This window comes from Phoxinus phoxinus, assembly GCF_949152265.1.
Source record: "Phoxinus phoxinus genome assembly, chromosome: 8".
Lineage (NCBI taxonomy): Eukaryota > Metazoa > Chordata > Actinopteri > Cypriniformes > Leuciscidae > Phoxinus > Phoxinus phoxinus.
Genome location: NC_136883.1, coordinates 18,841,837 through 18,986,015, shown reverse-complemented (window position 1 = coordinate 18,986,015; position 144,179 = coordinate 18,841,837). Strand labels below are relative to the sequence as shown.

At 42.0% G+C, this 144,179-nt stretch overlaps 7 protein-coding genes across 7 annotated transcripts; 1 reads left to right on the top strand and 6 right to left on the bottom strand.

Annotated features, from left to right (window-relative positions):
- Positions 1-16,255: 16,255 nt before the first annotated feature.
- Positions 16,256-22,134, bottom strand: LOC307002780 (extracellular calcium-sensing receptor-like; the record flags this gene model as incomplete). The annotated part of the gene is made up of 6 exons (XM_079620693.1): positions 22,053-22,134; positions 21,587-21,881; positions 20,591-21,376; positions 20,203-20,424; positions 19,819-19,942; positions 16,256-17,169 (listed from the first exon to the last, which is right to left on the bottom strand). Exons 2-6 carry the CDS (start codon positions 21,878-21,880, stop codon positions 16,256-16,258), a joined length of 2,340 nt encoding a protein of 779 aa, XP_079476819.1. The 5' UTR covers position 21,881; positions 22,053-22,134.
- A 1,813-nt stretch (positions 22,135-23,947) lies between these two features.
- Positions 23,948-31,343, bottom strand: LOC307002761 (extracellular calcium-sensing receptor-like; the record flags this gene model as incomplete). The annotated part of the gene is made up of 6 exons (XM_079620673.1): positions 23,948-24,861; positions 28,642-28,765; positions 29,079-29,300; positions 29,463-30,248; positions 30,635-30,929; positions 31,123-31,343. The coding sequence occupies 6 exons, from the start codon at positions 31,341-31,343 to the stop codon at positions 23,948-23,950; spliced, it is 2,562 nt and encodes an 853-aa protein (XP_079476799.1).
- A 37,355-nt stretch (positions 31,344-68,698) lies between these two features.
- On the bottom strand, positions 68,699-72,600 carry LOC307002393 (extracellular calcium-sensing receptor-like; the record flags this gene model as incomplete). The annotated part of the gene is made up of 6 exons (XM_079619975.1): positions 68,699-69,977; positions 70,171-70,294; positions 70,371-70,592; positions 70,757-71,542; positions 71,834-72,128; positions 72,377-72,600. The coding sequence occupies 6 exons, from the start codon at positions 72,598-72,600 to the stop codon at positions 69,064-69,066; spliced, it is 2,565 nt and encodes an 854-aa protein (XP_079476101.1). The 3' UTR covers positions 68,699-69,063.
- A 3,481-nt stretch (positions 72,601-76,081) lies between these two features.
- On the bottom strand, positions 76,082-79,556 carry olfcv3 (olfactory receptor C family, v3; the record flags this gene model as incomplete). The annotated part of the gene is made up of 6 exons (XM_079620667.1): positions 76,082-76,980; positions 77,061-77,184; positions 77,512-77,736; positions 77,842-78,657; positions 78,882-79,170; positions 79,330-79,556. 6 exons carry the CDS (start codon positions 79,554-79,556, stop codon positions 76,082-76,084), a joined length of 2,580 nt encoding a protein of 859 aa, XP_079476793.1.
- Positions 79,557-79,876: 320 nt separating this feature from the next.
- Positions 79,877-92,568, bottom strand: LOC307002776 (extracellular calcium-sensing receptor-like). The gene is made up of 7 exons (XM_079620689.1): positions 92,563-92,568; positions 92,308-92,469; positions 91,854-92,142; positions 81,750-82,559; positions 81,382-81,606; positions 81,095-81,218; positions 79,877-80,903 (listed from the first exon to the last, which is right to left on the bottom strand). Exons 2-7 carry the CDS (start codon positions 92,412-92,414, stop codon positions 80,002-80,004), a joined length of 2,457 nt encoding a protein of 818 aa, XP_079476815.1. The 5' UTR covers positions 92,415-92,469; positions 92,563-92,568; the 3' UTR covers positions 79,877-80,001.
- Positions 92,569-93,449: 881 nt separating this feature from the next.
- LOC307002392 (extracellular calcium-sensing receptor-like) lies at positions 93,450-112,059 on the top strand (the record flags this gene model as incomplete). Its single annotated transcript, XM_079619974.1, has 8 exons — positions 93,450-93,818; positions 101,826-102,063; positions 107,977-108,202; positions 108,335-108,632; positions 108,811-109,644; positions 109,822-110,043; positions 110,897-111,020; positions 111,164-112,059. 8 exons carry the CDS (start codon positions 93,450-93,452, stop codon positions 112,057-112,059), a joined length of 3,207 nt encoding a protein of 1,068 aa, XP_079476100.1.
- A 23,389-nt stretch (positions 112,060-135,448) lies between these two features.
- On the bottom strand, positions 135,449-141,535 carry LOC307002759 (extracellular calcium-sensing receptor-like; the record flags this gene model as incomplete). The annotated part of the gene is made up of 6 exons (XM_079620671.1): positions 135,449-136,344; positions 136,440-136,563; positions 139,362-139,583; positions 139,780-140,613; positions 140,853-141,150; positions 141,309-141,535. 6 exons carry the CDS (start codon positions 141,533-141,535, stop codon positions 135,449-135,451), a joined length of 2,601 nt encoding a protein of 866 aa, XP_079476797.1.
- Positions 141,536-144,179: the final 2,644 nt, after the last annotated feature.

Here is a 144,179-nt window from a genome sequence, read left to right as displayed (position 1 = left end):
AATAACAATAATAATAGTAATAATAAATGCAAGTTCAAGTCATTAAAAACTCACACATCATAAAAGATCACTCTCCTTGAACCTGTGAAGAAAAGGTTTAGAATGAAGAAGCATAAGGCTGTTTTTGTTGGGGAAAGCCCCATTAATTATTTAGCAAGCAAGTAAACATGTTTACTAATGCCGGGCTCAACCGCAGTCACACTAGTAAGGAAAAAAATAGTTATAAACAGTAGGAAAAACAAACAATACAATAAAATGCAAATGGTAAAAGCATTAAAAATTAAAAAAAAAAAAAAAAAACTCTCCTTTACATATCAATCGTTCTCGAAAAGAAAACATCAACACATTTAACTGTAATCTCTACTTGAATCATCTGCATAATTTTGTTCATCATCATCATCATCATCATTCAGATAGACTGTCATTTTCAATTGAACAGACATTCCAGTTTTCTCATATTCACCCATGAATAACAAAATTATCAGAATAACACATACAATCATAACTCATACACTACACATTCAACATTTTCCCCATATCCATTCCCCTAACCATATTTTGTTCTTTTACCTTTAATTCAATCAGGCAGTGGTTCTACTTAATAAGCTTCAACAATAATCCCTATAATTAAATTAATTAATGGATCTTCTCTTCCTCAAAACATTTGCCTTAAATATTTTCTAATTAATCAGTAACCAATCAAATCATTTTTCATATACCAATATCAATACTAAGCTCTATTTCAATATAATCAGACAAAATCCTCAAAATCATCACAAAAACACATTCTTAAATCATTAGTTGGTCCACATCCTCCAGGCATGTTGATCATCTCGTTCGCCCCATGGACTCCTGAGATCACCACCACACCCCCAATGGAATGAACCATTTCCTGCTTACTGTCACCTGTGAATGGAGACTTTAAGTATTTTGTTAGTGACCGCTTGTCTTTTCCTCTCATCCCTTTTGGTGTGACCTGTGGAATTTTCACCATCTGTTTACAAACTGAAACATATTATCATTAGACATTTCTTGCTTAATAAAGTCGAAGTCCTTTTCCCCTGAAAAACACTTCGCTTACGTTAACAAGTCAGTATTCATACATTTGGAAAACAGATTCAGTTCAGCTTGATGCAATCCTCCTGACATTCTGCAAAAGGAAAATTTTAGGTTAAGGTGTAGCACCTTTCTGCCACAATAATAACCCAAACCAGGACAGTTAGCAAAATTCATCCATAGCCATTATTTCATTTGGGCACATTTTGCCCCGTCTCCCAATCCTGCTCTGTAAAGAAAAAAACAAATTTCGAGGTTATTGTCAGATAGTAAAGTACGTGCTGCCACGGCCTTCGATGTCCTGGCGTAACCTGTTGAAAACAATCCAGACAGCAATTTTGTTAGGCAGAAGACTGGCTTCTTTCAGGGCTTTTACCCAATTACCCTATAGTGTTCTCCCAACATTTATTCCATAAAGAATATAAACCCTAAAGCATCCCCCTTTTGATGGTCGACACAACTCGATCATCAATTTAACATAACATTTAACATAGTGTCTTCAGACAAATTTCCTCCAGACATCTTTCTCTGTCTCTGAAACTTAAAGCCACAATCTCATTTTCTTATCGAAGTAGGCTATTTGAAGGGCAACAGCCCATCTCACAGCGTATCCTGCTTTTTTCAGGCCTGTTGTTTTGTCTCGCAACTCAGTCCTCTTCAACCATTTTAAAGTCATCAATAGTTTATCAGGTCAGGTCGTGCTGTACAGACTTGGTCAATGTCAGTCAAAAAACAAAAACATTCTCCTCTTGTTTACGATAATAATAAATTGCTCTTTGGATAATTTCATATTGACTTAGCCAATGTGTCACATCTTTGTTGTTGCTGTCAAATCTATAACATCTTCTTTTATTTCAACCCATGATCTACTCCACAATTCCAATTTATATAAATACCTAAACTTATCCAAAAGTAATTCAAATCCACATCATGAATGACAAAAGTAATTACTACCAGACGGAGCGTGATCTTAAAGCTCGTCCCATGTTCTCTATCATCTTCTCATCAGATTCACTCAGCATTTGCCTTCTTTACAATTTGTCACTTGCCTTAACACATCTGTAATGAAAAAACACTCTCCAGAGGTTAAAGACACAATATACTCACTATTCAGGCGGAATAGCTGCCCTAAACTAACACAAGACAAAGTGCTGTCCCCATCTCACACACTCATGCTAGACACACATATGTTAACTGCTCATTTCCAATGTTCTTTTTTTATATTAACTCTAAAAGTATAATATTTAAATTCAAATAAGATTTAAACTTCACATTCTCCTGTAGCTCTTATATAATTTTACATCTTTGAAATTTGGCCTCTAAAACCGTTTCAAATGTTCTATCTGTTCATTATTCATTTTTCTTTAGAAAAGTCAGCTGGGTTGTTTTGGTTCATTATCATTATTTTGTTTAAGCTTGCCTTACCAGGCCTGATAACAGAAAGACAGACAGAGTACCAAATCCCTTCCTCCACTCAGCAGCCTCTCCCTCTATACACAAATAATCTTTTTTAACAGCCTCCTAAGACTGAAACTTAATTAATCATAGTCTAGAACCCTTAATAGTTCACAAATGTTAATATACAAATGTTTAACTCAAATTAGAACCATTACATTAATCATAAAATACATTATGCTATGAGCATTCCTAAGATTATCTTTAGTTTGAATACTTGTATAAATTCTCAATTCACTTTTGTTATCCAAACTCTACTAAAAACTGTCTTAATCTTTAGCCACCCACCATGTCTCATGATCTTCAGGAGTTAAAACCATCTTATAGTCATATTAGTTCAAAATCAACACCTGATATAAATTAATAAGTTATGTTTCTGTCTCCCCAACAAATAAAGACAATCAACTCATGGTCTCAGCTGGCTCTCGAAAGCACATTTCACATTAGCTCTTTATCTATAATTTCCATCAGACTTGTCACAATTGAAAACAAGCCATACAGTGAATTGCGGGGTTTTCTCTGGTGAGTGGTATAGAGGAACTCACATTTTCTCGGTCAAACAATGCTCTGCTGACCCCACAATGCTCTGCTGACCCCAGTTGGCCTCTAGTAGTCAACGCTCAACTCTCATACCTTTCTCACATATTAACACCTCCATCCGGAGATGCAGTGTCCGGGACCCCCTGCGTTAGGCTGTTTCCTGGCCAGGAAAATCATCCCGTCTTTGAGTAGTCACGTACCCACTGGTGACCCGCTCGCATCACACAATCAGTTTCTTCAACAGAACTCAGCTGTTTTCTGGAGCTTAGGAAAGGCACATTCAAGAGTCACCTCCATCTGGACTGCCTCTAGTGTTAAGGGAGACAGGTTAATAACAACAGTATTTAATCACTCAAATCTGTTAGACCTGTCCGAATCAACAAAATCTCAGTGAACTTTATTCACATCCGTCTATTCAGTGTACATCTATAGCATGGTCATAGGTCCTGTGTCATGGTGAAGGCTAAGATCAGACAAATACGTTACTGGTCCTAAAATAACAAAGTACAAAAATGTCACTTCTGTCATTCAGGTCTACATTATTATTTTAAAGACTCCTTTAGAGTCATTCAGTTTCACAATCTAAAATATTTAAGTACTAATTGCCCTCTGAATGGCAATGATTTCCTTTAACATGATTTCTTTTAACATCTCATTATGCTATAATTTTCAACTGTAAATAGCTTATCGTCATGACAGGCTAAGGTAACAGCCTTCTGACATTGAATGAGAGAGAGACTCAGGCCTTCAGGACTTGGTACACTTTTTGTCATACTAAACATTCTCTACTTTATCTACTTTATCTTTTAATTCTAGCCCAGTTTAAATGCACCTTTGCTAGAAATTACATACGTTTTCAATATAAAAATAATTTTATAGTTGTCTTTTACTCTTATATCAGGAAATTTCGACATTACAAATTTCCACTCATATTGAGACTGTCATACTGGCAGTTTCAGCCAAGTCCCAATCTTATCTTTTGAAACCAAACATCAGCTTCTAGCTTCATGGTCAATTTCCAAGCTGTTTATTTAATCAGATCCATTTCTACAAAATAGTTTTTACATTTAGCAACCCAGTGCTACTTAAATACAAATAGATATTCTAGTTCTCAATAACGTTTCATTATAACATCTCAATTTTAGTTGTCAGGTTTTCAATTAAAATATTTCCTTATCTTTAATTTCACATTTACTAGTACTTTAGTTATTTTCCTTTTTAAAAGGATTTCTTTACGACTTAAATCTATCAACTTTCTTTTCTCTTTCAATCTACTTACGACTTCCATCTATCGACTTTCTTTTCTCTTTCATTCACTTACGACTTCCATCTATCAACTTTCTTTTTTTTCTTTCATTTACTTAGCCCTGCATTCACATTCTTAGTTCTTTCTCAGACGAAAACTTTAATATCGCCTTCAAATCCTGTTCTACTTTCAAACCCACATTAATACACGTCACTTTCACATTCCATCAACTTTCTTTTCCACCTTTCTGAGTGGGCATTTACAGTTACTGCTAAATGCAGCTGACCACAATTAAAACATTCTCTGTCCCCTTGCCTACTGCACACTTGATCTCTCTGTGAGCTTTCAAAACAGCTCCAACTTACTGCACACCCTTGAAGTGTCCCATTCAGGAATGTAAACACAGCTGATAAGCAGTTCTCTCTATTCTTTGACAGTCCACCAGTGGCGGATCACACTAGCCAAATCATAATCTTCATCATTATTATTGGCAGAACATTCATTTTCATAAACTGCACGGAAATGCATAAATTGTTTCTAAGTTGTTTTCACAAAGTTTCTGTTTAACTTTAACACTTTATCCCCGACCCATAATTTCCTTTATAAACCAGACAATGTCTTTTTTCCTCAATGACTTAATATCAACAAAATATCCGACATTTTACATTATTGAATTTCAAAATCTGTCTTTACATCTCTCTAATTCGGTATTATTATCAACAACACTGATTACAATAGCAAGTACACATTTAACATCCGGAAGCCGGGCTGAATAAGGACGCGCTGTTGCTTTACTCCCAGCATAGCTGGAGTCTTTAGGTTCAAAAGACATGTTAATCCCTGTTAATCATACTCAATACCTTATTATTATTAATCTGAACCCCACTTTTCATACCATTTCTTAATCTGACTTAACAGCCGTTCATAAATAGTTCCATAAATTTGATCAGAAATGTTATTTTCATAACATACATTTTCTACAGTTGTTTTCTTCTCAAAATGGTTAGTCTGCCGATTCAACAACTATTATCATTACTGTCTCTGTACCACTTATCTCTACTGTTTTTACAGAAACCAAAATATCATATTACTCAAATCTCAATCCTTCACAAAGACAGCCTTATTGCTGCTTGCTACTTCAACTTTTGTTACAAACAAAATCTTCTGACATCTAATGTCTTAAAAAATAAAAACCTTTTATCAGTTATATTCAATCTTACTATATGGAAATACATTCTACATCGACTCTTTTATCTTTTATCTGCTTCAAGCCAACAACTCATTGTCTTTTCACACTTTTACACACGTTGAACGCAGACACAACAACCTTTGTTTCTCACTGCCCTGTTCAACTGATTCCCGCACCGTCTTTAATCTTGTGGTGCTCAATATCATACATTTCTGCCCTTAATTTTATCTCATTTGACAAAACACCGGTGTACCAAATTTCGCAAGCTTGCTTTTAAAACATCCCCATACTTTGGCTGTTTCACTGTCTTCTGTGGATTTTCCTTTGCGCGCGTTCTCTTTATTTGTCAGACGTCTCTGAAACAAACCCGATCTTTTCTTTTAACCCAAGTCGGTTGGGTTCGCACTATTAGTGCTTCTCCTAATTATGGTTTACCAAAAATCTGTTACGATTTTCTTGGCTCCCCTAATTAGTCTCAGCACCCAAAAATAACTTGCTCCGTGGTGGAACAATTAATTTTCAGGTACCTATCTGTATGAAATGTTTTGGTCTGTCACAGTTCTCAATTAATTCCAGATTATTTATCTGCTTGAAATATCTTGTTCTGTCACAGACCTCAATTAATTTCAGATCCTTACCACAGAAAACAGTCCCCAGCCAATATGGTTCAATTTCACTCTTCCCCCAATTAAACTGAATTTAATTACCTTACTCAGAGATGTTGTTCTGTGCCACCTTGAGTTCTTTTGATTTCCAGTGGTCGATCCTCCCGGGGCTCTGACATCGGCCGGCCTCTCTCTCTCAAGTTTACGAGGTAGAGCTGGAACTTACTCAGTCCAGGTGGCCAAACACCGTCCGATCTCAGGTCCAGGAGGCATCGTCCAAGGAATCTCACTTCTGACACCAAATTGTTGTGGCAAAAATTCATCAAACAAACATCACTGCGTAAGGGAGACTCAGAGTCAAATTATAAAATTAAAGTATTTATTCTTGCAAGAAGGAGCAGTCTAATACACAGCTGTTACCCTGTGCAGAAGAGTGACACACCCCCAGACAGACTGAACCAACTTTTTATCCTAAGATTCAAGGTCTTCTTCTTCAGAGCCCTCCTCCCACAGTAGTTTTCCATCCAGTGGTTTTCCATAGACAAGGAAGCCATAACACTAGTTTAGATTCGTCACTAAGCCCCCCCTGCATTTTACTAAAGATCAATGAATATCATAAAAACGCCACTACAAACCCTAGACAGATATAACTTTCATTTCAATTAAACTCCAATACAATAGGTGGCGACATGCATTTAGTGTGCTGCCCGCCAGGAAACCCACAGGTGATGAAAAGAGGAAGTACATATCCGCACACACAGCACGGCAGGCGGACGTGTCGCTGGAAGACTGCGGGTAAGATTTGTTCCTCCTAATTTAAACGTTAAAATGTGTTTAATCGTGACTACAGTAACTTTGCTTTTCTATTATACAATAATATTTTGACAGATTGACGTTGATTTGATCGTCATGTGCAAAGGATGCATCTTGCGCACATCGCTCGCGCTAGAAATGTAAGTTAGTAACAGTTAGCTATCTCGCGCACTGTTCACGCAGCGTAACGTTATATTATAACCGTTATAACTTATGTATGAAAGGTTCATATATTAATAGATGTACTTACCACAAATATAACAATGTCCAGTTGTCGCGAAGAAAGTGGTGTAATGGACCTGCGACGTAACGTTATACACGCTAAAATACACTAATACGATAACTAACGCTATCCTTATAAGTTATAACCTAACGTTACGATATGAACGCGAACATTTATAAAAATCAAACAAATAAGTATAGATACAAAACTCGTATAACGTTAAACTAACTAATCCTATACACTAACACGTATGAACAGTATATTTACACACAACGTTAATTACGTAACTGTTAAGCTACGAAATCTACAAACCTATCTAACTTATCAAACTGTACACTATAACTAATATAAATACGATATATGGTAACTATAACTTAACCTACGACGAAAACTAAACGAATCAACTAACTTATCTAACAATTAAGTACAAAATACACGAAATATATATGAATAAATACGAAAATCAATAGGAGCTTGTCTATTTCCACCACGTCTTCAACCAACAGACGTTAATTCCGTTATGTCAGTTATATCTCTCGTTTGAATTCCACAAATTCAAATATATTTTATTCCCTCTCTAAGTCAGGACCTAATGCTAATACACATAACAACAATATATGATTTCATCTTTCCTGTTACAACACAATTAGTTTCCTTTCTACATATTAGACAGGCAGAATTAGATCAAATGTGTTCATATTAATTGTCATAATTGACAGCAGCATAGCTTTTGATTTGGCTTAATTTTAATTGTGATAATTCAGCAAAGTGTAACCAGTGTGGGTTTTTTTCTTTTAAAGGGAAGCTTGTTGCTGTCTGTTTATTCCAGACTCAACCTTTTTGTGAACACATGCTGAATACCGTCATAATAATGGAGGATTGTTTGTTTAGAGAGAGCATTACACTTAACCTAACAATTGATGCTTATTAATCTCATTTGTTTCTGTGTTACAGTGCCTGGTGTCATAGTTTACTTCCTGAAGGACGATGCTTTAGGTAAGCAAATTCAAATGACACACCACTACCTAAAAACTTTCCTTTCTTAATATTTTAATAGCACATTAGGTCTGCAGTAGTACATGTATCTGTAGGCGCGTTTCATTACAGATTTGCGTAAAACTACAAATTGCTGCACATTAATTTAATTCTGAATTTTGTACACATAAGTTGAAAGGCATTTGTTTGTAAACATTTCTGCAGCATTTATAAGTTCACAGATAATTGTGCATGCATTTATTAAATAAATAACTCTGTCTCATGTTCTGTCCAAACATACTGCACTATCTACATCAGGTGACCTGTAAAATGCGCAAAAACTGTTTCCATTGCAGTTTTGCGAAATATTTCTATTTCGAATTGCCTGAAAAACCTCCTCATGCGAGCGTAAACTTTTTTGCAATAAAGGGGAGTTTTTGCGAAATTGACGTGTTTCCATTGAGCATATTTTCAATTCGCAATTTCAATTTGCGCAATTTGAACGGTAATGGAAACGTGGCTTGTGTGAACCAAATGGATAAATGTGTGTCCAATACAAAACATAAATTTATTACAAATCGCAGCATTTGTTTAACATATGTTAGTGCTGAACAATGAATTGCATTGCGATATGAAATAACTTATCGACACAGAAGTCATGTTAAACTTCCATATCTTCTAGTGGTCGACCAATATGGGATTTTTAATGGCCGATGTCGATATTGCGAAAGCAATCTGGCCGATATGAATATTACCTGCATCTAGGCATGTGCCGGTATCAAATTTTCATGCTGTGATTAATTGATTGAGCTTTTATCACGGTATACGGTATTATAACAGTATTTTAATTGCAAAAGAGAAACAGGTTAAAAAGAGAAACAAACTTCAGTGTTGTCCACTTAGTAACTTTAATAACTATTTAAATGACAAAAAGTACCTCAAACATTTAAATATAAATAAAATACACAATATAAAAGTAAACTGAGCAATTATATTAAAGAGAATAATGTTCAAACAGCAAAAGAATAACTTTTATAAACAGCAAGTTTACTCGCACTGTGTGGAAATGTATACCGGCACATGTCTACCTGCATCTGATATAGCATTCGTTCTTTAGGTCAATGTCCATAATATTATATCCATTATTTAAAAAATCAGTTTGAATGTCTGCTGATGAAAGCAATATCTTTGTCATTATAAAATAATGAAAGCGCTAACAACTTCCTTGTTTACAACCAGTCACTCATAAAGACAGTCTTTTGGCGCCATCTAATGGTATAATAAGGTAACTGTTACTGAAGTTGACTAACATTAAAGGACAACTCCGGTGAAAAATGAACCTAGGGGTAATTAACACATGGTTACCGAGTAGATCGTTCTCTGGGATGCGTTTTCATGATAATCGAATATAAAGTGTTGTATCTCTAAAAACAGATTAGCTGTTTGTACACTTACTAAGTTCTCAATGCTTCGGTTTGCATGTAAGGACCCTCATTATGCTACCGTTTTAGTGTGAGGCTATTTTGAGCCTTGTTAGTGGTATTAACTAGCGATTTACTTTTACTTACACTCTGCCCCATATACTACCGTTATAAGCTAATCTGTTTTTAGAGATACAACTCTTTATATTCGATTATCATGAAAACACATCCCAGAGAACGATCGACTCGGTAACCATGTGTTAATTACCCCTAGGTTCATTTTTCACCGGAGTTGTCCTTTAAGTTATTGCAATCACTAATGGCTTGTTTCCACTGAGCAGTTCGGGTCGGTAAACCATGATCAGGCTAACGTTTCCACCACCAACAGTACCCTTACTTGATAGGCGTGGTGTTTGTCGGAAAGAAGTGATCAATGTCCTTTTCGTGCGAAGAAGAAAGTAAACTTTTTTTTTTCTTTTTTTTCTCAGATTATTCTGAAAATATTTTTATGAGAATCACATATTTCCACCCATTATTGTGCATGAAACTGTTATTCATATTGTGATTATTATTTTTGGACAAAAAATACCTTATGTTGCAGCCTGACCAACAGTTTGTCAGTTTAAATGATGTATGTAGAATGTGAAATTGCCAAAGTTTACATGAGGATGCATGTCTTACCTGTATCTCTTTTTTTTTTTTTTTTCAGCAATTTCAGCATTGGACTTGTTCCCATCCTTTTTGGCCGCCTCTCCTGTTTGGAAGTCATTGCTTGCATCTGATTCAGCAACTGTCATTCTCTGTTTTCATTTGCTTTGCTTACATTTTGAACCCTTGGCAATAATAAACGTTTTCTATTTGGGCTATAGTTGTACATTCAAGTTTGTTTTTCCTTGATTTAATGTGTTTGTTTGGATTATGCAACAATTATTTATTTCACAGTACTTCATAATTGGAAGTATGCAAAGACTCTGAATGAAAAAAATCACATAAACATTGCCATATTTTTTTTTTTAGCAGTTAATCTATAACCGCACAATGGTGAAAACTTCCACTATTGCCTGAATATGTGCACTGTGATTTTGATTATGCAACACATTAAATTGACAGTATTTAAAAGTCATATAGTAATGGTTGGGGAAATTATTTCATGAAAACAATTACAATGTATCATATATTTTTATTCATTTTAAATACAGTAGAATCATTACAAATCTGGTTCAGTTGGTTCCTTGTAATACAACCAGTAAAGGATCAATATTAAAGCCATGTTTGACAAAATATTGAGTTTCCATTCTTAAGAAACATGATTTGTTCTACAGAACTTATTTTTTCATTAGTAAAACCACAATAACCATGTTTTCTTTATATTTTTACTATGGTTTATTTGCAGCAAAACCATCAATGTCAAAATGCAAAAATACAAAACACGATTTTTCCGTAGCCTAAGTGGACGTCCTTGGAATGTCCCAGCGAACGTTATAAACAGGACCAAATGCGGACGTCATCGGAACGTCCTCAAGCGAACGTTATAAACAGGACCAAATGCGGACGTCATCGGAACGTCCTCAAGCGAACGTTATAAACAGGACCAAATGCGGACGTCATCGGAACGTCCTCAAGCGAACGTTATAAACAGGACCAAATGCGGACGTCATCGGAACGTCCTCAAGCGAACGTTATAAACAGGACCAAATGCGGACGTCATCGGAACGTCCTCAAGCGAACGTTATAAACAGGACCAAATGCGGACGTCATCGGAACGTCCTCAAGCGAACGTTATAAACAGGACCAAATGCGGACCAAAGTAGACGTTCGCAACGTCCGGGGGACGTCCCCTGTTTGCTGGGTAGTAGGTCAATAACGTGACTCAAAAGATACATTTGTACATCTTACAACTTACCCAGTTGTACAATCTCCTCACTAATTCCACTAACGATAATCCAAGCGAGGTTAATCCTTTTTGTTTCTGTCTCGATGCGAGAATGAGGCGTATTCGCGTCTACCGCGCCGCGCTCTAACGTTGTATGCCTATTCGCGCCGGCGGCGCCGCAGGTTTTTTTTAAGCGCGTAACGCGTCTTCTATTCGCGTCTGGTGTTAACGCACCATTACTGTTAAATCTATAAAAATCCATCAAATAAGCTGACGTTATCTTACCACTGCATCCAACATCCAATTTTAAGCTAAACATAACACAAGTTACCAAACAATGTACAAAATGTTCATGTAATGACAAAAGTACATTACCCACCCAAAGCCAGTAAAGTTACACACTTCCGAACATGTGCACCTGTGACCTGATTTAGTTGGTTAAGCTAACGTTAGTTAAAGTTAGCAAGCTGAAACCCTCACATAAAATGTGCTGCAACATTACATTCGTCCAGCCGTAGAATTGATTAAGGTGCAAATACAAACATACACCAAGTACGTTAAACATGTTCATTTATATTTGAAATAGGCCTAACGTTACAACACGAAGTTACAAACATTAATGTCACCATAACATATCTTACCCTGAAAAGAAAATGCGAACGTTACTTCGGTCTAATTTGACTTTCTGTAACGTTAATGGACCACTTTAACGTGGTTGTTCTGATTTCCCAATAAGAAAATTATCACTGTAAGTTATTTGTTCCATACATTGAGCGTTACGTAAAATTTTACACGTAACGTTATCCTTTTGAGCATGGTAATAACTGTTGCATAGTGAACTGGTTAGCTAGCACTGCACTATTAAACCAACTATAATATTAAGCATTAGCTAACTTAATGTTACCTGTCGAAAAATATAGACCCACCACTACAAATGCAATTAAATAGACCTAAGTTACTGGTTTAAATTTACTTACATGTGAATGCTCCCGCTCACACTTTGAGCGTGTCCAGTCGAATGATCCAGTCAGATCCAGTCGAGCCAAGCGGGAAAAAAAGCTGTCTGGTAAATTCCCGCCTCACTACAGGCAAGTAACGGAAATGACTTCAGGAGGTAACACTAGCTTTTGAGTTGAAATCAACACTGTAGAGTTAAACAATCAATATGACATTTAACTCCCAGTGACAACGCCAACTCTTTTTGAGGAACAACTCTCTTGTAGTTAAATTAGATTTAAAAAGAGTTGAAATGACTCTACATTTTTACTCTTAACTCTAACACTGAAAATTTAACACTTTTGATTTTGCTGTGTATCTTTCCGAACTTCTTCATCCCTACATCCCTCCAGAAGCCTAAGATCCTGCGACTGGGCTCTGCTGGAAGTCCCTCACTTTAGACTCAAGCTTAGAGGGGAGCGTGCATTTGCGATGGCAGGGTTTCTTCTCTGTCTGCTTTCAAGTCTCTTTTAAAAACCTACCTGTTTTCTTTAGTCTATTGATTCGGTTGGTTTTACTAATTCATATTTGAGTCTAAAACTGTTTTGCTACTCCTGTTTTATGGTTACTCTTAGATATGTTGCTCTTATTTTTTTGTTTTATTTGTTGTTATGCATGTTATATCTTATTTATTTTAATCTTGTTGTTCTGTAAAGCACTTTGGCCAGCCTAGTGGCTGTTGTAAATGTGCTATATACACACGTGTTTTGTTTTCCGTAAACAAAGCAATGCGTGCTTACCGTTTTGAATATCAATCCTGCTACACACTTTCTTTATTCCACTCCGCTCATGTTGATATTGAAATATTCACCAAGGAACACTCAGGTAAGATTACGTAACATTAGAACAGCCTTCTATCTGTACCGTTTTGACTTCTTTGCTCGCTGTTTTGCTAATATTCTCGTGCACTGACTCGTTCAGTAAGCTGAACAGCCAATAAGAGTTCCTTCTTTCACCGACGGCCCGACGCCGATTCAACATGACGAATCGGCCGAAACAAAGCCGACGAGGACCAATTTCAGCCGACGGTGCGGAACACACTGAGAAAACTTAGTCGGTCGATGCACAAAAACTGCCCGACGGCCTACCGTCGGCTTGGTGTGTTCCAGGCTTAAGAAGTAAGAATGGGTAGCCGTGAAATATTAAGCAATGTTAAATGAGAGAGAGAAAAAAAGGTTTTATGTTTACATCTGAACTACAGAAACATGCTAAAATATAGCAGCATTAATGAACTACACAAGTTGTGAATGTACTGCACACCATCTGTTTGGCCAACATGTGTAAGTATAAAACTATACCAAAGCATATTGTCAGGATTGTTGGTTTCTGTTTCCTGTTTTATTTTGGTAGTCTGGTGTTCTGTCTTGTTTTACTTCCTGTCTTTGAGTTTTCCCGCCCTTGTGATTGTCTAATGCGTTTCACCTGTTCCCCAGCCCTAGTGTCACCTGCTCCTTGTTTTCTCATTACCCTATGTATTTAGTGTCTGTGTTTCCCTTGTCTGTTGTCAGGTCATTATATTTTCTGTCGGAGTGCTGTGTATTAGTCTACCTGTTTTTGTCGCCGTGTTGCTTATTCCCGTGGTTCTTTTGTTTTTTGGATAACCTTGCCTGCTGTTTTTGGACACCTTTTGTTGTATGGATTTTTGTTTAATAAATATTCAAGCTCATCACATTGCCTTCCATCTCTGCATTTGGGTCCACATTCTCTGAATTCGTGACAGAATGACCTGACCATCATGGACCCAGCAGAGAGGCGTCTTTTTTCCGAGAGGGTTGCACAGTTTGATCAGACTGTGGCATGTTTGGCTACCTCTACACCTGATCAGCATGCTCCAATCCTGGAGAGCATTTCAACACAGCAGCGCTGGTTCAAAGAGAGACCTTGGGTGAGCCATTTTGTACCCCACCTTGATGTTATCAAGGATAGGTTAGAGGTTTTCTTAATGGCTCACCCGCCAGCCTGTCTGTTGTCCGGCCTGCCCCTTTGCCTGCTTCTCCCAGTCCTGATGTTTCTCTAACTGAAGGAGAGTCAGGGACTTATGTGACCTTGTTTGAGTATTTTGCCATGTGTGCTCGAAGGACTGAGAAGACCATAGCAGCCAGCTGTCAAGCTGGAAGGGAAAGATCCAGTACTGTTTCTAGAAGCCCCCCTGACCTCCCGTTCGTCAACACAACGGATCCCTGTTTGGCAGATACCCCCGTCTACAAGCAATCCTTTGAGGGAACCCACCTAGCCATATTCTCTGGGACCCGTGGAGGCTGCAAGAGAGGACGTGGTCGATATGGGCCCCGACACCATTCCCCGCTTCAACCTCTCTTCTGCCCCCAGCTGACGTGCAGCGCTCCCGAGCCCCAGCTGACGTGCAGCGCTCCCGAGCCCCAGCTGACGTGCAGCGCTCCCGAGCCCCAGCTGACGTGCAGCGCTCCCGAGCCCCAGCTGACGTGCAGCGCTCCCGAGCCCCAGCTGACGTGCAGCGCTCCAGAGCCCCAGCTGACGTGCAGCGCTCCAGAGCCCCAGCTGACGTGCAGCGCTCCAGAGCCCCAGCTGACGTGCAGCGCTCCAGAGCCCCAGCTGACGTGCAGCGCTCCAGAGCCCCAGCTGACGTGCAGCGCTCCAGAGCCCTTTCCCGCCAAGAGCAACCTCCCAGAGTCTACGTCGACTGACCTTCCAGAGTGTTCACTTATGGGCGCCCTAGAGACTGTGCCGGTGCCTGGCTTTCCAGAGACTCCCGTCCCCGGAGTTTTGGCGATGGTCCGGCGGACTCTTGCTCCCCGTGTCCTGTCGACGGCCCAGTTGATTTCTGTTCCTGTTGCCTTGTTGACGGACCCTTGGCCTGTCTTCAGCCCAGCTGACCCGTCGCCTGGCTCCAGCCCAGCTGACCCGTCGCCTGCCCGACTTTCAGAGGGGTCTCCCCTTCGCCGCCGGTCATCAGAGGGGTTTCACCTTCGCAGACGGCCTTGTAAGAGTCCTCGACGTCCTGCTTGGCCACCTGAGGGACTCTACCTTCGCTGGCCTGCCCGGCCTCCAGAGGGGCTCTGCTTTCGCCGACCGGCTCTGCCTCCAGAGGGGTGTCGCCGTCGCCCTCCTGCTCGGCCTCCAGAGGGAATCTACTTTCGCCGCCGGCCTCCAGAGTGTCTTCGACGTCCTGCTCGCCCGCCAGAGGGGTTCCACCTATGCTGCTGTCCGCAGCCCTGGACCCATTGCTTAGCTGGCCGCAGCACTTCGGTCCCCAAGTTTCCACTCTCCTCAGTTTCCTAGCCCTGTTGACTCTTGTTCCTCCCTGGATTGACTTTTTCTCTGTTTTCTTTTGGACATCTGGGATCTGTCCCTTAGGGGGAGGTACTGTCAGGATTGTTGGTTTCTGTTTCCTGTTTTATTTTGGTAGTCTGGTGTTCTGTCTTGTTTTACTTCGTGTCTTTGAGTTTTCCCGCCCTTGTGATTGTCTAATGCGTTTCACCTGTTCCCCAGCCCTAGTGTCACCTGCTCCTTGTTTTCTCATTACCCTGTGTATTTAGTGTCTGTGTTTCCCTTGTCTGTTGTCAGGTCATTATATTTTCTGTCGGAGTGCTGTGTATTAGTCTACCTGTTTTTGTCGCCGTGTTGCTTATTCCCGTGGTTCTTTTGTTTTTTGGATAACCTTGCCTGCTGTTTTTGGACACCTTTTGTTGTATGGATTTTTGTTTAATAAATATTCAAGCTCATCACATTGCCTTCCATCTCTGCATTTGGGTCCACATTCTCTGAATTCGTGACACATATTTATTGTGATTTTAAAATAATTATATATATATATATAGCAACCATCATACAATATACATTACATATTTGCACATATAGCACAAACATGTAAAAGTAGCTGTGTCTCACAGGGAGTTTGGTGGTACTTTGCCCATTAAATGCTTTTTGGTATTCTGCTCTGGCCTAAAGACAATAATGAAACACTTAGGAGCAAAAATACAGAGAATCAGACCAAAGCTTGAAGCTAAAATAGCAAATATCTCCACAGCTACAGTAAATTTCCCTGGAGAGCTGACATAAGCTGGAATAAAGGTGATCCATACAGCACAGAATATGAGCATACTGAATGTGATGAATTTAGCCTCATTGAAGTTATCAGGCAGCTTTCGAGCCAGAAAAGCTAAAATAAAGCAAAGGAAAGCTAGGAGGCCAATATAACCCAGTACAGCCCAGAAACCAACAGCTGATCCTAAACTGCATTCTAGAATTATCTTTTCTTTGTAGTGTTGCAAATTATTGTAGGGAAAAGGTGGGGATATTTTTAACCAAACCACACATATAAGGATCTGTACAAGAGTGAAACCAAAAACACTGAGTCTCTGTTGTGCAGGACCAAACCATTTCATGACATTACTTCCAGGAAGTGTAGCCTTGAAGGCCATTAACACCACTATTGTTTTTCCGAGAACACATGAGATACAGAGGACAAATATGATCCCAAATGCTGTGTGGCGCAACATACAGGACCACTCAGTGGGCCGACCAATGAAAGTAAGTGAACAGAGGAAACACAGAGTCAGTGAGAAGAGCAGCAGGAAGCTCAGCTCTGAGTTGTTGGCTCTTACTATCGGAGAGGCCCTGTTTTTGTAGAAGACTAGAGTAATGCTCAAAGCCACTAAAGAGCCCACAACAGAGAAAACAGCTAGGACAATCCCAAGGATCTCATTCCAGGAGAGAAACTCCACTGGTTTAAGAAGGCACTTGTCCTTCTCATTATTAGGCCAGTTCTCGGGCAGGCATTTGTGACATTCTAAAGAATCTGGAAGATGAAGAAATCAGTGCTTAACAGCCATTTATGAATCACAGAAACAAAATTTAGACATATATGATGTCAGGTTACTGTTTTAGATTGACCAAATGAGGGGATCAATAACATGATGCTAATGTATTTATGATATAGCTATGTTATTTAAAATACATACAAATTCTATTTATACATACAATTATATTAATTTCAAAAAGCATCATTAAAATAAATAAATTATTGGAAATAGTTTATTATAATATTGTTATTAAATTATTTTTAACAAAACTGCTTCACTGCTTAGTGGTATTTGAAAAATACTGTCTACTAAATTTAAGTAGTTAATGTAAAGTAGTAAACATGCAGAAACACAAAAAAAAAACACAATTTAGGAAATTCCATCATAAAAAAAGGCCTCTCATAGCTGTGTGTAAAGGTCAATATGTCCTTTAAAATATCAGATAATTGTACCTTTTTGTGAAAGGCAAGATAAAAAAAATGTAATTCAGCTGCTCAAAAATGTGAAGATATAAATGATTTGAAAAAAGTAATTTCTACCTTGAAAAATATATACACAAGACTTGACATTAACCTTTTTGCTCACCACTGTGGCTAGTTTTCTTTCTCAACTGTTTACGTTCACTTAAAACTGGAACTGGCTGTGTTTGCGCCATTTTAAAGTTATTTAGTGTGTATGTGACTGTTTAGGCGCAATAAGCAGCGAAAAATAACTCAATTTAGTACTGAGAAGCAGCTTTAAAGGAGAACTCCGGTCAATTTTAACATTGAGCTCAATTTTTTGTAAATTTGGAGTGCTGTCAATACAGAGAACAACGACAAAAATCGGTGTTGCCTACACTGTGTTATCCTATTTTTAAAAGTTACACCCTATTGACTTGAATGGGGCAAGTTTTAAACTTAACCAGTTCTTAGTCTTATCATCCTTGATGTGTCATTACAAGTGCCCAGCCATGTTGAGTGATTCCTTCAGAGTGAACACGAGTGAATCTGACTGCAGTAGATGTGAAAGATATGAATAAAAATGATGTTATATCAGCCAGCGCACAGACCTGTATTTAGTTCCTGTTTTCGGTCAAAGTCCAAAGTAGTCGATTGTCGAGTTCACGCGCATAGGTTTAGTTACTATGATCACGCGCGTGAACTCGACAATCGACTACTTTGGACTTCCACCGAAAACAGGAACTAAATACAGGTATGTGCACTGGCTGATATAACATCATTTTTATTCATATCTTTCACATCTACTGCAGTCAGATTCACTCGTGTTCACTCTGAAGGAATCACTCACATGGCTGGGCACTTGTAATGACACATCAAAGATGTTAAGAGGATAAAAGCAGGTTTAAAACTTGCCCCATTCAAGTCAATAGGGTGCAAATTTTAAAAATAGGATAACACGGTGTAGGCAACACCGATTTTTGTCGTTGTTCTCTGTATTGATAGCACTCCAAATTTACTAAAAATTTAGCTCAATGTTAAAATTGACCGGAGTTCTCCTTTAAGCACACAATCTGCGGAAATTAGTAAAAATATGTGCAATATGCATAATTCCAGACTGAAAGTCAAGCCCTGTAACACCAACAATGTTCATTTGAAGAAGATAGAATGAAGAATGAGAATGAGGCATTTATATAGTGCTTTCATATGTACTACAGTACACTCAAAGTGCTTTACAATCATATCAGGGGGTCTCTCCTCAACCACCACCAGATGAGGCAGATTTGAAGTCTCTTCTGCTCACCAAGGCTTCATTTATTTGATCCAAAAACAGTAATATTGTGTAATATTTGTACAATTTAAAATAACTGTTATTTATATTTTTAAATATTTATTTCTGTGATAAAAGCTGAATTTTCAGCATCATTACTCCAGTCTTCAGTGTCATATTATCCTTCAGAAATCATTCCAATATGCCAATTTGCTGCTCAAGAAACATTTATTATTATCAATGTTTAAAGCAGTTGTGTACAATTTCTTTTCAGGATTCTTTGATGAACAATGTTCAAAAGAACAGCATTCATCAGAAATATATATTTTTTGCAACATAATAAATGTCTACTGTCACTTTTGATCAATTTAATGCATCCTAGCTGAATAAAATTATAAATTTATTTAATTTCTTTATAAAAAAATAAATTAAAAAAACTCTTACTGACCCCAAACATTTGAACAGAAGTGATAATGTTACAAAAGCTTTCTATTTTGGATAAATGCTGTTCTTTTGAACTTTCTATTCATCAAATAATCCTGAAACAAAATTGTACACATCTGTTTTCAACATTGATAATACTAATAAATGTTTCTTGAGCATCAAATCAACATAGAACGATTTCTGAAGGATCATGTGACACTGAAGACTGGAGGAATGATGCTGAAAATTCAGCTTTACCAACACAGAAATAAATTGCATTTAAAATTTTAAAATGTATTACTGTTTTGGCTGTATTTTGGATCAAATAAATGAAGCCTTGATGAGCAGAAGAGACTTCTTTTAAAACAATCTTACCGTTCTAATAATGTTGGCCCCCACTGTATGTATGTAGAAATATATATATATATATGAATCATTTATGTAATCTCCCTTAAAATGGTCTAATATTACAATTATACTGTATATAGTATAAGAATATCCTGACAAAGCACCTGTCTCATTGCTGATCTCTCCTTCAGCACAGTTAATGCAGTCATAACAGCAGACAGGTCTTCCTTTTTGCACAGCCTTCCTAGAGCCTGGAGGACAGCTCTCACTGCACACAGACACAGGCACCTGCAGGAGACACATTAGCAGAGTCAGAAATTAAAGGCTTTGGGCAAAAATGCTCTGTGAGTGAGTAAATAAAGAGTGTTATTGAATGCTAAGCAAATATGAAGAGATTAGTTTTGTTCAATTTATTTAATTGAAGTGTATGACATAAATAAAGAATGTGTGCTTGGTTATAAGTTAAAAAAAAAACTAATTCCAGGGATAATGTAGGCTATAACATGCATAATTAAAACTACAGAGAATAGAACAACACATTTGCATACCTTTTCACTGTCATCAAACCAAATTATGACTCTGCTCAGACTGAATTCTTGGCCTTTAGGCTGGGATGCATCATATTGACCCACTGTAACAAAATCAATTGAACCGTCTCCCTGAAGCTGCCAATTCACAAGTTCATAGGTGGCCACAGGATCTCCATTGGTATCGAATGAAACAGAATAATTATTTTTAGTAAAATTCACATGCTTGAGTTGATCAAAAACCTGCATGATGAAAAAATAAAATCAAAAAGTGTTTTTTACAATTATTTGCTGAATAATCAGTGTGGTTGAATATAATCTGTATTTAGCCGTCTACAAAAAAGTAAAGGAATACTGTAGAATGTTATGCGCATTATAAAAATAAATATTCCAAGACGATAAAACTTACTTGTCGGGGCTCAAATTTTATGTTTTTGTCACATTGGTTTTCGTTACAGACAATGCCATGGAGGGCATGAGCTATAGCATATGCGGCTTTGTACACCATGTTAGTGACGCGTAACTGGGACGTGTCTGTGTACGGGTTCTGCAATGCGCGCAGGTCCTCTGTGCCATCACATGCTGGCATACCAGTAGAAGAACCTGTCTGCCGTTTTAGACTACAGCTAAATGAGCTTTCCCAGAATTCTGTCAGCAGGGGAAATTTCAGCGCCTGCTCTGGAGACAGGTCAAGTAAAAAGTTACGAAATCCCGGGATAACAGACCGCGGGATTGCAACGCCCACAGCACCGATACATAAATTAAACCGCAGCATTTGTGGATCTGTAACCCACGCCTCGCTGCCAACCCATTGCATCGGAGGAGGAGGCTGCTGACTCAGCTCTTCTAAAAGAAATCTCATGTCACCTGCGGCCACAAAGGCAACTATTACACGAGCCGTTGATCTGCGAATGACATCAGCGACTTTTTTCAGTTTACTGCGTGGCTGGGTCCTGTAATAGGCCTCAGAATACTCCACACAGATTCCCTCCTCCTCCGCAGCCTTCAGGAATGACGCCATGCCATTGTTCCCGTAGTCTGAATCACTGCACACAGTCCCAATCCACATCCACCCGAAGTGCTTGACCATCCGTGCCAGTGCGGCCGCTTGATGGTGATCGCTGGGGATGGTCCTGAAGAAAGTAGGATGTTGCCTCTTGTCACTGAGACACGCGCATGTTGCGTAATGACTTACCTAAAGTGCAGAGTGAAGACAAATAATATATTCTGAACATGAAAGGACGTTAAGTAGCCTAGAACATGTTGATTACTTGAATCACATACTTAACATTTACTAACTGTTGTGACAAATGTCACCAGTGTTATGGTCAAAATTGCAATATTTTTTACACTGTGACACTTTTTTAAATAAGAAGACAAGGAAATTATTATATTGTCCAAGCACCTGTGGAATTCCAAAAGGACCGAGTAGTCTTGAAATGCTTATAGCCGGCGTGGAAGCAGAATCTCCGACTAGTGCAGGAATTGCAGCAGATTTTACACAGGAATCAGTGTCGTTAAATACCAGATCTTGTCCGTTGGCAAGCTGTAACGCTACTTTAATTGCCATTGGCACAGAGGCACAAGAGTCATATATATGATACCCTAATGTGATGCCCGGTAAGAGATCAGAGCTGTTGTTTATCTCTTGGATAGTGAACTGCAAGGCACGAGCAAAGCGCAGCTCTCTGAAGTCCATGCTGTTGAAGTACACACATAGCCTCCTATTAAAAAAAGAGCTCTCACCTAACCCTGTTTGCTTCTTATTAACTTATTTTACTTAGACAGTTATGAACATAATTTTAGAACAATCATCAGCTATTTACCCTACGTTGTTAAGGACTGCATTTAATTTAGAATGAAGTTCTAACCTGCCACTGCACTCGAGTGGTTGTGGCCGTCTAGTAAAGGTGTTTTTCTCTGTCCTCACATAGTAATGAATGGTGAAAGCCCCTCCAATGATGAAGTCTCCATCCTTGAAGAGAGCAGGGGGCTGGGGGTCACCTTTGAGGATGCATGTGCCTAAATTAACCCCACACACAGCAGGGCAAAGCCTAATAATATACAGTGTCACTGTCATTAAAATATGAAAATCCATTTCTCCTTCTAGGCAAGTGACCATTCCAATTGTGATGCGAGCATTAATCCTTGTTTTATACTCACCGTCCACTACTGGTTTATGTTGTAACTGTAAAACCTAAGAGGGTGTGGCTAATATTTCAAATCAGTCAATAACAGAATATGTCTCCAGTGTATCATAAAATGTATCAAAACACCATAATCATTACTTGCCCTCTTTAAGGTCCTCTGGTAACCCCTAGAGAAATGAGTCAGTGAAAGCATATTTATTTGGGGTTTTATTTGCCCTTGAAGAGATTCAGACCTCGTTGATATGACTGAAAAACATTCTTTAAATTCTCAATAAATCATAGTGAAGAAAAGTATGTGATAATGTGATAACCCTATGGCCACAAGATATTGTTTTTAAATAAAGTACTTATTTTTTTGTTAGTTATTAATTTTTACTTGAAAATATTATATTCTTATGATGTATGAGGCATAACTGTGTCACATAACTGGACAAAAAAGTATAATTCATTGCAGAATTAATTTTCTGATATTTCCTATCAGTACTTGTGTTTTTGGTTACATGAATTAATATAACATTACAAGTGTTAGAATATTATAAAAGAATGTTGAATGTTTTATGTATTGAACTCAGAAATATGCTGAATGAACTGCACATAAGTTCAACTGAACATAAATGAACTGCACATCTGTTAGGCTAATATGTGTAATTATAATGTCAAAGCTTAGGCTAGTATATATAAAACAGAAAACAAATATCAAAATGTAACATGAAATTCAAGATGTTTTTTGCAATAATTGCACAATATACCAAACTTATTTGTCCATACAGCACTGTCACGCTTAAGCGTAGTTAAACAGGAACAAGATGAAGACAAAATATAATAAACAGGCTTTATTAACAAAGGCAAAAATGAACAAACTCAGTGTGTGTGTGTGTGTGTGTGTGTGTGTGTGTGTGTGTGTGTGTGTGTGTGTGTGTGTGTGTGTGTGTGTGTGTTGACGAGAACCGACCAAGAGACCTGAAACGCAGCAACTTAGGCCTTGTCCACACGAACACGGGTATTTTTATGACCGTGACTTTTTTTACGCGGTTCGCCCGTTCGTCCACACGGAAACACAGTATCAGGTCACTGAAACCGAACATTTTTGAAAACCCCTGCCAGGGTGCGGATTTTCAGAAACGCCGGTTGCAGTGTTGTCGTGTAGACAGTGAAACCGGAGTTTTTGTCTTGCGACGTCAAAGTGTGCGCCGTTATCCGCTGTGTTTGACGTCAGATTGTGCGCCGCTGACGGCTTCTGATTGGCCAACGTGGCTTTACGGTTAGGGTTATATCGCCACCTGCTGGTGTGGAATGCTCTTGACGGCGCTTGAAAGTGTGTTTTTGCGTTTTCATGTAGACAGAGATTTTTTCAAAAACGCAAGAGGAAAAACTCCGGTTATAAAAATACCCGTGTCCGTGTGGACATGGCCTTATACAGAGGAAAAAAAGGGTAATTAAGGAGGAACACCTGTGGTGATTAATGAATCTCCATAGCAACTCATACTTAGCGGAAAATCAAACAAAAGGGAATCAGGAACTAATGAATACAATCGAAAAGTCCATGAAAACAAATCTAATAGAACATAACTGTTACAAGCACAAACGTGATATCTAATGAATGATATAAGTGTGTCTTATTGGACTTTTGTTGATACTTTACCCATTAAATGTTTTTTGGTATTCTGCTCTGGCCTAAATAAAATAATGAAACACTTAGGAGCAAAAATACAAAGAATCAGACCAAAGCTTGAAGCTAAAATGGCAAATATCTCCACAGCTACAGTAAATTTCCCTGGAGAGCTGACATAAGCTGGAACAAATGTGATCCATACAGCACAGAATATGAGCATACTGAATGTGATGAATTTAGCCTCATTGAAGTTATCAGGCAGCTTTCGGGCCAGAAAAGCTAAAATAAAGCAAAGGAAAGCTAGGAGGCCAATATAACCCAGTACAGCCCAGAAACCAACAGCTGATCCTAAACTGCATTCTAGAATTATCTTTTCTTTGTAGTGTTGCAAATTATTGTAGGGAAAAGGTGGGGATATTTTTAACCAAACCACACATATAAGGATCTGTATAAGAGTGAAACCAAAAACACTGAGTCTCTGTTGATGAGGCCCAAACCATTTCATAACATTACTTCCTGGAAGTGATGCCTTGAAGGCCATTAACACCACTATTGTTTTCCCCAGAACACAAGAGATACAGAGAACAAAAGTTATACCAAATGCTGTGTGACGCAACATACAGGACCACTCAGTGGGCCGACCAATGAAAGTAAGTGAGCAGAGGAAACACAGAGTCAGTGAGAAGAGCAGCAGGAAGCTCAGTTCTGAGTTGTTGGCTCTTACTATGGGAGATGCTATGTTTTTATAGAACACTAAAGCCATGCTCAAAGCCACTAAAGAGCCCGCAATAGAGAAAGCAGCCAGGATAATCCCAAGGATCTCATCCCAGGAGAGAAACTCCACTGGTTTAGAAAGACACTTGTCCTTCTCAATATTAGGCCAGTACTCAGGTAGGCATTTGTGACAATCTAAAGAATCTGTAAAAAGAAAAAAAATGAAAAGTGCTCAACAGTCATTTATGAACCACAGGAATAAGAGAGAATCTCAAACAGTGTAATGGCTACACTGACTACACTGTTTATTAATGAACTCAGAAGGTCAATTACATGATAATTTTCAAAAAAGTTAATTTATTTCAAAATCTAATTCAAACATATAATGACTTGAACAACCCTCTTCTATGATGAGTATGTTCTTAAAATTATAACAAATAATTAAAGGAGTCATGAATTGGAAATTTTAATTTATAGATCTTTTGACATACAAGAGGAAATTGTACTATAAGATCATAAAAACATCAGAACTTCAGAACCTCATTGTAAGTCAAAAAACAACTTTGAGTTGAATCAAGCTGACAAAACAACCAATTTTAACATTACCTTTCAAAGAATTTTAATTTTAATGTAAGGAAAGGGGCGTTTTATTTTCAACTATGTGATGGTGGCAGTATAGGATTATTTGTTTTATATATTGCACTATGGATTCTTTGGTGTGATTTGCTACAATGCTCATCGCTGCAACCTTTTAAGCAGTGAGAGTTGAGGTCCCGCAAGAGTTCGGGTCCCGCGTCCGTTGAGGCGGCGCGGCGACTCAGATCGCGGGGTTTGCAATAGGATCTTGCATATGAGAATGAGACTGCTGCGGCACTTTCTCATTCCCTATTTGAAGGTTCTGTGGCTCCCGTTCATGGTGCAGAAGCCCGCGCTGCGGCTTCTTCTGCCCGTGATGAGAACCTGATATTTGAACTATCTGCTTCTGAGGGAGTGGGTGTGTTCAGCATCGAGGTGGATGAACGTGAATTAGACTCACCAGCTCACGTTCTCCGTTGTTCAGGTCCGCGACTCAGATCGTGGGGTTCGTAAATAAAATAAATAATAAAATATGAATTTTGCTGATGAGAGTGAGACTGCTGCGGCACTTTCTCATTCTTTATTTGAATGGTTCTAAGCCAGCGATGTGGCTTCTTCTGCCCGTGACAAGCACCCGATGTTTAAAATAAAAAATCTGCATCATCGAGGCTTAATAGCGTGTTGTGATCCGTGCTGTGGCCAGATGAAAAATCAACTGGCCACATGTTAGACAGGAAGCGCTTAATAAATAACTAAGAAAGGAAATGAGCACTTCCTGCAGCAACAATCACAACATCAGCGCCAGAGCTTACCATTTTTATTTATTTATTTTTCCTGACTTGCATAATGAGTTATCTAAGTCATGGAATAAACCCCACGCCTTCCTCTAGAGCCCCTCCCTCGGGAGTTTGGCAACAGATACATTTATCTCGCTCTTTTGATCAGAAGGATGGCCTGAGGGCCGTCCTTCAGGCAAGAGGGCTTCGGGAAAGAGGTTCTACCCGAAATAAAAATTAGACCCTTTCCCACCCCCCTGTTGTAGAGCAACTGAGGTTGTTCTCACAGCGGAGCCCTCAGGAAAACTATGTGGTTGCCCGCCGTCCAAGACGCTTCGGGCCACATCAGTTTCCAGCGAACGCATACCGTTGTGTTCGCTCCAAAAAGCTTAAAAAAGGGCATTGACTATGGTTACAAAATCGGTCTCGACTAATCCCTGCTGGTCATCTGCTTCAGGGGGTCGAGAACAATAATCAAAGAATACCCGAAACCAGCCTCGAGGGGCTGGTTCCCGTAATAGATTTTGTAGAGGCTTCAGGGCATCCCTACACTTAATTTAATCGACGACTGGCCCATTCTGGCTCAGTCTCGAGCAATGGCAGTTCGGCATCGAGATGTCGTCCTTGGCCGTATTCAGAGCTTGGAGGTGAGACTCAACACGAAGAAAAGCGTGTTGGTACCAGCTCAGAAAACTACGTTTCTGGGCGTGGTATGGAACTCGGATACGATGTGGGCACATATGTCTCCCGCGTGTATCGAGTCCATCCGGGCCATGGTGTCCGGGATAAAGCTAGGCCAGGCCATCACTGTAAAGCAATTTCAAAGACTGCTGGGCCTCATGGCAGCTGTGTCCAACATAATACCTTTTGGACCTTCTACACATGAGGCCCCTTCAGTGGTGGCTGATAGCCAAGGGGATTTCCCTAAGGGGGAATCCGTTCCGAACAATCAGGGTTACGCGCCGATGCCTTCGTTTCCCTTAATATCGAAGAAACCTTGGTTCCTGTCCCAAAGGCCAGTGTTAGCAGCGTCATGTCGTCGGAAAACCGTTTCGACAGGCGCCTCAGGGGAAATTATTATCTATTAGAGCAATATATGTCCCGAGGGTTCAGAATCAGGGAGCAGACATCCTGTCGAGGCAGGGGCTGAGGCCCGGGGAATGGAGACTTCACCCAGAGGTGGTGAAGTTGATATGGCAGAGGTTTGGACCAATGGAAGTGGATCTGTTTGCGTCTCGAGAGACGTCCCACTGTCCACTTTGGTTCTTCCTCACTCATCCAGATGCCATGGTACAGGCCTGGCCGAGGCTTCGCCTGTACGCTTTTCCCCCGTCCTGGAGAGGGTCCGTCAGGAGGGCATCAGTCTTCTTCTGATAGCCCCGTTGTGGCCGGCCCGAGTATGATTTTCAGACATATTTTCACTTCTGATAGCTCCGCCGTGGCAGATTCCTCTGAGGAGGGATCTGTTGTCTCAGGCGGAGGGCACAATATTCCACCCTCGCCCGGAGGGAAATTGTGGGTCTGGCCCCTGAGGGGGTCCAGTACCTAGATGCCGGTGGTCAAAGCAATACTTAGATCTAGGGGTCCGTCTACTAGGAGATTATATGGCCTCAAGTGGTATGTTTTTCCACTTTGAGTAGAGAACATGAGTTAGATCCAGTTAACTGCCCAGTGGCTTCAGTTCTGGAGTTTCTTCAAGATCGTTTCTCTGCGGGTCTCTTCCCGTCCACACTTAAGGTGTACCACCGAGTGATGGGCCTTTGGGGAGGCACCAACTGGTCATACTATTTCTCCATGGTACATGGAGGATGAGACCGACAGTCAGGTCCAGGGTTCCTTCCTGGGACCTGGCGGTGGTTCTCGAAGGGCTATCCCTGGCTCCCTTCGAACCCCTCCAGCCGGCTTCGCCTAGGACCTCACGTTCAAGATAGCCTTTCTCTTAGCTATTTTTTAAAATATCAAGACCTGGCTTGAGTGTGAGTGAATTATGAGATAATGTTCATTTCTGGGTGAACTAACCCTTTAAACAGTGTTCAGAGCTTGTTTCAGCTTGTTTTGAAGCTTGTTTTAGCCATGAGGGGAAAAAAAAGTAATTGTGACATTTTATCCCACATTTCTGACTTTAGAGTTTATACCTCGCAATTCAGACTTATAAACGTGCAATTGTGCGCTATAAAGTCCGAATTGTAAGATAAAAACTCACAATTGTGAGTTTTAAAGGTAGAATTGTAAGATATAAAGTCACAATTCTGAGATTATGATCTTGCACATCTGACTTTTTTTCTCACAAAATAGGTATTTGAGAGTTTAAATCTCACGATCCTAACTTTATAACTTTATTTAGAATTGGAACTAGAAATTTCAATTCTGAGAAAAAAGTCAGAATTGCAAGATGTGAACTCAGTTGTGAGATAAAAAGTCTGCAATTATCTTTTAAAATGTTTTATTCTGTGACGGAAACAAGCTTCCATATGACACCTTAATAATAAATAAAGTGTAGCCAAATATTTCAAAGAACTTAACTAGATCTTTTAAAAAAAATTTTTTACTATAATTTTCTTTATCTTAAACTCTCATATAAGCATTGGCCCAGTAGTATGTATGATCAATTCATGAATATCCAGACAAATACCTGTCTCATTGCTGATCTCTCCATCAGCACAGTTAATGCAGTCATAACAGCAGACAGGTCTTCCCTTTTTCACAGCCTTCCTAGAGCCTGGAGGACAGCTCTCACTGCACACAGACACAGGCACCTGCAGGAGACAGAAACACAGAGCATCAAGGTCAAAAATAAACCAAGCTTCTATAGATTTATAATTATTTAAAATGTAATTCAGGGATGGGCCAATTCAGTCTTGGAGGGTCACTGTCCTGCAGAGTTTAGCTACAACTCTAATAAAAACTGTAACATAGTAATCCTAAAGACATTGATTAGCTTGGGCAGGTGTGTTTGATTAGGGTTTGAACTAAACTCTGCCGTACAGTGGCCCTCCAGGACGGAAGCTTGTCCCTGATGTATATAGACATCATTATAGATACGTTACAGACAACACATTGTAGCTATACCTTTCCACTGCCATCATACCAAATGATAGTTCTGCTTAGACTGAATTCTTGGCCTTTAGGCTGGGATGCATCATATTGACCCACTGTCACAAAATGAACTGAACCATCTCCCTGAAGCTGCCAATTCACAAGTTCATAGGTGGCCACAGGATCTCCATTGTTATCAAATGAAACAGAATAATTATTTTTGGTGAAGTTGACTCGCTTGAGCTGAGCAAAAATCTGCATGAAGGGCATGGAGAACTCAGATTGTTGTAATTTACTGAATAATCTGAAATATTGGGTGTGGTTAGGCCTATATATTTTATAGCAGTCCAACACAAAGTAAAGGAATATTGTATTAAGATTTTTTTAAATCGTAAGTATTGTACAAAGAAAACTTACCTTATGGGGCTCAATGTTGATGTTTTTGTCACAACGTTTTTCGTTACAGACAATGCCATGGAGGGCATGAGCTATAGCATATGTGGCTTTGTACACCATGTTAGTGATCCTCAGCTGGGATGTGTCTGTGTACGGGTTCTGTAATGCGTGCAGGTTCTCTGTGCCATCACATGCTGGCATACCAGTAGAAGAACCTGTCTGCCGTTTTAGACTACAGCTAAATGAGCTTTCCCAGAATTCTGTCAGCAGGGGAAATTTCAGCGCCTGCTCTGGAGACAGGTCAAGTAAAAATTTACGAAATCCCGGGATAACAGACCGCGGGATTCCAAAGCCTACAGCACCGATAGACAAATTAAACCGCAGCATTTGTGGGTCTGTAACCCAAGCCTCGCTGCCAACCCATTGCATCGGAGGAGGAGGCTGCTGACTCAGCTCTTCTAAAAGAAATCTCATGTCACCTGCGGCCACAAAGGCAACTATTACACGAGCCGTTGATCTGCGAATGACATCAGCGACTCTTTTCAGTTTACTGCGTGGCTGGGTCCTGTAGTAGGCCTCAGAATACTCCACACAGATTCCCTCCTCCATCGCAGCCTTCAGGAATGACGCCATGCCATTGTTCCCATAGTCTGAATCACTGCGCACAGTCCCGATCCACGTCCACCCGAAACGCTTGACCATCCGTGCCAGTGCGGCCGCTTGATGGTGATCGCTGGGGATGGTCCTGAAGAAAGTAGGATGTTGCCTCTTGTCACTGAGACACGCGCATGTTGCGTAATGACTTACCTAAAGTGCAGAGTGAAGAAGAAGAAAAAACAGGTTTCCAATAATATTACTTTTTAACAGCGCCTGTTTATTGAGTTTTCTTTTTTAAAGTCAAGAAACACAAAGATACCAAGCAAAAAACAACTATACAAATCTAGAACCCACCCCATCCCACCCCTGGTAGACTACAAGAGAGAGAGAATAATAATAATAATAATAGTAATAATAATAATAATAATAAAGAAAATAAATGACAAGTACAAATATAGAATGTCTTACATTGATGTTAAAAAAGTTGACACAATATCAAAAGCAGCATGCCATAAATTCACAGTCTTAGCATTGGATCCATGCATACGAGAAGTACATTTTTCCTACAAGTTTTAAAGAATACCAAGAAAAAGCACCTGTGGAATTCCAAAAGAACTGAAAAGTCTTGAAGTGGTTATAGCTGCAGTGGAACCAGATTCGCCAACTAGTGCAATAACTGCTGCTGATTTTGCACAGGAATCAGTGTCGTTAAATACCAGATCTTGTCCATTGGCAAGTTGAAATGCTACTTTCATTACCATTGGCACAGAGGCACAAGAGTCATATATATGATACCCTAATGTGATCCCCGGTAATAGATCAGAGCTGTTGTTTATCTCTTGGATGGCGAACTGTAAGACACGAGCAAAACGCATCTCTCTGAAGTCCATGCTGTTGAAGAGCACAGATGAAAAACTATATTATAATAACATGTTATTAAATGTAAGCACGTTTTACTTGTTATATTCTCATTAACTCGGTTTACATTAAAAAAAAGACAACTATGAACATCATTTCAGCACAATCAATTTAGTCCATTCAACCCTGTTTTGTTAAGGATTGTATATTTTTGTCAAACTCTAACCTGCCACTGCACTCCAGTGGTTGTGGCCGTCTAGTATAGGTGTGCTTCTCTGTCCTTAGATAGTAATGAATGGTGAAAGCCCCCCCAATGATGAAGTCCCCATCCTTGAAGAGAGCAGGGGGCTGAGGGTCACCTTCTAGGATGCATGTGCCTAAATTAACCCCACACACAGAAACAAGTCTGGTAACACACACCACTGTCAATAAAAGTTTAACATGCATTTCTCCTGCTAGCCAAGAAGCCACCCCAAATGTGAGGTCAACATTAATCCTTCTTTTATATATCCACCAACCACTGCTGTTGTATGTTGTTATTCAACACACGGGGGAGGGGGGTGCAATATTTTATATCAGTCAGTCATGGTGAGAGAATGTGTGCATAAAAAAAAAAAAAAAAAATCATGACAGGTCACCTGTCAACCCAAAGCAAAATGTAATGAGGAAAACATGTTTAATTTAAATTTGATCAGACGTATCCTTTATTTTTAAGATATGTTCGTCTTGTTTATTTCAGACATGTTTCAGTGACACAATAATAGGACTGTGAAGCATTCTGTAAATGCAGCCATAAATCATATTGAATACATGAAAAAAGTTGTTTAAACTTTAGCTTTTCTTCTATAAATATGTAAATAGTAATAATAATAGGCCATAATGTCACTGACATAGAAACTTACAGTGATTAAGAACATAGGTACATTTCATAGAATGATGTTTGAGAGAAATGGTGAGTGACACAATATATTCTTCCCATGTGAAAGATTTGTATTTAAAAAAAAAATATTTTAATAGTCATGTGGCTGGTTTAACAGACAAGTCTTAAAGGTACAATATGTAAGAATTTTGTTATAAAATATCCAAAAATCACTTGCACAGTGTGATATATTTCCTGCAGTTGTGTACTTACAATATCCCAAAAGTTCCCAAAGGTTTTTAATTTCAGAGAAATTCCCATTTTAAATAATCCAATTATAATTTTCCGTCCCAGAATCCATGTTCACTTGTCGTCTGTCAATGACGTAATATCCGCGTTATCCCTGGTTTCCGCTCATAGTATACTGCCATAGTAACCATGGCAACAGACGTGGACAACTGCTTAGTGCATAACGTCTAGCTGCACGCTGTCGTTGTTTCGTTCAAACATTATGGACCATGCCAAGTAGACTTTGGGAAAAATGAGAACTAAATCGAGGATCAATATCAGGGAAAATTCAGGAAATTATCCATTTTTGAAAATAAAGTTTATAAACACAATGCAATGCGTAGGCTACGTATCCCGCACCGTAACTGAGGGCCTGGTTGAATCTGCCGGCACCGACTGGGGGAGGAGCTACAATTCCGTGCGTACAGTTTACAAACCCGTGGGAACTGATTGTGAAAGCGTGGGCACGGTTTGTGAATTTGTGGGTACAGATTGCAAAAAACTGAACGCACGGTTTACAAATCTGAGAGCGCGGATTAGGAACTCGTGGGTACGATTTGTTAAACCGAGGGAACAGTTTGAGAATTCGTGAGTACGGTTTATAAACTGAGCGGACGGATTGCAAAACCGTCGCCACGGATTGTTTTTTTTTTCCCCACAGGTGACTTCCCGGGCTCCGTACGTTCGTATTGTGCGCCTACAGCGGGTCCACAACGCGCGTAGGCTACTCTCTGCTTATTACACACACAGGGACGCACAGCAACACACAAACTAGCCAAATATTAAAAATAAAAGGATTACAATGTAAAATATTAATATTGATAAAGATGAATTCCGGCTTGTCCGTAGATGGTCTGTTCGCGTGCTTCAACCTCCACGAGCATCTGTTTGCGCTCTGGAGACGCGTTCAGTCTTCCCGCTTGCAAATTCCATCATGTGTAGCAATCCGCCATGGCGCGAGCACAACTGGCTTTTAAATGGAATGGGAAATGAGACTCTGGTTGGTTTATTTCACGTTACGCCCAAAACACACCCATTACTCATTAAGAGTATAGGGACAACCCTTTTAAACCATGCACTGGGCACCCCTATAATTTTCTAGTGGTGGGCAGATCGAGGCTTCGTGAAGCAATGAAACAGTTAAAGCAAATGGGCCATATTGTTTCGAGGCTTTGAATCAATCCGACACCCGTCTCAACGGTGACACCTAGTGGTCACTTGCAGGTGTTGATCTGAAACAACCTTGACGAGCCATTAAAAAATGTGTTGTTTTTTTATTATTGTATTTTTCTAATATGTGAAGCTTGTAACCTATAGGCTCCTCACTGTGCATAATGTTATTTTGGTCATGCAAAATGAATATTAATAAAAGAAATCAAGCCACAATGTCTCGCTTTTTTAGAGATTTTTATTCAAAAATATGAATTTCTCTGCTGTGGAAGGACATTCTTTTTTTACAGATAATTTCTCTAGCCTTTGAAAAAATCCTCTCACAAGGGACACTTGTTGCTGGTGTAACCGAGGCCCCGTGTGGCCCAGGTAAATTTAGCAAATTGATTTGAGATGATCAAATTAAAGGGGGGGTAAAATACTTAGTTTCAGTCAATCTCATGTTAATCTTGAGTACCTATAGAGTAATAGTGCGTCCTTCATATCTCCAAAAAGTCTTTAGTTTCATCATATTTATAAAATAAAAATACAGCTTTCCGATTCTATCCGGAAAAAGCCGAGGTCCTTGATTCTGGGCGTGGGCGGAGCTATAGAGTCAAGCGGGAGCATCCACAACATACAAACTGCATCCACTGTTCCAGTAACACTGGGTTCTTTGGGAAGCTGAAAAAGGTAAACTTTCCCTCAAATCCCAAAACACACTTTTTTGGAGACATTCTTGACATCAACCATTCCTATTTAGCGCTGCTGATGATGATTTCCGGTAGTAGCGTGTCTTTCTCTCCTCTGGTCGACGTGTGCGTGAACGCGCTTTTCCGAGAGCAATGCTCATATAAGGAGTTCCACTCTGGTCTACGTCATTAGATCTACGATAGAAAAAAACCAGCCGAAACATGTTGCAACCCGGAAGTATGATTTTCAGCACAGAAATTCTCTGTTATTCGTTCAAAATAACTTTTCAAACTTTGGCCATTATTAGCATGAGAATCCATCTCTTTAACACTGTAAATAACTCTGAATACATGAAACACCATTGTACCCCCCCTTTAAGGAATAATGCCTGACTACGCCACCTTGGGAATTTCACCCAAAGAATCTAACTCAAAAGGCTGACACAGGTTCCCTACCCAGTGGCAAGCAACGTGGAGACACAGGCGTCAGTCAAATACAAAAGTTTTATTATAAAGGACATAAAAGCATAAATTAGACAATCTCACACATCAATTTTAATACGGGCTTACATAAGTCACTTCAAATGTCATGGAGCTGCAGCCAAACTACAGGGAAGAGGCTCCAATAATAAGGGATCTCACAATCTGCACAGCACACTCATAACATTAAGAACCCCAGTGCACGCTACAGACCACAGCACACAATGAAGAAACACCACCACCATCGAGAGAGAGAATGGTCGCCCTGGTCATGGCCTGCAGCTCCTAGACAAAAATAACTCAATACACACGCACGCACACACACGCACACACACGCACACACACGCACACACACGCACACACACACACACACAAACGTTAATACAATATATTGTACCAATTACACAACTGTAAAGAAAAGCTTAAACAATACTTTAACTCAAAATAACTACAACAAATAAACAAATGTTTCACAATGTTATCAACAAAAATAAATCAATTAACAAAAACAATTAATTCAATTTAAATTAAGAAAGGGAAAATCAAATCAGCTTAAATTCAAAATAACCCCATTTCCACATTAATATGAAAATGAAATTATAATACACGAAGAGTTATTAACCTACTAAAGGTTCGCAAAACCAAAGTCAAACAAAAAGCAAGATAACTAATATGCAAAATACCCGATTTGAATTAAATAGACAAAGAACACAACACGTTAACAAAACGGAGTACCACACAAAATTGGGACACAAAGCCTTTTGTTGGAACAACGCGTGTGCACACAGACACAGTTCGCTGGCACGGGTCAAACACCACCGCGACCACTGCGACCCAGAACACACATGGACTCAATGCAAGTCGACCATAGGATGAGACAGCGGTGCTGTCACTGTAAGGATGTTATTCACCCAAGTGACAGCTGCGGGAACCGGGATGTAGCTGTAGATTTAATTACACAGCCCATTTGCAACAGCCGTCGCCCGTACACAAAACATCAACTGGAGAAGGACAGATACAAACTCATAGCCATCAGCCGACTAGAGCAGCTGTGACAAAACGGCGAACGCGGAAGTGACCATAAACACCGCCGCTCTCCTTTACCGAGCCGAACCAAGCGCGAGTCACGTTCACTCGCAACAGCGGAAACCACACCACATCAGAGAAATGACGCTCTCCTAGGTGCATTCGACCATGGCTTTTATAGCCCGCACAATTGAGGACATTAACAATGCCCAGCCCAACCACTTGACTCAGGAAATCATGCCACAATCTACCCCTTGATCTTGCGTCGTCGCCCGACGATAGCTTCAATTCCACGGCCTAAAAAGCACAGAAACAGCGCTAGAACCTATAGGAGTATCAGATACAGATTGTCCCACTGCCCGAGGGAGGCGGTGAACATTAGGATGATAGCTGGCCGTTGCTCGCCTCGACCGTCGAGCCCCGTCCTCCTCTGCAATAACATGGTTATGCACCCCCGGACCTACAGATACCTCACCGACCTGCCGTGTCCCTAAATCAGGTCCTATAGGCACTACAGGCGTTCCTCCCGTAGGTGCCACCAAACCAGCAGAGGATGATTCCAGACCACCTGATACTTTAGGGCCCGGAGCTAAAGGAGCTTGATGCTCTAGGGCCAAAAGCCCATCAAAGGGTAATCCCACATCACCTGGCTCTTTGGGACCCAGTGCCATGGGAGCCTGATGCTCTCTGGGAACCACCAGCAACCAGTCTGCCTCATCCAGCTCATCCAGCTCTGCCTCATCCAGTAGTCTGCGCCGGAGGACTATCTTCCTGCCTTTGCTCAGGCAGCTCCTCCTGATTTCGGGCCTTCAATAAAGAACGATGAACATGCTTTACCTTGTCTGGCTCATGCACTGGTACCACTGAGTAAACAGCCCCACCATCCCTCGGTCCCTTCACTATGCGGTACACTACGGAACTCCATAAGTCTTGAATTTTATTACGACCCCTCTTACCAAGGTCCCTGAGATAAACCGTCTGACCTTCAACCAACGGGACATCCAGAATGTGCTGATCGTAATTAGCCTTTCGGCGGTCTGCTGCTGCCTTTATACGTTCACAAGCCCCCTCAAAAGCAACCTGAAGCCTGGCTTGATGTTCTACCAGCCAGTCATGTACTGTACCAGGTACCACATCCTGGACCCTTCCCAAAAGGAAATCCACTGGGAGTCTGGGTTCTTGCCCGAACATTAGAAGGTAGGGTGATTCACCAGTGGTCTGGTGGGGAGTAGTATTGTGGCAAAACAATACTTGCGGGAGGCAAGATACCCAATCCCTTTTCCTTGAAGCTGGGAGGGTACGCAAAAGATTGTGCAACGTACGGTTGAACCGCTCGCACTGGCCGTTACCGGCCGGATGGTACGGCGTAGTGCGAGACCGGTCAACCTTATACAAGCTGCACAACTGTCGCATTAGCTGTGACTCAAAGTTTCGACCTTGGTCTGAGTGAATTCGACCAGGTACCCCTAGCTTATAAAACCATTCCGTCACCAATACCCCCAACCACGGTCTCTGCCCTCTGGTCCCGAGTAGGGACAGCCATACTGTATTTAGTAAAGACATCAGTCATTACTAATACGTTCTCTATACCTGTCCGTGATTGCTCCAAGATAGTAAAATCTATCGCCAGGACCTCATTAGGCCTGGACGCTAACAAATGACCCATGAAACTTCGGGCAGGTGGCTGTGTATACTTGGCCACTTGACATCATTCACAATGCCGACACCACTGGGCTATCTCCAAAGCCATACCAGGCCAGTAACAGCGCTGCCTTACCAATTCTGTGGTCCGCTCAATTCCCTGGTGCCCATGCTCCTGGTGCAATAAGGTCAACACCTCACTACGCAGGGCATCAGGTAGCAGTACCTGTAGAAGCTCTTCTCCGCCGTCAGGACGAAAGACACGACGATAAACCACCCCGTCCCGCTCCACCAGCCTCTGCCACTGACGGAGCAGGACTGAGGCTGGTTTAGAGAGTAAACAGCGCTCTTCGCGACTGGGAAAAATCCTCCGCTCCCAGAATCCCAAGACCTCCCCAAAAACAGTGTCTGCTCTTTGTAATGATCTTATGTCATCAACTGAACGACTTGGAAAAGCCATGACAGTTTCTTGGGTAACTGCTTGGGTGCCCGAGGCACCCACTCGCTCATCATCACCTGTTGTAACTCCAGTGGTACAGTGGTACCAAAACTCTTGCGGCCCAACTCACAATGCCTTGCTGGATCAAGTCTCGAAAGAGCATCCGCATTGCGATTACTTCTCCCAGACCTATACCTAAGTTCAAAATCAAAGGAGGCCAGTTGTGCGGCCCAACGCTGTTCAGGTGCACCTAGTTTGGCAGTTGTCAGATGGCTAAGGGGATTGTTGTCTGTAAAGACAACACACTTCTGCCCTATCAGGTACTCCCTGAATTTGTCAGCCATGGCCCACTTGAGTGCCAGGAGCTCCAATTTCATGGAGCTGTAATTAGACATGTTCCTCTCAGTGGGCTGAAGACTGCGACTGGCGTATGCTATAGGCCGCACCCTACCTCCCTGCTCCTGGGAAAGGACTGCTCCCAGTCCAGCATGACTGGCGTCCACTTCTAGGATGAAAGGCAGAGAGAAGTCTGCATATGCCAGAACTGGTGATGACGTAAGCTTGCCTTTTAATCCTTCGAAACTCTGTTCACATTGTTCACTCCACACAGCCATAAAACTCGGAGACGCTCGCTTTCTGGATTTTGGACCCACAAACTCAGCCACTAACCTATGAAGGGGTGCCGCCAGTCTTGCAAAACCTTCTACAAAACGGTGGTAGTAGCTTGCGAAACCCAGAAATGAGCGGAGTTCACTAACCGTCTCTGGGCGACGCCACTGAGACACCACCTCAATCTTACTCGGGTCTGTTGACACTCCCTCCGATGAGATCACATGCCCCAGATACCTAACCTCTTTCTGGAAGAAGAAACACTTCTCTAACCTCGCCTTCAACCCCTCACGCTCCAGCCGACTCAATACCACCTCCAGCTACATCAAGTGCTGCTCGGCGGATGAAGAAAATACCACAATATCATCGAGGTAAAGCAGCAATGATTGACCCTGCTGGTCACCGAACAGACGTTGCATCAGTCGTTGAAAAGTGCAGGGGGCATTGCAGAGCCCAAATGGCATCCGATTATATTCGAGGAGCCCAAATGGGGTGCAGAAGGCGGTTTTCGGCCTATCTTCCTCCACCACTGGGACCTGATTATATCCGCTGGCTAAGTCCAAGATTGAGAACCAACGAGCCCCTGTCAACGCATCCAGTGATTCTCCGATGCATGGCAAGGGAAACGCATCTTTCCGTGTCTTGGAATTTAACTGAAGGTAGTCTACGCACATGCGCAGACTACCGTCCTTTTTCTTGACCAAGACGATCGGGGAGGCGTAAGGGCTAGAACTTTCCCTTATCACCTGCGCTTCCAACAGCTGGTTAATATGAGCTTTTACAACGTCATATTCTGATGGAGGTATTCGACGATAGCACTGCCTAACCGGAACATCATCAGAAAGCGGGATCTCATGTGCAATGAGGTTGGTGCACCCAAGGTCTCCTTCATAACCAGAGAACAATGACTGGTATCTCCGAAGTAATGCTCTAACCTGAGCTACTTCTTCACCTGCCAACATGGACAAATCCATGGCATCAATCTGATCCAGCACAGGGCTTACTGAAGGGGACTGAGAATTAACAGTGGCTGTAGCGGACTTAACCTCAACTACATCTGTGGGCAAGCTGACTACCAAAACAGTGTTCAAGATGCCCAAGGTGTTATGTGGATACAACATAACATCCAAGGTGCTTACATTCACTACTGGCACATACGCAGTACCATTGCTCACACAGACCAATGCAGGAGCTGCAAACAAACCAGCAGGCAGTCCACCCTCAAGCGGTTCAAAGAGCACCGTAGTAGCCGCAAAATGCCTTGAACATGTGGTGGCCACCAATTTCATTGTGCCACCGGGTATACAACATACCCGGCGACCGCGTACCCGAACTTTACCATCGCGGTCCTTCTCCGGTTGAGTACTAACCTGACAACAATGCTGAAGGGCCTGAACCATAATGCTCGGAGCTTCTGACACGGATGGTACACTAAATAAGGCACGGCCATGTTGGCCAAAGAGCTCCTGGTAACAGCGCCGGAGAACATTCATTCCCAAAACACCCGGAACTGAGATACTAAGTCCACCAGGAGGATCTTTGACCACCAGCACCCCACACTTTGGCACCAGCTTACCACAGAGCTCGACATCCAACTCTACATATCCAATATATGGTATCTCCAGCCCATTAGCGGCCCGAATGTTTTAACACTTTGTTCAAAATAGTTGCGGAAGCAACTTTCTCTAATTGTTGATACCATCGACCCGGTGTCAATCAAACAGGGTATCGAAACTCCATCGAACAAGGCGATAAGATTGGGGCATGACGCAATCAATGTATGAGCAGAATCGGGATGCACCACAGAGCCATTAGACTTCCCAACTGAACTGTGGCTCTGCAGTCCAGTGGGTGCTAGTTTTCCGAACGCAGCGCAAAATGGATCTGTCCTCCCCCACCTGCGGAGTCAGTCGTGAAAGGCCCGGGGCGAGAAGGAACACGGTCAATATCACGATCCCTGGCAAAATGACCAGGTCGTTGACAACGCCTACATATTACTGGAGAAGGAGCACGTTCACTATCACAATCCCTGGCAAAATGACCAGGTCATTGACAGCGTCTACATATTACTGGACCACGGCGAGGAGAAGGATTCCGCAAGCGAGAGCCCTCTAACTGGGAGAGCCCCAGCGCAAGTTGGCTTAACTGCTCTTGTTGCTGCTTTAACATATCCCTTAAGTCATCAAACTCAGATCTTGGGCTACTGACATCTGCTTGCGACTTCCCCTGTACCCCACACTGAAGCCCATACGTTACTGGAAGTGACTGACTTCGAAGCCTTGCACCCCCCGGCATTCCTTCCCGCTCCCACCGAATCGCTTCACTCCGGACGTCCAAAAAAGTACATGATGGTTGACGGCGCACCAATTGCTTAAGTTCACGACGCAACGCCGGATCCAAAACAAATTCAACAAATTGGTCACGCAGTAATAATTCAGCGTTCGGCATAGCGGTAGACGACTGTTGCTTAACCCTCTGGAGTCTAAGGTGTTTTTGGGGTCCTTGAGATGTTTTGACATGACCTGATATTTGTATTTTTTTCAGTTGCTTATAAACATATTAATGGCAAAGGTGTAATTACACTCTATTTAGCACGAACATGGCTATCATAATATGTGAGCAACATGTATGTACATGTTTGCATTTTTGAGAGAATATTATTTATGCGTGGTTATTCAAAAAACTCAAACTTAAATGTTCTGATATAAGACCACAAACGACCAACTTCACATATTCCCACAATACTTTTGACTAATGGATCTTGTCGGCTAGAGTATTTACTTCAAAATGATCTGAAAATCATCCGGGCTAATCGTTCACATTAAACAATAGATTGATTTAAATTTTGTAAGACACTTTTTGTTTGGAAAGGCAATATGCAGGTGGGCGTGAATGATCCAACAAGGTCATGAATAATGTCCTCATTCACACCTGAGGAGACAAAGAGCTGCTAATGCTGCATACTAATGAGCCTTAGGTGTCACTGTGGCTGCAAGAAAAAATGCAAAGACAACACACACACATATATACATACATACATACATACATATATATACCGGTATATATATATATATATAATATATTACTACAGAATTGGTTCAGAGTTGGAAACATCTTGAAAAAAGTGTATTTTCCCACAAACTGTATGCTTGCAAATTGTATAATATCCAAGGTAAACATTTCTAGTAATTGTGCAGTTAATTCTCATTCGTATTTTCAGAAAGTTTTGGATTATGTAGGCTATCCTCTCCCCAAATTTGTCACTAATAAAACACAAAAATAATTTATAGAGAAGGCTTATATTGACCTTTTAAGATTTTGTTTGCACCTTGTAAATTAGGTTTTGATGTGGCAGTAAAAGCTTTATAAATAATCTATCCAAAACAAAATGTTGTCTTTCATATTTCGTCTGTAACATATGGTCTTTTATAATATATATTAGGGCATAAATGTTAATTTGCAGTTTAATATGTTGCTTATACAAATACATTTTATTTCAACGTATTCAGTCGATTTTTACTCATCTCAGTGGGCAATATAGATAGTTTGCTAAAAGCGAAACTCGCGCGAGCTGTAGTAAACAACATGCATATGTGCCGTGCATTCATTCAAACACAGAAACGCGATTCAAATTTAAACAGTCTTTTGCGGTTTACAGACACCATTTCATAACGCGATTAGAACAAAGCACTTACTGATGATCTGCAGCTGGATCCGTTGTTCGGCTACTCCAGCACGTTTGAGGTCAAATTTCCAGGATAATCACGATATTATTATTCCTCACAGCGAGTGTGTTGTCCAGCTGTTGTGGGCGTTGACTGGTTTGCGTGTGTGTTGCTTCAGATTAGAATTTGAATAGCGCGCGCGCTGTCGATGGGCGTGTCACATTAGCAGATAATGAGCTGGCAGAAAGATAATGAGGACGGCTGATCTCTCGCTCTTTATATATAGATTACATAAACAGAGAATATTTATTTTAGTTTTGAATTAGATAATTTAAAACTACACACTTAAATGATTATAGAGATATATAGCTCATGTCTGAGTGAATAGTATTCGCTGAGTTTTGTATATGTTTACAGAAGTGCTTTAGAAAAAAAGTTCACGGAGATGGAGAGGCAGAAAGCACTCCCTGTTTACTTTCTTTATTTTACAAAAGCACAATGTTTTATTTCGATTGTAAGTGGACACATAAAAAAGTAGACATTTAACAGCTTATTTTTTCATATTTCTTAAGTATGTATGACCAAAACTGACTGAGTATTTTAGGTCTATTTTGCTGCTATGTAAAAAAAAACGAGCAAAACGCGCCCGCGCGTTTGCCGACCCCAGGGGGTTAACTTTCTCCTGAAGGCCCATCAAAGAAAGGGAAAACTCTAACAGGGTCTCCCCTTCCTGCTGCCTCCGGGAGAAAAAAGGCTTCTTGCAAAGCTACATATGACAAAGAACAACCATCCAATTCACGAAGGGCCACAATTATTCTAGCCGAATCCCCCCTATCCGTATCAGGGCGATGCCTAATTTCTTCATGAGCTTCCCCCTCTAAATGATCGAAGAGGAAGAAAGCTTGATCAGCCAATGACAAGCAACGGGCCCGCATACAAGCCTGCGCTTCATCAACCCATTCCTCAATACCTATAGACCCTTTTACAGCCCACGTGATCAAATAGTTGCGCGCGCATTTTGGCAACGGAAGTGGTGTTGTTCCCCACTGGCTCTAACGTGTTAGCAACTCCGAAAGTTTATCAAAACGGTTTCCCAGCATCAAAATGTCTGGTTGTTACGTTTACGGTTGCACTAATCGATATTCCACCAAGGGGCTTAAAGGTTGTGTAGGTAAGAATTGTCTAAATAACTTTTTTTCAAATTGGCTTAAACTGTCTTTATATACCAATACATAATTAAAATGTAAGTACTTTGAAAAAGAGAGTATAAAAATTGAGCGACTCTAGTGTATTTAATCTTCAAAAAACACAGCTCAATAATTCCTACCGGGACGAAAGTGATTGGCTTGCGCGACTGTTACTCTCCGTCGCCATGACTACCACCGCTATTACTGGCTCTGCCCACGTGCGCGCAGTCGCGCACCCGTTTTTAGGTGGGAGTGAATGGAATTAATGAGCTGTGTTTATTGAAGATTAAATAAAATAAGTCACTCAGTTTTTTATACTCTCTATTTCAGAGTACTTGCATTTGAATTATCTATTGGTATATAAAGACAGTTTAAACTAATTTGAATAAACGTTTTTTTAGACAATTCTGTCCCTACCTTTAAGTTTTATAGGATTCCGACAGGATCACGGCCGTTTCAGTAGAACCGGCAGCGCCTGTGGCTGCAGGCGATTAAACGTGTTGATTGGAGCGAAAGACATAATAAAAAATGCTCGCGTCTGCAGCACCCACTTGACACTCTGCTGATTCTCGCCATACTTCCGTTGCCAATATGCGCGCGCATACGTTGCTACGTCATCATTGTGTACAAACAGTAAAAGGGTCTATACCGGACGTTCCACTAAATTTTGGCCATTTCCGGTCCCTAGGCACAAAAACAAACCTATCCACTGAGGCAGCACCAGCACTGGCCAATGCAGGTCTAGCCATTGCTGCTGCCACATCACTATCGTTAGTGGTACTAGTACCTGGAGAACTTACCGATGGTTGTTCCTGTCGCAGCCTTTCGTCATCAGCTCTTAATTGAATCACCAAGTCCCGCAACTCCTGCAATTCACTTTCCATTTTTAACTCAAAAAGAACAAGTTATATCACCTGTAACAGAAAAATTTTAGTAGGAGTAGGCCTACAGTTAAACATACACCGCTGTCTCGTCCCTAAACAAACACACACAAAAAAGAAAATCTCAATACCAGAATCTCCAAGAAGCTGCCAAACAAAAAGCAGACCCTGCCGACTACGCCAGATTGTAGCCGAGGCCCCGTGTGGCCCAGGTAAATTTAGCAAATTGATTTGAGATGATCAAATTAAGGAATAATGCCTGACTACGCCACCTGGAATTTCACCCAAAGAATCTAACTCAAAAGGCTGACACAGGTTCCCTACCCAGTGGCAAGCAACGTGGAGACACAGGCGTCAGTCAAATACAAACGTTTTATTATAAAGGACATAAAAGCATAAATTAGACAATCTCACACATCAATTTTAATACGGGCTTACATAAAAGTCACTTCAAATGTCATGGAGCTGCAGCCAAACTACAGGGAAGAGGCTCCAATAATAAGGGATCTCACAATCTGCACAGCACACTCATAACATTAAGAACCCCAGTGCACGCCACAGACCACAGCACACAATGAAGAAACACCACCACCATCAAGAGAGAGAGAATGGTTGCCCTGGTCATGGCCTGCAGCTCCTAGACAAAAATAACTCAATACACACGCACGCACACACACACACAAACGTTAATACAATATATTGTACCAATTACACAACTGTAAAGAAAAGCTTAAACAAAACTTTAACTCAAAATAACTACAACAAATAAACAAATGTTTCACAATGTTATCAACAAAAATAAATCAATTAACAAAAACAATTCATTCAATTTAAATTAAGAAAGGGAAAATCAAATCAGCTTAAATTCAAAATAACCCCATTTCCACATTAATATGAAAACGAAATTACAATACACAAAGAGTTATTAACCTACTAAAGGTTTGCAAAACTAAAGTCAAACAAAAAGCAAGATAACTAATATGCAAAATACCTGATTTGAATTAAATAGACAAAGAACACAACACGTTAACAAAACGGAGTACCACACAAAATTGGGACACAAAGCCTTTTGTTGGAACAACGCGTGTGCACACAGACACAGTTCGCTGGCACGGGTCAAACACCACCGCGACCACTGCGACCCAGAACACACATGGACTCAATGCAAGTCGACCATAGGACGAGACAGCGGTGCTGCCACTGTAATGATGTTATTCACCCAAGTGACAGCTGCGGGAACCGGGATGTAGCTGTAGATTTAATTGCACAGATCATTTGCAACAGCCGTCGCCCGTACACAAAACATCAACTGGAGAAGGACAGATACAAACTCATAGCCATCAGCTGACTAGAGCAGCTGTGACAAAACGGCGAACGCGGAAGCGACCATAAACACCGCCGCTCTTCTTTACCGAGCCGAACCAAGCGCAAGTCACGTTCACTCACAACAGCAGAAACCACACCACATCAGGGAAATGGCGCTCTCCTAGGTGCATTCGACCATGGCTTATATAGCCCACACAATTGAGGACATTAACAATGCCCAGCCCAACCACTTGACTCAGGAAATCATGCCACACTGGCATGCAAATATATATATTTTTAGGACATACAAATGAGGAAAGATTACTGCTCTCTCTTTCCAGTAAGTTGGAAGTTGGTAAGTTCTGGGCAAATACGCATCGTTGACGTATTTTTTTACTTCCACTGTGGTGTAGCGTGGCCACATAAAGGGAAGATATAAATAAGGGTAGTGCCATATAACTAAATATGTTGTGGCACTTTAAGTATTACCTTGTTGCCTTTCCTCTGTATGCTGTATGCCTTTTCTTTTGTGTGTTGGGAACCGCATTATTGTTCACGCGAGATCTGTGCGTGACGCTTCGTCACGTCTCGGCCTGTCACGTAAACAGGAAATGACTAAGAGTTTGGCCATATAAGGAACCGGGATGCCGGTCATCGAGAGAAGCGTTTTCTCATTCACAAACCTGACGGTGTGTGTGTGGATTATCTGGTGGTTGACTGTCCTGGAAGCGCCGAGTCGCCGATCCTCCCGGGAGTATTTCAGTGGGCTCGCTGCCAGGATTACTTTGTTTGGAGGACTTAGGACAGTTTTCGACTTCATTGATCACGCTCGCGGACTTGACATTGATACCGGTGAGGCTGATCCTAACATTGTAAATACACGCTGGACTATATGACTTTCCGCACGCATCTACACACACACATTCTCAACTGGTTGTATGGTGGTGTATAAGTTATGATTGTATGGGGGGTTATTTATTCTGTGAAGTTGTAAATACACGGAGGAGGTTGGCAAAACATATCTCGTGGTGTTATTTGCGATCTCTTGCAAATTAGTTATCCATATAGGGAACAGGCGATCCTAATGTTTTGTAAACTCGGCTGGTTAGTTAAGTCAGAGTGTTACATAGTGGTGGCCCGTAAGGGGACCGTTCTGTTTCTATGTGATATATTGTTGTTCCTCGTGTGTCCATAATAATGGAGGGAGATACAAATGTGGATGATAAGGGAATGGTGCAGAATGTAAATGATGATGACACCCATCCTCTGTTTGTAAATACTGATAACCCTGATTATGATGTAACGGGAGTGAGAAGGGGTTCGGGTGAGACCCCAGTTGCAGATTTCACTGCAGGTCCATTCGTAACTAGACGTAATCCTACCGGGGAATTAACATCTATGCTTAGTTCAATGTATCTTTCCGATGATGAGGGAAAAGCTGACGATGATGATGATGATGATGATGATGATGAAAGCTGTGGGTTGAAGGGAAATGTTGTTCAAATAATGCAAACTGAGATTGACAAACTCAAAGTGGATTTATTGGCCCTTAGTGCTACGGTACAGACAAATGAACTTGATTTTAAACAGACAGTTGAAAGTACACTTAATCGTGAGACAAGTTTCCGGGAGGCAGTGGACGTTGGTTTGGCAGATTTAGAGGCTAAGTTCCACCGTTCCATAGAAGAGTTGGAGAGGGCGATTTTTGATTGTTTCCTGAGAAGAGATGCAAGATGGGAGACTCAAATGAAAAAACTGAGATTCACCAGTAGTCCTTCTCTTTCTAGATTACAGCCCTATACTCCCGCTACCTCCGTAACATCGGATCTTGATTATAGAACTTCCATGTCAGCCTCTAGAGTCAAATTTTCTCCTTCTAAGACTGGCAATGCTACGTATGATATAACTCCTGGAAGGTCTGGTTCAGCTATGGTGCCTACTCCTCCAGTGGTTCCCAATATCTCATCCTTTTGTGGTCGGCCACCGATTCGGTTGGAGTTTCCTTCTTTTGGTGAGGCCTGTGAGACTTCAGATGTGCTCAACTTTATTGAACAGTGCGAGAACTATCTCGACATCAGGCCCCTTCCCAGTGTGGAGCTGGTTGGCACCCTGAGCACGGTTCTGAAAGGACCCGCGCTGAGCTGGTGGAAAGCAGAGAGGAGTAAGGTGACAGATTGGCAAACCTTCAAAGAGGCACTTATGGATGCCTTTTTACCAGACGATTATCTTGCCGAAGTGGAAGATAAGTTAAGGTCTCTGGTTCAGCAGCCACGTCAGCGCCTAAGAGATTTTGCATATGATTACCGAGCCCTCTGTCTTAAGTGGAAGCCGGATATGTCTGAGGAAGAGATGGTGAGCCGCATTCTCAACAATACCAACCCCAGGGTTGCAGGCTGTTTAAGGGGAACAGTGAAAACTGTGGACCAACTGGTTAAAGTGGGCTCAATGGTGGAAAAAGACTGCATGGGAGCTAAGGATTACTGGCAGAAGGTAGACAGTCAGAATGGGAGAGAAAAGACCCATAAGAGACCAAACGAACGTAATACCTCAAAAAACCTGGCTGGCTTATCGATCGCACAACCGCATCCTATAAGTTCCCTTCTGGTAGTGCCGGTAACGATAAGGGGCCAAGACGTAAAGGCTGTACTGGATACAGGGAGCACGTACACCCTGATGCAAGAAAATCTGTGGAAGCAGTTAGGGGGTGAAGTGAATGCTGCTCATCCAGTCCCCCTTCAACGGTTCATTATGGCTGACGGGAAGGTCCATCAGGCTTTCAATAAGGAAACCGTCTGTTACAACTGGCATGAGAAAGTATGTAAGGTAGATACTTATATCATGAAGGATGCGCACCTGGCATTTCCCTTGATTGCTGGCTTGGATTTTCTCAGAGCCACTGAAGCTATCGTGGATGTAGGCCAAGGTAGATATGGGCTGAAAGTGGGCAAAGGTTATATGTATCACTCTTTTATAACGGCTACCATAAATCCTGGAGTGGCTACGATTCCGGTAGGGGAAAGAGGACACACTTCTGCTACAGTGAGTCTTTATTACGCCTTACCTTCAACATGGCAGCCATCTCTCGCTTCGCCAGTCGCTGAAGTTACTCCCAACTGGGACTCTGACAACAAGGAAGAGTTGCGGAAGCTGATCGAGACCTGGCCTCATGCCACTTCCAAGCTGCTCGGGAGAACATCTGTAGAACAACACAAGATCTTCTTATGTGATGAAATGCCTGTGAAATCTAGGGCTTACAGAGTTTCTCCATTCAAGAAAAAAATTATAGACGAGCAAGTCGAACATATGCTACGTGACAACATCATTGAACCCTCTTTCTCTCCATGGGCATCACCCGTAGTCCTGGTCCCCAAAGCGGATGGGACTTACAGGTTCTGTGTTGACTATAGGAAGCTGAATAGTAAAACCTTACCTGACGCATATCCAATGCCACTCATCCATGACATACTGGAATCCATGGAAGGCGCCTCCTGGTTCAGTACATTGGACTTGCGGTCAGGATATTGGCAAGTGGAAATGGAGGAGGCTAGTAAGAGTAAAACTGCCTTTATCACTACCCAGGGGCTCTACCAATTCCGCTCTATGCCGTATGGTCTCAGGAATGCCGCAGCCACGTTCCAGAGGCTGATGGAGAAGATCCTAGCGGAATTGAGGGGGAAGATTTGCTTTGTATACATTGACGACATTATAATTTATTCCCGGACATTAAAAGAACATGTACAACACCTGAACGCCATTATACATCGACTAAACCAGGCTTCACTTACTCTTAACATGAAGAAGTGTCACTTCTTTAAACGTCACCTAAAATTCCTGGGACACATGGTGTCGGCGAGAGGAGTAGAAGTGGATCCGGAAAAGACCCAGGCGGTGGCTGAATATCCTCCTCCTAAAGACCTTAAAGCACTCCAACGCTTCTTGGGATTGGCGGGTTGGTACCACAAGTTTATTCCTCGCTTTGCTGACATCACTGCTCCTTTAAACCATCTAAAGAAGAAAGGGGTAAAATGGGAATGGACTCCTGAGTGCCAACTCAGTCTGGAGACTATCAAGCAGAGATTGCAAAATCCACCCGTCTTAATGCAACCGGACCTCAGTCAACCTTTTCAGGTTCACACTGATGCAAGTGATGTTGGATTAGGGGCTATTATCTCCCAGCTTACACCAGAGGGGGAAAGGGTAATAGCCTATGCGTCCAGAACCTTGAGAGGACCAGAATTAAACTATTCTACGTCTGAAAAAGAGTGTCTCGCAGTGGTCTGGGCAGTGGAAAAATGGAGACATTATCTGGAAGGAAGGCCTTTTGACATTTATAGTGATCATGCTGCGTTAACGTGGGCTTTTAATTGCCCCAAAACCTCTTCACGGTTAACCCGGTGGACACTGAGACTGCAACAGTTCACCTTCCAGGTGCATCATCGTAGAGGATGTCTCAATCTGGGGCCAGATGCCTTGTCTAGAGCTTACGAGCCAGTGGAGAGAGACAGTGTGCCCTGTATGACCATAACTACACACAAATGTGCTTCAGACATCCCTCACACTCTAGGAGAAATCTCGCAGGCCCAAAGTAGAGACAAGGCCATTGCTCTCCTGCGGGGATCCCACCAAACCCGTAAGGCTCAAGATCAGCGGATCACCTTCGAAGAACATCAGGGGGTGGTATATCGGCGGATACCGGTCAAGAATACTGGAGAGAGATTCCAGTTGGTAGTGCCTCAGGAGATGATACCAGGTTTTTTGCATTACTTCCATGATAACCCGTTAGGCGGACATCTGGGCCGTCTTAAGACCTTGTTGCGGCTATTGGAAGTAGCATGGTGGTCATCTGTCCGTAAAGACGTATGGCAATACGTCAAGGGTTGTGAGGTATGTCAAAAATACAAGCATGACAACACCAAACCTAGCGGATTCCTACAGCATACCCAGGTACATGAACCGGGACACACATTGGGGATGGATTTCATGGGTCCGTTTCCTCTGAGTAAAAAACAAAACACCTACCTTCTAGTGATTGTCGACTATTTCACAAAGTGGGTAGAGCTGTTCCCCTTGCGAGATAGTAAGACACAGAAAATAGTTAAAATTCTTAGAGAGGAAATCTTCACCAGATGGGGAGTGCCTAAATACCTGGTGTCGGACCGGGGAGCACAATTCACCTCCAATGTGCTATCTGAACTATGCCGGTCGTGGGGAAGTATCCAGAAACTTACCACCAGCTATCATCCGCAAACCAACCTGACTGAAAGGGTTAACAGGACTGTAAAAACCATGATTGCGTCCTATGTAGGACAATATCATCAGACGTGGGATCAGTGGTTCCCGGAGCTAAGGTTCGCCATCAATACAGCTCACCAAGAGACCACTGGTAGAGCTCCGGCTGAGTTAATGTTGGGGCGTCAGCTTCATGGACCACTGGAGAGGTTGATCCTTAGGCCTCCCACCCCTGACCAAATGTCATATACTCTAGTCGAACGTCAAAAGAACATGGCAGAGGAGGTAAAATTCAGAGTAGGGGTACAACAATCCAGACAAGCTAGATATTATAATGCCCGACGGAAGGATGCGCAATTCAAGCCGGGTGATCTAGTCTGGATTAAGACTCACCCTCTCTCATCGGCCTCCAGTAGATTTTCTGCCAAGCTAGCGCCCAAGTGGGAGGGTCCAGCTGAAGTAATAAAAAGAATGGGGCCAATAAATTACACTGTGAGTTGGGGCATTCCACTTAAAACAGATAATGTAAATGTGGTGAACTTAAAACGCTGGTACGGACGTTCTCCTCCTATGCCGAAGGCTGGGGGGGGGGATCTATGTAGCGTGGCCACATAAAGGGAAGATATAAATAAGGGTAGTGCCATATAACTAAATATGTTGTGGCACTTTAAGTATTACCTTGTTGCCTTTCCTCTGTATGCTGTATGCCTTTTCTTTTGTGTGTTGGGAACCGCATTATTGTTCACGCGAGATCTGTGCGTGACGCTTCGTCACGTCTCGGCCTGTCACGTAAACAGGAAATGACTAAGAGTTTGGCCATATAAGGAACCGGGATGCCGGTCATCGAGAGAAGCGTTTTCTCATTCACAAACCTGACGGTGTGTGTGTGGATTATCTGGTGGTTGACTGTCCTGGAAGCGCCGAGTCGCCGATCCTCCCGGGAGTATTTCAGTGGGCTCGCTGCCAGGATTACTTTGTTTGGAGGACTTAGGACAGTTTTCGACTTCATTGATCACGCTCGCGGACTTGACATTGATACCGGTGAGGCTGATCCTAACATTGTAAATACACGCTGGACTATATGACTTTCCGCACGCATCTACACACACACATTCTCAACTGGTTGTATGGTGGTGTATAAGTTATGATTGTATGGGGGGTTATTTATTCTGTGAAGTTGTAAATACACGGAGGAGGTTGGCAAAACATATCTCGTGGTGTTATTTGCGATCTCTTGCAAATTAGTTATCCATATAGGGAACAGGCGATCCTAATGTTTTGTAAACTCGGCTGGTTAGTTAAGTCAGAGTGTTACAGTGGCATCAGCTGTATCATTGTGTATCATCTGGGTTTGATGGATACTAGTAACAATTAGTAACAAATCCTAAACTGACGACATATATTACATGATTCAGATTACATAACATAACACAGACTGAAACTGCTATTAATGTGTCACTATATACTCTGTCTGTCCCTAGCCTATCAGTCAATGTATAAATTTAAATGTAAGCCTAAATAGCCTATAACTAATCAAATCTCACTATGTCACTATATCACCAAAAATGATCTCCAAAAATATCTCCAAAAATCCGCTATCTCAAAATCAAACTCCTCTCACAAAAACCCACGAGGTCAATATGCGTTGATTTCACTTTTATACAGATGTGCGATTGTGTGGTCTGTTCCCGACCGTGTCAATCAAACGCTGATTCGGCGGATCACACCTGATGAAACCTAGCCTGGGTGCCAGCCCGAACCCCGCCCACAACATCTTTTGGTCGGGAAGCTCGGTCTGGACTCGATCCGTTGAGGAGTAATTACCGGTATGCTCGGCTCCAAGAAGGCCGAGCAAATCGAAATGCCAGGGCGGGCCTTAATCGATGATGGACAGATGATCTGCGGTTACGTAATCATCAAAGAGCTCTTGGTTTGAATTGGTTTTCAACAAAGATGACTGCAGCTGGATAATTGAGATGTTTAGGTTCTGCTATCGCGTCTGTTATAAAATAAATCGACAGCGCATTCATTTTAAAAGACGAACAGAGAACCGCAATCAAGGCATTTGTCGATCGGAAAGATGTGTTTGCCGTCCTTCCTACGGGATTCGGCAAAAGTTTAATTTATCAGCTGGCTCTGATGGTCGCTAAGAAGATGGGACGCAATGAAAACCAATGGAAGGGATGAGCTCACAATCTCTTAACTCTGAAGCCTCAGATGAACACGCTTTCTTCAGCCTGGTCTCTTTCGTCGTCTTTCAATTTTTTAAAATCAGTCAAGTCGCGTTGCAACCGTGCTATAAAGTTGAGACAGGGCCGACAAATGCGAGAAGATTTATTTGCTTTATTGTCGAGATCTAATCCTAAACGGATAACTTTAGGATATACATATGTCACAGGTCGGGGGGGTTGACTAGGTCTACACCCTCCCTTTACCCAGTACCACTGAGGAGCAGACCAGAAACCAGGCAGACAACAGGATAAAATTTGAACAGGCTTTAATTACTTAAACCAATTTGAAAATCCTAATTTAAAACTTCTTCTTCCTCCTCGATATCCAATGAGTGGTGGGGGAACACCACAAACCCAGAGGCGTGCGTGCCTCAAGTGCTGAGGGGGGCGTTCGCTGGACAGCAGGTAAGTACTCCAGGTACGGTTGGCAGGAATCCCAGTATAGCAGGTACAGAAGGCTTACGGCTGTGAAGAGGCGTCGACTGGACAGCAGGTAAGGACTCCAGGTACGGTTGGCTCTTCCCAGCATAACAGGTGCAGAGGGCTTACAGCTGTGAAGAGGCGTCGATTAAACAGCAGGTAAGGATTCCAGGTACGGTTGGCTTTGCCAGTTTAACAGGTATAGAAGGCTTACGGCTGTGGAAGGGGCGTCGACTGGGCAGCAGGTAAGTACTCCAGGTACGGTTGGCTCTTCCCAGTATAACAGGTGCAGAGGACTTACGGCTGTGGAAGGGGCATCGACTGGACAGCAGGTAAGGACTCCAGGTACGGTTGGCTTTGCCAGTATAACAGGTACAGAGGGCTTAGAATTCGCAGCTACTTAATGACTTCCTCGGAAACTCCAGACTGTAACACAAGGCAGGACTGGTGGGCATGTGTCAAAACTCTGTACATTAGGCATGCAGCAACTTCACTTCAAACACACACGGTGGGACACAGCATTTCCACACGTCACTCTCACCCACTCCGTGAAATTAAGGCCACAGCCCACCTCCCTTGTCCGTCTTGAAAGCGTGGGGGACCGATGAGGCTCCCGAGGGGAAATCCTGCCGATGGAACGTGGGCTAGAGGGGAAAGTGCACTGTCTCGCTCTGAACAGTGGGGACTGTAAGAAGAGAGACTTTGGCGACAATGATCACAGATCACAACAACTGTCTTCACATTCAGGCGTCTGGACTCCTCTTCTATTCAATTCTTCTCATATTCAATATATTGGGGTGTAAGTCAACATTCAAATACAGCCAGTGAAAGGTTGGTACTTATCTTCACCCAGATGGGTAGACTCAGTGCTACTTTGTATAGGTATCGCTCTCGACCTCTCTGTTCTTCACCACCCCGTTCTTCGTAGCAGGACCCCTTCCACAGAGCAGTCTCGCCCGCCGCTTCGACCCAGAGAAAATCTCCCTCAGCCCATCTCGACAGGAACAAGACAATGCGCAGCCCCGACCCAACACGGGAGAGAACGACGCCCAACCACCCACACCTCCTTTCTCTTCTCCCCGCTCTGCTTTTATCTGTCTCTCAAAGCTACGTGTCCCAATCATCAGACAGCCGCTTAATCCGCCACACATGCTGTCACTTTGCCATCAGCGGCGGCCGTTACCATGGTAGCGACGCACCTGAGGCTGGCTTGGTGTTCGGTTAAAGTCGCTCCGGGTGGGAACGTCTCTCCGCAAACTTTTTGGTTCCGCCTCTATTTCGTCACCTTGTGACACATACACCTTTTGTATTTCTCTCAAAAATGCTATTTGTGCTTGTAAGTACTCCGTGAATTCTTCAATTCTTTTTACAACAATGGCAATGATAGTTACACTCATTAATTTACTATTTCTGCTCTGTTGACAACTATGCATTGCTCTGATTGGTTGTAGGTCTATCCAATTGAGTGCAGAGTTTTTTTTTCTGGTTCGGTTAAGACACGCCTCATAATCAAAGCCCTATGGAGCAGTATCAGACTCACATTCTGCCTAGAATATAAGTATGACACAGTCAGGCTAGATGAAAAACTTAGTGAAACACTTCAAGGCTTCGTTTGGCCATAGTCACGTGACATGGGTGTTTTGAATCACACTTCGGATCAGTGTTTCGAAACATCTGCACTTCGGGATCTCGCAAAGCTTCGGAATGACTGTTTCGCGTCAGCCATCCCTATCATTTCCTCATTGTTAAACAAAAGTGGATTGGACAAGCCCTAAGGACACTTGCACCCTGTTTTAGACCATGCGCTTAGATTGTTAAAATAGGGCCCAAAGAGTTGTGAGAAAATAGTATGTGTTGGTGCGTTCAAGTCCTCCTTGGAAGTTCGTACACACGATGTCGTGTTTACGACGGCCGGTGCATTCAAGTCACTTTCGTCAGAGTAAAATGGCGAAGTACTTTCTCTTAATTAATTACACAAAAATACAGCGAGGTTCTTAAACTCTAGCTCTAGAAAATGAAGAACAAAGATTTGCATAAGGTGTGCTTTTAGTTTTTTGTATTTTTAGTTCATTTATAAAGCCACTGCAAACTTTATCGTTACATATTGCATTGTTATTTTATAATGCTATCATATTATGTGCAGGCAATTAGCTTACTGCGCTGTAAATAGAAAAGCCTGACAAGCTAAATAGAGAGCCTAAGTCCCGCCCCCTCCGCTTCAGGCTCATGGGACCTTATTTCGGAAATAATATGTATGGTAGTCAATGGCGAGAGACAACTTATCTTTTTATTACTGGCTAACGCCAGACCCAATTCTCGTTGAGACTTGGGTCTGGGAACCACATGTACATTTTCTCGTATTTGAGGCGTGGTTTGCAAATGCCCGGCGCCGTTTATTGGGTGCTAAGAATGTCTATCAAATGCGCCTGTACGTAGCTCATAGCCAATCGTTTCCATTATACCAGATGACGTATGTAGAGCGACAGAAATTAGACAAGGAAGAAGACGATGGGTAAGATATTTTTGTGTAAACAATGACGTTCAGCGACTATTGCCGTTTGTGCAAGATAAACATGAGGGTCGAAGGCATATATGGACACTCCACAGACATGTTTAGTTGTGTCGCATAGATGTCGTCATTGTCTTGCTGCTCCCTCCCCGTTCTGTGATTGGTTCCCTAGATGAGGCGAAAATCTGGTCCATGGTATCCAGACTGCCTTTCAGCGTGAATAAAATTGCGCTGCGCAAAGGCAGTATGGGGAAACCCAGGCTACATATGATGTTTGTGTCACGGTGTGACGAACAAGGGAGCGGAACTAAGTTTCGCTGGGATTTGTGTTCCCTCCGGGACAATAACAAGGAGACACCGCCCCCTCGTGCCAATGTGTACCGGTTGCCTTGCCGACCGTGATGAGGAATCGACATCAGGTGTGGAGGATTAATCCAGATCCGTGATGAGGTCACATAGGTATTGAGAAGGATATAAAAGCGAGGAGAAAGAGATTGCTGGGGTGGTTCTCCCCTGTTGAGAAGTCGTTCTATTGAGTGTTGCCGTTGAAGGATCGTTGTATGCAGGAAGAAGTGTTGCTTAAGGAAATTCGATGACAGTGGAGGGAAAGTATAACACACCATCTGGGCTGGAAGAGAGTGAGATAGTAATCGACAAACTGAGTCTCTTAACTGCATGTTTTTGACACTGGACTGGATGTGGTTCGGAGTGTTTGGATTACATTTCTACGAGTATCACTGAGTGGAGTGCACTGATTCAGTACCAAGCGCTGACCTCCTCCTTCCGCATTGGAAGCGGTGATGTGAATTCTGCCCGTGTCTGTGAGGAAATATCTGGAACACCCTTTTCAACCTTGACGACCATCGCTCTTCAGATAGAGATCCCAGGGTGAGTGCTGGCCTTATTTGCACCTTGGGAAGTGGATTTGCCGTGCCTAAATTGACGTTTCCCCTCACGTTGCATGTTTGGAGTTGGATTGCCGTGTGTTGTGTGGAAGATTAATCTTTTATTCGCCGTGCACTCCCCATATGTCATGCTGGTCTACTGTCTGTAACTAGAGCTTAACAATGTTGATCGGCTCTATCTGAGGAATAACAGAAGGGATGATCTCCGTGAGTTAAACTGTTTACTTCTGCTTGAAGCTTTGATTCTGTCTGCCCCAGCGAAAGCCCCGTTCAGTTTGTAACCTTGAGTCTGCGGTAGCTCTGAAGCCCACCTGCATAGCGCGAAGTGTCTGTCCCTGCAACACCTGTGAGAACTGTTTACTTCTGTTTGAAGTGTTGATTCGTCTGGCTTAAAAGTAGCTCTGTTCAACCTGGTGACCTCGAGTTTGCTGCAGCCCCGAAGCCCACCTGCATCGCGTGAAGTGTCTGTCCCTGCCACACCTGTGAGAACTGTTTACTGCTGCTTGAAGTTTGATTCTGTCTGTCCCAGCGGAGGCCCCACTCAGCTTATAACTTTGGGTCTGCTGCGGCTTGAAGCCCACCTGCATAGCGTGAAGTGCCTGTCCCCTGCAACACATATGAGAACTGTTTACTTCTGCTTGAAGTGTTGATTCGTCTGGCTTAAAAGTAGCTCTGTTCAACCTGGTGACCTCGAGTTTGCTGCAGCCCCGAAGCCCACCTGCATCGCGTGAAGTGTCTGTCCCTGCCACACCTGTGAGAACTGTTTACTGCTGCTTGAAGTTTGATTCTGTCTGTCCCAGCGGAGGCCCCGCTCAGCTTATAATCTTGGGTCTGCTGCGGCTTGAAGCCCACCTGCATAGCGTGAAGTGCCTGTCCCCTGCAACACATATGAGAACTGTTTACTTCTGCTTGAAGCTTTGATTCTGTCTGCCCCAGCGAAAGCCCCGTTCAGCTTGTAACCTTGAGTCTACCGCAGCCCCAAAGGCTACCTGTATGGCACGAAGCATCTGTCTTCTGCAATCCATGTGAGAACCGTTCACCTTAGTGGGAAGTTTTGATTCTGTCTGTTCCAGGGAAAGCTCCGCTCAGCCTGCGACCGGAGTCTGTGAGACCCACCTGTCCATTACTTACTACCGTGAGTTGGGCACCAGCGCCAGGAAGAGGTGAGCCCCGACCCACCTACTCGCCTGTGATACCTACCTGTCCTCTACTTACCACTGTGAGCTTGTCACCAGTGCCAGAAGGAAGCGAGCCCCGACCACCTACTCGCCTGTGATATCTACCTGTCCATTACTTACCCCTGTGAGCTGGGCACCAGCGCCAGAAAGAGGTGAGCCCCGACCCACCTACTCGCCTGTGATCCCTACCTGTCCACTACTTACCACTGTGAGTCTGGCACCAGCGCCAGAAAGAGGGGAGCCCCGACCCACCTACTCGCCTGTGATATCTACCTGTCCATCACTTACCACTGTGAGCTTGTCACTAGCGCCAGAAGGAAGTGAGCCCCGCCCACCTACTCACCTGTGTGATACACACCCGTCCATTACTGGTCACGGTGTCGCCTGGACCCCTGGGAAGAAGAGGGAGAGAAGATTTTAGTTAGGATTTTCAAATTACTTTTAACTTCAAATAAACTTGTTATTTCTTTTATCTCTGCCTCTGACTCGTCCCTGACACGCTCCTCAAGGTGGTCCTGGTTCAGGGGTGGGTGCAGTCTAGCTTGGCCCATCCCGACCTGTGACAGATTTAGGCGTTAGTCGGCAGGGTACCACCTCGAGTTGAGCGATCAGAGATTGAGATGGCGGAAGAGGAAGAGCCAGTAGTGCGACAACCAGCAATGCCGATTTTTATGGGAGCCCCGTGGGCCCAGAAGTACGGAGGCCCCGGATCAGAAGTGAGCCTGTCATGTTGGAAAGCCCAGGTCGAGTACTTAGCCGGGCTACAAGGTCTGAGTGCCCCTCAGAGAGTACAGTTTGTTTTAAATTCATTGGAAGGAGAAGCAAGAAGACCGACGGTCCAAGCCATCTTTGAATTTCTCACAGGGCAATATGGAGACACCACCCCGGTAGCTGTCCTGCGAACACAGTTTTTCAATTGTAGGCAAGGGCCTCGACAAACCGTCCGTGCATTCACACTACAGTTGAGGGAACAGTTCTCCCGTTTGAAAGGAAGACAGGGTCACGGTCTGGGTGATGAGGAAGTTCTGCTGAGAGATCAGTTTATACTAGGATTGCGAGAAGGCCCGGTGCGTCAGAGTCTGCGGATCCAACTACGACGAGAACCCAACCTCACTTTTGAAGAACTACGAGGAGAAGCTTTAGCCCTTGAATGTGACCATACTGCGAATGTAGACCCTCCCAGCTGTTTGGCCACCAACGTCGCTAGTGGTCCCCCGCCTCCTGTCACATCGGACTGGAAGCATGCCCTTCGGGAGGAGCTGAAGAGGGACGTACGCGAGCAACTGTCCGAATTGTCTAGGTCCTTCATGGCAGAACTTCGCCGAGAACACCCCCGCTCATTGCCTCCACCACGGGAACGGGCGCACTCAGATGGGGGTCATCTCCCAGAGCACCGGCCACTCAGGCCTTTGGGGCCTCGATTCCAGTGGGACGAACGGGGTCGTCCTCTCTGCAATAACTGTGGAGAGCCGGGTCATTATTTCCGTCAGTGCCCCTCCAGACGGGCGTCGCAGGGGGGGGGGTTTAGAGCATCCGACCACTGTGGGTCAAGTGGTCGGGACCCCCTTGAGAGACCCTCAGCTTCCTACACCCCTGAGCGAACATCTGGTGGGCCGTGGGCCGTTGCCCGGTTGCGATGATTCAGGTCAACGGCCGGAAAGTACAATGCCTCCTGGACACCGGCTCACAAGTCACCTTGTTCGCAGAGAGCCTGACTTATGAGCTGTTTGGCACCCAGGGTCGGTCGACGACCGAAGCTCCCTGGTTGACCCTACATGGGGCTAATGGACTTGACATACCATACGTAGGATATGTGGTGACGGATCTAGAGATACACAGGGTTGTGGTACCCCAGAAGGGAGTAGTGGTGGTGCGAGACGGCTGTCTGGGGTCTCATCGGGGCCCTGCTGGGCATGAATGTGATCTCGGAGTGTTGGGAGGAACTGTTCCAGGGCAGACCGACGCAAGCCGCCTTGTCACCGGACGACCAGGAGTGGGATCGGGTCCGGGCTGACTGTCGCCGGGTTTTTCTGGCCGAGCAGCAAGGGGAACGAGAGAGTACTGGGAGAGTAGCCTGTCGCTATGCCTTATCCATTCCCGCTCGAAGTGAGGCCGTGGATTGGCCCAGGGTGCCCTCTCGGCTCTATAGCCCCCAGGAGTGGGTTTTGGTGGAGCCCTACCTGGATGGCCCCAAAGTGGAAGTTGCTCGAGGGCTGACGTCCGCTAGGAGAGGCCGAGTCTCAGTTAAAGTCCGGAATACAAATTCTTTCCCGATCCGCCTACATCGCCACCAACGCCTAGCCCGAGTTACCTCGGTGAAGCCCCATCAAGTTCGAGAACAAGGGGAAGTGGAATTCAGTCAAGTAAGTCCAACAGTGGTAGAGGTGGCCCTGGTACAAACGGGTCGATCAGAAGGAGGGGCCAGAGGAGGGCTGCCAACACACCTTGAAGGAGAGTCGTTATGGGGAGAAGGATTGGAAGAGGACCAAGTCGAACAGCTCCAACGTTTCTTGGCGAAATGGCAACACCTGTTCTCTACCCATGAGGAGGATTACGGCCGTACGGATGCGGTCAAGCACCAGATCCCGACCGGGGAGGCGGCGCCCAGCAGGGAGCGTTATCGACCTGTGCCCCTGACCTTGTACTCGGAGGTCCGCACTCTCCTGAAGGGGATGTTGGATAAGGGTATTATCCGTGAGAGCAGCAGTCCCTGGGCCGCCCCGATAGTACTGGTCCGGAAGAAAAATGGTTCTTGGAGGGTTCAGAAGAAGCAGTCGAACAGCAAGAGAGAACTTCAGTGTGTGAGTGTTTACTTTTCTCAGTCAATTTGAGCGCGGTTCTTTGTTGCTAGGAAACTTTGTATTGTTTAGTGTGTTTTACTCGGGCAAAACGCGAGCGCACGTGGCATTTGTTTGGGTCGTGACTTGAGTTTCGCTGCGGGGCGTGGTCATAAGCCAGTTAAGCATTTATTGCAGCTAGTCAATAGAATTTGTCAGAAGAAGCAGTCGAACAGCAAGAGAGAACTTCAGTGTGTGAGTGTTTACTTTTCTCAGTCAATTTGAGCGCGGTTCTTTGTTGCTAGGAAACTTTGTATTGTTTAGTGTGTTTTACTCGGGCAAAACGCGAGCGCACGTGGCATTTGTTTGGGTCGTGACTTGAGTTTCGCTGCGGGGCGTGGTCATAAGCCAGTTAAGCATTTATTGCAGCTAGTCAATAGAATTTGTCAGAAGAAGCAGTCGAACAGCAAGAGAGAACTTCAGTGTGTGAGTGTTTACTTTTCTCAGTCAATTTGAGCGCGGTTCTTTGTTGCTAGGAAACTTTGTATTGTTTAGTGTGTTTTACTCGGGCAAAACGCGAGCGCACGTGGCATTTGTTTGGGTCGTGACTTGAGTTTCGCTGCGGGGCGTGGTCATAAGCCAGTTAAGCATTTATTGCAGCTAGTCAATAGAATTTGTCAGAAGAAGCAGTCGAACAGCAAGAGAGAACTTCAGTGTGTGAGTGTTTACTTTTCTCAGTCAATTTAAGCGCTGTTCTTTGTTGCTAGGAAACTTTGTATTGTTTAGTGTGTTTTACTCGGGCAAAACGCGAGCGCACGTGGCATTTGTTTGGGTCGTGACTTGAGTTTCGCTGCGGGGCGTGGTCATAAGCCAGTTAAGCATTTATTGCAGCTAGTCAATAGAATTTGTCAGAAGAAGCAGTCGAACAGCAAGAGAGAACTTCAGTGTGTGAGTGTTTACTTTTCTCAGTCAATTTGAGCGCGGTTCTTTGTTGCTAGGAAACTTTGTATTGTTTAGTGTGTTTTACTCGGGCAAAACGCGAGCGCACGTGGCATTTGTTTGGGTCGTGACTTGAGTTTCGCTGCGGGGCGTGGTCATAAGCCAGTTAAGCATTTATTGCAGCTAGTCAATAGAATTTGTCAGAAGAAGCAGTCGAACAGCAAGAGAGAACTTCAGTGTGTGAGTGTTTACTTTTCTCAGTCAATTTGAGCGCGGTTCTTTGTTGCTAGGAAACTTTGTATTGTTTAGTGTGTTTTACTCGGGCAAAACGCGAGCGCACGTGGCATTTGTTTGGGTCGTGACTTGAGTTTCGCTGCGGGGCGTGGTCATAAGCCAGTTAAGCATTTATTGCAGCTAGTCAATAGAATTTGTCAGAAGAAGCAGTCGAACAGCAAGAGAGAACTTCAGTGTGTGAGTGTTTACTTTTCTCAGTCAATTTGAGCGCGGTTCTTTGTTGCTAGGAAACTTTGTATTGTTTAGTGTGTTTTACTCGGGCAAAACGCGAGCGCACGTGGCATTTGTTTGGGTCGTGACTTGAGTTTCGCTGCGGGGAGTGGCCAGCTGTATTCAACAATCAGGTGTTAGGCGTGTATAAATAGGTTTAGTGCTCCGCGGCAGCGGTCGCGGCGGCGTGAAGCCCTCATCGTGTGAAGACCGAAGAGTGTAAAGACCAACGACTCTACCTGTGCGACTCCACCGAGCAAGGACACCGACAAGGCACTTGAGTATTACTTTCTCGCTGTTTGTTTTATCATCTTGTTATTTTCTCTCTCTTCTACTCAACTTTCAACTGATCTTTCTGTTTGTGAGTTTTTACACCATGTGTTTTACAATCCCTACTATTACTAACATTCGTAAATCCAATGTCACACGACGGAGGCGCCACAATCCTAACAACCTGCGTACCCTTCCCATGTCTTCTAGTACTATCTTCTCTTTTCCTATTGGTCTCTGGAATTGCCAGTCCGCAGTTAACAAAGCTGATTTCATTACATCTATTTCTAGTCATTCAGGTCTCAGCCTTCTGGCCCTGACTGAGACCTGGATCAGACCTGAGGACACTGCCACACCGGCTGCCCTCTCCACTAACTTCACTTTCTCACACACCCCTCGTCTGACTGGAAGGGGTGGAGGTACCGGTCTGCTCATCTCAAACGATTGGAAATTTAATACTTTACCACCTCTGTGTAACAACAACTCATTTGAATCCCATTCGATTACCATCACTAGTCCTATTAAAATTCATTGTGCAGTTATATATCGTCCCCCAGGTCAGCTTGGCAGTTTCTTAGAGGACCTTGATGTGCTACTTTCATCCTTCCCAGAGGATGGCACTCCTCTCATAGTTCTTGGAGACTTCAACATCCACCTAGAAAAACCTCAAGCTGCTGATTTCCACACTCTGCTTGCCTCATTCGATCTCAAACGAGTATCGACTGCTGCTACTCACAAATCAGGTAACAAATTGGACCTTATTTACACACGCTACTGCTCCACTGACCATGCTCTTGTCACTCCACTGCACACCTCAGATCACTTCCTCCTCACTCTCAACCTCAACCTGCCCCAGAACACAACATGCACTCCTCCACAGGTCACCTTTCGGCGTAACCTACGCTCACTCTCACCCTCTCGCCTATCCTCTTTGGTCTCGTCCACACTTCCTCCACCAGACCAGCTCTCAGCACTAGATACTAACAGTGCAACTGATACTCTTTTCTCCACTCTAACATCCTGCTTGGACAATTTCTGCCCCCTTTCCTCCAGGCCAGCCCGCGCCTCTCCCTCTGCCCCCTGGTTATCTGATGTTCTCCGTGAACATCGTGCTAAACTCAGGGGTGCAGAGAGGAAGTGGCGCAAATCCAAAGATCATACTGACCTTGGTCTTTATCAATCCCTCCTCTCTTCCTTCTCTGCTAACATATCTACTGCTAAAATGACTTACTATCACAACAAAATTAACAATTCTTCTGACTCTCGCATGCTTTTCAAAACCTTCTCCTCCCTTCTTAACCCTCCTCCTCCTCCTCCTTCATCAACCCAAACAGCTGATGATTTTGCCACATTCTTCATAAACAAAACTACCACCATCAGCGGCCAATTTACTAATCCACAAATTAACACACACAGTTTACCAGCTAACACACACATCCTACCCTCTTTCTCCTTGCTTTCAGAGACCGAAGTCTCCAAACTCCTCCTTTCCAATCGCCCTACTACCTGTCCGCTTGATCCTATTCCCACTAACCTACTTCAAGCTATTTCTACTTCTGTTATACCCACACTCACACACATCATAAACACATCTCTTCACACTGGCACATTTCCCACAGCTTTCAAGCAGGCTCGGGTAACCCCACTGCTTAAGAAACCCACTCTAAATCCAGCACATCTAGAGAATTACAGACCGGTATCCCTTCTTCCATTCGTCGCAAAAACACTTGAACGAGTTGTTTTCAACCAGATCTCCTCCTTTCTTACGCAGAACAACCTCTTGGACAACAATCAGTCTGGCTTCAAAAGGGGACACTCGACTGAGACTGCTCTGCTCTCAGTAATTGAAGCTCTGAGATTGGCAAGGGCAGCTTCCAAGTCCTCAGTTCTCATCCTGCTGGATCTGTCTGCTGCCTTTGACACAGTTAACCACCAGATCCTCCTGTCTATCCTAAAGATGAAGGGCATCTCGGGAACTGCACTCCAGTGGTTCAAGTCTTATCTCTCGGGTAGGTCCTTTAGGGTGTCGTGGAGGGGTGAGGTGTCTAAGACCCAACATCTAGCCACTGGTGTGCCTCAGGGCTCAGTGCTTGGACCACTTCTCTTCTCCATCTACATGACATCACTAGGATCTGTGATTCAAAAACATGGCTTTTCCTACCACTGCTACGCTGATGACACACAACTCTACCTCTCATTCCAGCCTGATGATCCGACGGTAGCCGCTCGCATCTCAGCCTGCCTGACAGACATTTCTGGCTGGATGAAGGACCACCACCTTCAACTAAACCTTGCGAAGACAGAGCTACTTGTAATCCCGGCTAACCCAGCACTTAATCACAACTTCACCATCCAGCTAGGCTCGTCATCCATAACTCCATCAAGATCAGCCAGGAACCTTGGAGTTGTAATTGATGACCAATTGAATTTCACAGACCACATCGCTAGCACTGCCCGGTCATGCAGATTTGCCTTGTACAACATCCGAAGGATCAGGCCCTTCCTATCAGAGCATGCTACACAACTCCTTGTTCAGGCGCTTGTTCTTTCCAGATTGGACTATTGTAATGCTCTCCTGGCTGGTCTCCCAGCTTGCACTGTCAAACCTCTGCAACTGATCCAGAATGCTGCAGCTAGAGTGGTCTTCAACGAGCCAAAGAGAGCACACGTCACTCCTCTCCTCACGAAATTGCACTGGTTGCCGGTTGCCGCTCGCATCAAATTCAAGTCACTGACGTTTGCCTACAGAACAACCACTGGCACTGCTCCCCTGTACCTGAACTCATTAATTCAGACTTATGTGCCGTCCAGAAACTTGCGCTCTGCAAGCGAGCGGCGTCTGGTGGTGCCATCTCAAAGAGGCACGAAATCTCTCTCTCGGACCTTCACCATGACTGTTCCCTGCTGGTGGAATGATCTGCCTAACTCAGCCAGAGCTGCTGAGTCTGTAGCCATCTTTAAGAAACTGCTGAAGACGTATCTTTTTCGGCAGCACTTGAGCACTTGATCCAGTACTACTAACACTAACACTTTCTTTTCTATTCAAAAAAAAAAAAACAAAAAAAAAAAAAAAAACTTTTGCTTTGTACTGTGAAGGGTTATAGCACTTACATACTGTTGTCCTACTGCTAGTTTAATTGCTTCTATTGTTTCTCATTTGTAAGTCGCTTTGGATAAAAGCGTCTGCTAAATGAATAAATGTAAATGTAAATGTAAATGGAGGTTCTGCGTAGACTATCGGAGGCTGAACCAGGTGACCAAAAGGGATGCTTTTCCACTGCCCCGAGTAGAAGACTCGCTCACTAGCCTCACACAAGCCGCCTGGTACTCAACACTCGACCTGGCCAGCGGATACTGGCAAGTACAGGTGGACGAGCGGGACAGGGAGAAGACTGCGTTCACTACCCCATTTGGGTTATATGAGTGGGACCGGATGCCGTTTGGCCTCTGCAATGCCCCAGCCACCTTCCAGCGGCTTATGCAGCGTTGTTTGGGTGGCCAACTAATGGAGACCACTCTCGTCTATCTCGACGATGTGATCGTCTATTCTCCGGATTTCGGGTTCCATCTCCAACACCTGGAACAGGTCTTTCTCTCCCTGGAGAGGTACGGGTTGAAGCTCCAGCTGGATAAATGTCAGCTTTTCCGGAAAGAGGTAAAATTCTTGGGCCACATTGTGAGTGCCGAGGGGATCGCTGTCGACCCGGAGAAGGTGGCAGCTGTACAGGGGTGGACTGCCCCTAAGACGGTGCGCCAGGTTAGATCCTTCCTGGGCTTCGTCGGATATTACAGGCGATTCATTAAAGACTTCTCCAAAATCGCCAAGCCGATCAATCAGCTGCTGGGAGGTACGGGACGAGTTCGGGGCCGGGGGTCGCCATCGATCCAGTGGGGTCCTGCGTGTGAGGTGGCCTTTCAGAAGCTTAAACAGGAGTTACTACAAGGCCCGATTCTGGCTTATGCCGACTTTACGCAGCCTTTCATCTTGTACACTGATGCCAGTAACCTGGGCTTGGGAGCTGTCTTGGCTCAGAAGCAACAGGGAACAGAGAGGGTGATCGCTTATGCGAGCCGAAGCTTGCACCCCACAGAGAAGAACGACGCCAACTATAGTTCCTTTAAACTCGAGCTGTTGGCGATGAAATGGGCGTTAAGCGAAAAGTTTAAAGATTATCTGTGAGGAGCGAAAGTGCAAGTGGTTACGGACAATAACCCGCTTGTACATCTTCAGACCGCCAAGCTGGGGGCGGTGGAGCAGAGATGGGTGGCGCAACTGGCGAACTTTGATTACCAGCTCCAGTACCGGCCAGGGAGGGAACACACCAACGCCGACGTGCTGTCTAGGCTGCCGGGAGAAGGATCCTCAGGTTCGGTATTGACTCCTGAAGCAGGGCAGGATGAGGGATTGATGGTGGGGATTGTGGAGGCACCAGGCCAACCAGTGGAGGAACCGCCTGGTTGTTGGGGATGGGACCCGCAGCGTTGGAGGTTATGGCAGGGCGAGGATGAGGATCTGCTGTTGGTTCGGGCTTGGCTGAGGCAGGAAACATGGCCCGAAGGTGCGGAGCGCCGAGCTCAGACCCGGACAGTGCGAGGACTGCTGGGGCAGAGAGAGAGGCTCTACCTGAAAGAAGGGGTGATCTGCAGGGCCCTCCAAGATCCCCGGTTGGGTGACAAGGTCTGTCGAAGCTTTGATTCTGTCTGCCCCAGCGAAAGCCCCGTTCAGCTTGTAACCTTGAGTCTGCCGCAGTCCCAAAGGCTACCTGTATGGCACGAAGCATCTGTCTTCTGCAATCCATGTGAGAACCGTTCACCTTTGTGGGAAGTTTTGATTCTGTCTGTTCCAGGGAAAGCTCCGCTCAGCCTGCGACCGGAGTCTGTGAGACCCACCTGTCCATTACTTACTACCGTGGGTTGGGCACCAGCGCCAGGAAGAGGTGAGCCCCGACCCACCTACTCGCCTGTGATACCTACCTGTCCACTACTTACCACTGTGAGCTTGTCACCAGTGCCAGAAGGAAGCGAGCCCCGACCACCTACTCGCCTGTGATATCTACCTGTCCATTACTTACCCCCGTGAGCTGGGCACCAGCGCCAGAAAGAGGTGAGCCCCGACCCACCTACTCGCCTGTGATCCCTACCTGTCCACTACTTACCACTATGAGTCTGGCACCAGCGCCAGAAAGAGAGGACCCCCGACCCACCTACTCGCCTGTGATATCTACCTGTCCATCACTTACCACTGTGAGCTTGTCACTAGCTCCAGAAGGAAGTGAGCCCCGCCCACCTACTCACCTGTGTGATACACACCCGTCCATTACTGGTCACGGTGTCGCCTGGACCCCTGGGAAGAAGAAGGGAGAGAAGATTTTAGTTAGGATTTTCAAATTACTTTTAACTTCAAATAAACTTGTTATTTCTTTTATCTCTGCCTCTGACTCGTCCCTGACACGCTCCTCAAGGTGGTCCTGGTTCAGGGGTGGGTGCAGTCTAGCTTGGACCATCCCGACCTGTGACATTTGTCAATTTAAAAGATAATTATGAAAGTCAAGAAAGTCGCAGTTTGTCATAAAACAGAAGAGTAACATTTAGTTTTATGTGAAAATCGCTCAATGAACTACATCTCTCGTCTCGCACTATACGTCACCGTTGCTCGTATGTTTGCAGTCTGGTACAAAACACTCAGGCATGACGGCGTAACGTTACGATTATAACGTAAGACTATAGAAAAAATGACAGACGTTAACTTCAGTAAAGTTAGCTTCATTCATTGAGTGAAAAGGTATGACGTCACATGTGCGCCTTTTGGGTTTGTAGTCTTTGTAATTACGTATTTTCACAGTCTTATACCTCAACAGTTTTACATCAAACTGCAACTTTCTTGACTTTAAAATGTATCTTTTAATATTTTTCCGAAATAAGGTCACATGGTGGTCAACCGGAAGGGGAGGGACTTAGGCTCTCTATACCTTGTATTGTGGTATTCCGCCATGTTTCTCAGTGACACGCCCACAACTCGTAAAGATCGGGGCTTAGAGAAAATCCCGAGCTTCCCACTGGTATTTACGACATTGTGGTGTCAAGTGCATTCAACTCGTAAATACGATCTATATGAGATGACTTGAACGTACAAATAGATCCTTGTCATGTGCGTCAGGTCTTAAAGTGACAGCAGCCTAATTATCCTGCTGCTGCTGTCCATATCATTAACAGTAATCAAAGAACACAAGACAAAGAGAAAATCACTCTGCTGTTGACTGAATAGCTTTTGTAACTTTAATAAGGAATAATCTGTATTAAATTTATAATTTATGCAGTAAAGACTGTTTGATTATCCAATTACTGTATATTTACCTGTTAGACCTACCTGAAAATCTTAAAAGGTTAGTTCACACACAAAAAAAGATTTTACTGTGAAAATAAACAGAAAATTAACTAGTGATCACAACAACAAAAAATGCATGGCCTCATTGACTCCTTTCTATTTTTCTTTTATTTAATTGAAAAAAAGCTTGTATTTACATTTTGTGAAAAATGTATTCCTGAAAGTTTATAGTACAGTATATGGCACAAAAGCCTGTTTCCATTTCTGTAGTCATTTATTGGCTGATATTTCATATTAATACATTTTTAGGTTACATTTATTTGTATAATATCACAAATATTAGAATATTATAAAGCAATGTTTTATAAAAAAAAAAATTGTATTTCTGTATATTGTTTAACTCAGAAATATGCTGAATGAAGTACACAAGATTATACATCTGTTAAGACAACAAGTGTGATTATAAAACTATATCAATGCAAATTTATCTTGAAAATCATTTTGATAAGTTTGCTGTTCTAAACTGTTTTTGTAACAATCATACAGTGTAGCACAAACATGTAGAACAGTTATGTGAGTTGATGTCAAAGCTTACGCATTAAAATCTCAGAATGTATCATATCATATATTAAACAGTTGTCATGAAAGTTGTGTGTGTCTCAGAGGGCTTTTGATGGTACTTTGCCCATTAAATGTTTTTTGGTATTCTGCTCTGGCCTAAATAAAATAACAAAGCACTTAGGAGCAAAAATACAGAGAATCAGACCAAAGCTTGAAGCTAAAATAGCAAATATCTCCACAGCTACAGTAAATTTCCCTGGAGAGCTGACATAAGCTGGAACAAATGTGATCCAAACAGCACAGAATATGAGCATACTGAATGTGATGAATTTAGCCTCATTGAAGTTATCAGGCAGCTTTCGGGCCAGAAAAGCTAAAATAAAGCAAAGGAAAGCTAGGAGGCCAATATAACCCAGTACAGCCCAGAAACCAACAGCTGATCCTAAACTGCATTCTAGAATTATCTTTTCTTTGTAGTGTTGCATATTATTGTAAGGATATGGTGGAGATATTGTTAACCAAAGCACACATATAAGGATCTGTACAAGAGTGAAACCAAAAACACTGAGTCTCTGTTGTGCTGGCCCAAACCATTTCATAACATTACTTCCTGGAAGTGTAGCCTTGAAGGCCATTAACACCACTATTGTTTTTCCCAGAACACAAGAGATACAGAGGACGAAAATGATCCCGAACGCTGTGTGACGCAACATACAGGACCACTCAGTGGGACGACCTATGAAAGTAAGTGAGCAGAGGAAACACAGAGTCAGTGAGAAGAGCAGCAGGAAGCTCAGCTCTGAGTTGTTGGCTCTTACTATTGGAGAGGCCCTGTTTTTGTAGAACACTACAGCCATGCTCAAAGCCACTAAAGCCCCAGCCATAGAAAAAACAGTGAGGATGATACCGAGGATTTCATCCCAAGAGAGAAACTCCACTGGTTTAGGAAGACACTTGTCATTCTCTTTGTTGGGCCAGGACTCCGGAGGGCATGGATAACAATCTACAGAATCTGGAAAAATAATTAATGGTTAAATTACACACAGATGTGTTGGCAATGCGATGGACACACACACAAAAGATTATAGAGAATACCATAATATAATGTGGGTTAGAATGACCGGCCGTGAACAGAAAAGCAAGATATTTTCTTTTGGGGGCATACAAGATCAAAGAAATATGGATTATTTATTTAGCAGAATAACCTGTCTCATTACTGATCTCTCCTTCAGCACAGTTAATGCAGTCATAACAGCAGACAGGTCTTCCTTTTTGCACAGCCTTCCTAGTGCCTGGAGGACAGCTCTCACTGCACAGAGACACAGGCACCTGCAGGAGACAGGAACACAGCACTCACATATATTCACAGTTAATTTACACATGAACAGAACAAAACAATGTATACCATTTCCCTGCCATCGTTCCAAATGATAGCTGTGCTCAGACTGAATTCTTGGCCTTTAGGCTGCGCTGCATCATATTGACCCACTGTCACAAAATCAATTGAACCGTCTCCCTGAAGCTGCCAATTCACAAGTTCATAGGTGGCCACAGGGTCTCCATTGGTATCAAATGAAACAGAATAATTATTTTTTGTGAAGTTCACTAGCTTGAGCTGATCAAAAACCTGCAGGGTTCATTCAAAATTCAGATATATTTTCATATTGTGTTGATTGAAATATAATTTTTTGAGTTATCAGTGCAGAAATACTGGGTAAGATTATATATACATATATGCTGTTTTTTCTTTCTCTAATTTAAAATCAGTTTGATTTTTATTTGAAAACTTACCTTTCGGGGCTCAGTTTTTATGTTTTTGTCACAATGCTTTTCCTTACATACAATGCCATGGAGGGCATGAGCTATAGCATATGTGGCTTTGTACACCATGTTAGTGATCCTCAGCTGGGACGTGTCTGTGTACGGGTTCTGTAATGCGTGCAGGTACTCTGTGCCATCACATGCTGGCATACCAGTAGAAGAACCTGTCTGCCGTTTTAGACTACAGCTAAATGAGCTTTCCCAGAATTCTGTCAGCAGGGGAAATTTCAGCACCTGCTCTGGAGACAGGTCAAGTAAAAAGTTACGAAATCCCGGGATAACAGACCGCGGGATTCCAAAGCCTACAGCACCGATACATAAATTAAACCGTAGCATTTCTGGGTCTGTAACCCAAGCCTCGCTGCCAATCCATTGCATCGGAGGAGGAGGCTGCTGACTCAGCTCTTCTAAGAGGATTCTCATGTCACCTGAGGCCAGGAAGGCAACTATTACACGAGCCGTTGATCTGCGAATGACATCAGCGACTCTTTTCAGTTTACTGCGCGGCTGGGTCCTGTAGTAGGCCTCAGAATACTCCACACAGATTCCCTCCTCCTCCGCAGCCTTCAGGAAGGATGCCATGCCATTGTTCCCGTAGTCTGAATCACTGCGCACAGCCCCGATCCACATCCACCCGAAGTGCTTGACCATCCGTGCCAGTGCGGCCGCTTGATGGTGATCGCTGGGGATGGTCCTGAAGAAAGTAGGATACTGCCGCTTGTCACTGAGACATGCGCATGTTGCATAATGACTTACCTAGTGAACCGTTAGGGGACAGTGAAAAAGTAAGCAACCGGAAAAATAAACACCTAAGTCAATTACATACATTCTAATGGTCGTTTTTTATATAGATGCAGTAAAAGAACGATTTAGGACACGGTTTTTAAATTTCTCTCAAATGTTCATCGGGCCCGGTCTTAGCCAATACCAAGCCTTATGTCAGTGTTTTCAATTGCAAATATGAATATACCAATAATGTACAGTATATCTAAACTACATTTTCATTTATTTTTAAAATGACATGAAGAACTAATATTGAACCCGCACCTGTGGAATTCCAAATGGACCGAGAAGTCTTGAAATGCTTATAGACGGCGTAGAGCCAGATTCTGCGACTACTGCTGTAACAGCTGCAGATTTTACACAGGAATCAGTGTCGTTAAATATGAGATCTAGTCCGTTGGCAAGCTGAAATGCTACTTTGATTGCCATTGGCACAGAAGCACAAGAGTCATATATATGATACCCTAAAGTTACGCCCGGTAAGAGATCGGAGCTGTTGTTGATCTCATTGATGGCGAACTCAAAGGCACGAACAAAGCGCATCTCTCTGAAACCCACGCTGTTGAGATAAACCACAATAAATAAATACAAATATAATAGAAAAATAAATATACTTTTACATGAGAACACATATTGCCTACACATATGATTTCTCATAACTTTATCACATGATTACAAACACCAGATAATATTTGTATAAATACATGAACTAATAATTCTTATTTTAGTCATATAAAATTATAATTTGAACAATTTCAATATCAACATGTTATATTAAGAGTGATATCCCATACTATATATGCTAACCTCCCACTGCACTCTAGTGGTTGTGGCCGTCTAGTATAGAGGTGCTTCTCTGTCCTCAGATAGTCATGAATAGAGAAAACCCCTCCAATAACAAAGTCTCCATCTTTAAAGAGGGCAGGTGGCTGAGGGTCACCTTGCAGGGTGCAGATGCCTAAATTAACCCCACACACTGCAGGACAAAGTCTGCCAATGCAAAGTACTGTAACAATTATTAAAACATTCATTTCTCTTGTTTAGACAGTGAGCTCTCCAAATGTCAGGTGAGCATTGCACCACGTTTAAATAGCCACAGTTGTTCTCTGTGGCAATGAATTTGCAAGGGGAATTGTAAGAGGGTGTGGTTAATATATTTGAATGCTTAGAAATAAATAATGTCATTATGCTGTGGGTGTTCATAAAGTTTCTAAACTTCAATAACAGGACCTATAGCTTCTTTAAAGTCCCCCCACCCCCTGTCAACCCCATGATAAATGTTTTACATTAAAAATTCATTGTTATATTCGTTTCTCTCACCATCCTACTTATTTCGACAAGTTTACAATGAGATCTGACCTTAAATGTGGGACCTTTTGTGTTTATTTATCGCCTTTTTTCTTATCATATATATATTTTTTCGTAATCATCATAAATTAGGACATTTTTACATTTTTGTGATATCAACTTCAAATTTGGAACACAACATGGATAGACATATGGATTGGATTTTTTTGTAATTCTAGAGTAAAAATTATTAAGTAAAATATTTATTTATATAAAATACAAATATTCAGTACAGTACATTTGGTTTACAGTACATTTAAACTTCCATGATTTTTTCATACTTTCATTATTTGAGGTGCAATAGTCTGCTGAGTGTCTTCTGTAAAACAAGACCAAATGTAAATAAGTGAACACACCCATGCTAAAGTTGACTAAAAAGAGGAATAAAAACCTAATATTTTGGAAATTGATCTTAATGCCTTAAAGGTATAGTGGAAGATTTTATTTTTCCAGGTGGATCATCAAGACTATTGGTCCTCCTGGTGAGCTACGGTTTCAGCCATTCATTGAAGCTCGCCGTTCTCACCGGGTTTTTTCAAAATGTCTGAGGGTCGCAAGAGAAAAAGTGTCTACGAATTGTTTGACAAGAAGAGAAAGGCCTCTGAAGAAAGAAACAAGACCAGAGTGTTTTTGGGAGAATATTTCACACGCTGGCGTGCGCTAAAAGCACAGGTTGGGCTTCCCACTGATGCCTCAGTCGCGAAGTTTCTACTCGACAGGTAAAGTTTGGCATGCTATTTAGAGAAATCCATTTAAAATTACTGCTAGTAAAAGTTAATGTAAGCTATGATTAGCGATGCTAGCTCTGGCACAAGTCACGCACTGCACAGACACGGTAAACCTCTCAATTTGTCTTAAGTAGCCTAATGACCAAATGGTAAAAGGTATCACGCTGAAATGTTATAAAACCTTGTGTGTTCATTTTTGATAATTCCAATGTGTTCACCATAGTATTTATTACACAAATGCAACAAGCTACTTCTCCATTGCAGATCATGTCTTGAGTCCTCACTCAATCGATCAGTATAATAAGTAAATAACATAGTGGAAAAAGTGCAAATCTTCTTTTTGAAAGTAGGCTTGTATGAGCCATGCTGACAGCAACTTGTAAACAGAGCGTGCACGAGGAGAACTAGGCTCGTGACTGCTCTCTCGTGCACACGTTTAATAGGCGTTTTCTCTCGGGAGCAGGTAGAGTGTTGCGCATGTCCATTTTTTCAAAAAGTGGAGAGGGTAGTTCTTTTCTAAAATTCGGGAAAACCTTCCACTATACCTTTAATTAAAAAGGCACCAAGGCTTAAGCACAATTTATACTTCTGCGTCGTACTCACGCGCGTACCCTGACCTGCAACTCTCCAAAAATGTAACAACGCGTCAATTCTATGCAGAAGACGCAAGCGTTGTGATTGGTCTGCTAGAACCCCTGCCTCAGGTTTCACATGCTCCCTCTGCGTGTGTAATTGCGCGTCAACGCGGACAACGTATAAACGTATAAAAGAAGTATAAATGAAAACCAACGCGTAGTCTATAGCGTAGAGGCTCCGGCATAGGTCTGACGCAGAAGTATAAATCAGCCATTATCCTTCACCATACCTAGAGATTGGCATAGGGTACTTTCCATAAGATAATTTCAATGCAAATCAAACCAGCTATTAGGCTAACTGAAATAAAACCATGCCAATCTCTTGGTACGGTGAAGGGTATGTAATGATGTGGGGCTATTTTAATTCCAAAGGCCAATGGAACTTTATCAGGATGCATAGTATCCTGGATCCATGAAATAACTGGCCTTTAAAAATAAATATCTGCTTGCGTCTATGGGAATTTAAAATAGGGGGGTCCTGACTTATGCACCCTGTATTTTAAGGAAGAACATTTATTTATTTGCGATACACTATTCATTCACAAAGAAAATAGGTGTCCTTAAAGGTTGTTTTCCTCACTTTTTAATTGAGGCATTACGATCATTCTCCAAAAGATGTTTTTTATTCCTCGTTTTGGTCAACTTTAGCATGGGTGTGTTCACTTATGCTAAGCACTGTATTCTCAAAAAGGGAGTGACAGTTAAAGGATAATTCCGGTATTTAACACCTTGAGTCTATATTGTAGTTTGTTTTGGATGAACAAGAGTGGTGGACAACATTTTTTTGACAATGGTTCCTCTCTCGAGTTTTTTACTATAAAAGAATTGGCCATGGACCCATTTAACATTGGAGTCAATGGGCATGTCCGAAAATGTCATTAAAACAGCCAATAATGTTCGTTTACAAAACTGTTAAACTCACCGAGTGATTAGTGATGTTAGTTGATGTTCCAGAAACAAAAAGTGTTGCGAAATACAGTTTCTGTCGTGTTGTATTCGTCATTTTCGAGCACTCAGTCCTTCAACAGAATTCAATGGGATTTTACAAAATGACGAATAAAACACGACAGAAACTGTATTTCGCAACACTTTTTGTTTCTGGAACATCAACTAACATCACTAATCACTCGGTGAGTTGCACAGTTTTGTAAACGAACATTATTGGCTGTTTTAATGACATTTTCAGACATGCCCATTGACTCCAATTCTTATATAGTCAAAAACTCGAGAGAGGAACCATTGTCAAAAAAATGTTGTCCACCACTCTTGTTCATCCAAAACAAACTACAATATAGACTCAAGGTGTTAAATACCGGAATTATCCTTTAAGGGGTTAACAAACATTTGTCTCACATTCTCAATCTCTAGCCTGAACTTCTTGTATTTTAGTTGTTGTTATTATTATTATGATGATTATTTGTAAAGGGTATGTATGGCTGTAGTGTCCTTGTAGAAGTGTAGGTCTGAGTTTGATTGTTCCATAATAGTCCTTTATAGTTTGTTGTTTTTAGTGTCCAGTAAATTGATATACTCTTACAAATACCCATTGTTGAAGCATAGTATGATTACTGTTGATTTACATGCCTCAATGTGTACACTTGTTAACAATAAGACATCAAGTACCACTCATAATACAATCTAAAAAATGGCAGTAATATGTATACAGATATTAATAAAGTAAGCAAATAAATAAATAAATAAACGTTAATTCAATTACTGTTAATTTGCTATTTTTTATTATTTATTTCACATTATTTCTATTTCTTTCACTTTGTACTGGACTCAAAAAATGATCAATTGTATCATTTGTCTTTTCCCATTAGATGTTGCTTGGTGTTTTTCTCAGGCTTTAGTAAAATAATATAAACCTTGGGGGTGAATAAGCAGAGGAGCAGGCCAAAACTAGATGCCAAAATGGCAAAAATTTCTACAGCAGTTGTAAATTTACCAGGTGAACTGACATATGCAGGTACAAATGCCAGCCACACTGCACAAAATATAAGCATGCTGAAGGTGATGTATTTGGCCTCATTAAAATTGCCTGGTAACTTCCGTGCTAAAAAGGCCAGAAAAAAGCAGACACACGCCAAAAGGCCTATGTATCCCAACACACACCAGAAGGCCAGATCAGAGCCCACACTGCAATCCAAGATGATCTTGGACTGTTGATATTTAGTGTTTCTATATGGGAAAGGAGGGGATGCTACAAGCCAGACAGTGCATATGACCACCTGAACTAGAGTGCAGCAGAAGATTATGATTCTCTGCTGTATTGGGCCCAACCATTTCATTATATTGTTTCCTGGTCGAGTAGCTGTAAAAGCTGCCAGCACCACTAAAGTCTTGCCCAGGATGCAGGATATGCAAAGGGAGAAGGTGATGCTGAAGGCAGTGTGTCGTAGCATGCAGGACCAGGTTGTGGGTTCCCCAATAAATAACAAAGCACATAGAAAACATAGAGTCAGTGATAACAAGATGAAGAAACTGAGCTCTGAGTTATTTATGCGTACAACAGGTGTGTTTCTGTAATAGAGAAATACAGCAAACACAGCCAAAGTGAGGCAGGCCCCCACTACAGCTATTACTGTTAGGGTCATTCCCATTGCATCATGGGACAGGAATTCAACCACTTTTGGAATACACACTGTTCCCTCAGCATTTGACCAGTAATCTTCAGAACAGGCCATACATTCTAATGAATCTAAAGAGAGGGAAATACTATAAAAATGAGGATAAAGGTCACAGTTTTTTTTCCCTGAATTATTGAAGTTGTTCTCCAACCTGTCTTATTACTGATTTTGCCACTGTCACAAGGTACACAGTCAAAGCAGCACAGAGGCTGGCCACGACGGACAGCCTGCCTGAATCCCGGAGTGCAGCTGTTGCTGCACACAGACACCAGCACCTGCTCAAACAACACAGCCACACATAAATTAGTAATGTATACTAGTGTATATTAACAATGTCCCTGTAGTTCAAAGCATTATTCATTATTTGACAAGAAACTAATTAGCTACTATGAAACTAACCTGGATACATAATGAGTATCGGACAAACTGATTGGAAAACAACGATTCATTTTGCCTTTTGCATTTCCTTCCCACAGACAGATCTTCCATCTTCAGAATAACAATTCTTTCATATTTCAAATTGATACTTACCTCCATTTGACCCTACAGAACTTCAGAACATGGAATCTCATGTACTGAAATACACTGTGTGAACAGCTTGCCTCAGTCTGATGTCCGGGCCACATGATAGCCTTCTCCTGGATAACCAGTTCTTGGCCAGATTCTTGTGCACCATCGAACATCCCCACATTAACAAACTCAATATTTCCAGCTGAGCCCCGCTGCCAGTTTATGAGGTCATAAGATGGGATAGAATCGCCTTTCATGTCAAAGTTAACTGTTTCTCCTGAAATAGTGAATGACACTTCTTGGAGATACTGCTGTAACTGCGTTTAGGAGATAAAATCAAGACTGTTTACATTAGTTCAAGTCATAACTTTGTACAGAGATAATTTAGCATTAATCATTTAAGCACTCATTATTTTGAGTACCTGCCATGGGTAGACATTATGTTCATTTGCACATGTGGAGTTTTTGAACGGCCCTTTCCCAGGCGTACAGTGAAGAAGGTTGTGCAGGGAATGAGCAATGGCATACACTCCTTTATAAACATTATAGGAAATGCGGGGGCTAGAAGTATTAAAATAGGCAGAGTGCTGCACCCTAACAGTCTCCTGCCCTGTACAGGAGGGCAGATTATTATTTAAGCTGGAACTGGAGGGCGAACAGTCATATAACGCCCCCCACAGCTCGTGAACCAGAGGATTTGAGGGGTACGTTTGTGGGTTCAGCGTTGTGAGATAATCACTTAACCCAGGAATTTGGCCCTGTCGTATGCCAAATCCAATGGTCCCTCCAAAGAAAGGGTAATATTCATTTCCTGTGAACACAGAGGCTGTAACCCATGCCTCACTAGCAATCCACTGTATCCCAGTGACATTCTGTTCCATGTAGTCTCTTAAGAAGGGTGTGAGCTCCCCTTCAGCTGAGAACACCACTACAACCCGAGCAGTGGAGTGGCTCATGACTCGAATGATTTCCAGGGCCCTCTGATGCTCGTATAACAGAGGAATCATCTCCTGATAAGCAACACATATGCCTGTATTCTCTAACTCCTTCAGTAAGCCCTGAAGGGCAAAGCGACCATACTCGTGATCTCCTCGTACCACTCCCACCCAGGTCCAGTTAAAATGCAGCAGGAGTTTTGCAATGGCCTTTACTTGATAGGCATCACTAGGGATGACTCTGAAGAATGTAGGGAATTCTCTCCTATCACTAAGACATGCACAGGATGAAAAATAACTGATCTGTCAAGAGAAAAAAAGGAGAAAATTCTGTAACAAGAATATTATTAGATCTTAGGTTGCACTGCATGGTTTTACTGTGTACATGGTTACCTCTCCATTACTGAGAATTTATTTTTCTTAATTTATTCTCAATTTAATTATTGTCTCACAAAAAAGCATACACAAACCAAAATGCACTTTAAATTAACACAAAAATTATTGAAAATGTTTCTTTTTAGACTCACCATTGGTATCCCGAAAGGCTGCAAAAGTCTTGAAACTACAATAGACTGAGCTGACCCGGATTCTCCTATGATAGCAAGCAGTGGACCAGGACCTGCACACATGGGGCTTAATTGCTCATTTGGCCCATTTAGAACAGCTACTGCTGATCTTTGCCCAGTCAGAGGGTATGCACAAGAGTCAAAGATTTTGTAACCCAGAGTGTATTCAGGTAGAAGATCAGCTCGCTTGTTTATTTCCTCTACAGCAAGTTTCATTGTAAGGGCCCAGCGGAAAGCTCTCGGATCAAATCTGCAGATGAAGTAAACAGAAAGAAGGAAATAAAAGGCATCCAAACTTAAGTTGTACACAGGTTTAAATATTTCTACCAAAACACTCATTTAAGATATTTATACCTTATAAATAATATATTCTCCAGGCAGTTTAAGAAAAAAATTATTTGTTACTCACCCATTACATTTGACGGGCCCCGGTTTGTAAGTACAGTTGAGATCTGGCATTTCCTGATTGTAGTGCAAAGGAAAAATGCCACCTATTAGAAAATCTCCATTAGCCATGAGGCCTGGCTCAAAGTCACTTTGCAGGACACATTTAGACACATCTCCAGGAGTGAGTGCACTGAGGTGGTAAATCAGAAGCCACAGGAGAAGGACAGTCATGCTCTCTAATGCCTGCATCCCTCAGCATGACTACAGTGGGCAGGACACCCTGTTATATATATATCAGACACAGGTCTCCATGCATCTCATTATATGTCATTGTCATATGCCATCAGTAGGATTCAAAATATTGATATTCATAAATATGCTTTATTAATATGATTCCTTTTTACAACAGTAGCGGAACCCATGACGATATACATTGTATTCATTAGAAAGAGAGTAAATTTGTTTTAAAGACATGATACAATTTTGTAGTATATTCTCATGTTATTTTAAGTATATACAAGTATTTACACAGTCTGTTTCCTATATCCCTATATGAAGATATCACATTAGAATAAACTTAACATATCATATTAGATAATAATTATATATTATTATATGAATTTATGGTAAAATTATATTTTCATTTGAATTCTCAATTTTTGGATATTTATTCCACATTCAACATCCCATTGCATCATTTAATAACTTTTCCCATGAGATGTTGCTTGGTGTTCTTTTCAGGCTTCAGTAAAATAATGTAACATTTGGGGGCAAATAAGCAGAGGAGCAGGCCAAAACTAGAAGCTAAAATAGCAAAAATTTCCACAGCAGTTGTAAATTTACCTGGCTGGCTGACATATGCAGGTACAAATGCCAGCCACACTGCACAAAATATAAGCATGCTGAAGGTGATGTATTTGGCCTCATTAAAATTGCCTGGTAACTTCCGTGCCAAAAAGGCCAGAAAAAAGCAGACACACGCCAAAAGGCCTATGTATCCCAACACACACCAGAAGGCCAGATCAGAGCCCACACTGCAATCCAAGATGATCTTGGACTGTTGATATTTAGTGTTTCTATATGGGAAAGGAGGGGATGCTACAAGCCAGACAGTGCATATGACCACCTGAACTAGAGTGCAGCAGAAGATTATGATTCTCTGCTGTATTGGGCCCAACCATTTCATTATATTGTTTCCTGGTCGGGTAGCTGTAAAAGCTGCCAGCACCACTAAAGTCTTGCCCAGGATGCAGGATATGCAAAGGGAGAAGGTGATGCTGAAGGCAGTGTGTCGTAGCATGCAGGACCAGGATGTGGGTTCCCCAATGAACACCAAAGCACATAGAAAACACAGAGTCAAGGACAACAGGATGAAGAAACTGAGTTCTGAGTTATTCACACGGACTATAGGGGTTCCTCTATTGTACAGAAATATCCCCAGCACGGTGACAGTCAGAAAGGCTCCCACTATAGCTATCACAGTCAGCGTGATTCCCATTGCATCATGGGAGAGAAACTCAACTACTTTCGGGACACACACTGTTCCGTTTGCATTGGACCAGTAGTCTTCAGGGCATGACAGACAATCTACAGAATCTAAAAAAAAAATATATACATATATATATATATATATATATATATATATATATATATATATAATCACAGTGCATGTGAGAGATTTAGAATTTAAACAATTACATGAATGACAGTATAAATAAAGGCAAGTAAATATTTATACATATATATTATATATATTTATCACTCAACATGCAGTAAGGTGCATCTACCTGTTTGATTACTGATCTTGCCACTCTCACATGGAACACAGTCAAAGCAGCACAGAGGTTGCCCACGACGGGCAGCCGTCCTGAACCCTGGGGCACAGCTATTACTGCACACAGAGACAGGTACCTATGAAAAAAAAGTTAATATAATCACAAATTTCATAAATGTATTTTCTGTATTTTTTCTCAGTTATACGCAGCATACATTAGCAAATGTTTCTGATTGAAAGCAGCTCAAGTTATTTGAAAAAAACAACAGATGGCAGTGCAGTGCACAGTCAACACCTTGCCTTGTTCTGTTGTTTAGACCACATAATGGCCTGTTCCTCAATCATCAGTTCTCTCCCAGAATGCTGAGCACCATCATAGAGGCCCACTTTCACAAACTGAATATCTCCACTTGAGTGTCTTTGCCAGTTTATCAAATCATAATATGGAATTGAGTCTCCTTTATTATCAAAGTTAACATTTTCTCCGGATACTGAGAAGGAAACATCCTCAAGATAATGCTGAAGCTTTAGAGTACATAAAAAAATAAAAATAAAACAATTAAATTAAAGGACCAGAAAAGACCAGATAAATTACACAATCATATTTGCAATGAAAAAAGTAACCGACATTGAAAATGTTCCAAGTATAAAGCCTAAAACAGTTTTACCTGCAATGGAAACACATTGCTGAGGTTTGCACATGAGAAATTCTCAAACGGTCCATTTCCAGGCCTACAGTGAATGAGATTATGTAGAGAATGAGCAAAGGCATACACTGCTTTATACACATTGTAACTCACACGAGGGCTGGAAGTGTTCATGTAGGCAGAGTGTTCTTGTCTGAGAGTTTCTTTCCCTGTGCAGGAGGGCAAATGACTGTTCAAGTTGGATGTGGAGGGGGAACAACCATACAGAGCCTCCCACAACTCCTGAACTTGGGGGTTTGAAGGATACCTTTCAGGGGTCACTGTTTTGAGGTAATCCTGAAGACCTGGAATGTGTCCTTGACGTATTGCAAACCCAATTGTGCCATCTAAGAATGGGTATGTTTCTGCTAACATTGAAGCTGTAATCCAAGCCTCACTTGCAATCCACTGAATTCCTGTGATATTTTGAGTCACAAACTCTCTCAAGAAAGGGTAAAATTCCCCTTCTACTGAAAAAACAACAACTACCTTAGCTGTGGATTCCTTCATTACTTTAAGAATCTTTAGGACTTTTTCTTGGGTATAGTCTTTTGGGATCATTTCATGATAGGCCAAACAAATGTTAGTATTTTCAATTTCTCGCTTTAAGCCTTGTAAAGCAAATCTGCCATAGTCATGGTCTTCAGTGACCACACCAATCCATGTCCAGCCAAACCTTTTTAACAGCTGTGCAATAGCTTTGACCTGATAATCATCATTGGGAACCACTCTGAAAAATGTTGGGAACTGCTTCCGATTACTTAGACAAGAGCAGGTTGAGAAATAGCTTATCTATAAAACAGAAGAAAGAAAAAAAATGAATGAAAATAAAATACATCAAAATAATATATACATATTGAGCTTGTTTCCAAGATACAGAACATAAACAGACCAAAAATAACTTACCATGGGTATTTGAAAGGGTTGCACAGTTCTGGAGAGAACAATGGATTGTGAAGATCCAGATTCCCCTATTAATCCTAATAAAGGGCCAGCCCCAGAGCACATTGAACTCTGAACAACATCCTGCCCATTCAGTACTGCCAGGACTGCTTTCTGAGCCGTTACAGGAGTAGAGCAAGAGTCAAAAATCCTGTAAGCCAGTGTATGATTTGAAAGGAGATCTTTTCTATTGTTTATCTCCTCCACAGCAAGCTTCATAGAAAGAGCCCAGCGGAAAGCTCTTGGATCAAACCTACATTTAAAGCCACAAAAATAACTTTGTAAAATTGCTTTTAGAACATTGGTGTCGCATCTTATTATTTGTTTTTGGCAAACGGAATACAAATTAAACAGCAGGCAAAATATTGACTTGTCCAGATATGATTGGAAAATAGCAAATATCCTTACCCTTGACACTGTGCTGCTAAAGGTCTCTTTATGTAGTCTGTTGATGAAAGTTCTACTCTATAATGTAAAGGAAAAATTCCTCCTATTGTGAGGTCTCCACTAGACAAGAACACTGGAAGATCAAAGTCATCCTGTGGAGAGCAGGTTGAAGTCACAGCTGCACTAGAAAGGTGAAATACAGATACAAAAATGTAAATCATTGTTCTATCAAGCTCCAAAAAAACTAAGAGAGCTAAGATATGTTTCTATTTCCCAAAGTTTTTATATGGTTAGCTACCTTGCATATCATTATGTATGTCTCCATGGGTTACAGAATTTGCTAAATCAGGTAGTGTGTAATAGCAACCATGCAGCAAATAACAAATTAATATGTAAAATCTCATTTAAATATGATGCCTCTTCAAAAATTAAAGCTATATTGTGGAATCTTTTGAGTAAAATTTAAATAGTGAGGGAATACATCATAAAACCATTTCCCAAACATTTTTGCCTTACCCTAAATCTCTATGAGCCTATGATAATTATTTATATTTTAGAGTTGTCAGGACAGATTTCGGGAAACTGTATACTTTCATCATTCGTCTATGTGTATTTATGCCATATCCGTTAAGGAAAAAAGGTCAGACTACTATTAGATGCAGTGTATGTAGCTTAGCCACAACAACTGAAACTCGGACCAAAAAGGTTTTGCAAGCAAAAAGGGAAAGAGACATACATGTCAAGTCAAGTCAAGTCACCTTTATTTATATAGCGCTTTTTACAATACAGATTGTATCAAAGCAGCTTCACAGTGATAACATGAAAATAATACAAAAAACAATTTCATCATCGTCCACCTTTAAGGCAGATCTATAATATTGTTGAATATTAAATGTCCCCAACTAAGCAAGCCAGAAGGCAAGGCAACAGCGGCAAGGAACAAAAACTCCATCAGGTGACAGAATGGAGAAAAAAACCTTGGGAGAACCCAGGCTCAGTCGGGGGCCAGTTCTCCTCTGGCCAATGAGTGAACAGTGTATGAAGTTCAGAATGAATCAGAGTATTTGTCCAGTTCCGGTAGGTTGAAGTCGGAGTGGAGAGGAGGAGAGACTGGTTGACACTTCAGGTCAGCGGCGTCGTCGTGTCCTGGCGCTGGTCCTTCATCAGATCTGGATACGGCCTGGTTCCGGTGGACAGCGGTAAACCTCGGGATAGACAGAGAGACTAATATTAGCGTAGACGCCATCCTTCTTATGATGTACCAAGTACATCAGGATTTACGGGAAGTGTTCCTGGTCCCGGCTGTTCTAAATTATGCAGCCTAACATTGAATTATAGAAGTCTATAATGTGTTATGTGAATGCTAGGCCGAAGAGATGTGTTTTTAGTCTAGATTTGAACTGACAGAGTGTGTCTGCTTCCCGGACAATGGTAGGAAGACTGTTCCAAAGTTTTGGTGCTAAGTAGGAAAAGGATCTACCGCCAGCAGTCGATTTTGATATTCTAGGTATTATTAACTGGCCGGAATTTTGAGATCGCAGTAGACGTGAAGGACTATAATGCGTTAAGAGCTCGCTCAAGTACTGCAGAGCTAAACCATTTAGTGCTTTGTAAGTGATCAGCAATATTTAAAAATTTATACGATGTTTAATAGGCAGCCAATGCAGTGTTGACAGAACGGGACTAATATGGTCATACTTCCTGGTTCTGGTAAGAACTCGAGCTGCTGCGTTTTGAACTAGCTGTAGTTTGTTTATTAAGCGTGCAGGGCAACCACCCAGTAGAGCATTACAATAATATAGCCTTGAGGTCATAAACGCATGAACTAATTGTTCTGCATTATTCATTGAGAGCATATGACGTAATTTAGATATATTTTTAAGATGGAAGAAAGCGGTTTTACAGATACTAGACGCGTGACTTTCAAATGAAAGATTGGTATCAAAGAGCACACCCAGGTTCCTAACCGACGACGAAGACTTAACAGAGCAGCCATCAAGTGTTAGACAGTACTCTAGGTTATTACGTGTGGAAGTTTTTTGTCCAATAATTAGAATCTCTGTTTTTTCTGAATTTAGTAGTAGGAAATTACTAGTCATCCAATTTTTTATATCAGCTATGCATTCCGTTAATTTTGTGAATTGGTAGGTTTCGTTAGGTTTTGAAGAAATATACAGCTGAGTATCGTCGGCATAACAGTGAAAGCTAATTCCATGTTTCCTAATGATATCTCCTAATGGTAGCATATACAGAGTGAACAGCAGCGGTCCTAGTACTGAGCCTTGTGGTACGCCATACTGAACTTGTGATTGATAAGACATCTCTTCATTTACTGCTACAAACTGATAACGGTCAGATAAGTATGATTTAAACCATGCTAGTGCAATTCCACTAATGCCAACATAATGTTCGAGTCTATTTAAAAGGATGTTGTGGTCAATGGTGTCAAATGCAGCACTAAGATCAAGTAATACTAATAGAGAGATACAACCACGATCGGATGATAAGAGCAGATCATTTGTGACTTTAACGAGAGCTGTCTCGGTACTATGGTACGGTCTAAATCCGGACTGAAAATCCTCGCAGATATCATTTCTTTCAAGAAAGGAACACAGTTGTGAGGATACTGCTTTTTCTAATATCTAGAGTATGATTACGACAATGAGTAGGTCCTGACACGTGTTGTCTAACTCCAATAGAGTTTATAATGTCTTTAAATGCCAATCCCAATGCATCTTTTTCATTATCTATGTGTATATTAAAATCACCAACAATTAGTACTTTATCTGCAGCCAATACTAATTCTGATAGAAAGTCCGCAAATTCTTTGATAAAGTCTGTATGGTACCCTGGTGGCCTGTATACAGTAGCCAGCAGAATTTTCAAACGTGATTTATCGTTTACACTAGATATTTTTACATTAAGCACCAGCACTTCAAAAGAATTATATTTACAACTAGATTTCTTAGTGGTTTTGAAAATATTACTATAAATTACAGCAACACCTCCTCCTTTGCATTTCAGACGAGGTTCATGTTTATAACCGTAATCTTGTGGGGTTGACTCATTTAAAGCAATGTAATCGTTTGGTTTTAGCCAGGTTTCTGTTAAACACAGCACATCTAGGTTATAATCTGTAATCATATCATTAACTATTAGCGCTTTTGAAGTAAGAGATCGAATATTCAGCAACCCAAGCTTTATCATTTGCTCATTCGTATTATATCTGTTTTTTATGTTGAACATCAATTACATTTTTAACCTTAGATGGGTTTGAACGTTTTTTGGATTTCCAAGTTCGGGGAACAGACACAGTCTCTATATCAGGGGTGCCCAATCCTGCTCCTGGCGATCGACTGTCCTGCACAGTTCATCTCCAACCCTAATCTAACACACCTGCCTTTAATTTTCAAGTGATCCTGACGTGCTCTGAAGACCTTAATTGGTTGCTTCAGGTGTGTTTGATTAGGGTTGGAGATGAACTGTGCAGGACAGTCGATCGCCAGGAGCAGGATTGGGCACCCCTGCTCTATATGATGATATCTAGGTGAAAGAGTCTCGTGATGGGATTTATCTGACCTTGGTGACGTGAGGCCGCTAGCAGACGGTCGGTTAAGCCAGTCTGTCTGCTTCCTGACCTGAGGCCCAGATTGTCATGGTGCGTTCTCTAATGGTGCGTTCACACCGGACGCGAATAGCGCGTCAGGCGCGAGTGATTTCAATGTTAAGTCAATGCAAAGACGCGTTACGCGCGTAAAACGCGTGTAAAACGCAGGACCCGTCTTGGTGGTGTTAAGGAAAATGAAGGGAAGGTCCCATCTTGGAGGTGGTGGGGAGGGTGGAGGTGAATGGAGCGACAGCATCTGCGAACTCAGACGTGTGTAAGTACCAACCTTTTATACCAAAAGTTTTAGGATATGATTGGATAGATGAGAAGGTAATAAGTTACGTAACAATTGAGTCTTCCCGGCAGAACTTGCGCTAGAGCTTCATTTATGTCTGTATTCCCTTGTCTGAGGACAAATTGCAAGCCTATTTTTTAATGTCAAACACAGGTTTTTATGTTATTTGTCCATATTAAAAGTCCCAAATAAAATACATGACATATATACAGGCTTTGTTTTAATAGCATTTTGCAACAACAGGATAGCACTTTTAAATGTACACTTTTAAATGTATATATTCCACTGCATTACATAAAAATATATCTGCAAGGAAATCATGCTAGATCTTTTCTTTATTGTTTCATGAGTCATTTTTGCTGTTATATTACCCAGTGTCACAATGTATTGTATTGCATTTTATTGGATGTGCAAATCAGTTAACCTTTCAATTGTCTATTATTTAGTCATTCTAAACAAACATTTGTGAAACGTGTGTTTATGTTACATTTTAGAACAAACATTACATGGTTGATTTTGTTTTAAAATATCGGTAAAATGACCAAGTCCTTTTGAAAGCATTATATTATTGAATAGACCATTATATTAGAACTGAACTAAACTTGAAGATGACATCACTGTTTTCTCCAGAGTAGCTCTATATATAAATTAACTAAATAAATTGAAATGAACCATCACTGAACTTACTTAACCAGGGCTATGACAACATTTTTCTTCTAGATCTGCTGTACAGCTGAAACAGACTTTGTTGCATTATTTTCCTGTTATCTCTGTGAAGCTGCTTTGAAACAATCTGTATTGTAAAAAGCGCTATATAAACAGGGGTGCACATAACTGGTACGCAGGTACGCATGCGCGACAAAAATCAGGAATGCGTAATGCCACTTGTGTTACTACGCGCCTTTGCGTACTTTAAGGGTAACTGTCACCAAAATGGAACCTAGGCAGTGTTTATATATTTTTTTCACAGACGAAAACTAAATAAAACTCCGTTTTAAATGACAACCGCGTCAACGAATAAAAACTAGACGGAAATTAGGGAGGGATGACTGGGGAAGAGATCCAGTCAGAAATGATTTGCGTTTGTGGAAGATGCGCACATTTGAATTGTAACGTGCTGATCTACCGGCGGCATACGAGTTGGCATGCGCTTGATGCATGTCTCAAATCATTAAAAAATGTAAACGTTTGTGATAAAGAGACTGCAGACATGGATAGATCTGAATAAGAGTGACGACGAGAGCTTTATTCGGTATGTTTTTCTGTACGAACACACACACATACACGCGTGCGCGCGACCCGAAGCGTGCAGTCCTGCACATAGACAGCAAGGACTGAATTGAGCTCTCTTTCGCGTCTGAATGGACAAATACACACAACATTATGTCTAAATGTCAGTTTTGGAGAGTATTCGCGTAAACACAGTCGGTTATGTCTTTACAGAATGTACAATGCATCAGTGCAATTGGATCTGCACACTCGGTCTTAAAGTGACAGTGCGTAATAAACCTAATGCCTTCTGTACACTTAATATTGATCAAACAACAAAATAAAAAGAGAAAATTCACTGCTCTTTAATATATTTAATAAGGATTCATTATATTTAATTTATACAAATAAATATATCCGAACAATCAAATAATACTTTAAATAATTTTTTTTCCAAAGGTGTTTATCATTTTAGGGCAGGGTTTTTTTTCACGCTGATATAAATTTAAGTGTTAAATTAGTTTGGTTTTAGTTAGTTATTTTATGCTATAAAACGGGAATGTGACGTCATGATTGACAGCTGTGGCCACGCTACATATGGGGTGAGTACCAAACACTATCTCCTGGTACTCACCTGAGTAACTCACTGAAAAAGTTATGTGCACCCCTGTATATAAATAAAGTTGACGACTTGAATTAAAGACAATATTTTTTTAAAGATGTCTACATTCATTTTGTAAATGTTATTCATTGTAAAAATATATATTAACATTTAAAATATAAATGTATAATATTTTTTTATTATTGTAATATTAAAATATTACAGATATAATTTGGTTTTCACAGTTATAGCTATAATTTCCTTAATATATCTTCTTGAAATCTGCTGTATTACAGATGTTGTCACAAAAATTGTATCCATACAATAAGACAAAATGGTTTTATTTTGTAACTTTTCCCATTAAATGTTGCTTAGTGTTCTTTTCAGGCTTTAATAAAATAATGTAACATTTGGGGGCAAATAAGCAGAGGAGCAGGCCAAAACTAGATGCTAAAATAGCAAAAATTTCCACAGCAGTTGTAAATTTACCAGGTGAACTGACATATGCAGGTACAAATGCCAGCCACACTGCACAAAATATAAGCATGCTGAAGGTGATGTATTTGGCCTCGTTAAAATTGCCTGGTAACTTCCGTGCTAAAAAGGCCAGAAAAAAGCAGACACACGCCAAAAGGCCTATGTATCCCAACACACACCAGAAGGCCAGATCAGAGCCCACACTGCAATCCAAGATGATCTTGGACTGTTGATATTTAGTGTTTCTATATGGGAAAGGAGGGGATGCTACAAGCCAGACAGTGCATATGACCACCTGAACTAGAGTGCAGCAGAAGATTATGATTCTCTGCTGTATTGGGCCCAACCATTTCATTATATTGTTTCCTGGTCGAGTAGCTGTAAAAGCTGCCAGCACCACTAAAGTCTTGCCCAGGATGCAGGATATGCAAAGGGAGAAGGTGATGCTGAAGGCAGTGTGTCGTAGCATGCAGGACCAGGATGTGGGTTCCCCAATAAACACCAAAGCACATAGAAAACACAGAGTCAGTGATAACAAGATGAAGAAACTGAGCTCTGAGTTATTCACACGGACTATAGGGGTTCCTTTGTTGTACAGAAATATCCCCAGCACTGTGACAGTCAGAAAGGCTCCCACTATAGCTATCACAGTCAGGCTGATTCCCATTGCATCATGGGAGAGAAACTCAACTACCTTCAGGAGACACACTGTTCCATTTTCATTGGACCAATAATCTTCAGGGCATGACAGACAATCTATTGAATCTATATATAAAAAGAAGAAATAAAATAAAATAACTAAATCAAATGATGGAGGCTTTATATTTTATTGTCACTAAGAAAACATACATCACCTGTCTGATTACTGATCTTGCCAATATCACATGGGACACAATCAAAGCAGCACAGAGGTTGCCCACGACGTACAGCCTTTCTGAATCCTGGAGTACAGCCGTTACTGCATACAGACACCGGTACCTACAGTACATCATAATTATTTTTATTATAAAGTAAATTACTCATTTAAAATTGCATTCAAGCATAAACAAGTAAAAAAAAAAAGTAATTTATTATACATTTATTAAAATGTTTTTATATTAATAGGGGCTCAGGGATCACATAGTGACATTTATTTGAAAAGAACAACAGATGGCAGTGCAGTGCACGGTCAACACCTTGCCTTGTTCTGTTGTTTAGACCACATAATGGCCTGTTCCTCAATCATCAGTTCTCTCCCAGAATGCTGAGCACCATCATAGAGGCCTACTTTCACAAACTGAATATCTCCACTTGAGTGTCTTTTCCAGTTTATCAAGTCATATGATGGGATTGAATCTCCCTTGATATCAAAGTTAACTTCCTCTCCAGAAACAGAAAAGGAGATTTCCTGTAAATAATGCTGAAGCTTTGGAGTATAACAAAGCAACAAGAAGAGGGGGTCAATTTAGTAAGAAGAAAGACAGTTCATCTCATACAATATAATGGCTATTCTGTCTGAAAACCAGTTCTCACCAAACCCTAAGGTACTTTTACCTGCAATGGAAACACATTACTGAGGTTTGCACATGAGAAATTCTCAAACGGTCCATTTCCAGGTCTGCAGTGAATGAGATTATGTAGAGAATGAGCAAAGGCATACACTGCTTTATACACATTGTAAGTCACACGAGGGCTGGAAGTGTTCATGTAGGCAGAGTGTTCTTGTCTGAGAGTTTCTTTCCCTGTGCAGGAGGGCAAATGACTGTTCAAGTTAGATGTGGAGGGGGAACAACCATACAGAGCCTCCCACAACTCCTGAACTTGGGGGTTTGAAGGGTACCTTTCAGGGGTCACTGTTTCGAGGTAACCCTGGAGACCTGGAATGTGTCCTTGACGTATTGCAAACCCAATTGTGCCATCTAAGAATGGATAAGTTTCTGCTAAAATTGAAGCTGTAATCCAAGCCTCACTTGCAATCCACTGAATTCCGGTGATATTTTGAGCCAAAAACTCTCTTAAGAAAGGGGAAAATTCCCCCTCTCCTGAAAAAACAACAACTACCTTAGCTGTGGAATCCTTCATTACTTTAAGAATCTTCAGGACTTGTTCCTGGGTATAGTCTTTCGGTATCATTTCATGATAGGCCAAACAAATGTTAGTATTTTCAATTTCTCGCTTTAAGCCTTGTAAAGCAAACCTGCCATAGTCATGGTCTTCAGTGACCACACCAATCCATGTCCAGCCAAACCTTTTTAACAGCTGTGCAATAGCTTTGACCTGATAATCATCATTGGGCACAACTCTGAAAAATGTTGGGAACTGCTTCCGATCACTTAGACAAGAGCAGGTTGAGAAATAACTTATCTATTAATTTAACAAAAAATAGAAGAAAGAAAAAGAAAAAGCAACAACTGTTAGCCAACTTTGTGCATATATAACAGAAAAATGTAAAGAAAATACAAAAATATCTCAAGAGTAGTTAACATACTTTCATTATAAGACATCATTATAAGTCATATATATATATATACATATATATATATATATACATATATATATATATATATATATATATATATATATATTTACCATGGGAATTCTGAAAGGCTCCAGAGTTCTGGAGACGACAATGGATTGTGAGGATCCAGATTCCCCTATAATTCCTAATAAAGGACTAGCTCCAGAACACATAAAACTCTGAACAACATCCTGCCCATTCAGTACTGCCAGGACTGCTTTCTGAGCCGTTACAGGAGTGGCACAAGAGTCGAAAATACTATAAGCCAGAGTACGGTTTGGTAAAAGGTCTTTTCTTTTGTTAATTTCATCCACAGCAAGCGTCATAGTGAGAGCCCATCGGAAAGCTCTTGGATCAAACCTGCATAAAAAAAAATTTAAAAATAAAAACACCTTAGTTTAAATTCTTGTAAAACAATGGATTAGTTTCTCCGAATTATTTATTGGAAAAATAATAAAATAAACAGTAAACAATATATGACATAAAAAGACATGAAGAAAAAAAAAACATTAGACATGTTCTTGCCCTCGGCACTGTGCTGCCAATGGTCTCTTTATGTAGTCTGTTGGTGGAAGCTCTACTCTATAATGCAAAGGAAAGATTCCTCCTATTGTGAAGTCTCCACTAGTCATGAACACTGGCAGATTAATGTCACCCTGTGGGTTGCAGCTTGAAGTCACAGCTGCACTGGAAAGGTGAAATACAGAGACAAAAATATGAATCATTATCCCGTTAACCTCCACAAGAAGAACAAAAAATGCAAAGTGATGCTTCTCTTACCTTCGGTTTTATATGTTAGTCATGCATATCATTATGCATGACATCTTCCTGAGTTATATTGAATCAGATGTACTATGATCTTTCCCATGATGCATCAAACTGAAACTATTATTAGTGTCTATGTTAGACATATTATACATTACTGTATTTAACTACAATATCAATAATGGTGTATTTAGGCTTTTCAGTCAAATTAATTACATGTGCTGATTAATTAATCAAATTAGTGCATATATGAATATTTGCTGATAATTATGCATAAAATCATAAAAAGCAACTGCCAAATGCTTAACCTAGAAGTTTATATAAATGTTATTGAATTATGTTGCGTTTTCAGATAATTTATGTATAATTGATGTTATATTGAATATATAGGGGGAGTCACGTGACGCGATGCAGGAGGAGGCAGCTTAACAGCGAGCTCCGCTTCAGTTTGCTACAATTATCCTGTTAATTATTTTGATTCGGTGAAAATTACAATCGTTCGGTCATTTAAGTTATACTGGAAGCGGATGATGTCAAAAAAATTCGAAATTCTCAGCCTGTGGGGACATAAAAAGGCAATTGCGTTCGCAAGCGCCTGACGCCACTCAGGAGGATCAAGATGGCCGGGCTGGTGATCGCGATCACGACAACGAACATACTGGTGGAAGTCAGGACATTGCGAACATCTATACAATTCTGACAAAAATTTCAGGTGACATGGAGGGAATCGCGGAGATACGTAAAACTACCGCGTCGGTGGAGGCTAAACTATCCTCTCTGATTACAAGATTAGTTGAGGTTGAAAATGGGTGGAGTTTTTAGAGGGTGCCGAGAAAGAATTACAGGCTAATCCACCTGCCACCAAAGCCGAGCTGGAGCAGATATGGGACAAATTGGAGGACATGGAGAACCGGAACAGACGCAACAACATTCGTATCGTTGGGATCCCGGAAGGGAAGGAAGGCCAGGACATGGTGAGCTTTCTGGTTGGACTTATCCCGCAATTGATCGACTCGTCGGGCCGGCAGCTTGAAATCGAACGTGCACACAGATCTCCTGGTCAGCGCCTCAACTCGACGGAAAGACCCCGGACGATTTTGGCAAAATTCCTACGGTCATCGGATAGGGACTTTGTGTTACGGGCGGCGAGGGTTAAAGGCAAGCTATGCTGGGAGAACATTAATATTATGGTCTTCCCTGATTTCGCCAGAACAACACAGCAGAAAAGAGACAGGTTCAAGGAATGCAAGAAAATGCTTCACACGAAGAAGGTGAGCTTCGCACTGCTTTATCCTGCAAAACTGCGAATTTGAAACTAAGAATGGCCACAAGTCATTTTCTTGCCCACGACAGGCTATGGCCTTCATTGAAAAGCTGGAGTGATCGCTGATATCCTTCTTTTGCTTTCTCCGCCTCTATAATTATTTTATTTTTATTTAATTTTTTTTATGTGTGTGTATGTACCGGTATATGCAACTGTTAGCTGTTTTTTAGTACATACAGAATACATGTCAATAATACTTGCATAGTTATTGGTTACATTTAAGACTAGAGGGGAGACCATTGAATTTCATCGGTCATGAGTCATGACTATTGGAGTAGCGGAACTGTTGCGTTAACGCCTCTTGAACGAGTCATGGACCTTTGGACTCTGGGGGGAGGGGGGGTCTTTTGACAAAACGTTGGTGCGCATGGTTCAAGTTGAAGCGCATTTTGTTTTTTTTGTTTTTGTGGGTTGTTTTGTGGGTTTATGGTCACACTAATGTTTTATTATAGTTTAGATGATGTGGACACGGCTACATCTGATTGTACATTTCAAATATGCCACTTCTTGACCTAGGTAAATTAACTTTTTTCACTTGGAATGTGAATGGGTTGGGACACCCTATTAAAAGGAAGAAGGTGCTATCAGCTCTTAGACTCAATAGATCTGATATAGTATTTCTCCAAGAGACACACCTTCTTATGCAGGAAGCTGAAAAACTAGGCAGGGCATTTGGCGGATATGTGTTTTGCAGCGAAGGGTCAAGTAACAGTAGGGGAGTTATAATATTAATAAAAAAGCAATTGCAATTTAAATGTATTAAACAAATGAAAGATAAATCGGGAAGAGTCATTATGGTCTGGGCTGAAATACAGGGGCAAAATGTATTATTGGCTAATATCTATGCGCCCAATCTTGACGATCAGAATTTTTTTATAGATTTGAAAGTGAAGTTACGAACTGCTTTGAACTATGAGATTGTGCTGGGTGGAGATTTTAATTTGTTAATGGATCCACTCCTGCTCAAGAGTATATAACACACCTAAAGCGAAATTTATATTACATAGGATGTGTCAATCTTTCGGCCTCATAGATATTTGGAGACTCTTGAATCCAAATGGGAGGGACTATACCTTTTTTTCGAATGCACATAAAATTTTTTCTAGAATAGATTTTTTCCTTTTATCAAAATCACTTATCCCTTCGGTTATTACATGTAAAATCGGGAACATCATCATCTCAGACCATGCCGGTGTATGTTTAGAGGAAAAAATCATGTAGATGGCGTCTTAATACATCTCTCTTACAAAACGTCTCGGTTACGGATGTAACCCTCGTTCCCTGAGTAGGGAACGGAGACGTTACGTCGAAATGACGACGAATGGGGTTCGCTTAGAAGCCTATCCTCTTCGAATATTAATAAAACGAGCCAATGGCAAGCAAATGCCATGGGTCTGCTGAATTTGCATAGCGTAACTCCGCCCCACAGTGTGGGTATATAAGGAAGTGAGCCGGCAACATGCAGATATGTTTCTTCGCTGAAGGAGCCAAGCTGAACTCAGGCTGTTCCAGCGGTACAGCGGAAGTGGCAGGAAGACGTAACGTCTCCGTTCCCTACTCAGGGAACGAGGGTTACATCCGTAACCGAGACGTTCCCTTTCGTAGTCACTTCGAGTTACGTCGAAATGACGACGAATGGGGTTCCCAGTCCAATCACGCCACCTCGGCTGTCTTCCAGTGCCCTGCGTAAGTCTGAGCTCCCTGTCGTGAGACTAGCACGGACGAAGGACTCCTACTTAACACAGGAATACCAAGGTACACTGGGAAGCATATCACAGTGGAATATGCAATCAGTGCCCGCCCGAAGGGGGGGGGACTTAAGAAAACACATATGACCCGGAGGGGGGAGCATACGGAGAACACTGGGGTGTCCAGCCCGTGGGGTGGAGTATTTCAACCCCAGGGGTGGCAGACTGGCTTGCCAAGGGAAAGACACATGCTCGAAGGAGGCTTACAGTGGAAATACACACGTGGGGGTCGCCCAGCGGGGGAACCATGCACATGGTGGCACCTAGCCAACGCGAAAGCTGCCGGAGGCATAACTCTGGCGTTGACGTCAACAGCGCTAGAGGAACTCAGGGCTTATCAGGCTCACCTGAGGAGAATATCGCACGTATCCAGTCCGTGGAGTGGAATGGCGAGCAAGCGAAGACACCTGAGCGGGTCCTAGCACCGGCTGGTTGAAGCGAGTACTCGGGAGGACACTGGCTCCACTCGGAGATTGTAGAATCTGGCGAATGTGTTGGGTGTCGCCCAGCCTGCAGCTCTGCAGATGTCTGTTAGCGAGGCGCCATGCGCTAGAGCCCAAGAGGAGGCCACACTCCGGGTGGAGTGGGCCGTCACACCAAGGGGGCACGGTCGACCTTGCTGCTGGTAAGCCAAAGCAATGGCGTCCACTATCCAGTGAGACAACCTTTGCTTGGAGAGAGCCCTTCCCTTCAGCTTCCCACCATAACAGACAAAGAGCTGGTCTGAGGTCCTGAAACATTGCGTTCTGTCTACGTAAGCACGGAGGGCGCGTACTGGACAGAGCAATGCCAAGGCTGGGTCTGCCTCCTCCAGGGGCAGCGCTTGCAGGTTCACCACCTGGTCCCGGAAGGGAGTGGTGGGAACCTTGGGCACATATCCAGGCCGGGGTCTCAGGATCACGTGAGAAAAGGCCGGCCCGAATTCCAGGCACGCTTCGTCTACAGAAAATGCGTGCAGGTCCCCTACCCTCTTGATGGAGGCCAGAGCAACCAGGAGCGCTGTCTTAATTGACAGGAACTTAAGCTCCACTGATTGCAGAGGCTCAAAGGGAGCACTCTGCAGGGCAGTTAGTACCACTGAGAGGTCCCAAGAGGGAACGAGAGGAGGGCGAGGAGGCTGTAGTCTCCTCGCTCCTCTCAGGAACCTGATGACCAGGTCGTGCTTTCCCACGGACTTACCATCAACTGCGTCGTGATGTGCGGCGATAGCGGCAACATATACTTTCAGGGTGGAGGGAGACAGCCTTCGCTCCAACCCATCCTGCAGGAAGGAAAGCACGACACTGATCGGGCATGATCTGGGGTCTTCTGAGTGAGAAGAGCACCAAGAGACGAAGAGGTTCCACTTCAACGCGTAGGCATGTCTAGTGGACGACGCTCTAGCGGAAGTGATGGTAGCCACCACCGCTGGTGGTAGGGTACTCAAACCTGCCTCGTCCCGTCCAGGAGCCACACGTGGAGGTTCCAGAGATCGGGACGAGGGTGCCAAAGGGTGCCCCGTCCCTGAGAAAGGAGGTCCTTCCTCAGAGGAATTGGCCAGGGAGGTGCTGTCGCGAGGAGTACAAGTTCGGAGAACCAGGTTCGGGTGGGCCAGTGCGGCGCAACCAATATGACCTGCTCCTCGTCCTCCCTGATCTTGCACAGGGTCTGTGCAAGAAGGCTCACTGGGGGAAACGCATACTTGCGGAGGCCCCGGGGCCAGCTGTGCGCCAGAGCGTCCGTGCCGAGCGTGCCCTCGGTCAGGGAGTAAAACTGGGCGCAGTGGGACGAGTCGTGGGAGGCAAACAGGTCTACCTGTGTGTCCCCGAACTGATCCCAAATCAGCTGGACCGCCTGGGGATGGAGTCTCCATTCTCCAGGAAGAGGCTGAAGCCGTGAGAGCTCGTCGGCTGCACAGTTCAGGTCTCCCGGAATATAAATGGCTCGAAGCGACCTCAGATGCTTCTGACTCCATAAGAGGAGGTGGCGGGCGAGTTGCGACATACGGCGGGAGCGTAGACCACCTTGTCGGTTGATGTACGCTACTGTCGCGGTATTGTCTGATCGGACTAGTACGTGCTGGTTCTTGAGCAGCGCCCGGAAGCGGTGCAGAGCGAGACGTACTGCCAGCAACTCGAGGCAATTGACATGCCATAGGCGGTGGGGTCCTGTCCAGGAGCCCGCGGCAGCATGTCCATTGCACATGGCACCCCAGCCCGTGGAGGAGGCATCCGTTGACACAACAACATGCCTGGAAACTCGTTCTAAGGGCACTCCGGCCCGTAGAAAGCTGAGGTTCGTCCACGGGGAGAAGGTCTGACGGCAGGTCGGAGTAACTGGTACTCGGAGCTTGCCCTGGTGCCATGCCCACCTCGGGACTCGATCGTGAAGCCAGTGCTGAAGCGGTCTCATATGAAGCAATCCGAGCGGCGTTACCGCGGCTGCAGATGCCATATGCCCCAGGAGCCTCTGAAAAAGTTTCAGTGGAACCGCACTCTTGCTCTGGATTTGTCTCAGGCAAGTCAGCAGTGACTGCGCGCGCTCGCTCGTAAGCTGCGCGCACATGGCGACCGAGTCGATTTCCATACCGAGAAAAGAGATCCTCTGCACGGGGCAAAGTTTGCTCTTCTCCCAGTTGACCCGAAGGCCCAGACGGACTAGGTGCCGGAGCACTAGGTCCCTGTGTTCGCAAACCTGGTCCCGAGAGTGAGCTAGGATTAGCCAGTCGTCGAGATAATTCAGGATGCGAACCCCGTGTTGCCGTAGCGGCACAAGGGCTGCCTCGACGACCTTCGTGAAGACGCGAGGAGACAGGGCCAGCCCGAATGGGAGGACCGCGTACTGGTATGCCTGCCCCTCGAAAGCAAACCGTAGAAACGGCCTGTGTCGAGGAAGAATGGAGACATGAAAGTAGGCGTCCTTCAGGTCGATCGCTGCAAACCAATCCTGTGGCTGCACACATTCGAAAATGCGCTTGGCCGTGAGCATCTTGAACGGAAGCCTGTGAAGGGAACGGTTCAAGACGCGCAGATCCAGGATTGGTCGTAACCCACCGGTTTTCTTGGGGACAATGAAGTAGGGGCTGTAGAAGCCGGACCTCATTGCGGCTGGAGGGACAGTCTCGATCGCACCCTTCGCCAGCAGGGTGGCGACCTCCGCTCTCATGACAGGGGCATTGCCACCGACCATAGTGAAGCGGACTCCCCTGAAGCGGGGAGGAGACCGCGCGAACTGAATCGCATAGCCGATTCTGATGGTCCGCGCGAGCCAGCGGGACAGGTTGGGAAGCTCTAACCAGGCTCCCAAGGACTGTGCCAGCGGGGTCATGCGGACGACAGACGTCCCCGCGGGGGTGCAGCGAAGCGGAATGACCGGCCCGGACGTGGGTGGCATAGCGGCCCGGTGTGGGGGCACGGTCATTAGCCGCGTCCTGCCAGAGGGAGCCAGGGAAGGACCAGCGTTCCACGGGGGCGTGCTCTGGCAGGGGTCTGGCGACAGAAGGGGATGAGAGCGGCGGGGCCCGTGGGCGGCGCGCACTGTCATTCCCTTCTGGGGGCTCAGAGATGGGGATATCAGTTCTTTCTTTAACCACATTAGGGTGCTGCCCACCCGTGGGTGAGCAGCGGGGAGTGGAGAACAAAGGATTCTCCCCCGGCCCTCCACCGGGGGAAGGAGTGGTCCTGCTACCATCTCCTGAGAAGAACTGATGGCCATCTCTGAGCAGCCCGTCTCAGGAGCGCCGCTTGGCCTGGCGTTTAGCGGGGCGCGGGGCTGGAGAGGGCTGGGGCGCCTGCCTGCGGCGTCCTCCACGACGCGGCCCGGGTGAAGGCTGCTGCTGGGGCCGTGCGGGAGGGGCGGGAGCCGCGGGAGGGCGCCCTCGGCGGCGAGCAGGCTGAGGCGTCTGAACCGACGGCTGGGTGGAGGCAGCAGCGGGCCGTCGGGGCAGAATATGACGAATAGCCTCAGTCTGCTTCTGGGCGGTTGAAAACTGTTGGGCAAAATCTTCAACCGCTCCGCCGAAGAGGCCAGCCTGGGATATGGGGGCGTCAAGCAGACGAGTCCGCTCAGCGTCCCTCATATCGGCCAGGTTGAGCCAGAGGTGTCTCTCCTGGACCACACTAGTGGACATCACCTGGCCCAGGGAGCGTGCGGTCACTTTCGTCGCCCGGAGAGCGAGGTCAGTGGCGGCACGCAGCTCATTGAAGAGCCCTGGGTCAGTCCTCCCCTCGTGCATGTCCCTGAGCATCTGGGCCTGGTAGACCTGCAGAGTGGCCATGGCATGCAATGAGGCGGCTGCCTGCCCCGCAGCTCTATAGGTCTTCGCCACCAGGGTCGACGAAAACCTACAGGCCTTGGAGGGGTGCTTAGGATCACCACGGGAAGAAGCACTCTGTGGACACAGTTGCATCGCAACAGAGCGTTCAACCATAGGCACCCCAGTGTACCCGTAAACAGCCGCCTGATCGAGAGGAGGAAAGGCGGAGGAGGTCGCCGAGCGATCACGGGAAGACAAGGGTGCCTTCCAGGACCTCGAGACCTCCTCATGCACATCCGGGAAGAAAGGCATTGGGGTTGGACGCCGACGTGAATCGGCGGCCGCGCCCAAAAACCAATCGTCCAGACGCGAGCGCTCGGGGCAGGGTGGCGGATTGCACTCTAACCCGATGCTCGCGGCTGCCCGGGAAAGCATGGCCGTCAGCTCGGGATCAGGATCGGGCAATGCTGACGCGCCCGGAGGCGGCAGCACAGCCGACCCCTCATCTCCCGAGGACTCCTGCCCACCTTGTGATGCTGTGATCGACATAGCATCGTCATTAGGAGCGCCAGACGGCGCACTCGGTCCGCCGCCGACCGTTGGCCGGGACTGATCGAGCGCATCATCTGGTCGGCTCGCGGGTTGCGGCACTTGAGAGGGGGATGTGGCCCGAGGACGAATCGTCGGTTGTTGTTGCCACACCGTCACCCTCAGGTCACCCTGGCCACCAGCCGAAGTACCAGCTCTATTACTAGAGGGGGTAGATCGGGGTGTGGATGAGGGGACTCTCACTCTTTCGAGATCACTGAGTCTCGACCGTAGTGTCGCGATGGTCATGTTTCCGCAATGAAAACATGAGTCATCCACAAGCGCTGCTTTGGCGTGCTCTAAGCCCAAACACGCAAAACAGCGATTGTGCCCATCTAAATCAGACAGCCAGTGACCACAACCAGAAGGGCACGGGCGATGCATCTTTAAAAAGACGTGCCACGCGCTTTGCTCTTTTAGAGAGAAGGAGAAATCCCCGCAGATGCTGAAGCGACCAGGGAGAGAACACACACACACTGGCAGATCACTGCTCAGATCGCAGGGAATGTGCACTCGCTGGAACTCGCTGTCACACCAACACCTGGAGGGAAGCTCGTCTCGAAGAGGAATAGAGATGATACTCAGGATGGCTTGTGGAGTGAAGGATAAACTTGGCTCCGAAAGCGAAAACATATCTGCATGTTGCCGGCTCACTTCCTTATATACCCACACTGTGGGGCGGAGTTACGCTATGCAAATTCAGCAGACCCATGGCATTTGCTTGCCATTGGCTCGTTTTATTAATATTCGAAGAGGATAGGCTTCTAAGCGAACCCCATTCGTCGTCATTTCGACGTAACTCGAAGTGACTACGAAAGGGAACCCAGTATTTCAACAAATGTTAAAAACAGAAATTAATATTTATGTAGAAACTAACTGGTCATCAGTATCCTCAGTGGGAGTGGAATGGGACGCCCTTAAGGCAGTTATTAGAGGATGTATCATTCAATTTGCCGCACATTATAAAAAACTTAAAGCACAAGAACTTTTAGAGTTGGATATTAGCATTAAGAAGATTGAAACAGAGATGAAACGTCAAGTGACATCTAGCGGTCTTAGGGAACTAACCCAGCTAAAATATAAATATAACATCATTCTGTCCCAAAAGATTGAATTTTTGTTATTCAGGACAAGACAGACATATTTTGAGTCAGGCGATAAGGCTGGGAAACTTCTAGCTAATTATATTAAACAAAAGGAGTGCTCCTCCATTATTCCATCTGTTAGGTCCTCCAGGGGAGATATATTTACAGCTGCTACAGATATAAATAGAACATTTAAAGAATTCTACATAGATCTTTACAAATCAGCATCATCATCAACTGATGATGATATTATTAGATTCCTGGAACCGCTAGATCTCCCTAAACTTTCAAATGAACAGAAGCAACTTCTTGATTCAGACATAACTCTGGAGGAAGTGATGGAGGTGGTCAAAGCTTTGCCCACAGGGAAAGCTCCTGGTCCGGATGGCTTTCCCGCAGAATTTTTTAGAGATAATGTCAAAGAACTTGCTCCATTAATGCTAGAAGTCTTTATGGAGGCATTCCAGAGAGAGGAATTACCTCCAACAATGTCTCAAGCTCTAATTAGTCTTATACTTAAGAAGGATAAAGATTCAAGTGAGTGCAAAAGTTACCGTCCAATATCGTTGATCCAATTGGATATAAAAATTTTGTCAAAAATCCTAACTAATCGTTTAAATAAAGTTATATCATCACTTATACACGAAGATCAAGTAGGATTTATTAGCGGCCGTAGTTCTTCTGATAACATTCGACGGTTTATTGACATTTAGTGGTCAGTAAGGGAGGAACAGACACCGATTGCCGCCGTCTCACTAGATGCGGAGAAGGCTTTCGACATGATAGAGTGGAAGTATCTTTTTAAAATTTTAGAAGTTTATGGGTTTGGAAACATATTTATAAGATGGATCAAATTATTGTATAAACAACCGGTAGCAGCGGTTCAAACCAACGGTCTAATTTCAGAATTTTTTCCACTCGGTAGAGGGACCCGACAAGGCTCTCCACTTTCCCCGTTGCTGTTCTGTCTTGCTTTGGAACCTTTAGCGGCCGCAATAAGAAAAGATGATGATTTTCCTGGTATTGTAGCGAGGGGGAGAAGTTCATAAGCTTATGCTTTATGCTGATGACATTTTATTATTTGTTTCTGACCCTTGTACCTTGTCTCCTTGGAATAATTGATATCTTCTCTAAGTTTTCAGGTTATAGGGTGAATTGGTCTAAATCAGAAGCTCTTGCATTGACTGCATTTTGCCCTGCCTCAGCGTTTCACCCTGGCGCATTCCAATGGCCTAAGTCAGGCATTAGATATTTAGGCATTTTATTCCCTCCAAATTTGAACGATTTAGTGAGAGTTAATTTTGACCCCTTAATAAAAAGGATTTCCTGCGATATGGATAGATGGGCTCCACTCCATATGGCAATGGCTGGTAAAGTCAATGTAATTAAAATGAGTTGTACGCCAAAACTGAATTATCTGTTACAGTCTCTCCCATTGCAAATACCTCTTTCCTACTTTAAACAGTTTGACAGATTATGTAAGGCTTTTATTTGGAATGGTAAGCGGCCTCGAATGCATTCTAATAAGCTACAGAGACCTGTCGAGAAAGGTGGTCTAAGCTTGCCTAATATTTTGTTTTATTATTATGCTTTTAGTCTTAGACACCTGGCTCATTGGTCACTTCCTCCCCCCCCCTCTGGTATAAGATCGAACAATCTATCTTGCCTTCCATTTCACTGTTACAGACTCTGTCTATTAAACTGGAAGGAGAGTTGAAGGAACATCCTATTATTTCACACTTGCAGACAGTATGGTTAAAAATTTCCCGTATGCAAGGCTGTGACCCTTACCTAAATTCTTACTCAAGCATCTGGTTAAACCCTAAATTGCGTATTAATAAAAACCCCTTTCTATGGAAGGAATGGATTAAGAAGGGTGTTGTTATATTAAGCGACCTTTATGAAAATGGTAGTCTGAAGTCATTTGAACACATACAACAGCAGTATGGTGTATCTAGATCTCAGTTTTTCCGGTATTTACAGTTACGACATTTACTTTGTACTACTTTTGGTTCTAGTTCACAGCTTCCTAAGTCAGCAGATGTACACTGCATGGTAATGTCGGCATATGGGAAGGGTCATGAAGCATCAGTGTACTATTCCTGGTTGATTCAAAGCCTTGGTGATGGAGCTTTATTGGCTCTTAAGAAAATATGGGAAAGAGATCTGAATCTGATATTCGATGATGAGGAATGGAATAGAGTTTTAAAGAATGTAAAAACGGCATCTAGGGATGCAAAGATACGCCTTATACAGTTTAAGATCATGCACCGTTTTTACTGGACTCCTTCCAGATTGTATAGACTTGGATTAAAAGATACACCATATTGCTGGAGGTGTAATACTGAGGATGGAGATTTAATTCATGCTCTGTGGTCCTGTACAAAAATTCAGGATTTCTGGAAAAAAGTTCATAAACACATTTGCACAATTTTGGATACTAATATTTCATTATGCCCTCAATTGTTTATTTTAGGAGGGTGGGCAGATAATGCAATAAGAGACAAACACATAATGCACTTGGTACAAACCAGTTCAATGATTGGCAGACAAATAATTCTTAGGAGTTGGAAGTCAGAGGAGGCCCCTTCTTTTCAAGAATGGTTAACAGAACTAGGTAGAGTGTCCGCATTTGAAAAAATGTCTTATAAACAGACTGATAAAGTAAATCTATACTGTAAGAAATGGTTCAGATACTTAATTTATTTGGAAAAGGGGATGTAATAATTATGCAAGAAACTTACACTCAAAAACCTAATTTGTGTTGGAATATGTATGTGTTTTTTATTTATTTTTATTAAATTTTTTCCTCTCCATTGTATGTTGGAAGTTATCTTAATTGTACTTATTTTGGGTAGTTGTGACCAGTCGGGGAGGGAGGGGGTTGAGGGTTATTGGAGCAAAAATGTTGATTCTGTACAGATGTATTGTGTTGCATTCTGGAAAGTTGAGAATCAATAAAAACTGTTAATCTATATTGAATATATAATTACTGTACCATGTAAATCAAGGCCGTAACCATGTCTTGAACATTGGCGGGGGTGTTATTGGTCTTTTTATTTAAAGGAATTAAACGATTACAAGGAATTTAAGGGAATAAAGAAAAATAAATAAGAACACTGAAAGTTCCAGGTATATTGTAATTATGAAGGAATCAAAAACTATTTCCAAAGAATATTTTATTTCAAAACTTTGCACACACTAACTCTTATTTGTATATTTTTAATGTGTTAAAAATACTAAACATTTCTTGTCTCATCACATTCCGTATCGAATTGCATGAATCGTAAATAATAGCATATTTTCAATTAAAAACTAAAATTTCATGAAAAAAAGTTTACTAGTATGCATCACACTCTCAGTCGTTTAACATTTCTATTGTAAATTTATTGTAAACATTGTCAAAAATGTACATGTACTTACATTTTACCACACTCTCTTTCACTGCAAAAAATAAAGCGTCGCATTGGAGTTCACTCTAGTCTTCTGTAAGTAACAGTAAGTCCCACCTTCTTTGATGTGATTGGCCATCTCAAACATTTTGACATTGACAAGCGGACTGGAGTGCAACAGAGCAGCATCAAGAATATCAAATATTGGGGGAGACAATTTGGCCATTTCTAATTATTGCAGGGGAATTAAATGCATTGACACCATTATATGAAAACAGAACTGAGCTGGACGATGACATTACTGTTTTTTTCCAGAGCGGCTATATATATATATATATATATATATATATATATATATATATATATATATATATACATATATATATATATACATATATATATATAAACTAAGTTAATATATATATATATATATAAATTAATAACTTTTTTACAACAACTTACTTAAGCTGGACTATGACGTCATTTTCTTCTAGATCTGCTGTACAGCCGAAACAATTTTATTGCATTATTTTCCTGTAATCACTGCACTGCAAAAAATGCTTTTCTGACTTAGTATTTTTGTTTTGTTTCCAGTCCAAATATCTAAAAATTATTAAATCAAGAAGCATTTACTAGAGAAGTAAAATGACATAAGAAATTATATTTTGTTTTAAGATAAAAAGAAAGTAATTTAAGTATTTTTTGCTTAAAAGAAGAAAGAAAAAAAAATTGAATTTGAATGGAAAACAAGAATTTTTTTCTTACCCCATGGGCAGATAATTTTGCTTGTTTTAAGCAAAAAATACTTAAATTACTTTCTTTTTATCTTAAAACAAAATAGAATTTCTTATGTCATTTTACTTCTCTAGTAAACGCTTCTTGGTTTAAGAATTTTTAGATATTTGGACTGGAAACAAAACAAAACTGGAAACAAAACAAAAATACTAATTAAGAAAGTATTTTTTGCAGTAAAGCTGCTTTGAAACAATCTGCACTGTAAAAAGCACTATATAAATAAAGGTGACTTGACTTGTCCCCCTCAATGTATATGGTGATTAAGGCCCTGATGTAAATATACCAAATGTAAAATGAGTAGACAACGCTTAAAGGGCATCTTGCAGGTTTTTTTTTTTCTTCAAAATTAATATATAACCTTGTATGAAAATACCATATGAAAAGTAAATGCAGGATTTAAAATCGTTTTGCAAGACATAAGGGCACAAATTTAGTAGAAAACGGGACCGTTTCCTTGACCGTGTTGAAAAAACGTTTTTTTTTTCACCATCGCGTCATATTACGTCACGCGAGGGAGTCGTTTGCCGCCGGGCTCTTGCTCAGTGCAGAGTAGGTTGGTATTCAGTTGGAGCGGTCGTGATTCAGTGTGTTTTCGGTGGTTATTGTATTTCAATTAATCATCATCGTGGTAAATTATTGTGAATTATGGCCTGTCAGGACATCGAGTCCACAGGTTTCCGAAGAATCCAAACAAGAAAAAGGACGGTGCTATCTCCCGTGCGCGTTTTGTGCAGGGTAAGAGACGGGACTTCACTTCTGCATCTGCTTTAAAAAACGCGGTAGTGTGTAGCGTTCACTAAAGACCGGATTATTATAATCTCGGCGACATGGAGTTATATGATGACGGCGATATGTGCACACTGTCCCGGCTCCTTCATCGGGTCGCCCGGTCCGCTGTCAGATTGTGTTTCGACCGCCGGCAGGAAACAGGTCACGGATCCGTCAGAGATCACTTATTGTATATCTGTTTTACAAAATGCATACATATGTACCTGTCTTAATTTAATTAACATATCCTACATAAACTTGTAATGTAATGCATTTATGTGTTTGTTATTAGTCTGCAGCCGACACTTATTATAAATAAAATATATTAAGTTAATTTTCAATCTGTACTCCGAATTTTAATGTTTGTGTTGGCGTTTTCTACATATAAAGTTTTTATACAGTAAGACAGTTGTGATTGTGATTATTTTTGTATTCATTGTCACCAAATGGGACCATTCAAAGCCTTTATAATGTCCCTCTTCCTCTTGAAACTGTCTCCTAATGGCTGACATACACAACACATGCAGGTAAGGGTCTAAATAATAGCTTTACTTTTGCCTGATACATGATAATAATCTGTACAATATTGTGATCTGAGCATAGTGTTATACATATCGTCGGCTAACGTGAATAAATCTATAAGCTAGTAACACTGTTCTCTCATCGAGACCCGACTCCTGCCCTGTTCTCCTCACACCACAGCTCAATGCGTCTCCTCTGACCGTTGTTTTGTGTAATCCTGGCCTGTCTACTCTCTTGGCTTCATATGAGGCACATAATTATATGGCTGAGGTCTGTCATACGAGTAAACATTTAGGCTACAATTTCCTCAGTGTCCGAACTGTCATTGCTTTCCTATTGTTTACTTTGACCGCTCTCCCTCATGTTACGTCACTTCCGGTTTGGCGGTTTTCAAATGCGGAAGTAACATTTTCTCACAAAAACGACTCCAGAAGCCTAAATAGCGTTTTATAAGTATATGTTTATATTTAAATATAGTTCCTACATTATTTTTCTATACATTGGCTCACTGGGTACTCTAACCTGCAACATAGCCTTTAAGTTTGTTACAGTGTCCATGCTACAGGTCTGATCCACCTTTTTTTAATTATTATTACATATTTACAGTGTTTACAGTCCATAGTTAAAAAAGCACAAGCATAACTATGGTGAAATGAACAAACATAGAAAATAACACATTTAAAGTTGTTATGCGACCACTTTATTAAACCAGAATTGCATTAAAGATTGAAAACGTTCAAATCCTTTTTAATTGAATGTTTAAAGGTTGTCTCGTGGTTGAATGTGTATCAGGCGTGCATTATAATTGGTTAAAAGAGTGATTCAATTCACAAGGGCTTGGTACATTAAAGATTGACAGCAGGAGGGGCCTATGCTTTTGGTGTGCTTGTCTTCAGGTGAAAAGTTAAATCCATCCCTCAATCGCAGATTATCTATATATGCTGTACCCATTAGATTAATTTCTCTTTGTCAGTTATGGCATGGATTTATGCAATGTTGCTTACATTTTGGCCTCTGTGTATTGGTTTGCAGAGTCAGCTTAAAAGCAAGGACAACTGTCTCTTTCAGGGAGACGATGATAAATACAGCTTTTACCAGGGGGGAGATGTGGTTTTGGGAGGGATTTTTCCTTTGCATTCCAGCCCTATATCGTCATTATTTTCTTTCAGGACCAAACCTAAACCAACCAAGTATAAATTGTGTGTCATGCTTTCATCATCTGATAGATGTTGTGTAAAACAATTTAAATGTTTAGAAATTGTTTTAATTTCCTTAGTCGTATTGCAATTATGCAATGCATTCAATACATGTGTGTGTGAAATCTGTTGCAGCTTTACCCCTCGAGCACTGAGGTGGATGCAGACGATGATCTTTGCTGTGAGAGAAATAAACCAGCGGCAAGACCTTTTGCCAAACCTATCTCTGGGCTACCACATCAGGGACAGCGGTGATGACATACCTGTATCTGTCAAGAGGTCTCTTCTCCTGGTCAATGGACAGCCAGAGAGGGACAGTGGACAAAGCTGTGAAGACACACAAAAGCAGCCAAGCCCTGTAATTGTGGGAGATGCTGCATCAGGAGTCTCTATGGCTGTTCTGAGAACTCTAGGCTCATTCAAAATACCCTTAGTAAAACATTTAACATTATTCATTTTTGCATTTCTTTCTTGGTTATGAAGGTTGTAGTGTTGTATTGATTTAATTCTATCATATATTGTTTGACATATAGATTAATATTACTTAATTGATCTTCAGTAAAATTAAAATTAGACTTTTAATCTTACTGAAATGTGTTTTTATATTTTAGGTGAGCTACTTTGCATCCTGTTCCTGTCTCAGCAACAAGAGAGAGTTCCCAGCATTCATGCGGACTATGCCAAGTGATCTATTTCAGATTAAAGCTTTGGTAAAACTTGTATATTATTTTCAATGGACATGGGTCGGGGTGATTGGTGTGGATTCAGACTATGCTCGGTTTGCCATCCAGCTCTTCCTGAAAGAGTCATTAAGATTTAACGTTTGTCCTGCTTATGTCCACTTTTATCCTGTTGCACTGACGCAAGATGCAGTGGAGAAGCTTGTGAACATTTTAAAAGCCTCATCTGCTACAGTAACAGTAAACTTCTCTGGGGAATCAGAACTACATAGTATACTAAAAGAGTGCAGACGCCAAAATGTTACTCATCTTCAGTGGATTGCCAGTGAGGCCTGGGCCACATCAAAAGTCCTCTGGGAGGATTTTGATGATCTGTTAAAGGGAACATTGGGGTTTGCCATACGAAGAGCTGATATTCCACATCTTGGCAGTTACCTCAGAAGAGTAAATTTTTCTGTTGCTGAGACGTCCCATTTTCTCTCTGAGTTTTGGGAAGAGACTTTCCGTTGTCGGCTGAATGGGTCCTTAAACACCCATGTGCATGGAGAAGCAGCACAGAACTGGCCACCCTGCAATGGCAGTGAGAGTTTGGATGATGTGTACACTCCTTATTCAGATGTGTCACAACTCAGAGTGTCCTACAATGTTTATAAGGCTGTCTATCTCATAGCACATGCGCTACACGACATGAGCACATGCGTCCCAGGAAAGGGCCCTTTTCACAATGGGACATGTGGGAGTCTAAATCAAATTCTGCCATGGCAGGTGTGTGTTACTCACCATTTTACGTTCTCTGCATTTATAGCGCTGATAAGGAATTATCAAGCAGTGTACAAGTTTAAAAGCAACAGTTAAATATAACATCTGTGTATCTAAATATTTCCATCCATGCATTTGAATGTTTTTGCTTTGCATCATCCTTTCTCCCAACCTTCATCTAAGCTCCTGCACTACATGAAACAAACACATTTCACAACATTAGGGGAAGAGGTCAGATTTGATGACAACGGTGATCCTATTGCATCCTATGATCTGATGAACTGGCAAAGAAGATCTGATGGCTCCCTTCAGCTAGTGAGGGTGGGATTCTATGATGCCTCCCTTGAAGAAGACAAGGACCTAATAATAGATGAGCCAGTAATTATGTGGCACAGAGGAGAGAAGGTGTGTGCCATCCCACTCATCACCAGATATTGTTTACTATGTTTGTTTTGCCTTCAAATCTTCCCAATGATTATGGCTGAACTTAATAAAATCCAGTTTTGTAACTTTACATGGCAATGCACTATTGATTTCATTTTGTACTAAACATTTGTATATACATTTTGGATCACACTGTAGTTTAGGGTCCAATTCTCACGATTAACTTACTATTAACTATGACTTTTGCCTCAATAAACTCCTAATTAGTAAGGTAGTTGTTAAGTTTAGGTATTGGGTAGGATTAAGGGATGTAGAATATGGTCATCCATAATAAGGCATTCAAATGTGCTCTTAATTCATATGTACTAAATCGTCCCCTTGGAATTATAAGGTTCTATCTGACATTTTTGTCAAAATTGAGTTATTCACATATTCTTATTCTGTGACAACTTATTTAGATTATGTGATGTTGTTTTTTAAGTTGTGTACATTTTGGAACTTTTTATTTAGAAAATAAAAAGGTTCTTTCTACACAGTTGAATGGAATGCAAAAACTTTAAAGCTCAATATCTCAAAACCAGTCAGAATGCAGATAGAACCTTATAATTCCAAGGGGACGAAATTGCAGCTACTAACTTAGTAATATGCATGCTAATAAGCAACTAGTTGACAGTGAGAATTGTACCCTAAACTAAAGTGTTACCAAAATAATTATGTTAAATGTAAATAATCCGGCTATATTTTTTATTTATAAGGTTGCATAAGTTGCAGGTTTTAAGTTGCATATTTCTTTATGCAATGAAAGTATGTGGTGATACGCACTCTCATTGAGTTCAGACTACATTTCTACTGCTTGTTCTGTTGTGGTCATTAGGCACCAGAATCATTGTGCAGTCAAAGCTGTCTGCCAGGCTCCAGGAAGGCCAGGCAAAAGGGAAAGCCAGTTTGCTGCTTTGACTGCATACCGTGTGCCGAAGGAGAGATCAGTAATCAAACAGGTGTACATTTCTTCACAGCTCCTCACTTAATGGAATTTTGAAAAAAAAAAGAAAAAAAAATACAAAACAGTCAATCAATTAATAAATGTAAACATTTATATAAATACATTTTATGCTCCCCCTTTTCACAATTTTTTTCACAGACTCAAATGATTGCCTGACATGTTCAAAGGAAACATGGCCAAACCAAGCCAAAGACCAGTGCATTCCAAAAACATTAGAGTTTTTGTCCTTTCAGGAGCCCTTGGGAATAATCCTATGGGCATTTTCAGCATTCGGGGCCTGTGCAGCATTAGCAGTGCTTGGTGTGTTTATAATGTACAGGAAAACACCAGTCATACGAGGAAACAATATGGAGTTGAGTTTCCTTCTCCTCCTGTTCCTCTGCGCATGCTTTCTGATTGGCCTGACATTTATAGGGAAGCCCACTGACTGGTTATGCCGGACTCGGTATCCAGCCTTTGGAATCAGCTTTACTCTCTGTATTTCATGCATCTTGGCAAAAACTGTAGTAGTTTTAATGGCATTCAGGGCCACCCTCCCTGGCAGTAATGTCATGAAGTGGTTTGGCCCTGCTAAACAAATATCAAGTGTAATCTTGTGCACTTTTGTGCAAGCACTTATTTGCATCATATGGTTAACAACTAAGCCTCCTGTTGCTGCATATAACACCAAGTTCATGAGTGCAACAATAATTGTTGAATGTGCTGTAGGATCTGAAATTGGTTTTTGGTGTGTGTTAGGATATATTGGCCTCCTTGCTTCTTTGTGTTTCTTATTAGCATTTTTGGCCAGAAAATTACCAGATAACTTTAATGAGGCTAAATTTATCACATTCAGCATGCTTATATTTTTTGCTGTGTGGATAACATTCATCCCAGTTTATGTAAGCTCTCGTGGGAAGTATATGGTTGCTGTCCATGTCTTTGCTATTCTAGCTTCTGCCTTTGGTCTCTTGCTGTGTATATTTGCTCCTAAGTGTTATATTGTACTTCTGAAACCTGAGAAAAATGACAAAAAACATATGATGAAAAAATAACAAAAAAAAAGTTGTAATAATACGGTACAGTAAAAAATGCCTGAATAGACCAAATTTTTCCTCAGCAGAAATTACCTGTATACAAGTTATCAAGTAAATAAAATTAGCTTTAAGTCCATTTTGTTGTTGGTATTATTTATATTTGACTTTTGACATTCACTTTCATTTAGACTTTGGGGCCATTATGTTCACCAACAAATGCACTGAGCACAGATGGAAGAAAATTCTGACATTTTAACATTCTGATAATTTTTTTTTTTTTTACTGTGCACATACTGTAGTAAACACTGTAAATGTAGACTTGTTTTTAGTAGTAAAAATGTATTTGTTTGTTATATCATTGACACTGTAGCTATTATGTACTTGCAATGTACGATTATGTAAATTTACTATTATAAGTCATTATAAGTCTGCTTACTAGCCATATACAACCATGACTCAAAATCCCATATTGCCTCTTACTTTCACAGTACAATAGATCATTGTGCAGAGCTTTCCTTGTTCTTATGGCTACATTAGTTGCATGGATAAACCTTTTCATAAGAAATATATAAAAAGTAAACTAAATTAATCTGTAATTTAAAATAGTGGATAGTAGTTTTATCAACAAAATATTGGCTAACTCATTGTTTGTCTATATTTAGTTTGTTTGCCTTCTTTTTTAAATGTATTTGTTTAACATCAAACAAACAATATAATAGGCCTACTTGTTCACAGTAATAAAACATACATTTTTTGCATCAAGTAAGAATGGCACAGAAGGGGTTGGCGATATACCTGCAGACACAATTAACCGTTTGAAATTTTGGAATGTTGCCTCTATTGTGGTTATGCTTACGTGACGTTTAGTCAAGTCATCTTCATTTATATAGCGCTTTTAACAATGTAGATTGTTTCAAAGCTGCTTTACAGAGATAAACGTATAATTTAAGGTAACAGATTGTTTTGGCTTTATAGCGGTTCTTGAATGATGTTATTTTCCAGCTAAAGTTAGTTTTGATTGATTCACTTCCGTCGAAAGGAATCAATCAAAACTAACTTTAGCTGGAAAATAACATTATTCAAGAACCGCTATGAATTTTGTTTAGTTAGTTAGTTAGAAAACTGTATTAATCCCTGTTAGGGGAAACTCATTCGCCACCATTGCACATTACAGGAACCACAGATAGACAAATAAATATTATATATATATATATATATATATATATATATATATATATATATATATAAAATCAATACATACAAGAAATTACACAACTTCATTAAAAAACCTAACTGTATTCAGAGTAAAATACCTTCTAAATCGCTCTGTAGAACACAGAGGCATTACTATTCTTGCTGCACTGTCATGAGAGCTTATCATTTGCATGCATTTTGTTTAACCACCGCGGTTTAAAAATAAGTGATTTTAAACCGTTGAAGCGTAATACGCAGCAAAAGAGAACTCCTTTCGCAATATGCATGCACTTTCTGAGGGGCCGTTTACACAACACCGTTTTCAACTAAAAACATAAAAATTCTAATGCATTTGGCCATTCATTTACATTTCATTTTGGGAGCCTGAAAATGCTAACTTTTGAAAAAGGGATCAAAGTGCAAGTTCTGAAAACGTTACCGTTATCGTCTCCATGTAAAATACAAAAATGCAAATTTGTGAATTTATATTCTATTTAAGACGAAAATCCTTTTCCAAAAATAGATTTCATTGTCTGACCTTGGCTTTCACCTTTTTTTAGGGTGCCATCAGCTGAGTTTTTCCTATTAGGGTAAATTATTTTTGGCAAATTGTCTGAAATCTCATACACATTCAAATGCATTTTCACAATCTGAAATGTAGTGAAAAGGCAAGGCAAGGTTTATTTATATAGCACATTTCATACACAATGGTAATACAACGTGCTTTACATAGAAGCAATTCAAATAATCAAAATAAATAAGAATAATTAAAACAGTTTAGAATAAAAAATAAAATAAAATACAGTACAAACAGTCGGACGAACAGTGGCACAGTGCTCATTCATTAAATGCAAAGCTAAACAGATGCGTTTTGAGTCTGGATTTCAAGGTGACTACTGTAGGAGCACACCTGATCTCTTCTGGAAGCTGGTTCCAGCTGCGGCTGACATAGTAGCTAAAAGCGGACTCTCCTTGCTTTGAGTGAACGTCTCGGTTACGGATGTAACCCTCGTTCCCTGAGTAGGGAACGGAGACGTTACGTCGAACGGCGACGAAATGGGGTTCGCTTAGAAGCCTATCCTCTCCGAACAGTAATAAAACGAGCCAATGGCAAGCAAATGACATGGGTCTGCTGAATTTGCATAGCATAACTACGCCCCACCTTGTGGGTATAAAGGAAGTGAGCAGCATGCAGATATGTTTCTTCGCTGAAGGAGCCAAGGCTGAACTCGGCTGTTCCAGCGGTACAGCGGAAGTGGCGGGAAGACGTAACTTCTGAGTAACTACTCAGGGAACGAGGGTTACATCCGTAACCGAGACGTTCCCTTTCGTTGTCACTTCGAGTTACGTCGAATGATGACGAAATGGGGTTCCCAGTCCAATCACGACACCTCGGCTGTCTTCCAGTGCCCTGCGTAAGTCTGAGCTCCCTGTCGTGAGACTAGCACGGACGAAGGACTCCTACTTAACACAGGAATACCAAGGTACACTGGGAAGCACATCTCAGTGGAAATATGCAATCAGTGCCTGCCTGGGGAATTAAGAATATAAATATGACCTGGAGGGGGGTGCATACGGAGAACACTGGGGTGTCTAGCCCGCAGGGTGGAATATTTCAACCCCAGGGGTGGCAGACTGGCTTGCCAAGGGAAAGACACATGCTCGAGAGAGGCTTAGAGTGGAAATACACACGTGGGGGTTGCCCAGAGGGGGAACCATGCACATGGTGGCACCTAGCCAACGAGAAAGCTGCCAGAGGCATAACTCTGGCGTTGACGTCAACAGTGCTGGAGGAACTCAGGGCTTATCAGGCTCACCTGAGGAGAATATTGCACGTATCCAGTCCATGGAGTGGAATGGCGTGCAAGCGAAGACACCTGAGCGGGTCCTAGTACTGGCTGGTTGAAGCGAGTACACGGGAGGACACTGGCTCCACTCGGAGATTTTAGAATCTGGCGAATGTGTTGGGTGTCGCCCAGCCTGCAGCTCTGCAGATGTCTGTTAGCGAGAGCTGGTCTGAGATCCTGAAACACTGCGTTCTGTCTACGTAAGCACGAAGGGCGCGTACTGGACAGAGCAATGCCAAGGCTGGGTCTGCCTCCTCCAGGTGCAGCGCTTGCAGGTTCACCACCTGGTCCCGGAATGTGGTGGGAACCTTGGGCACATATCCAGGCCGGGGTCTCAGGATCACGTGAGAATAGGCCGGCCCGAATTCCAGGCACGCTTCGTCCACAGAAAATGCGTGCAGGTCCCTTACCCTCTTGATGGAGGCCAAAGCAACCAGGAGCGCTGTCTTGATTGACAGGAACTTAAGCTCCACTGATTGCAGAGGCTCAAAGGGAGCACTCTGCAGGGCAGTTAGTACCACTGAAAGGTCCCAAGAGGGAACGAGAGGAGAGCGAGGAGGATTTAGTCTCCTCGCTCCTCTCAGGAACCTGATGACCAGGTCGTGCTTTCCCACGGACTTACCTTCAACTGCGTCGTGATGTGCGGCGATAGCGGCAACATACACTTTCAGGGTGGAGGGAGACAGCCTTTGCTCCAACCCATCTTGCAGGAAGGAAAGGACAACACTGATCGGGCATGATCTGGGGTCTTCTGAGTGAGAGGGGCACCAAGAGATGAAGAGGTTCCACTTCAACGCATAGGCATGTCGAGTGGACGATGCTCTAGCGGAAGTGATGGTAGCCACCACCGCTGGTGGTAGGGTACTCAAACCTACCTAGTCCCGTCCAGGAGCCACACGTGGAGGTTCCAAAGATTGGGACGAGAGTGCCAAAGGGTGCCCCGTCCCTGAGAAAGGAGGTCCTTCCTCAGAGGAATTGGCCAGGGAGGTGCTGTCGCGAGGAGTACAAGTTCGGAGAACCAGGCTCGGGTGGGCCAGTGCGGCGCAACCAATATGACCTGCTCCTCGTCCTCCCTGATCTTGCACAGGGTCTGTGCAAGAAGGCTCACTAGGGGAAACGCATACTTGCGGAGGGGGAAATGCATAATTGCGGAGGCCCTGCGGCCAGCTGTGCGCCAGAGTCGATTTCCATACCGAGAAGAGAGATCCTCTGCACGGGGCAAAGTTTGCTCTTCTCCCAGTTGACCCGAAGGCCCATACGGGCTAGGTGCCGGAGCACTAGGTCCCTGTGTTCGCAAACCTGGTCCCGAGAGTGAGCTAGGATTAGCCAGTCGTCGAGATAATTCAGGATGCGAACCCCGTGTTGCCGTAGCGGCACAAGGGCTGTCTCAACGACCTTCGTAAAGACGTGTGGAGACAGGGCCAGCCCGAATGGGAGAACCGCGTGCTGGTATACCTGCCCCTCGAAAGGAAACCGCAAGAACGGTCTGTGTCGAGGAAGAATGGAGACATGAAAGTAGGCGTCCTTCAGGTCGATCACTGCAAACCAATCCTATGGCTGCACACATTCAAAAATGCATTTGAGTGATGCCGTGAGCATCTTGAACGGAAGCCTGTGAAAGGAACGGTTCAAGACGCGCAGGTCCAGGATCGGTCGTAACCCACCGGTTTTCTTGGGGACAATGAAGTAGGGGCTGTAGAAGCCGGACCTCATTGCGGCTGGAGGGACAGTCTCGATCGCACCCTTCGCCAGCAGGGTGGCGACCTCCGCTCTCATGACAGGGGCATTGCTATGCCACCCACATCCGGGCCGGTCATTCCGCTTCGCTGCAACCCAGGGGGGGACGTCTGTCGTTCGCATGACCCCGCTGGCACAGTCCTTGGGAGCCTGGTTAGAGCTTCCCAACCTGTCCCACTGGCTCGCGCGAACCATCAGGCTCCTCCCCGCTTCAGGGGAGTCCGCTTCACTATGGTCGGCGGCAAGAAGTTCATCTTCAGAACAAAAATCTTCATTCTTTTTAATGAAATCTGAGAGCTTTCTCTTCCTCTGTTGACAGCTTACGCAACTACCACTTTGAAGTTCCAGAAAGGTAGTAAAGACATAATTTAAGTAACACGGTGTTCTAACCAAATGCGATGCGTTGAGATTCTAGCAACAAGCAGTTTTTCTGTCCACACCAAATGCGTTGTGACCATGTAAAGTGACAAAATCAATTAAAAACCACAGCCAATCAGAACAGTGTGTGGGCAGGTTCTCTTGGCAAGTGCACAGCAGTCACAATGAAATTGATAAGTACATAATCAAATTCATAAATATTACACAGTTTAAACAACTGAGTGACTGAAACAATCTTTGTCATAAAATACACTTGTTTGTTCACAATGAGTTTACAGTTTTTGTACAGTTTACTGTACAGTTTTACAGTTTTTTGGTAGTGTTCCAGCTGCAATGTCGCAGAAAAATTGAAACCGTTTCTAAAATTGAATATTCGTCACGTGTCACTAGTTTAGTACAAAAACTATGATTGACATGGAAAATATACCTTTTATTGTGTGTTGCGTGTAGTTAGAACACGGAGTAATCTATTGTAATCAATGAATGTATTTTCATTGGTTTAACCCCCCCAAAAAAGTTATGCAAATGCTTTGTGTGTGAAAAAAAACAAAATTGTCTTTTGTCACAATATTTTGATACATTCACATGAGCATCTCAGTGGCTTGTGTTCTCACCCATGCATTCTCACCCTGCTGGGTCAGCAGCGCGCATGCATTGTAGCGCTCTTGTGATCGTGTGTCAGCGATCTATATTTTGTGAGAAAATATGTAATTTATTTTCTTTACACAAAACATTTGAGGTTAAACCACTGGAGTCCCATGGATTACATTTATGTCTGTATACCTTTCTGAACCTTGAAATTGGTAGTTGCGTAAGATGTCAATGGAGGGACAGAAATCTCTCAGATTTCCTCAAAAAGATCCTAATTTTTGTTCTGAAGACGAATGGAAGTCTTGTGGGGTGTGGAACAACATAAGTGTTCATAAGAGTAATTAATGACAATTTGAATTTTTGGGTGAACTAACCCTTTAAGGAATATGGTGTTCTCTTACAGAAAAATGGCATCGACACTATTATTTCACTATTATTTCACTAAGTCTAAAAGCTATTTTTAATGATAAAAGCAGCAGACCTGTATTCGTATTCCATTTGTCTTTGTTTGTTTCTTTCTTTCTGTATTGTATTTGTATTGTATTGTATTGCATTTGAAAATGTTTTGAATCTTGACTTTCACAGTTAATGACGTTTTTTTCAAAGAATTTTGTGAGCTATTTGGTGCAACACCACTATTGTGCATGCACCTGCTCATGTTTTCTTTTTTTAATTGTCTCTTGTTTGTTTAATGTCTAAACTTATTCCACAATACAAGCACTTTTTAATGGGTCTTTGTACATTGTTTCATTTATGTTATATATACATATATATCTATATATCTTTACTCATTGAATGCATTTAAGAATGTTTACATGAAAATTTGTACAAAAATAAACCATGTTCAATTTGTATATATCGTTCTTGAATTATTTGCTACCGAAATATATGCTATAAAAGTTCTATAAATATATAAATTTCTGTATAAGGATTATCCGTTAATAGTACAGAAAATGTCAGTGGTGGGCCGTCAGGGCCAGCAAGGCCTTCTCTGCTGGCCTAAACACTATGAGAATCACTAACTTGCACTTTAATATATTTTTTTTATGAATGAGTATTAAATGATTCGCAATAGTCCGTTCTCATAATTTCATAGCTTTTCTCTTGGTTGCGCTGCTTCCAGTAGTGTATATTTATTTTAGTGCTTTTATCCAATCATATTTCAGTCATCATGTGTTGCCAGGGTCAAATATATCTGCCTCGAGGCCTTCAGAATCGATAGTGCGGGCGCCTGTAGCTTAAATGAATGGCAATGAAACTGTTGCTTTAACCAATCAGATAATCGGTCAGATTTAATCAGCCAATCAGATATCGAGTTGATTGCACCGGGGCCATCTAGCAGGCATACAATAAGGTAAGCATTTTCACGCCCTTTGATTGGATGGTCAGAGCCATGGTCAGAGCTAGCTAACCGCATCTGTAGCGAACTGTGTATAGTGTCAACTAAAATACCTGTAGATTTAATAGTTTTTCAACCCACAAATTAATGTTTATTTCCTTCCTCGACCACCAGCAGGTTCAAACCTACCGGAAAAAATCCCTTATCCAGCTTACGCAGAGTCACGGATCTCTATCGATCTGTCCAGGTAAAAACAGAACAGACTGCAATGTAAAGTTATGCCAGGACTGATTTTGAAGGCAAAAGTCCCGCTGATCTCAATGATATCGTTCAAAAATCTGGTGTGAGAGCTCGTGTCGGCTGTAACGTTACACATCGTCATGTTTTGCGGTGTTTTCCGTTTAACGTTACTGCTTCTGTCGAGCAGACACTCGCAACACTGAAGCGAATTAAAACTTATGACATAAATACGACGGGACAGACTCGACTTTCAGCACATTAACCTCGATGGCGATAGAAAAGGTTGTTGGGACTGAAAAGCACAGACAACCTGTACAACCAAGTAATTCAAGTCTTTTTGAGGAAATAAATTAGGATGGATTTTGTGTAAAAAAATCAGTTTTGGAGAGTAGGCCTATGTCCAAAAAATAATTATAATGCATTTTTTGCCCCTGTTTTTGTCCGTGCTGAATATGATTTTCTTCCTAATTTTTCTTGTAAATTTATGATCGAAACAACTTATTTTTTTCAAACATTAATACTATAGCCATTGAAGGATAAGACAGGGATGAGGATCCGTTTCTGAATTTATAATCGGAACGCAAGAACCACTGTACACAAAAGCCGAACTCGCCTTTCGCGAACTCACCGCATTAACCCTATAACTGCCGGTGCAAAATAAAAACAGGAATTTCATGTGCGTGCGCTGCTACACTATTAAAAGTTATTAATTCAGGGTGGACATCACTGAAGGCCTAGGTGTGAAATGCACGGCCCGCCACTGGAAAATGTACTGTTAATATACAGAATTTTCCGTTTTAGAGGTGAAGGAACTGTCCGTAATTTAACGAAAAATGTCCTGATAATTTTCTACCAGTACATTATCCGTTTTTTTACGGAATTATTTTTTACAGTGTGAAGTGTACATTTGAACAGTAGTCTTGTCACTTCACAATTTAAAATATGTGGACCAGGTGTAGAGCCAACCTTGGTCCTCGAGAGCCACTGCCCTGCTTGTTTTCCAACTATTCCTGCCCTTCCAGCTTCTGACTGACAACACACCTGATCCATTATTAATCGGCAGTACGTAGGGCAGGGATAGTTTGCAAAACAAGCAGGAGAGTGGCTCTCAAGAACCAGGGTTGGCTACCTTGAATTTAGTCATTGTGAATGATTATTATATGGCTACAATAAATTGACTATGTAGAATTGGATTACAAGAAGTCTAAATCTTTGCTACATCCACAAAGTAGTTAAAATAAAACAAAATTGTTTACTGTTTTTTATTTAACTACCCTCTTATTTAAGTCTGTGTATGTTTTATGTTTTCATTAACATAATTTCCTAATGTTGTCTTGCCTCTTGACCGCTGCATTCGGGAGAGAGCATAGAAGTGAGGGTATGTATGTTAATGGTCTTTTCCAGCCATGGGGTTGTCCTGTCCAAAATTTAATTTACATTTTACAAATCTTTACATTTTGAAATAGGTGGCACCAGACCCTCAAGGAGTGCTTACCTCATGTCAACTGAAAGAAAGAAATATTATATGTAGTGTGTTTAAAACTGGCATATTTGGAGTTTGTTGTCAACCTTTGTTAGAAGTACAAGTATTTAACCAAGTATCAAATGATTATTGATACCATTGTTTTCGCTCGCTGTCAATTCAGTCTCACCTGAATTCACCTTTACGTGGAATTTTTTTTTAGGTGAAGTAATCCTGTGGAATTTCTTTCCCAGAATCATGTAAAATGCCTTAATGGCGAATTTCAATATGAGGGGCGGTGGCCAAATTGAAAAGAAGCCATTCAACGCTACACCTTTGTACAATGTAATTCAAGGTCATTTTGGCCTTATGACATTCCAAAAAAATCTCTTGCTCCTTGTCTAATATTAATTTAATTTGTATTGTTAACTTTTATCTAATCAGGAGACAATCTTTAAAATAACCTGTCTTTTAAAAGAAGACAATCTTTAAAAGAAAAGTGTCCTTTTCACTTTTACACAGTTACACACGTAGTGAAGGGTATTTCTTAAGGGCACCACAGTATTGAAGAGGGCAAATGCTGTTTTTTTTTCTTCTTTTTTTTCACTATTCGAGCACATTTAATTGGCATAAGATTATTATGCAGAAAAATAACATGATTATTTTCAGACATTTTCAAAAGAAGTACATAATTTACCTAAAAAGTTGCCTTTTTTTTTTTTTACCATATTCTCTCTTCCCTCAAATGCTGTGACGAGGTGGAGCCCAAATGCTACAGATTCAGACATTGATGCAGCAATGGCGGAACACCTGAAGCATGCTCCAGGAAGAGCTGGGGTGGTGGATAAAAATAAACCATTAGCCATAAACAAAACAAAAACCATAAAGCCATAAACAAATTTCATAGACTCTAAAAACTTTTATTTATGGCTGCATGTTTAACAATAATGCAAGACTGTTAGTTACTGAAAGTTATACTGCCACAGCTCTAACTTCTATTCATCAATGATGGAATATTATAGAAAGACTCTAACAATAAAATGTGTTGACTGTTCCTGTACTTTTGTTATATTCTAGTTTGATTAATGTCTGCTTAACCTTAATGTGAAACTGTTAGAGAAAATGCCATTACCACATAATTTACCACATTGTACTATTTCTATTATCTTTTTTGAATAGTAGCTGTTTAATTGTAAGACATTTCAAATGTAATATTCACAATAAAATGTTGTTCTAAATTATCACACTCTTTTTTGCTTTAGTCCACAAATAATGTGTTGATGTACACGTGATTAAACATAGACGTCCAGGTCTGACCAGACCAATTTTGGACCTTTTTAGAACCTTTGTCAAGTTCAGATGTGTAAAAATAGGCTAACTGATTGCCTTTCACGATGTTATACAATGTGGGAGTGATTATTTTATATGCAGGATTATATGTAGCCTACACATACATTTGGCAGCAACACATCTTATAAACATCCAGAAGAACTAAAAAAAAACATTTAGACGTCCATGGACACGCATAAAAGACGCGGAATTCACGGCCAGATGACGTCGGTTTAACTTTCATTTTGGAACGATTTTTCAACCATGACGGGACGTGTCGGAGGGACGTCTTTTCAGCGGTCATTAAACGTCTAAATGTTACTGCACATTTGTGGTAGTTGAGGAGGTTACTCCCGACATGAGGTATATACAAATGTTTATGGATATTATATTTGTTTGTTTGGGAAACACAATTTAATTCACAGCATGCACATCTCAACATTATCCTACTTAACGATATAGAATAGCAAAAACTTCCTCTCTGCATATATCGTATTTTTACATGTGCCCCATCAGCTAATTGTTTTATTATCATATTTTTTTATTACTTATGTATAAAGCAGTTTAAAATGACCCAAACCCATACAGGACCTTTATTATACAATTTTTAGACAAAATGCCAGATGCTAACAGTTTCCAAAATAGGATTGGTTAATAAAATGTTTAAGATGGGGCTTAGCAAAAGTCTATTTGCATGCATGTTGCATGCATTGGGCAGTTGTGGCCTAATTGTTAGAGAGTCAGGCTGCGTTCGAAACCGCATACTTCCCTACTATATAGTAGGGGAAAAGAGTAGGCGAGCGAAAAAGTATGTACGAATCATAAAAGAGTAGGCGAGAATTACCTGGGTGACGTACTAATTATCGCGAGATTTGGACGTACGTATACTTATAGTGCGTTCGAATATGCCTACTTTCCTACTATATAGTAGGCGAAAACAGTACGTGAAAGAAGAAGTACGTTCGAAACATCAGTATTCATAAAAGAGAAGGCGAGAAGGGTACTCTTCTATCCCAGGAGGCCACGCGAGAGCATACGTCATTATCAAACTTCACGGAGATCAGCGACGCACGGGGTTTCAAATGTGAGTAAACACGGTTCCTTGTGTTAAAATTGCATGTGTTAAACTACTATAGAGTAAACGTTTTAACTGTTGAATGTGTAAAGGAGTTAGACAGTATAGTGTAGTTGTGATTTTGCTGTAAAAACACGTTTTATTATGTATAGCTCTAGCTGACAGGGGAGCTCCAGTAAGGACACGTAAGTTAACGTTACGTCTCTAAACCATAAACATCTTAAAGACGCTTATTTTAAACGTCTATTTACATCTGACAGGAAAATATTTTATAAGTATTGCAGAAGAGCACATCACAACATGACATATAACGTTACATCTGAGTGGTATGTGTGCTATTATGTAGAACAAATCTATAAATTAACTAAACATAAGTTATCTATTTTATTTGTCCATTAGTACCTTTTGATAAATTGAGGAACATGTATGTTGTATAAAAAGTTAAAACAACCTCAACATGTAAATGTAGTGTTGAGCTCATAAATCACAGATGTAACGAGAATCTTGTCTGGATGTTACAGGGACAAAAGAACAGATGTGTGTTTGAGGGACAGAAGAACAGATGTGGGTTTATTCGGTGGAGAGTAGCTCATGAAGCTGAATGCTGTCATCAAAGGCTTTGAGTAAGTATACTACAGAAATGAATAACAACAACTATTTAAATATTAAGTTGTAGTTTATTTTAATTATTGTAATTTCAAACAGAGCTATTACAGCACTTTTCTGATTCTTGATTTCTGTGCATTTGCTGCTCAGCTTTTGTGGTGGAGCAGGACCTGCAAGGAAAGATGATGGCGGCATTTGTGAAAAAAAGCGTTCTTGTCTTCTAAATAATACTGAAATCAAATGACATTGTGTAACAATTCACCCTTTAATATTTTTAAACAGATGTGTTACTATAAACGCACAATGGGATCTTTGGAATGAAAGCAAGTATCACACAACATCAACAATGTTGCTTTACTCACTACTTTGAACATATAAATATGAATAAGGCCAGACGTAAGGGAGTGAATCAAACACAGCAACAAAATAAATATTCAGACGGCGCTGAACAAACACTCGACAAAAGACGCACCCAACAGTTCAATTGAATGACGCGTTTAGCGTGGTATAATATCAAAGAAAATCAATTGAACCGTGCACCCTCCCAGTTTTCCCTTTTTTTGTCCCAGTCCACCAAATTAAACTAAAGGAAAAACTTCCAGGCTGACTCAGGAGCGCGCAACAGTCATTTCTGCCAGGAAACAGGTAGTCTGCGAGAAATATCCTCTAGTTAGAATGTCCCGGGAAAAAAACGTAATCCACAACAAAAAAGGAAAAAGTAGAGCGTCGATCCAGCGGTATACCACGTCCAAAAAACACAAACAAATGAAGCTGATCTCACCAGATCCGTAGATCGCCGGGCTATTAACCCACAGAAAGTTTGGGTTCAGGTTCGGGCTCGTCCTCTTGCCGGAGACGCTCACACGAGAAAACAGTCCAGGTTCAACAATTTTCTGTCCTTCTTCCCCCCATTAAAGCCGCAGCAAACAACACTGGCGCTCCTCTCAAAAACACCCCAAAACACCTTAAGTAAGCTAGGGCGCGCCTTCCCAGGAATTACGGGCGGCCAAGCCCTTAAAGAGACATCCTCCCATCCATACCAAAATACACAGTGGAAACCCAATATATTACACAGGACTACATACGAGTATTCTTTCTCATACATAAACATTATATATATACATATATATAACACATCTTGAGCCACAACAAAAATAATACTGTTTCCCAAGGAACACTCAAATGAATGTGACGGTGTCACAGATCCCCCCCCCCCCCCAGCCGGAGGTACAGGATGCTGAGCCCCGAAGTAGGGCTTCAAATTGACCACATTAACTGTGTCCATCTTTTTGTTTTGGTCATTCCACTGTACATGGTAATTGACGGGGCCTAGTTTTCTCATCACAGTGGCTGGACCCGACCACTTGGGCGCAAGCTTCGATGAGAAGTTTTCCGATGCTTTAGAGAGCGGGTGAGTACGGACCCAGACCAGATCTCCCGGCAGGAGTTGTGCACCTCTCCTGTGGGTATTGTAATACCTGGCTTGTCTGGACTGACACACCTCCACTCTCTTCTTGACTTGATCATTCATTTGTTTCTGTCTTTCCAGTAGGGTGTAAGGTGACTGTTGTGGAGTAGGAGGGGAACTAATGAGTCTCTCCAGTGGGCCTTTCAGGAACCTTCCGAGCGCCAGCTCTGCAGGTGTTCGGCCCGTGGTCTCATGATAGGCAGTATTGATGGCGAAACGGAACTCCCTTATCCACTGATCCCAGTTCTTATGGTGGTTCCCCACATACAACGCAATCATCGTCTTGATGGACCGATTGGACCGCTCAGTGAGGTTAGCTTGGGGGTGATAACTGGTGGTAAATTTCTGCGTCACTCCCCAGGTCTTACAGAGGTTAGCCATTTCATGGCCCGTAAACTGCCGTCCCCGGTCAGACACCAACTCCCGTGGAACACCAAAGCGGGTGAAGATTTCATCTTTCAAGATTAACACAATACGGTGTGCCTTGCCATCCTTTAAAGGAAAACATCTCCACCCATTTCGTGAAATAATCCACCAAGACGAGCAGGAAGGTGTTGCCCTTTTTACTGCGGGGAAAGGGCCCCATGAGGTCCATCCCCAGCTTTTCCCAGGGATCTTCCACAGGAGTAGGCTGCATGAGACCCGCCGGCTTTTGATTTTCAGCCTTGTAGACCTGGCAGATGGAACAAACCTTGACGTAGGTCCAGACATCCTTTCGAATAGATGGCCACCAGGCTACCTCAAGGATCCTCAGGAGTGTCTTCAGCCTGCCCAGATGCCCGCTCAGAGGATGATCGTGAAAGTAGGCCAGAAAGACAGGCACAAGGGATTTTGGAACGACCAGCTGATAGCAGAGGTCAGTGACCTCTGAATCTTCTTCCTGGGCTTCCCTTATTTCAAACAGAGAGGAAGGCAGATCAGCAGAAGAGTATGCATTCGCTGCAGCATAAACGGCAGCTGAAGAAGGAGGTATAACCGCTCGAGACAGGGCATCGGGCACGATGTTATGGAGTCCTTTCCTATACTGGACTCTAAACTGAAACAGCTGGAGCCGCAGGATCCAGCGGGTCAGACGAGAGGAGGTTTTCGGACAATTGAAGGCCCAGGTCAAGGCAGCATGGTCAGTGTATACTGTGAACTCATTTCCCTCAAGAAAGTGCCTCCACTTCTCAACAGCCCAAACGACTGCAAGGCACTCCTTTTCCGAGGTGGAGTAATTGCACTCTGCGCCACGCACCCCCCTGGATGCATAGGCGATCATCTTCTCCCCTTCTGCTGTTTTCTGCACCAGCACGGCCCCCAATCCCACGTCACTGGCGTCTGTGTGGATTTCAAATGGCAGAGATGTGTCAGGCTGCATGAGGATAGGTGCGTCCACCAGCGCCCTCTTCAGCTGATCAAAACTCTGCTGACATTCCTCTGACCAGACCCACTCCACGGTTTTCCTCTTTAGACGATTCAATGGAGCAGCCAGGTCTGCAAAATGGTCGATAAATTTGTGGTACCATCCCACAAGACCTAAGAAACGCTGGAGGGCCTTGATGTTAGTGGGCTTGGGATACATCATCACTGCCTGTGTCTTTTCTGGATCCACCTGCACGCCCTTGTCCGAGACTACATGGCCCAGCTCCTGCCTGAACAGGGCACACTTCTTGAGATTGAGTGTCAATCCAGCCTTATGGAGCTTCCCTAGAACGGCGTGCAGATCCTGGAGATGTTGTTCATGCGTGGGTGAAAAGATGATGACATCATCGATGTACACACAGCAGATATTTCCTCTAAGCTCCCCCAGGACCTTCTCCATCAACCGCTGAAAAGTGGCCCCGGCATTTCTGAGCCCAAAAGGCATACACCTGAACTGGTAGAGGCCCAGTGGCGTTATCACAACAGTCTTGGCCTTACTGTCTTCGGACATGGCGACCTGCCAATACCCGGACTTCAGGTCAAGAGTGCTGAAAAATTTTGCACCATGCATGGACTCTAATAGCTTGTGAATAATAGGCATGGGATAGGCATCTGGATGGGTTTTGGCATTAAGATGCCTAAAATCCACACAAAATCGAATGGAATCATCTGGTTTCTTAACTAAGACCACCGGAGCACCCCAGGCGGACTGTGATGGCTCAATGATGCCATCCTTGAGCATCTGCTCCACATGGTCAGCAATTATCTGTCGCTTAAAGGGCGAAACCCTGTACGCCCGGCAGCGGACAGGCACCTCGTCAGTGGTGAAGATCCGGTGTTCCTCAACCCTGGTTTTGCCCAGTTTCCCCGAACATACCCTTGGCCAGGCCTGGAACAGCTCCATGACCTCTGAAGGGTGGTCTGGAAAAACAGGAGACACCACTCCCATTGGTGGAAATGGACCCAACGAACCCGGGTAAGGAACAGCTACATATAGACTGGCCTTGGAATAAACTCCAGGCTTCTGCCTGAAGGTTTCCTCCAGCGGGTGAGACAGAAAAGGATGGAAAGTATAGCCCCTGGGTCCTTTCACCCCATAGGTCTGGTCTCCCATATTAATGATGGTAGATGTTTTCCTGAGGAAGTCCAAACCAAGGATAACAGGGAAAGCCAGGTGATTATCAGCCATAACAAACATCTCCATCGACCATATCGCCTCATGCCAGATATACAAAATCTGGGTCTTCCCCACAGCGCCATAAGTCTTCCCATCGGCCAAGGCAAAACTTTGGTTGTCACTCGACTCCAGTCGCTCACCTTCGCGAGCTAGCTCCCGCCAGAGACTCTGCCGCATAAGTGAGTAGGTGCATCCAGTGTCGAACACAGCATGACACTGCTTTCCCCTCACTTCTACTGGAACATGGAGGAGCACCATTGGAGACTTCTGTGCCAGCTGCACTACTGTCACCACATCAGCATGTTTCTTGGCCTCCCGAGAAGGTCCCTTGTCCAGGTTTTTCTTTAAGCCCTTCTCCCTGGCCTTTTGCTGGTCCCCCTTTCCCCAGTATTCTTTAGATGAGGTGCAGTCTTTCTCCACCAGGGTGCCAGTCTGTACCAACTGGTCCACGTTTGTGACAGTACCCCGGAGACAGCCAGCTATTCGAGGATTGCAGTTATTAAGGATCTTGCGAACCAACTCGGTCTCTGTTATGTCCGGCTTCCACCGTAAACAAAGAGCACGGTAGTCGTAGGCAAAATCTCTTAGACACTGATCTGGCAACTGTACCATGTCCCGAAGCTTTCCTTTCACCTCAGTGAGGTAATCAGGAGGGAGGAAGGCATCATTAAAGGCACTCTTAAACTCAGGCCAGTTATGCACACTGTTTTTCGCCACCATCCACCAACTATGTACCGGCCCCTTAAGAGTGTTGGACAGGGCGCCTATCAGCTCTGCATCAGACAAAGGCCGTACTGCAAAGAACGTTTCGCAGCGATCAACAAAGTTAAGAACATCGGCCACTTCCCTGGACCCACTGAATGAAGGAAACTCCATCTGAATAGCCGGCCTGGCATAAACCACAGGAGGTCTGATGGTTTGACTACATGAAGCACCTAAAGGAGGTGGAAGGCTGGTGCTTGGTATAAAAGGCCGTATATTTGGATGAGAAAGGGCTCCAGTGAATGGTGTCTGAAGCTGGGCACCTACCATACCATGAGCTGGTTGGCATGGAATGAGCTCTTAAGCATACGGATTCGAGGACTGAACAGTATGGTTGGAACTAGCCGCCATGTCAGAAGTGGTCAGGTTGTCGAGCAGAGGAGGAGTGATTCTACTGATAGACGGGCTCATGACATGTACTTCCCTACTCAGAAGATCACCTGTTTGTGGGAAAGCACTGGAGGAAGGTTGAGCAGGAGTAGAACGACTATGAGGTGGATGAATAGTAGCTCCAGTGCGTGGAAGAGGCTTAGGGAGAGCAACCAGGCTGGCTCGCTTCAGCCGTTCATGTTCTGCTTTCCACTTTTCATCCCGCCTCTGTAAGCAATCCACTAATTTTTCCTCAAACTGTTTCAGTGTTGATATCATGCATTGCTCAAGCGCCTCAACACTTCTGTCAACATAACCCCTTATGCCCACTTCTCTGTTCAATGCACTATTAACAGAATCTCTGAAGTCAGACTCAAGTGTATTTACTCTGTCCATGACCGACCCCAAATCATTGGTAATGGTAGTGAGAGCGGGAAGGGTGAGATAAGATGTGTTTCCCTCATCTCCATTGCTTTTTTCATTCTCTTCTTGGTCTGTTATATAAAGTGAACTAATCAGGGATGTTATCTCCCCACAGGATTTCTCCTAGTGACCCATGCGTCTCCCTTTGATTCATGGTACGTTTCGCTAGGCCCATGCCCCGATGTAGGTGTAGAAGCCCTAGTGCTATGCTCAGATAGTTCCTCCTCCTCTCCATCAATATCCACCAGTAGTGCGACACTAGTGTCTGTCTGATCTGTCATTTTTCCCCTTCCTTTTTTTTTTACTGCACTACCCAACAGAACAGAGTATGTGCAATTGATCGCTTATGAGAAGTATTCAGTAAGGTCCAGGATATAATTACAAGACAACATCAAACAATATTCACATCACTCCGGTACCAACAAAGCAAAAGCAACAAAATTGCATTCCGTCCCCGTACGGGCCACCATCTGTAACAATTCACCCTTTAATATTTTTAAACAGATATGTTACTATAAACGCACAATGGGATCTTTGGAATGAAAGCAAGTATCACACAACTTCAACAATGTTGCTTTACTCACTACTTTCTTGAACATATAAATATGAATAAGGCCAGACGTAAGGGAGTGAATCAAACACAGCAACAAAATAAATATTCAGACGGCGCTGAACAAACACTCCACAAAAGACGCACCCAACAGTTCAATTGAATGACGCGTTTAGCGCGGTATAATATCAAAGAAAATCAATTGAACTGTGCACCCTCACAGTTTTCCCTTTTTTTGTCCCAGTCCACCAAATTAAACTAAAGGAAAAACTTCCAGGCTGACTCAGGAGCGCGCAACAGTTGTTTCAGCCAGGAAACAGGTAGTCTGCGAGAGCTAAATAAACCTAAAATTCTCGGGACAGGAGCATGTGTCCAAAGTTTAATCTTAACCGTTCTATTTCATCAGATACGATCTGTAAACAGGGCTTTAAGTGTAAAATACCGAACTTGTCCTTTAAAGAGACATCCTCCCATCCATACCAAAATACACAGTGGAAACCCAATATATTACACAGGACTACATACGAGTATTCTTTCTCATACATAAACATTATATATATACATATATATAACACATCTTGAGCCACAACAAAAATAATACTGTTTCCCAAGGAACACTCAAATTAATGTGACGGTGTCACAATTTTGCTGTTAAAATGACTGCTTTTGTGTTATGTTTGTGCATTTTTGTAGGATCTGAAATGTCAGCAGACTGGTGTGAGCACTGAGGATGAGGAGCACAGAGCTGAATCCTGGAGATGGTGCCATGTACGAGACCCTTGTAATGGAAATTTTACATTTAGATCTTCTACTTCTAGTTCTTTTACTTTTAGATGGGTACAACTTGTATAAACGTTGAAGATTCATTTTTACTCATAAGAACTTAAAGGAATATAATCAAGTTAAGCTATGCATATTGAAATGAAAAGTTTAACCCAAGCTATTAGAAATGCATAAGGAACAAAATGTTATAGAAAGCACATAGAAGGGACTATGTGTACTCCAAGTAACCTTTTGTACTCCAAGTGTGAAAAATATGTGTGCAGCTTTGATCGAACTAAAGATAGGCAAGATGTGTGAAAAAGAGCAGTAGCTAAGAGCGGGGACTTTTAGCAGGCATGGTATTGGTCTGTCTAGATATAATTTATGTTAGAAGAGATCTTGAACACAGACGTTTCCTTTTAAGGTAAACAAGACAAATCTTTTGACAGATGCAGCCCACTCAGGATATGTTCGGGGTATATAATCTTGGCAAAGGGGACTGGCCTTTGCCTTCTCATGTCAGATGCTCTCTGCGTGAGAATGCCATGGGCCTTCTCATATCAGACGCTGTCTGTGTGGGAACGTCTTATTTCATGCATGAAATAAAATACTTTGTTTAATCTTTTGAGAATCGACTTTGTCTCCTTCATCCAGGTTTTAATATTGATAATTTCCACAACACCCTCCATCACTCCACCGGCCCTTAAGTGCCTGTAGTCTACATGCATGATTGTAGTTTGAATAAAGCTTTGTTTCATGTGTTGACTAGTATATGCATTTGTTTATTGTGTGATGGTGACTTTCATTCATTCATTTACTCATTTATTAATATTTATCATTGTTGTCAGTAAATAAAATATAATTATTTAATTAATTAATGCTTTAATTAATAGTTTGAATGAAAATGTAGATATGTTCACAATATACACATCTAGAGTGTATTCATGCATAGCTATGTCATTTGACATACATTACATTTTGTTTGTTTTATTTAATTATATAATTTTCAGTAAAAAGTAAAATAATTAAGTATTGGTCAGTATTTGTCGTTGTTATTATTGTATGGTTTGGGGTGGGATAACAATGCAATTCATTCTGGGGTAATATTGATTTTTAATATTAATGATACGTATAAAATCAACAGTTTTCACCAAAGGCGAATCTTCACACAGCTGCCCAACGTTTCCTTTGTGTTTGTGCATTCATTACAGACACTGAGGAAAACAGTTCTGTAGGGCTGTCGAGTTACTGATGTTATGAGGTGTATATATATATTTAAATCATGGATTTGCATACATAATATGAGATTTTAAACAGAGGAAAAAGGTTGAATATCTTAATATATATTTTCTTAAATAAGTAATTATAATACATTTAAAAAATGCATTTTTTGTTATTTATAGGCCTAGGTCTGAGGGATGAAACGACAGAAAAAGAGGAAAACAGCAGTAAGCCACTTTTGCTTGTGGATGAAAATGTTTGGGTATAAAATAAAGAAATTAACAACATATTCAAGAGATGACAATTTTGGGATTTCGTAATAAAAATAAATAGTATCGTTAAGGATAAAACGGTGGGTCACATAAGTAGGGTTTAATATAAGAACTACCCTAAATTTATTCACAAAATAAATGGGCAGCAGTTTCTTTAAAAAGACCATAAAATGAGCAAATTTAAACAATATCAATTTATTTACAGATAGATTAATTAAACGTGTCGTTCAAATCTTTTAAGTTGTTGCACTTGTGATAACGCGTCGTAGGTCACATGATAACGTCAACATGGCAGATGTCCGGTTCGCATTCATACTTAACGAGATTTGGCTATAAAGTACCTACTCTTTTAGCGCTCGTTAAGTAAGTACTTATTGAAATTAAGTACCTACTCATTGAGTATGCGGTTTCGAACGCAGCCTCAGACTTGTAACACGAAGGTCGCAGGTTTGAGTCTCAGTACTGGCAGGAAATGTAGGTGAGGGGAGTGAATGAACAGTGCTCTCTTCCACTCTCTATACCCACTCTTGTTGAATGTAACTCTCATAACTCATGCCACAGCAAAAAAGGCTGACCATTGCTCTGGGTGTGTGTTCACTGTGTGAGTGTGTGTTCAATACTCAATGCTGTGTGTGTGCACCTTGAAAGGGTGAAATGCAGAGCACAAATTCTGAGAATGGACACCATATTTGGTTACAGTCACATCACTTTCAGTTTGTTTGTTTTTTGGTCACTTTCATGTTTCATGCAAGAAATTTTGACCAGCAAGAATGTTAATTCCAGATATCTATTGAATTTCTTCCCAGTCACAAGGTTAAATGCAGATATCTCCTGAGAAAGGTCTTTCCAGTGCAAAATCTGATTTAGATTGATTAGGAAGAATTCCAATTCAGTATCTCTCTTATTAAGTTTTGCCAAGTCAAAAATCCAATTTAAGATTTTTACAATTGCAACTTGAGTAGTAATACATTACTTTCAGATCTAAACATGTATTTTGGATATTTAAAGAAGGTAAATTGAAGATATCTTAAATTTGAGTTATGACTAGTCAATCACTAGTTAGCGCTATCTTGAATTATATTTTTTACTAGTGGTAATTCAATTAGAGATATCTATAATTAGAATGATGCCTAGTACAAAATCAATTATAGATAGTAATTTAAATTAAAAGTTGAAAATTGTCAAAATATAAATTATTATGTGTAATGCATTACTACGGTGGCCCAGTAGTGCACAACACAACAAAATTTAAAAAGCAAACATAAGTTCACACAAATGAATCCACAACACAACAAAATGAATCCACAACCCAATGAAAATGAGCCACAACACAACGGAAAATGTACAACACAACAGAAATGATCCGCAACACAATGGAAAATGTACAACACAACGGAAATAAGCCACAACACCTGAAAATCTACAACACAACGAAATAAAGCCACAACACAACAGAAATGCTCCTGACCACTAGAGGGCTCTCGGGGCACGATAAAGTTAGTTCTCCTTGCCATTATTCAGTAGAGAGTCAGCAGCATTAGGGGAAGAGGTCAGGTTTGATGACAGCAGTGATCCAGTTGTATCCTACGATCTGATTAACTGGCAAAGAGGGTCTGATGGCTCTCTTCAGCTAGTGAGGGTGGGATTCTATGATACCTCCCTTGATAGATGAGCCAGTAATTATGTGGCACAGAGGAGAGAAGGTGTGTGCCATCCCAAAAAAAAATATATATCTAAAAAATATATCAACACCACGATTAGTTTTAACAGTATGTATCTAACAATTGTATATCAACATTTATTAATTGAAAATCAGCTATGTGCATTATAGCTGCATATTTATACTCTAGAATGCTTTGACGCGCTAACACAGCGCATGATCCCTAAGGGAACGTCTGCCAGTTCCTCCAAGTTGTTAAATCGTATAATTTGTATTAATTAAAATTACTTTTAACATTCAAAAACAGACATGTTCAAAATCCAAAGCTTGATTGTATTTGGTAATAGACTGACTTAATACAGGTGACTTTTTTCCAATACCCCTCATGTATTTACAGTAAACAATTATTTTTTAGAAAAATTCTGTAAAAGTTTTTTTTTCTTTTATCATGTTTCAAAGGTTGTAATTCCTATTAACCAGACTGAATTACAACAGGTGAAATTGTGCCAATAGCTTTCTCTATGCACAGTACACAATTTGTTTTTATAACAACATTAGGCCTACTACTGTAAATCAAGGTGAGTTTTTTTTCATGTAACAAAGCTTGTGGTTCCTAGTGACCAGACTGACTTACTACAGGTGGAATTGTGCCAATACCTTCATGTAATTCTGCAATTCTCCAAATGGTATTTATTTTTTAATTATCAAATTCTATTATAATGAATTATACGTTTTAACCACTTGGTGGAATTGCCAGACGTTCCCTTATGGATCATGCGCTGTGGTAGCATTCCCAAGCATTCTCGAGTATAAATATGCACATTACGCAGCTATAATTCATGTAGGTTATTTTTAAGTAATATTTTATGTCGATATACAATGTAACTGTTAAAACTAATCATGGTATTGATATATATAGACTGCTGAATCTAGAACAATGGCTAGGAAAACTAACTTTACCGCGCTCTGAGAGCTCTCTAGTGATCGGGAGCATTTCCGTTGTGTTGTGGATTCATTTCGTTGTGTTGTGGATTCATTTGTTGTGTTGTGGCTTAATTACGTTGTGTTGTGAACTTATGCTTTTTACATTTCATTGTGTTGTGCACTACTGGGCCACCGTACATTACGCATGATTTATATAAAATAAATATAATAAATAATTAGCAGCAAAAGCTGGGCAATTTAGTTACTAAAATGCTTTAATTGTGAACTGCTTTAATTTTGAGCAATAAATAAAAGGATAGTGACTTTATTGCTTCGGTTATATATGTAACATTTCCTTATGTCTGAAGTTTAGTTTAGGTTTGTGATCTCTTCCCAAGAATAAAACCTACTCCGCAGCATGTTAGTAAAATTCTTAGCACAATTCTTAATGTTTAATAACTGGTCAACTTATGGGTTATATTAATCTTTTTGCTAAGGAACAACTATGCACTATCCCTGTAAGTAAGAGCATGGCGTGAGTGAATTTTGCACACATACGTTCAGCCCTGTAAGCATTAATCCTGTAACCTGATGAACTAGACTTGAATAAAAAAGTACTATTTTTTCATCATATGCTTTTTGTCATTTCTCTCAGGTTTCAGAAGTACAATGTAACACTTAGGAGCAAATATACACAGCAAGAGACCAAAGGTAGAAGCTAGAATAGCAAAGACATGGACAGCAACCATATACTTTCCACGAGAGCTCACATAAACTGGAATGAATGTTATCCACACAGCAAAAAATATAAGCATGCTGAATGTGATAAATTTAGCCTCATTAAAGTTGTCTGGTAGTTTTCTGGCCAAAAATGCTAATAAGAAACACAAAGAAGCAAGGAGGCCAATATATCCTAACACACACCAAAAACCAATTTCAGATCCTACAGCACATTCAACAATTATTGTTGCACTCATGAACTTGGTGTTATATGCAGCAACAGGAGGCTTAGTTGTTAACCATATGATGCAAATAAGTGCTTGCACAAAAGTGCACAAGATTACACTTGATATTTGTTTAGCAGGGCCAAACCACTTCATGACATTACTGCCAGGGAGGGTGGCCCTGAATGCCATTAAAACTACTACAGTTTTTGCCAAGATGCATGAAATACAGAGAGTAAAGCTGATTCCAAAGGCTGGATACCGAGTCCGGCATAACCAGTCAGTGGGCTTCCCTATAAATGTCAGGCCAATCAGAAAGCATGCGCAGAGGAACAGGAGGAGAAGGAAACTTAACTCCATATTGTTTCCTCGTATGACTGGTGTTTTCCTGTACATTATAAACACACCAAGCACTGCTAATGCTGCACAGGCCCCGAATGCTGAAAATGCCCATAGGATTATTCCCAAGGGCTCCTGAAAGGACAAAAACTCTGATGGTTTGGGAATGCACTTGTCTCGAGCTTGGTTTGGCCATGTTTCCTTTGAACATGTCAGGCAATCATTTGAGTCTGTGGAAACATTGGAGGGAAGGGGAAGCATAAAACACTAATTTTCCCTTCTTCTCAGAAAACCATTAAGTGAGGAAATGTGAAGAACTTCACACCTGTTTCATTGCTGATCTCTCCTTCAGCACACGGTATGCAGTCAAAGCAGCAAACTGGCTTTCCCTTTTGCCTGGCCTTCCTGGAGCCTGGCAGACAGCTTTGACTGCACAATGATTCTGGTGCCTAATGACCACAACAGAACAAGCAGTAGAACAATGCTACATTTACTTAACTCTTTGTATAGGGACATTTTGATAGATAACCATAATGTATCCACAATTTTCTAAAAATGTTTATTTTAAAACTTAAAGGAGTGACAAAACTTGACAGGGCTGTCAAATTATGCTGCTGGAGTTTTCTAGCGAGTATGAAGTCCTTGGGCCTGCCCCAATACCTATACTTGCAGTATTTGCAGTTGAGCATTTGTCTTCTTTCATAATACGTACTATTTCATGTATTTGGCCCAATTGTTCAAGTGACATGTGTAGACTGCAGTGCTGCAAAAATACAAGCTTTTTTAAAAGAGCTTAATTTACACATTTTAATTTAAAATGGGTCCTATTATGCTTTTTCACTTTTTCAACTTTAGTTAGTGTGAAATGTTGCTGTTTGAGCATTAAAAAGATTTGCAAGGTTACAATACTCAAAGTTCACTCCAAAGGGAGATATTTTATTTAAAAACAAACCTGTGGTGAAAATCAAGTTCCCTTTCAAGGGAACTCGAGCTGCATCGAGACGCATTGGGAACGCCCTCTGTGATTGCGTCGTGAAGCACGTGTATAATCAGTCCAATGGAAAAATGAGACGTCATAGGCGGGTGACGTCATCGACCAGGAAGCTATAAAGCACCCTTGAGATCAGACCACGCCAGCTTCTGTTGCCTTCAGCAAGCGCTCTCTGTATTACTGTCCCTGTCTATTTATTGTTGTCTGTCTCAATATCTATCTATCTATCTATCTATCTATCTATCTATCTATCTATATATATATATATATATATTATATGGCGAAACAAGAGTACAAGCGTTGTGTTGTTCCCTGCCCACGTTTCATCACGGGTGGGGACTCGCATCAGCTTTGTTATAGAGGTTTTATCTTTTGCTGTTGCTAAATTAAATATTGACTGACCAGCAGAAGATCATGAAGAGTGCAATAAAAAGAGTTTGTTATATGAGAGATTATTGCCATCTAGAGCACTGCCTCCTCGCCGGGGTTTACCGTTTTTTCCCGATCTCCACACCAAGGTGTCAAAATCGTGGAATAAACCGGTTTCATTTTGTGTTTTTAATCCCCAAACGTCGAACTATAGTAATGTTATGGGGATTAAAGACGCGGGTTATATGGCAATGCCTCGGGCTGAAGAGACGCTTGCAAACTATATCTCTCCCGAGTCAGCGTCATCATTAAAAGCCCCGCCGTTACCCACCAAGCCATTAAAATCAACATCAGCGCTGGTGGGTAAAGCGTATTCGGCAGCAGGTCAGGCTGCGGCATGTTTGCACACTATGTCGATTCTGCAAGCATACCAGGCTGATCTGCTTAGGGACATGAATGATTGTGAGGAAGTCAGCGCTGATGCAATTCGAGAACTGCGTCGCGCAACAGACCTATCTCTCCGGGCCACGAAAAGCTCCACAGGCTGGGGGACCTGGGTGGTGGTCACAGTCGAAACCGGTTAGAGGCAGGCAAGATCTGAGGACTGTCATCATCTCTAAGTGTGCTTCGACTAAGAAGAAGTCCTGACGCCGAGGCTATCAGGCTTCTGAGGGTGGTCCCCTCCGGGGAGAGACGGTTTCGAGAAATCGTTTCTCCTCTGCGCCCTCTGGGGGGCGACTCTCTGAGGGGAGTCGCAGCGCTGCCAGTTTGGTTGTTCCCTGCCGGTCATCCGTTTCATGGCACCGAGGTGTCAGCGTCCCCAAACGATCATCTGAGGAGGGTCGTAGAACAGTCAAGTCGGTTGTTGTAACGTATGTAACCCTGGTTCCCTGAGAGGGAACGAGATGCTGCGTCGCCTTGCCATACTACCTGCATGCCTGTGATCGACTTGCTTCAGGCTTTTCAGAAGCCGGCGCGGTATGATCTCAAGGGTGCTTTATAGCTTCCTTGAACCAAAGACACTCTCAAAAACACGGATTGAAATCGCTGGTGTTTCTGACGTCACAAACTACATTGCAACCAATCACGTCAATGTGTGATCTCCACACATTGACAAGTGGATCTCTGAGCTGGTGTGAGTGGAGGCGGGGCTAATATTTAAATAATCTCTGCCCATGGAATATGCTAAAAAGTTGGCGGGGCCTGGTTGTGCTGCATTAGAGAAGATGAAGAGTGTTGTCGCTGTTTTTTCCACCCCGAAAAAGTTTGTCCTAAGGCTGACAAACTTAAATAAAATTTAATTTTAAATACTGTTCCTGAACATTACAACCTCAACGTTTGTCTATGCACTGCAAATTTTACATAATTTTCCCAATATCTCATTAATTTTTCTCAACATCTCACATTTTCAGAGCATGCGAGTTCTTGAACATAATGCATGATGAGATATGCTCAGCATCAAAGCAGTATTAGAGATACTGTGGATTTAGTGTACATCAAGGGCACTGATCTTTGGGATCTACCAGACCTCTGGCAGTCTTGTGCACTTACTTCTTGTTATTGGCCAAAACTGTAAGTGTGGGTATTGGGCTAGATCCATTGATTAGCTGGTTCAGGTGTGTTTAATTAGATGAGGTTAAACTCTGCAGAACTGTGAGCCTCAAGGATCAGGATTGGACACCCATGAACTACATAAAACAATGTAAATGTACACATGTATAATATATTCAAATGTGTATATGTTTAGTATGAAAGAAAATCAACAGTGCATTTCCATTTAAAATTATGAAACTGGATACTTCTTAGTTCAGCAATAAACATTAAGTAGAGTTGAATGAAAAGAAAACGTAGTAAACAATATCTGGTGATGAGTGGGATGGCACACACCTTCTCTCCTCTGTGCCACATAATTACTGGCTCATCTATTATTAGTTCCTTGTCTTCTTCAAGGGAGGCATCATAGAATCCCACCCTCACTAGCTGAAGGGAGCCATCAGATCCTCTTTGCCAGTTCATCAGATCATAGGATGCAACTGGATCACCGTTGTCATCAAACCTGACCTCTTCCCCTAATGTTGTGAAATGTGTTTGTTTCATGTAGTGCAGGAGCTAATATGAACGTTGGGAGAAAGGATCATGCAAAGTAATGAACAGATTAAAATACATAAATGTATTAAAAAAAAGAGTTTTTTTTCCATATTCTTGTATAATTTAGTCATTGCTTAAATGCTTGCACAATAATAATTAATTAGTAACACATTATAGGAGGAGAATGTAAAATATAAAGCAACACACACACACTCACCTGCCATGGCAGAATTTTATACAGACTCCCACATGTCCCATTTTGAAAGGGGCCCTTTCCTAGGACACATGTGCTCATGTCATGTAGCGCATGTGCTATGAGATACACAGCCTTATAAACATTGTAGGACACTCTGAGTTGTGACACATCTGAATAAGGAGTGTACACATCATCCAAACTCTCACTGCCATTGCAGGGTGGCCAGTTCTGTGCTGCTTCTCCATGCACATGGGTGTTTAAGGACCCATTCAGCCGACAATGAAAAGTCTCTTCCCAAAACTCAGATAAGAAATGGGACGTCTGAGCAACAGAAACACTTACTCTTCTGAGGTAACTGCCAAGATGTGGAATATCAGCTCTCCGTATGGCAAACCCCAATGTTCCCTTTAACAGATCACCAAAATCCTCCCAGAGGGCTTTTGATGTGGCCCAGGCCTCACTGGCAATCCACTGAAGATGAGTAACATTTTGCCGTCTGCACTCTTTCAGGATACCATGCAGATATGAATCCACAGAGAAGCTTATTATGACAGTGGCAGAAGAAGATTTTAAAATGTTCACGAGTTCCTCTGCTGCATCTTGTGTCAGTGCAACAGGATAAAGGTTGACATAAGCAGGACAAATATAAAATTTTTCTGACTCTTTCAGGAAGAGCTGGATGGCAAACCGAGCATAGTCTGTATCCACACCGATCACCCCGACCCATGTCCATTGAAAATAATGAACAAGTTTTACCAAAGCTTTAATTTGAAATAAATCACTTGGCATTGTTCGCATGAATGCTGGAAACTCTCTCTTGTTACTGAGACAGGAACAGGATGCAAAGTAACTCACCTAAAATATGAAAACAGTAAGATTAGCAGTGCAATAGCAGTACAAGGCAACATCTATATCAACAAAACATTGTATATGGACCAAAATTATCAATATTTACATATAATAAAGTATAAATACAAGCACATTTATGCATGTTAATCTAAATGATACAGCATCATGCATCAATACGTCATCACAATTTTCATTACCAAGACTGTTAATTGTTAATAAAATAATATTTAAAATTTTTGTTTTACTAAAGGTATTTTGAAAGAGCTTAGACTTCTCAGAACAGCCATGGATATTCCTGATGATGCCTCTCCCACAATTACAGGGCTTGGCTGCTTTTGTGTGTCTTCACAGCTTTGTCCACTGTCCCTCTCTGGCTGTCCATTGACCAGGAGAAGAGACCTCTTGACAGATACAGGTATGTCATCACCGCTGTCCCTGATGTGGTAGCCCAGAGATAAGTTTGGCAAAAGGTCTTGCCGCTGGTTTATTTCTCTTACAGCAAAGATCATCGTCTGCATCCACCTCAGTGCTCGAGGGGTAAAGCTGCAACAGATTTCAAAAACACTTAATGAATTAAACAACTGCAATGCAGCAAACAAAATTCATTTTCTTTTAGTTCAGAGAGACTAAGAATATTTTTTTTTTAACAATTGTATTATTTCACGCATCATCTAAAAGAAGAAATATAAAACACAACACACAATTTATACTTAGTAGGTTTAGGTTTGGTCCTAAAATAAGAAACAGATGACACAGGACTGAAATGCAAAGGAAATAGCCCTCCCAAAACCACATCCCCCCGCTGGTAAAAGGTGTATGTATCGTCATCTCCCTGATAGATGCACCTATCTTTATTTTTATATTGACTCTGCACACCAATACACAACAGAAACCAAAGTGTGAGGAGGGTGGCATAAAATAGTGCCATAACTGACACATAATCCGGTATTTACAGAGTTTATAAACAATCTGTGATTGAGGGATGGCCTTAATTCATGAAGAAACACGCCAATAGAATCTGCAATTCCTACTGTCAATCTTCTATGTATCAAGAGACTGTAAATATAACTGTGCGAGGAGCATACTATAAGAAACAGCAATGACCTACTTATTTAACCCTCTACCACATAGTGTTGCCATATGGCAACTTACTCTTTGTGTTCATTTCCTTACAACTGTCTCTTTAAGAAATCATTCTCGTGTTTTTTGTTGGAATGAGAAGACCTTAGTTTAGCCAATGATGTGCTTTGGTTAAGTCACATGACATGCAGTTATTTTCTGTGGCGCAGTTTTTGACAGAATGCGGTCTCTTGTTGGTAGTTGCTGAAAACACACTAAAACATCAGTAACAAACAAGGACCAGCCCATATCACATACGCATACAAATCTGACACATCACCTCAGGTAAGTTATGATGACATATTCACCACTAAAAAATGTTTTAAAGGGTACCCCGATTAGTGCAGCATGTTGGCCTTATAAGATTAAATTGGGCATCAGCTATAAAAAGGTGATACAAAAAAACTCCAAAAGTTTTTGGTAAATCGATAAAATGTCTGTGTTGCCAAGCGGCAACACTGTACAATAGTGGAATGACAAAATTATAAATGCAACACTGTTTTTGCCCCCATTTTTCATGAGCTCAACTCAAAGATCTATGACTTTTTCTATGTACACAAACCAGTCGGTATCTGGTGTGACCACCATTTTCCTCACTCAGTGCAACACATCTTCTTCGCATACACTCTTAAAACAAATATGTTGAAAACAACACAACATGTGTCGTTTTCAACACATGTTCTGAGTGTGCTCAGGGACAACGCATATTGTGTTAAAATACAACACAGAATATGTGTTGTGAAAACCTTTTTGTCATCTAACACAAATATTATAGATTTATTTTATTATAAAATATTATTGAAAAAGCTAGATCAGAATACAATATGTACAGTTATCATGAAATCACACTGAAGCATTGAATACGGTTCACATACTGTTTATTTTGCATTTTTTTCTGGTTTTAACATGGAATTCATACTGTAAAAAATCATGTTGATAAAAAAATAAGCATTTCAAAACAGTAATCATATAAAACATTCATCAAACACTTTAAATAAAAACATACATCAAATATGATAAAACTCATATATGTTAGGTACTGTAAAATACATGTCAAATAGAACAAAGTCTGAAACCATTTCCAAAATAAGACCAAACTTTCGCAGCTTGTTCTCAAATATAACAACAAACAGAAATATACGAATGAACTTTAAAATTGAAGTCAAATAAATAAACACACACATATAGTTCATATTTCGTACTCACAAATCAAATCAATTCATCATTAACCAAACATGTCTAACAAATTAAGCTAGTAATACTAACTTATTTAAAACAAAATTTTGTAATATTGCTGATCACAAAATGATACAATATATAATGGTCCTTAGTCCATTACATCACCAGGCAGCTCTGCTACATCAAATTATTTGGTTAGAATGACATTAAAAGAAAGCAAAATATGCTCATCAAAATATTGTACTTTTAAAACTCTCTGGAACATCAGTGCACATTCACTTTCATTTTTGGGGATTATGTGTATAACTTCACCAAATAAAGGTTCTCCCCTTTCATCTGCTTTTAAAGGCAGAATGCATCCTGTCCTGTATGATGTCCCCAAGAAATTAATATTATTGGTCACATGAATTGAACTGGTGAAAGTGAGAGTCTCAAAATGAGAGTCTGTCTTCAGTTTGTCGAGCAATTTGTCGCCCTTGTACAAAGATGCAATCATAACTGAGAAAGCATTGGGTACTGTCATTTCAAAATTGAGTAGTGAACTCAATTTCCAGTGGTACATTTGATGAATCTGATGTTTATGAGCCTTTGAGTCTTTGAAATATTTTTGAAGTTAAACACTACTTGGGCCTGTCGCTTAAAGGACAAGTTCGGTATTTTACACTTAAAGCCCTGTTTTCAGATCGTTTCTGATGAAATAGAACGGTTAAGATTAAAATTTGGACACATGCTGCTGGCCCGAGAATTTTCGGTTTCTGTGGTAGCAGATAGATAGATAGATAGATAGATAGATAGAAAGAAAATGTTCCGGGTTACTTGACTGTAACCCTGTTCCCTAAAAAAGCGGAACGAGATGCTACGCTGCTCAGTGCATTGGAAGCGTGTTTAATCGTGACCAGCTGTGAATATTGTGTGTAACACGTCAATGGAATTGACCCGGAGGTAATATAGCCTCGGTCGATGACGTCATTGGCGCGCACCAACAACGCGAGGCTATAAATAGATTGGCCACAGGTGCATCGTCAGGATAATTTTACCTGAAGATCAGTCCTGTGACAACACCAGCACGGCAATGCAGCGCAGCATCTCGTTCCGCTTCTTCAGGGAACAGGGTTACAGTCAAGTAACCCGGAACGTTTCCTTTCAAAAGCTACAATCAATGCTGCGCTGCTCAGCGCATTGGGAATGAGAATACCCAAGCCGCCGTGCTTGAAGGTGTCTGGACCCCTACGGTTGTGCAGGTGTGCTCACAAGAACGCAAGAAGCCCCTAGAC

Coding starts and splice junctions, on each gene's coding strand:
- LOC307002776 (XM_079620689.1), bottom strand. CDS start 92,414: ATGACTAGTGGAGACTTCACAATAGGAGGAATCTTTCCTTTGCATTAT. Junction 81,607..81,749: donor GCAATGTGTTTCCATTGCAG/GTAAAACTGTTT, acceptor TGTACTCTAAAG/CTTCAGCATTATCTTGAGGA. Junction 81,219..81,381: donor GGTCTAAACAACAGAACAAG/GCAAGGTGTTGA, acceptor TTTTTTTCATAG/GTACCTGTCTCTGTGTGCAG.